This window comes from Poecilia mexicana, unplaced genomic scaffold, assembly GCF_051168715.1.
Source record: "Poecilia mexicana isolate PSO_F unplaced genomic scaffold, ASM5116871v1 scaffold_12, whole genome shotgun sequence".
In the NCBI taxonomy this organism is placed as follows: domain Eukaryota; kingdom Metazoa; phylum Chordata; class Actinopteri; order Cyprinodontiformes; family Poeciliidae; genus Poecilia; species Poecilia mexicana.
In genome coordinates, this window is record NW_028263381.1 from 24733789 (window position 1) to 24876664 (window position 142876).

General features: G+C 42.2%; 9 protein-coding genes, 2 long non-coding RNA genes and 1 pseudogene across 15 annotated transcripts in view; all 12 read left to right on the plus strand.

Moving 5' to 3' along the window:
• Window positions 1-3234, plus strand: part of LOC106911420 (NLR family CARD domain-containing protein 3-like) — a 15166-nt gene extending 11932 nt beyond the window's left edge. Inside the window, exons 9-10 of the mRNA XM_088011160.1 lie at window positions 1984-2039; window positions 2183-3234. Coding sequence (XP_087867286.1) covers window positions 1984-2039; window positions 2183-2709 — 583 coding nt within the window. The 3' untranslated portion in view covers window positions 2710-3234. The remainder of the gene's footprint in view (window positions 1-1983; window positions 2040-2182) is intronic.
• Window positions 3235-7278: 4044 nt separating this feature from the next.
• On the plus strand, window positions 7279-17597 carry LOC106911418 (actin, cytoplasmic). Of its 2 annotated transcripts, none has more exons than XM_088011163.1 (9): window positions 7279-8793; window positions 14455-14579; window positions 14649-14777; window positions 15032-15142; window positions 15232-15316; window positions 15398-15559; window positions 15639-15830; window positions 15929-16110; window positions 16393-17597. In XM_088011163.1, the coding sequence occupies exons 2-9, from the start codon at window positions 14457-14459 to the stop codon at window positions 16534-16536; spliced, it is 1128 nt and encodes a 375-aa protein (XP_087867289.1). In that variant the 5' UTR covers window positions 7279-8793; window positions 14455-14456; the 3' UTR covers window positions 16537-17597. The 2 variants fall into 2 exon arrangements, with proteins under 2 accessions (XP_087867289.1, XP_014833705.2); XM_014978219.2 differs by lacking the exon at window positions 7279-8793 and adding an exon at window positions 8811-9061.
• Window positions 17598-22426: 4829 nt separating this feature from the next.
• LOC106909152 (NLR family CARD domain-containing protein 3-like) lies at window positions 22427-31156 on the plus strand. The gene is made up of 10 exons (XM_088011162.1): window positions 22427-22606; window positions 23353-23484; window positions 23638-23757; window positions 24059-24137; window positions 24298-24526; window positions 24670-26461; window positions 26887-27060; window positions 27379-27552; window positions 30080-30126; window positions 30274-31156. Exons 2-10 carry the CDS (start codon window positions 23396-23398, stop codon window positions 30795-30797), a joined length of 3228 nt encoding a protein of 1075 aa, XP_087867288.1. The 5' UTR covers window positions 22427-22606; window positions 23353-23395; the 3' UTR covers window positions 30798-31156.
• A 4331-nt stretch (window positions 31157-35487) lies between these two features.
• Window positions 35488-58809, plus strand: LOC148156253 (uncharacterized). Its single transcript, XM_088011164.1, has 12 exons — window positions 35488-35672; window positions 36361-36492; window positions 36646-36765; window positions 37400-37519; window positions 39916-39994; window positions 40155-40383; window positions 40523-42320; window positions 43585-43758; window positions 46793-46966; window positions 48137-48310; window positions 57910-57965; window positions 58113-58809. Exons 2-12 carry the CDS (start codon window positions 36404-36406, stop codon window positions 58643-58645), a joined length of 3546 nt encoding a protein of 1181 aa, XP_087867290.1. The 5' UTR covers window positions 35488-35672; window positions 36361-36403; the 3' UTR covers window positions 58646-58809.
• Window positions 58810-63268: 4459 nt separating this feature from the next.
• LOC148156254 (uncharacterized) lies at window positions 63269-65423 on the plus strand. Of its 2 annotated transcripts, none has more exons than XR_015764918.1 (3): window positions 63269-63458; window positions 64339-65125; window positions 65273-65423. It is a non-coding gene; the product is annotated as an uncharacterized LOC148156254 (long non-coding RNA). The 2 variants fall into 2 exon arrangements; XR_015764919.1 differs by having other exon boundaries at window positions 64339-64512; window positions 65079-65423.
• Window positions 65424-67440: 2017 nt separating this feature from the next.
• Window positions 67441-90485, plus strand: LOC148156255 (uncharacterized). The gene is made up of 12 exons (XM_088011377.1): window positions 67441-67836; window positions 69782-69901; window positions 71256-71334; window positions 71495-71723; window positions 71863-73660; window positions 74926-75099; window positions 76776-77009; window positions 77580-77681; window positions 78059-78307; window positions 79478-79651; window positions 89251-89306; window positions 89454-90485. Exons 1-12 carry the CDS (start codon window positions 67748-67750, stop codon window positions 89984-89986), a joined length of 3837 nt encoding a protein of 1278 aa, XP_087867503.1. The 5' UTR covers window positions 67441-67747; the 3' UTR covers window positions 89987-90485.
• Window positions 90486-91765: 1280 nt separating this feature from the next.
• On the plus strand, window positions 91766-94546 carry LOC148156256 (protein NLRC3-like). Its single transcript, XM_088011378.1, has 2 exons — window positions 91766-92798; window positions 94533-94546. Exons 1-2 carry the CDS (start codon window positions 91766-91768, stop codon window positions 94544-94546), a joined length of 1047 nt encoding a protein of 348 aa, XP_087867504.1.
• A 63-nt stretch (window positions 94547-94609) lies between these two features.
• LOC148156257 (uncharacterized) lies at window positions 94610-96764 on the plus strand. 2 transcript variants are annotated; one of them, XR_015764921.1, is made up of 3 exons: window positions 94610-94799; window positions 95680-96466; window positions 96614-96764. It is a non-coding gene; the product is annotated as an uncharacterized LOC148156257 (long non-coding RNA). The 2 variants fall into 2 exon arrangements; XR_015764920.1 differs by having other exon boundaries at window positions 95680-95853; window positions 96420-96764.
• Window positions 96765-98208: 1444 nt separating this feature from the next.
• Window positions 98209-108110, plus strand: LOC148156258 (NACHT, LRR and PYD domains-containing protein 3-like). Its single transcript, XM_088011379.1, has 7 exons — window positions 98209-98289; window positions 99046-99177; window positions 101123-101242; window positions 102597-102675; window positions 102836-103064; window positions 103204-104583; window positions 107725-108110. Exons 2-7 carry the CDS (start codon window positions 99089-99091, stop codon window positions 108108-108110), a joined length of 2283 nt encoding a protein of 760 aa, XP_087867505.1. The 5' UTR covers window positions 98209-98289; window positions 99046-99088.
• A 558-nt stretch (window positions 108111-108668) lies between these two features.
• On the plus strand, window positions 108669-126696 carry LOC148156259 (uncharacterized). The gene is made up of 6 exons (XM_088011380.1): window positions 108669-108742; window positions 108927-109028; window positions 109406-109654; window positions 110825-110998; window positions 124924-124979; window positions 125127-126696. The coding sequence occupies exons 1-6, from the start codon at window positions 108669-108671 to the stop codon at window positions 125660-125662; spliced, it is 1191 nt and encodes a 396-aa protein (XP_087867506.1). The 3' UTR covers window positions 125663-126696.
• LOC148156260 (NACHT, LRR and PYD domains-containing protein 12-like) lies at window positions 126070-140770 on the plus strand (annotated as a pseudogene). The gene is made up of 6 exons (XR_015764953.1): window positions 126070-126094; window positions 127840-128895; window positions 129840-130017; window positions 138095-138326; window positions 140047-140093; window positions 140241-140770. The product of XR_015764953.1 is annotated as an NACHT, LRR and PYD domains-containing protein 12-like (transcript).
• A 1078-nt stretch (window positions 140771-141848) lies between these two features.
• Window positions 141849-142876, plus strand: part of LOC148156261 (protein NLRC3-like) — a 21484-nt gene continuing 20456 nt past the window's right edge. Inside the window, exons 1-3 of the mRNA XM_088011161.1 lie at window positions 141849-141931; window positions 142586-142717; window positions 142871-142876. The exon at window positions 142871-142876 is cut by the window's right edge and continues 108 nt beyond it. Coding sequence (XP_087867287.1) covers window positions 142629-142717; window positions 142871-142876 — 95 coding nt within the window. The 5' untranslated portion in view covers window positions 141849-141931; window positions 142586-142628. The remainder of the gene's footprint in view (window positions 141932-142585; window positions 142718-142870) is intronic.

Genomic DNA, 142876 nt, shown 5'->3' on the forward strand with positions numbered 1-142876 from the left:
CCACTGGATGTAAACTATGTTTTCCAGTAAAACCACCCGGTTACATCCTACCCACCCACCCCCCCTCTATGAATCGGTGACCCACCGATTAAGTAAAACTATGACCAGGGTCAAAAAATAGCTGTAGCCACACTGCTGACACCTGGAACCAGAGAAACGGCAGCCCTTCTGTCTTCACTCATAGCTGGTCTTGGGAGATGCTGACGATTGGAGTGCTTGCCTGCAGTTTTACGGGTGGACTTTCTAGGGGCAGCCCTAGTCCTCTGAGGAGTTTGTGAAGCTGACGGCACCTGAACGGGTGTTCGAGCTGGAGGCCTTTCTGATGGTTCTGGGTCCACAGGCCTGGGTGGATTACCAACAGCCTCTCGGCACACCAGCCAAGATCCCGACTGCCCCTCCTCCTCATCACTGTTCTCCTCTGGAGCCCTCTGTGGCCCATCATCATAGCAGGTCTCTGAAGGCGACAGGGCAGGCTTTATGGAAGTACGGTGCACTTGTCTAACAAGGTGAGGCTTATCAACTGGAGCAATTGAATATACAACACCACCTGAACTTGGCGCCCTCACGACTTGGTACACTGTAGACCCCCAGGCATCCTGGATATTTCTGCGCCCTGGGCCAACATCACACAGATACACTCTTTGTCCAGCTTGAAGTGGCTCACACCGGACTTTCTCATCATGCCTCACTTTTCTCCTGTGGGCTGCCAACTCCACTCTGCCTTTAACAACATCAATAGCCACATTTAGGCGCCTCCTGTGCTCTGCCACCCAATCACACACTTTAGCTTCTGTGGGCTCAGGAAGATGGCCAAGCAGAAAATCCACTGGCAAGTGGGGCTCTTGTCCAAACATGAGGAAGTGAGGAGATTCACCAGTCGACTGATGGGCAGTGGTGTTATAGTGGAAGACCAGCTGTGGGAGATGTTCTGGCCAATTTCGCTTTTCATCCAGAGCTAGGGAACGAAGCAGATTGAACATAGTTTGATTAAAACGTTCACATTGTCCATTTCCCTGTGGGTGGTAGGGCATGGTGCGACTTTTCTGAACTCCATACAACTCACATAACTGTTGTACTAGGACACCTTCAAAGTTCCTCCCCTGGTCAGAGTGGATACGGGCCGGCACTCCAAAACGGTAAAACCACTCACGAACCAGGACCTTTGCCACTGTCGTCGCTTTCTGATCACGAGTAGGGATAGCTTGGGTGAACTTCAAAAATACATCTGTCATCAACATCACAAGCTCCATTCCATCACAGGCTGGTTCCGAAAGTGTAAAATCAATGGCCAACAGCTGATTTCGTCTTGAAGCAAGAAGGTGACCCATAGGAGCTGGAACTCTTGGCTGGGTGTTCTTAACAAGGGTACACCTCTCACACTGTTGGCACCAATCCTTTACATCTTTGTCCACTCCTGGCCAGAAACACCTCTGCTTCACTACATCAGTCATTCTCTCGACCCCCTGGTGGCCATGATGTTGATGGAGCTCCTGCAACACCTCTGCTTTTAGACTCTCTGGGAGAAGAAACTGAAGAACTTCTCCACCATCTGGTCTCCAGGTGCGCCGATACAAAAGGCCTTCCTTCTGGACAATTCAGTCCCACTGTTTCAGAAGTCCAGGGGCACCCGGCCCTAGACGCTCCTTCTCAGCCCGGCTCGGCACTCTTTGCTGCTGCCAAAACTCCAGGAAGGCTGAAATGGACGGATCAGCCCCTTGAAGTAGGCACAGATCTTCTCTGCTGCGGGATGGAAGGACAGTGATCGCCAACTGCACAGCATCCTCCTGCACCCCCCCAGACATCTCACAGATTAGTTCTGGAATGGCTGTCCCTGGGAGGTGGTGTTGTAGTTGTGTCCTGCCCCCACTTGTTGACTGTTTTACTGGAAAACCAAGTTTTCCAGTAAAACCACCCGGTTACACATGTAATGTCCATGTTTGCTGCTGAAAGAGACTGATGGTCTGACCCCCCTCCTCCTTTCAGGGTGGAGCCTGCTGCAGTCAAATTCTTGACACCAGGTCCATGGAGACTGAGAAGATGTAAGTGTGTTTTTCATCTGATTCATGACAAGCAGCTCACATTCAACCATCTTCAAACTGTCACATCACTCATTCAGGATCATCATCAAAGATCAATAAATGATCAATAACTGCAGCTGGATTGTGTTTGTTCTCTCCATCAGATTCCTGTCAACTCACCATCGACACAAACACAGTGTACAGAAACTTCAAACTGTCTGAAGACAACAGGAAGGTGACACGTATGAAGGAGCCTCAGCCATATCCTGATCATCCAGACAGATTTGATCACTGGAATCAGCTGCTGTGTAGAACTGGTCTGACTGGTCGCTGTTACTGGGAGGTCGAGTGGAGAGGAAGAGTTGATATATCAGTGAGTTACAGAAGAATCAGGAGGAAAGGAGGCAAAGACTGTTTGTTTGGATTGAATGATCATTCCTGGAGTCTGAGCTGCTCTGATATTGATGGTTACTCTGTCTGTCACAATGACATAGAAACTCGTCTCTCCTCCTCCATCTCTAACAGAGTATCAGTGTATGTGGACTGTCCTGCTGGCATTCTGTCCTTCTACAGAGTCTCCTCTGACTCACTGATCCACCTCCACACCTTCAACACCACATTCACTGAACCTCTGATTCCTGGATTTAAGCTCTGGAGGTTCGGTTATCATTCCTCAGTGTTTCTTTGCTGATTTGAGTCTAAAGATTTTCCTCCTGTCAGAGAAACTCTCTCACTGTTGAACAGATAGTTCATCTCTATATGGAGCACTTCATGCTTCCATCTGCTGAAAAGCTTTACGAAGATGAAGATTTCATTTTTCAGCATCACCTGGCACCTGCTCACAGTGCCAAAACCACTGGTATTACTGACCATGGTGTTACTGTTGGCCTGCCAACTCTCCTGACCTGAACCCCAGAGAGAATCTGGGGGACATTGTGAAGAGAAAGTTGAGACCCAAAACTCTGGATGAGCTTAAAGCCGCTAAAGGAACATCCTGGGCCTCCATAACACCTCAGGCTGCAAAAGGATTCCTGACCAAGTATTGAATGCATAACTGAACATATTTATTTGAAGGTTGACTTTTTCGGTATTAAAACACATTTCTTTTATTAGTCGGATGAAATATGCAAATTTTTTGAGACAGGAATTTTGGGTTTTCATGAGCTGTATGCCAAAATCATCAGTATTAAAACAATAAAAGACCTGAAATATTTAAGTTGGTGTGAAATGAATCTAAAATATATGACGGTTTAATTTTTATCATTACATTATGGAAAATAATGAACTTTATCACAATATGCTAATTTTTTTGAGAAGGACCTGTAAGCATTTGTGATGAAAAAAAGTTGTCACTCATTGCGCTGAATTATTGTGTGGAGATGTTGACTGACTTGTCGCATATATGGGACAACACTGTGTCCAAAAGTCTGCAATATAGTGATGTGACATTCAGGAACAGTACGATTCATCTGCTCGTCTCTTTACTTATTAGATAGGACTGGAGTGTCGCTGAGAGCCGTTGTTCTATCAGATTACCATACGCTGTCAGAATAGCAAACATGCAGAGTACCATGCATGCGCATTAAGTCCGACTGTCAGAGAAGTTGTCAGCTCACCGTATGCAACAACTTATGACGAAAATAAGTCATTAAATTGTTTTCCATGATAACTATATGGATATACATGCTTGTCGTGGTTTCAACGCGTATTTAAAGCAGGTCTGGCTGCAGGTGGAGTCAACTACAACACACGCCCGTATAAAACTCATTTACCTACTTAACCGCTAAGTCAGGATGCCATACAACTGTTAATAAAAGTTTTGAGAATGACACAAATATATTTTCACATGATCTGCTGCCCTCTGGTTGTCATGTGTATGTCAGATGTTTTCATCACATACAGAAATACAATTGCAATCATATTATGAGTAACAAAAGCTTTTATTGACAGTTATGAGTTAATGCAGCAAGTCAATATTTGCAGTGTTGACCCCTCTTCTTCAGGACCTCTGCAGTTCTCCCTGGCATGCTCTCAATCAACTTCTGGACCAAATCCTGACTGATAGCAGTCCATTCTTGCACAATCAATGCTTGCATTTTGTCAGAATTCCTTTGTCCACCCATCTCTTGATGATTGACCACAAGTTTTCAATGGGATTAAGATCGGGGGAGTTTCCAGGCCATGGACCCAAAATCTCTATGTTTTGTTCCCTGAGCAGGTTAGTTATCACCTTTGCTTTATGGCAAGGAGCTCCATCATGCTGGAGAAGGCATTGTTCATCACCAAACTGCTCTTGGACGGTTGGGAGAAGTTGCTCTCGGAGGACATTCTGGTTCCATTCTTTATTCATGGTTGTGTTTTTAGGCAAGACTGTGAGAGAGCCAACTCCCTTGGCTGAGAAGGAACCCCACACATGAATGGTTTCAGGATGCTTTACAGTTGGCGTGAGGCAAGACTGATGGTAGCTCTCACCTCGTCTTCTCCGAACAAGCCGTTTTCCAGATTTCCCAAACAATTAGAAAGGGGATTCATCAGAGAAAATGACTTTACCCCAGTCCTCAGCAGTCCACTCCCTGCACCTTTTGATCAGTCTGTCCCTGATGTTTTTCCTGGAGAGAAGTGGCTTCTTTGCTGCTCTCCTCGAGTCCAGGCCTTGCTCCAAGAGTCTCCACCTCACAGTGCATCCAGATGCATTCACACCTGCCTGCTGCCATTACTGAGCAAGCTCTGCACTGCTGGTAGCCCGATCCTGCAGCTGGAACCCTTTTAAGAGATGGTTCTGGCGCTTGGTGGTTTTTCTTGGCGCCCTGGAGCCTTTTTGGAAACAATGGAACCTCTCCTTGAAGTTCTTGATGCGATAGATTGTTGACTGAGGTGAATCTTTCTAGCTGCGATACTCTTCCTAGTTAGGCCATTTTTGTGCAGTGCAATGATGACTGCATGTGTTTCTTTAGAGATAACCATGGTTCACAGAAGGGAAACAATGATGCCAAGCACCAGCCTCTTTTTAAAGTGTCCAGTGGTGTCATTCTTACTTAATCATGACAGATTGATCTCCAGCCCTGTCCTCATCAACACCCACACCTGTGTTAATGAAGCAATCACTGAAACAACGTTAGCTGGTCCTTTTAAGGCAGGGCTGCAATGAAGTTGAAATGTGTTTTGTTCATTTTCTAGGCAAATATTGACTTTGCAATTAATTGCTGTTAAGCTGATCACAATTTATAACATTCTGGAGTATATGCAGATTGCCATTATGAAAACTGAAGCAGTAGACTTTGTAAATATTAACATTTGAATCATGCACAAAACTTTTGCCATGATTGTATATTTGACAAAAAAAGTCAATTTTATTTTATTTTTATCTAAACTTTTATTGGTTATTTATATTCTGTGATCTGAGCTGAGCAATTAGGATTTGCATTTCAAAAAGGGAAGCTATATTTAAGGAGATATATGCTGAAACATACATAAAATTGATTTTCAGTAAGACGTTTGAATGGGATCAAAATGCAACATTTTATCATGAAAGATAATGTTTTGAGTAGAAGCTCTGAGACATTTCAAAGATCACAAAATTACTTTAAAATGTCTGAAACTGTATATAATAACTATATAAAACCACAACAGTGACCTTGGGAGTAGAAAACTGGAGCAGTAGAGAGATTTCACAATGTCACCTAGACTGTGACAAGTTTCCAGTACATATCACAAGCGAGAAAGAGTACTTTGAATTTATTATTATTTTTAAAATTAATTTCAAAGACACACATCATGGTTGCAAACTTAAACCATGATGCGTGTCTTTGAAATTGTCTGTGTGTGTTGAACGATGCAGGCCTGACTCACCTGTGGCAGCGAACCAAGAGTCACAGGGTTCAACACAGTGACAGTGGAGGCAAACTGGAAGCATCAAAACAGGAAGAAAAAGCATCCCAAGAGGAAGGAAGGATTCCACCTGCGTCTGGAGCGCGCATTGCAGCCAGAGAGCCGGATCCGGCGGATCTGACCATTTACACAGTGCTTCTAATCAATTTCTAGACAAAAACAACTCATATAATCATTTCAAGGTTGTAACATTCATTTTAATCGGCTGCTGTTTAAAAAAGAAGCAATAACAAAATCGTAAAATAAATAAACAAGGTCTTGTGTGGAGGTCTTCTTACACCGTTTTGTGTTGTTTTTAATGGTCAAAAGCTATGGGTGAAGAAAAGGAGAGAATGGATGTTTCAGTTGCCTGAAATAATCGGTTCCCCCTCCATAAAATGGGAAGAAATTAATTTACCTGCAAGTCTTTAGCTGTATTTATTCCTTTCATCATCAACAATAAATCATGAAAGTTTGAAAACATGGGAACAAATTAACTAACCAGCACATCTTTACCTGTGTTTATTTCTCCAATTCTGTAAGTTTGGAGACATTGGCTTTTTATTTGCCAAAGTTATTATGGAGGAACCAAACATTTTAGCTGTCTGAAATAACATATTCTTTGTAGAAGAATATGTTCTTCTACAAACATAGAAGAACATAGAAGAATAAAGGATGTTAGCTGGTCCTTTTAAGGCAGGGCTGCAATGAAGTTGAAATGTGTTTTGTTCATTTTCTAGGCAAATATTGACTTTGCAATTAATTGCTGTTAAGCTGATCACAATTTATAACATTCTGGAGTATATGCATTATATTTTAATGGCTAAAATATAATATTTTAGCCATTATATTTTATAATGGCTAAAATATAATGGCTTATATTTTAGCCATTAACATTATTTAATGGCTAAAATAATGTTTTAGCCATTATTTCAGATGGCTAAAACATTGGTTTCCCACAAGTAAGTTTGGCAAATTAAGAGTAAATATTACCAAATTCACATGATTTGTTGGTGATGAAGAGGGGACTAAGCACTAAATGTGTAATATAGGGAATTAACTTAATATAGAGTTAATTCCTTATATTACATGGGAATTAACTCCCATGTAATATAGGGAGAACAGGTAATTTCAGGCAGCTAAAATATATGGTTCCCCCGTCAAAACTTTGGCAACGAAGAATCAAATGTAACCAAAATCACAGGATTTGTTGTTGATGAAGAGAAGAATAAGCACAGTTAAATACTTGCTGGTAATTTCTGTCCAGATTTACAGAAATTAGATGAAGAACAAACATTAGTGGATTGTAGTCAAGACTCTGAAACAGAAGGATGTCAAATACAAATTTACTGTCCTCTGATTCTCAACCTCCCCAGGAAACCATTCCCATCAACCTAGGAGACTGGGTCTACATAAAAGCCATCAAAAGAAAAAACTGGACCAGTCTGCAGTGGGAAGGACTGTTTCCAAGTGGCACGTCATAGCATGATGCTAAAGACGTTTAACCCTGCTGTGATCAGCTATCAGCTGGTCAGGCCAACCTCTGACACAGACTGGAATATTAATATAAAATATTAATGTTCCAGTTGGAGACGCGCTGGACAGAGGATTATATGATGATGTCTTGTAACCGATAAACAGATTAAATCATCTGATGACTGACTCCTACACTGAAAATGTGGAAACAAGTGATTTTCCTGCTGTTTCCTTTATACATTACATTTCTCTTTATAGCATGTGTTTATATTTTGTGGAGAAAAAAATGACTTGCATTTTATTGTTCCTTTTCCTTTTCTTAGATTTTAGGTAATTCACACTTATGTAACAGTGAGAAAACAGGAGGGAAATGTTAGAGTTGTTATGTGTTGTTTTCACTCTTACATTGAAGTGTTAGCTTTTTACCATGTCGGTTAAAGCTTTTGACTGCTGTGTTGAAAACTTTTGACCGACTCTCAGACTGTTTCTGCAACACGATTATCTCTAACAACAGATTGTTCTCCCCGTCCTTAGGAGAAATCGCTCTGATGAGAAAGGACTAGATGACCTGCTTCACGTGACGAGCTGCAGCTCGGCCTATCTGGCTGGAACTTGATAAACTGAATCAGTTGAAGCGTGGCTCGATGCACAGTTTTCTAATTAATAATAATGCTTCGTGTGAACTGGAATGTGATTGAGACTGCATTTCCCCCACCCCTATAGGCAGTTTCAATCTGACTAACCAGGGCACCTAATCTCTAATAAAAGAGGTAGAAGAGACTCAGAGCAGTAGGAAATTTATTGTAACTGAGATCTCTTTTCTGTTGCTCTCCTCACCAGTAAAACCTTATTCACGTCTCCTCTCTCATTTGTGTTTCATGACTGTTCTAAGTTTCTAGACCCGACACATTGTTGCACATTCTGCTGGTAGTAGCAAGAAAAACAATTAAACTGGATTAAACCTGTTCACCAACTGTTGCTGAATGGAAGCAAAACTGAAAACATGACATGATGGTGCATCCTACTGCCTAACTGCAAATGAAAATAGATAATTAAATATGTAAAGTGGAAAATGAAATGCTTAGAAAATTACAATTTTTAGATGGGAAAATAAATATTTAGTTAAAATTTTTTTTTATTTATTTTATCTGACATTTATGTATGTATGAATAACATGGTGAAAATATCTCTTTGAAAATGAATTTGCACTTTTCCTCTATGACATGCTAATTAAACTAATACTATTAATTCTTTTTACCATCAATCATCTCTACAGTCATGGTCAGAAGTAAGTACACCCTCTTCATTTCCTGATCTGCTGCTTCAGTTTTGATGCAACATGAGAACTGTGGAGCTGGAATCTTCCAGATGGTGAAAAGAGCAAAAATCAACGGTTCAGAGCCGTTGATCCTGAACCAGAAGCTGCTCTGAGGTCAGTTTAGAGAAAATGTTTGTGTTGCACTAAAATCTATGAAACCCAGGAGTTTGTTTCAAAATGCTGACGACAGACATAGACAGGTAAACTTTCCTCTGATTTCCAGTCAGACTCACCAGTCAGACTAGTTTGGGCTCATTTCTCCTCATAACACTTTCTGTTTAAACTCACCTGTTCTGGTGTGACATCAATGGTTCTGCTGTGGTTCTGTTGGGTCTCAGTTTGTTGATCAGATATTCAACTCTTTGGATCGTTTGAATAAATTGTGAGTTTGTTTTGGTTTTTACTTGAACTTTGTCTTCAGGAACTTTCCTCTTGTTTCTGCTCTCTGAAATCAGAAGTGAACAGATTCATTTCTGATTTCAGATCAAAGTTTAATCTCTGCTGTTTGGTTAATCTACAGGGATTATTAGATTACTGATTAACTGTAATCAAAGATGAACAGCTGATTCATGATTTTATTTCCTGGTATCAGACTCTGGTCTCAACGTTAAAGTCAAACACAACAATTTTCTGTTGCTTCCTTCAAAAAGAAAATATTACATATTATTGTAAAATATTAATGTAAAATTTGTTCAATTCAGTCAAATTATTTATTGTGGAGCTAAATATTTACATTTTTATCCATTTACAATTTTTTCCTGTCATATGCTAAATAAACAAACATTTTTTAAATCATCACTACAGCTATGATCAAAATAAGTAAACCCGGATTTTTATCAAAACTTTTCTCCTTCCTCATGAAGACTTTGTCTACAGACATAAATATATTGTTTGACTTAGATTATCTGACACCAGAGCACTATCTTAGAAATAAATATTACAATATAATTTTAACTTTCTAAGATTTACAAAATCTTCATATTAGTCTTCATATTGTGTTACACCAAGCACTATAGCTAAAATTAGCTGACATTTCGCTGTTGGACATGGATACAGTACATTAATATTCTATTCACACAATATAAACAATATTCTCACTTGTGAAAAGTTATCCCCTGAGCCCTGACAACAGCAGTCGGTTGATTTTAACAAAATATCCTGCAGTGCTGAGGCATCTTCTGCTGTAGGTAGGATGGACAACCGCTCCAAGATGGCCGCCGTAATTTCTGGATCCGAGCAGCCAATGTGGGTCTACTCTTTTATTATGTCTATGGAAATCAAACGTGCTGATTTTACTGCAAAGTTTCAACTTCCTGGTTCTGCTGTATGGCAGGCCGTTTTATCATAAATTTGGTTTCGCCTGATTATCCGTAATTAAATTCTAGATATCTAAAAATGCATTTTTACTAGACAAAACTACATTTTGACTATCCAGAATGGTAACTGAAGATATCTGCATTTATATTCTGACTAGTAAGAAAAATAAATCACCATATCTTCAATTACATTTTGATGAGTCAAAATTCCTCTCAAGATATCTCAAATGATGTCACCGGATCCGTCATTTGATGGGACACATATCCATTATTACAATTTAATATATCTCGAACTTATGAATAGTCAAAATTACATTATTAGCTATCTGAACTAAGAATTGCGTGGAAGCCCCTTTGTGCTCTCCAAACAGCCTGCAGAATTTTATGTTTCCTGCACAAAATTGTCAGTAAAAGCCACAACGTTGAAAGAACTTGGCAATGTTGGATATGCAGAGAACGCAAAACATCTTGGATTTTGAGACTGCTTCAGAAATCTGCAAAGAATTTCCTGTTTATTCATTTCCAGCAAACCGCTTTGAAAATCTTAATAGTGCTGTCAACCAATTTTCAACATGAAAGCGATCCGTTTTCAAACATGTTTCCCTTTTTTCTACTTTTTGTTTTATTAAACTTTCAAAATGCTATGTAAGTCAGGGACGTTTTGACTATACAAAATGGTCAAGATATGAGTAACGTCACTCTGACTAGTCAGAATGATAATTTAAGACATCTTAAATAGAAATGCTGTGTAATTCGAGATCTAATTAATTTGGAGATATCTGAATATGAATTTTGACTGGTCAAAATTGATATGTTCTGAATTGAGTGTGGGTTCCTCTGCCCAGCTGGTTCCACTCAGCAGCTCTGACTGAAGGAACCAGGCAGGAAGTTAGACATAGACTTATTTTATTGTCGATGCACAAAGAAACAAAAGTAAAATTGACAATGAAATGTCATCGCTTGGCCACCGGAGCACACACAGAAACACAAGTGTGCCTATAATTACATAAACAAATAATAATGTATTGCTAAATATATATCACCTAGTATTTTCAAGCAGTTTTAGTGATGGGATTGTTGAGCAATCTGATGGCCAGTGGGAGACAGCTATTTCTGAGTCTGGTTGTTCTACAGCGGATGCTAGGAATCTCCTGCCAGATGCCAACCGGATGAACAGACCCTGGAGAGGATGGGTGGAGTCAGAGAAGATCTGGTTTGCTCTGGGAATGCAGCGTCTGTAGGCAATGGTATGGATAGGGGGGAGTGGAGCCCAATGGTCCTCTCTGCTGTCTTCACCTCTCTTTGCAGAGACTTCCAGTCTGAGGCCTTGCAGCTCCCAGACCAGATGGAGATACTGCTGGTCAGCAAGCTCTCAATGGTTCCTCTATAGAAGGTGGAGAGGAAGGAAGGAGGGAGGGAAGCTCTTCTCATTCGTCTCAGAAAGTGCAGGCGCTGCTGTGCCTTTTTCACCAGTGAAGTGATGTGAGTTGTCCAACTGAGGTTGTCTGTAATGTGAACCCCCAGGAACTTAGTGCTGCTGACGATCTCCAATGCTTTGTCGTTAATGAGGGCAGGTGTGTGGTTCAGTCGGGACCTTCTGAAGTCGACAACGATCTCTTTTGTCTTGTTGACGTTCAGGAGCAGGTTGTTCATTCTGCACCAGTCCACAAGATGTTGTTCCTCTTTTCTGTAGTTCACTTCATTGTCATCCTGAATGTGTCCCATAATTATTGTGTCGTCTGCATATTTCTTGATGTGGTTGGTGTTAAACCTGGGACTACAGTCGTGGGTCATCAGGATAAACTGCAGGGGTGTCAGGACACAGCCCTGGGGGGAACCAGTGTTCAAAGAAATGGCGTTGGAGGTGTTATTACCCACACGGACAGACTGAGTTCTGTCGGTGAGGAAGTCCAGCAGCCAGTTGCACAGTGGAGTATGGAAGCCCAAAGGGACCAGTTTGCATACCAAGTCCTGGGGGATGATTGTATTAAATTCTGAGCTAAATCCAAAAACAGCATCTGTACCTGGGTGTTTCTTTTCTCCAGATGTACCAGGCTCAGATGAAGAGCAGTGGAGATGCCATCTTCAGTCGAGCGATTAGGTTTGTATGCAAACTGGAAAGGGTCAAATGATGGAGGCAGTATAGAAATTATGTGATCCTTAACTACTCTCTCGAAGCACTTCATGATGATAGATGTTAATGCAATGGGTCGAAAGTAATTGAGACATGTGATGGTTGGTTTCTTGGGGACTGGAATAATAACAGCTGACTTAAAACATGAGGGGACAATGGTCTGGTGCAGCACTGTTGAAGATGTCCGTGAGCACATGGGCTAGATGGTCTGCACATTCTTTGATCAGCCTTGCTGGAATGTTGTCAGGTCCTCCAGCTTTTCATATGATGACCTTCCCCAGGGATTTTCACACAGCAGATGTTTCGAGCCTGATGGCCTATGCAAACACCACCTCCCTTGGATTTACCAGTAAGAGCATGGCTCCTGTCAGCTCTAAAATTTGTTAGCCCCTCCAGACTGATGGCATTATCAGGTTCAGATGAGTTTAGCCATATCTCGCAGAAAATGAGAATGCAGCAGTTTGTTGTTTTCCTTTTGGTGGTTAAATTCAGTTTCAGGTAGTTCATTTTGCTTTCAAGGGATTGTGCTCCTGGCAGTGAACCCCAAAAAGGCTACTGGTCCAGACAGAATACCTAGCAAGGTGCTCAGAACATGTGCATATCAACTTGCTCCCATCTTTACCAGAATCTTCAACCTCTCTCTGCCCCAGGCAGTTATCCCGTCCTGCTTAAAATCAACCATTATTGTCCCAATGCCGAAGAAGTCTCCAATCAACAGCATAAATGATTACCGCCCTGTGGCCCTCACTCCAGTAATCATGAAGTGCTTCGAGAGACTTGTTCTCCCGCACATCAAAGACTACCTACCTTTGACTTCGACCGGCACCAGTTCGCATATCGAACAAACAGATCCACAGAGGACGCCATAGCCTTAGCTCTCCACTTTGCACTGAGCCACCTGGAGCACAGGAGAGCTATGTCCAAATGCTCTTTGTGGATTACAGCTCAGCTTTTAATACTATAATTCCGGATATTCTCCAAACCAAACTGGTCACCCTTGGTCTCCCCCCTCTTACATGCACCTGGATAAAAGATTTCCTCACCAATCGGTCCCAGACTGTGAGACTTGGCCCACACCTCCCCTCTACTCGTATGCTGAGCACCGGCCCCTCCACAGGGCTGTGTGCTGAGCCTCCTGCTGTACTGCCTCTACACCCATGACTGCAGTCCGACCCACAACAATAACCTCATTGTCAATTTTGCTGATGACACCACAGTAGTTGGACTAACCTTAAAGGGAGATGAAACAGCCTACAGACAGGAGATCCTGAAACTGACAGCCTGGTGTTCAGCGAACAATCTTGTTCTGAACACCAAGAAAACCAAAGAGATCATTGACAATTTCAGGAAGCACTGCACTGACCCAGCTCCCTTTTACATCAATGGCGAGTGTGTAGAAAGGGTCCACTCATTCCAGTTCCTTGGCGTCCTCATTACAGCTGGCATCGGCTGGAAAGAAAACATCACAGCGATCACACTTCCTGAGAGTGCTTGGAAAGCACAATCTGGACCCCAAACGGCTGCTGACCTGCTACCGCTCATCCATTGAGAGCTTGCTGACGTACTGTATCATAGTATGGTACGGTAGCTGCACTGTGGCAGACAGGGAGAGGCTTCAGAAGGTTGTCAAAGCAGCACAGCGAATCCTTGGCTGCCCTCTCCCCTCCATGCTGGACATTTACACCTCATGGTGCCTTAACAGAGCAAAACACATCCTGAAGGACAACTCCCACCCTGGCTTCAAACTGTTTGACCTGCTGCCCTCCGGGAAGCACTACAGGTGCTTTAGGACAAGGACAAGCAGATTTAAAACCAGTTTCTTCCCAAACGCTGTAACAATCCTAAATTCACACATGCACTGACTTATTTCCTCCCCCTCTCCCTACCTTCCCCGGTACCTACCTCCAGTATAACCACTGTGATATTTACTGTGCAATATTTACACTGTGCAACAACACTACCTCTGTGCAATATTTATATGTATTTTGTATTTATTCATATTCTGTATTTTTAAATTTGGTAAATTTTTGTATATATACATTTTACGTGCACTTCTTTTTAATGTACATGTCTGCACTGGAAATAGGGCTTTTAATTTCGTTGTAAACTTGTATAATGATAATAAAATGCATTCTACATTAGCAAGCAAGATGGAGGGAAGCGGCAAACGGAAAGGGTTCACTTTTAGCTTAGCTGTAAGTCCACCGCGACTTGGGTGTGGTGGAAGGTTTTCCTACGTTCATCACTGCTCACATCCTGGCTGACTTCAGGCTAAACCCCGCTGAGGTTTGTGGGAAGAAGACAGTTTGTTTTGTTTCTCTTCAGAAATGGAGGATGATATCTCTGCTCTCGTTGTTGACAACGGCTCCGGTGTGTCCAAGGCTGGGTTTGCAGGGGATGATGCTCCTCGTGCCGTTTTCCCCTCCATTGTTGGGCGACCCAGACACCAGGTAGGAACTGGAACACCTTCATCAGTCTCAGGTGTGATGGTGTAGCAGTTTGACTGACTTTGTGTGCAGGGTGTGATGGTGGGAATGTGCCAGAAGGACAGCTTTGTGGGAGACGAGGCCCAGAGCAAGAAAGGCCTCCTGACCCTGAAGTCTCCCATCAAGCGCGGGATCATCACCGACTGGGACGACATGGAGAAGGTGAGTTAAAGCTGAGATCACTTTGTCTGTTAACATGATGCTGTTGGTTCCAACACTGAACTTAGTTTGGTTCTGATGCTCTGGGTTTATCAGTGACTGTAGCAGAGAAACGTGGCTGGGTTTAAAGCTCAGTAGCTGCTCTGAAAGTGCTGATACAAAGACTGCTGCCCTGATTTAAAGCCATTAAAATCTTGGCATTTTGTCCTTCATAATGGCCGTACTGTCTTGACTTGTGGTCAACCTGAACTCTTCAGATCTGGCATCACACCTTCCTCAACGAGCTCCATGTCGCTCCGGAGGAACATCCGGTCCTACTGACAGAAGTTCCTCTCAACCCCAAAGCCAACAGGGAGAAGATGACCCAGGTGAGTTCTGACCTGACCCAGTTCAGAGGAGAGACTTTCTTCTACTTTATCTGTAAAGAGAAGTGAGACGAATCCTCTTCCTGTTCCAGATCATCTTTGAGACGTTCAACTCTCCTGCCCTGTATGTGGCCAACCAGGCTGTCCTGTCGCTGTACGCCTCCGGTCGTCTCACAGGTCAGGGAATCATGAAACAGAGTCGGCTTCTGAAGTGACTCATGATTGCTTCGTTTACTGACTTGCACTTTAATCTCTCAGGTACTGTGATAGACTCTGGTGATGGTGTCAGCCACACTGTGCCGATCTATGAAGGCCATGCTCTTCCTCACGCCGTCCTGCATCTGAATCTGGCTGGCAGAGATCTGACAGACTACCTGATGAAGATCCTCACAGAGAGAGGCTACAGCTTCACTACCACTTGTACGGCTCAGTCAGAATTAAACCAACCTTTAAGGCTTGACCTTGTGCTCTGCTATGACCTTTTTATTCTGACTTCCAGCTGAGCGTGAGATTGTGCACGACATCAAGGAGAAGCTCTGCTATGTGGCTCTAGACTTTGAGCAGGAGATGCAGACGGCAGCTTCTTCCTCTTCCCTGGAGAAAAGCTATGAGCTTCCTGACGGCCGAGTCGTTACCATTGGCAACGAGCGTTTCCGCTGCCCAGAGGCGCTCTTCCAGCCATCTTTCATCGGTCTGTAATGAGTAGATGATCAAACGCTGAAATCTCTTTAGTAGCATTCAGTGAACTTCTGGTCCCAAACTTCAGTGACCTGTACCTGTTTTCTTTAGGAATGGAGTCTGATGGTATTCATGAAACAACTTACAACAGCATCATGAAGTGTGACGTGGACATCCGTAAGGATCTGTTCGCCAACACTGTCCTTTCCGGCGGTACCACCATGTTCCCTGGAATCGCTGACCGCATGCAGAAGGAGATCACTGACCTGGCCCCATCCAGCATGAAAGTCAAGGTATGATGGTCCTTGGTGCCCACAGACCTGCCTGAGTAATACCTCTTGCAGTATACCTGGATGAGTTCACAGGTCGAAGGTCATCCAGAAACCTAATGCAGCTGTTGCAGGTGGTTATTTTGAAACAAGTTGATAATGTCCTACAGAGGATGGAGAAATGAAACTTGACCAACAACAAACCTGCAGACTTTAATCTTGATGGCAAATCTAGAACATGGATCATTTAAGATTTCCTCTCAAGCTTGGATCTTTTTCTTGACCTTGTTGTTTCATTGTGGATAGATTATAGCTCCACCAGAGAGGAAGTACTCGGTCTGGATCGGCGGCTCCATCCTGGCCAATCTCTCCACCTTCCAACAGATATGTATCAGCAAGCAGGAGTACAATGAATTCGGCTCAACCATCGTCCACCACAAGTGCTTCTGAAGCGTCCTCCCTGTCCCAGAGAGGCGCCTGATTTTCAGCTGCTGCATCCAGCTGGGAGGCCGTCTGGTTCATCTGTTGTAAACGGACTCAAACATTCTGTTGGACATTTTAGTTTGATTATTCTACTTTTAGTGATGTTTAACCGTAGCACATGTGGAAACATTAGATTGATCATGATTGTTTTGAGTAGGCCTCAATGTAGGTTAGATTTAGATTTATGATTTAATCAATAATCTGATCAGTAGAATATTTTTTCTTAGATATAATGACCACACTTTGATTAAAATTAGTCTAATCAGTAAGTTTTATTTTAAATCACAGTCTTAACAAGTGTGTAAGTCATATATTCATCTGAAAATGTTTTCGTTCATTATAACCAATGAAGTAGAAATCTATTCAGAAAATGTTGAGTGTAACAAATGTTTTGGTATTGAAACTGTTAATGTCTGTTTTGTAAGAGTTTGAAGATATTATATGAAACGTGCCAATTTTATAATCAGAATCTGCTGTTTGATGCCCTGGGTCAGAGGTCAGAGGTCAGCAGAGCTCTGTGCGGTTCAGGAACCAGTTTGAAGCAGTTTGGAAGAATGAAAATCATGGATAGCTGATAAACTTCGGTCCCACTTTCCTGAGTAAAATGTTTCCGTATGAAATGAACACATCTATTGTTCCTACCCTGGGAAAATGTGCAGGGAGGATTAGACAGCAAATAATTCATCCCTTGGTCTTGGTAGCACCTGCAGGGTGGCTGGCGTACAGGCAGCATGTAACGACATGGTGCTGCTTGTACGCAGGCAGAGACCAACTCTAAACAATACATTGGAACGCATCAGACAAAACAACACACCTTGATATAAAAGTAATTGAGCTAAAACGGCTCATCAGATCGCTGGGCTGTGACCCACAACGCTCTCTGGAGTCTTTGTATTTTTGTATTTTTCTAAGGTACTGTAATTAATTTCTTATTTGTGCCTTTGGTTCCTGAGGAATATATTGGGCTGTTGGTGTGATTTTATCCACTTGATTGTTTGAATAAAATTCTAGTTGATTGTGAAGTTGAACAGTGATTGTTGTCTTGGTTTCACTTTTACACACGGCATCAACGGACCTGGGAGACGAGTGGTGACAACGAGCAACAGGTACATTTTTCCAGTCTCAAAAATTCCCAAACAAGATCAACCAGCAGTGGTTGCAGTTCAGTCTGACATGAACTCAGTGAAATTTCCAATCATGACCCAGTTTGTTCAGAGATTCACCACCTGGATGAGTCCAACATCAGAACAATCAACTGTCTCTGTAGAGACTGAATACATTAAAGCCACTGACACCAAGGGTGTAGGTTCGGTCTAAGTTTTGGTGGGGACCTTGGTGGGGACCTTGACACCCCCCAACCCCCCCCCCCGGCAGCACAGTGAAATGCCCAAGAGCACCGAACATTTTTTGAGAAGGGGGGGGAAACCACATTGGCTTAATAACCCCTCCCCCCAACCATAACCATATCATACATCTTGTGTATACAACCAGATACAGTCATACTCAGCAGATCAGTTCAAGAACACTTTACTTTTTCCTTTACAAAATTCAGCAAACGTTACAAGTAAGATCAAAAGAAATATCCTCTGGATACAGCAAACACAATTGCAGATAAGAAGAAATCAATAATAACTCCAGGGCTCCTCACCTGGAGCCCTGAAGCTCCAGCCACCTCTCCATCGTTCTGCTCTGCCCCTTGCTCTGCTGTCTGAGCATCCTATGTGAAAAAATATTACATAATTAACAGACCTATTCTACCTCACATTCAGTGCTGACCTTACTAAACACCGGACTTTACAACAAATGCGTTGCGTGATAGATGTCTAACTTATGGGTCCACTCACTGTACTTACAGCCGACGTAGCGAAATAACTTCTAATGTCTGTCCTTTTCTTTTTTGGTGGCGACATGGTCTCGGAGACTCAGAAGGAGACGCGTGTGCCCAGCTAGCCGCCGCCTTTTGCAGCTAATCAAAGAACGTCCGACGATTCAACTGACTCCCCCTCCCCCCACCCCCCCGACAGCACCGTTCCGACACGGTCTCGGAGGCTCATAATAAATGTCAAGCTAAGAAGCTTCCGTTCCGCGCACCGCCTGTTGCTGCTAATCAAAGATCGTAGATCCACGTTCTTTGAGCCAATATGGCAAAAATTGGTTGGGACTTTTTCATATCCCGTGAATATTGGTCGGGACATGTCCCTACCGTCCCTACCCAAACCTACGCCCATGACTGACACATATGTATGCTAATAAAACGTGAAATTTAAATGGAGGAGGTGCTGGACCAGAGGGAGTTGATGATGGACATAAATCAGAATCACATGCACTAATTGAACTTATTGAGGACTTTACTGACTCTGTGGATAAAAATATTTTGCTGTAGGTGTGTTCACTGATCTCCAAAAAGCATTTGATACCATCCATCCATTTTCTTTACACCCTTGTCCCTTAGTGGGGTCAGGAGAGGTGCTGGTGCCTCTCCAGCTAATGTTCCAGGTGAGGGGTGGGGGTCACCTGGACAGGTTACCAGTCTGTGGCAGGGCAACACAGAGACACACAACCATGCACACACACCTAGGGGCAATTTTGGACTGTGGGAGGAAACCAGAGTATCCAGAGAAAACCCACACATCCACAGGGAGAACATGCAAACTCCATGCAGAAAGACCGGGGCCAGGAATTGAACCCAGAACCTCCTTGCTGCAAGGCAACAGCTCTACCTTGCAAGGCAATAGCTCTATTTTCAGTCTGAATGTTTGGACATTATGCTTGTTGTTCCTCCACAGTCAGTGTTGGGATCCAAATTATTTGTGTATAATTTTTAATCCAACTTGGTGTCAGTGAGCATTACTTAGTGAGTTGTTGTTTTACTCAGTGCACGGGTGGAGCATGTCAAGTAGGTGATCAGACAAAATGAACAGCAGCTGGACAATCCTTGGACTGAGGACAATAAAAAGCCAACCCAAAATGTCAAATTTTGTCACAAGTCATAATACCTCAGATGTCGCAAGTTATGCGGGAGCGTGACATTGGCATGTTGGATGCAGCAATGTCCACCAGAGCATTAGCTGCAGGGCTCAATGTCCATTATTGGATCATTGGCCGTTTAAGAGTTTGTTTCCAAGAGACTGGCTCTACAGCAAATCGACCTCATCCACGTCAGCCACGTGTGACCACTCCAGCACCAGATCGCCACATCCAGCTCGTCCCACTGCGGGATCGGTTAAGACCAGAGACACACATAGCTGATGACACTATTGGTCTGCACAACAGACACATCGCACCTCAAACTGTGCATAACCGCCTATGAGAAGCCAACTATCATGCTCTGCAAATTCCTCAGCCTGACCCCTATCATGTTCAAAGGACTGTCAATCTGCTACAAATGACCAAACCATGATGTTATTAGTGCCAATATGAATATCAGGAATTACTGAAAATATAGTTTGAGTTTCTCTATATAAACCAAATATTCAAAAAACTCTTATATTTGACATATTTTTGTTTAGTGTATTTTAGCTCCTGGTGAAAATCTACATCAACTTTTTGATACTGTCACTTAAATTCTTAAGATTAAAAGCTGGTTTGATATAAATATGTTATCACTACATTTGAGCAAGACAAAATTCATGATTTTCACTAACAATAAACAAAAGGGCCCAGACTGCATGACAATAGAGGTTGTTAACATAGATAGAACGCATGAAACTAAATTTGTAAGTGTAATAACAGATGGTTGAATTTGCTGGAAATCTCACATTAAATATATATGTAATAAAGTATCAAGAAGTATTTCATTTATGGCCAAAGCAAGATATCTGAATATTAAGTTATTCCACATCTTGTATTGTTCCATGTTTCAGTCATATCTAATTTTTGTGCAGACGTGTAGGGAAATACATATAAATCAACGTTACAACCACAAACATTATTGCAAAAAGAGCAGTCAGAGTAATACACAATGTTAGTTTTCTTACACAAATCCTTTATTTATTAAGTCTAATTTATTAAAATTGCAGGACATTGTGAAATATATAATTGTACTTTTCATGTATAAAATCCATTATCTGTTACCTAAACATCTTCAGAAAATGCTGTGTGAAAGGGAGGGTGGCTGCTGCTTCAGGGGAACACTGAATTTCAGAACATGTAGTATCCGAACAACTTTGGAAATATTTTGTATCACTGTATCTGGAGTCAAACAATGGAACGAACTGAATATGGAACTAAAACAATGTCTAAACATCAACCAGTTTAAAATAAATACAAATCAATGCTACTGAGGCTGTACAGGGAAGAAGGGAATTAATACAAATATGAGTTTTTCCTTAATTTCTTCTGTGTTACTATTACGACTACTGGTAGCTTATTACGGTTATTTTACTATCGTCCATCGTTAGAATTTTTCTCCATGTTTGTTTTTTCTTTACATTTTTTATTGTTATATAACACAAAATTAAGAAGAATATAAAGGAGTTCGTAATAATTCTGATGATGTATGTCTGGTTGTTATTTACAGTTGTCATTATTTCTATTATTGTTGTCCATACATTTTCTTGTCTTGCTATGAGTTACTTTGTAACCATTTTGTCTATGTAACTTAATTTATTTGTTGGCTCTGTAACACACTATATTAAACAGGCACACAAATATTAAATGGTTGTAATTTTTTAAAAAAAAATGTAATTATTGAGAAAGTAATATATTTAAATATGATTAAATTAAAGATAAGGGGTAGGATTAAATAAGTGTTCACTTCTTTCTAATCCTTTTCAAAAGGAAAAGTAGTGGTAAACAAATAATTTTGTTCTTGGTTATGTATGCATGTTTTCTCTGTCCTACTGATTGCTTTTTGTTTTTAAAAACCTGTTTGAAATCCATCCATCCATTTGCTGTACGCCCTTGTCCTTTAGTGTGGTTGGGAGAGGAGCTGGTGCCTCTCCAGCACCAGCACCTGTCCAGGAGGGGTCACCCTGGACAGGTTACCAGTCTGTCGCAGGGCAACACAGAGACAGACAGGACAAACAACCACACCTAGGGAGAATTCAGAGAGATCAATTTACCTGACAGACATGTTTTTGGACTGTGGGATGAAGCCTGAGAACCTGGAGAGACCTTCTTGCTGCAAGGCAACAGCGCTAACAACTGCACCACTGTGCAGGCCCCTGTATGGAATAAAGAAACAAATCAAATCAATCAAATCAATCAAATCAAGATGCCCAGCATATTTCCTGCAGTTGAGTAGATATGGCACAGTTTGCTGTCTCCATTGGTAGATTGTTTGGAAAACTGAGAGCATCAATTCACTGGATTGAACTGGAGATTAATAAATGATTTGAAAATCCATCCATCCATCCATTTTCTTTACACCCTTGTCCCTTAGTGGGGTCAGGAGGGTTGCTGGTACCCATCTCCATCTAACGTTCCGGGCGAGAGGCAGGGCCACCCTGGACAGGTCGCCAGTCTGTCGCAGGGCATAGTTTTGAAAATAAATATTAAATTTGAAAACTAAATTTTTAATTTGGAAAATAATTTATTTTATTTAGTTTGTAAATTTAGAATGCAAATATTTAGTTTGTATGCATTTCCACATTTTTTATGTGTTAAGCTAAATGAACTAAAATACTAATGTTAATGTTTTTGCAATACTCAGTACAGTCATGACCAAAGGTAAGTAAACGTATTGTCATCAGAACTCCTCTCTTTCCTCTTGAAGACTTTATAAACCCGCCTTTCATTTCACTGAAGACTGAGGCCTTCTACTTCCTGGTTCTACTACTCTGAAGAAACTACAGATCGGATGAGCTGTGATGTCATCAGTTACGTAATATCCGCCACATTTGCTTTCGCTTTCGGTTTGAATCCACCTGCTAAAGTCTGGCCTCAGCCCGGATGTTTGGTCTCAGTTTGTTCAGTTGTTCTTCTTCAGCTCTTTGGATCATTTGAACAAGCTGTTGTAGGTTTGCTTTGTTTTCTACTTGGACTTTGTCTTCAGGAACTTTCCTTCTTTTTCTGCTCTCTGATGTTTGGAGAACAGGTACACTCCTAATCTCTGCTTTAAATTTCAACTCTCTGCTGTATATAAATTAATCTGCAGTACTACTAGATTAATGATGAACTAGAATAAACATGAAGAACAGCTGATGCTTCTTTGTTTTCTTTGCTAAACAAACTGCTTCATGATTTTATTTCCAGGAAACAAACTCTGGTCTGGACTGCTAAAGTCTGAAACAGTTTCCTGTTGCTTCGTTTCAAAATATTATATTACTATACTTATAAAATATCCATGTTGAATTGTGTTCATTTCAGTCAGATTGTTAAAGATTTAACTTTGATGCAGTAAATAATCCACTTAATATTTATATTTATATTAATAATTACCTAAGTAAAATACTTCTTGTTCAGAGTGAATCAGTGTATCAGTGAATGTAAATGTTGCTCCATGTCTCCATCTAGTGGACTGATAGTAGAAGTGCAGGTTGAATCAGTGAATGTAAATGTTGCTCCATGTCTCCATCTAGTGGACTGATAGTAGAAGTTCAGGTTGAGCCAGTGAATGTAAATGTTGCTCCATGTCTCCATCTAGTGGACTGATAGTAGAAGTGCAGCAGCTGATGCAGCTTCCTCTGCCTCTCTGCTGTCTGACTGCATTCACCTGACACTGATATGAAGCAGAGAAGAAGAGCCAATCAGAGGAGGAGCAGCTGATCTTTTTCCAGCACTAATGATGTAAAGGATGATCAGAGTTGATGTGCAGATGAATGATGTGTGTTTCCTCTGCAGGTGAAGCTAGAAAGTGTGTGTGAGCTGATGTGAATTCAGCAGCATGGATCAGTGTGAGGACAGAGAGGAGGGAGTCCCTCCCTCTAAAACCACTCTGTGTGGGGAAGATGAGAGCCAGAGCAAAGGTCAGAGGTGAGGTCACCATCTCTAACTGTCCACAGCCCTTTTCACACAGCGTTCACTATATCAGGCCAAAACAGACGTGGTGATGAAGCTGCTGCTGCTCCTCTTTGCTGCTTCATCCAGACTGAACAGATTCAGTTTTAATCATCATGTTTCTGTCAGGATCCATCAGAGACTCAGACCAGAACCAGAACCAGGACCCAGCTGTGTGTCCTTTAAGAGCGACAAGTCAAAAAGTCATCCCATCCTCTTTAAATCTCCTGGATCTCCACCATCAGAGAGGTGAGCTGTTTCTAACTGCTGTAACAGTGGAAACTGAACCAGTAAGAACTCAGATGATCCCAGTGATATTTTCAGAGAGGTTTGATCCATTATCTAAATCAGCTGCTCTGTTCTAATGATGGGTGGTGATGATGATGATGATGATGATGATGATGATGATGATGATGATGTTCTGCTGCTTCCTGGCTCCAAGTCAGACTAACAGTGGGACACATTTCCACCACCATCTTAGTGATTTTCTCTGTGAATCCTGCTGGATGAATATTTCCTGCCTTCCTGATTGTTCCTGGTTCCTCCACAGAGTGGACCAGCAGAGCTCAGAGGTTCCCAGTGGTCCGTCTGCCCAGCAGCATCAGACACAGCTGGACTCCATATTTATGGTCTGTACATGAACAAGAACTACTTTTCCATGGTTCTGTTCACAGTCGTCTCCATGCTGCACTTTGTAGACCAGAGGACTGTCAGTCTGTCCAACATCCATCTGGTGTTTGGCTCCATGATTTCAGTCTGATGTTTCCGTCATCTATTATTCTGTTCCAGCTGCTGGAGGAAAACATTGTCACTTTTGTGAAGAACGAGCTGAAGAAGATCCACAAGGTTCTGAGTCCAGATTACCCAGAATGCTCAGAGAGTCAGAGAGAGGATGATGAGATGTTGAGAGGTGATGATGAAGAGCAGAGGAGGAGCAGCAGAGAGGCAGCGATGAAGATCACACTGAACTTCCTGAGGAGGATGAAGCAGGAGGAGCTGGCTGACCGTCTGCAGAGCAGTAAGAGGATTTCTACAAAGGTTTGACCTGATGGATAAATGACACATTTACTGATGTCTGAAGAAATGGAATCACATTTATTTAAATCATCTTCAGGAGACAATTTTGTTTTGTTAGTGATTTTAATTTTTGTGTTATTTTAGAACATCCTGTTGCTGTTTGTCAACATCAACTTAAATGTGGTCTGAAGAAGAAGTTCCAGTCTGTGTTTGAGGGGATTGCTAAAGCAGGAAGTCCAACCCTTCTGAACCAGATCTACACAGAGCTCTACATCACAGAGGGAGGGACTGGAGAGGTCAATGATGAACATGAGGTCAGACAGATTGAAGCAGCATCCAGGAAACCACACAGACCAGAAGCAACAATCAGACAAGAAGACATCTTTAAAGTCCCACCTGGAAGAGATCAACCAATCAGAACAGTGATGACAAAGGGAGTGGCTGGCATTGGGAAAACAGTCTTAACACAGAAGTTCACTTTGGACTGGGCTGAAGACAAAGCCCACCAGAACATCCACTTCATATTTCCATTCACCTTCAGAGAGCTGAATGTGCTGAGAGAGAAAAAGTTCAGCTTGGTGGAACTTGTTCATCACTTCTTTACTGAAACCAAAGGAATCTGCAGCTTTGAACACTTCCAGGTTCTGTTCATCTTTGATGGCCTGGATGAGAGTCGACTTCCTCTGGACTTCCACAACAAGGAGATCCTGACTGATGCTACAGAGTCCAGCTCAGTGGATGTTCTGCTGACAAACCTCATCAGGGGGAAACTGCTTCCCTCTGCTCTCCTCTGGATAACCACACGACCTGCAGCAGCCAATCAGATCCCTCCTCAGTGTGTTGGCATGGTGACAGAGGTCAGAGGGTTCAATGTCCCCCAGAAGGAGGAGTACTTCAGGAAGAGATTCAGAGATGAGCAGCAGGCCAGCAGGATCATCTCCCACATGAAGACGTCACGAAGCCTCCACATCATGTGCCACATCCCAGTCTTCTGCTGGATCACTGCTACAGTTCTGGAGGATGTGTTGGAGACCAGAGAGGGAGGAGAGCTGCCCAGAACCCTGACTGAGATGTACATCCACTTCCTGGTGGTTCAGGCCAAAGTGAAGAAGGTCAAGTATGATGGAGGAGCTGAAACAGATCCACACTGGAGTCCAGAGAGCAGGAAGATGATCGAGTCTCTGGGAAAACTGGCTTTTGATCAGCTGCAGAAAGGAAACCTGATCTTCTATGGATCAGACCTGACAGAGTGTGGCATCGATATCAGAGCAGCCTCAGTGTACTCAGGAGTGTTCACACAGATCTTTAGAGAGGAGAGAGGGCTGTACCAGGACAAGGTGTTCTGCTTCGTCCATCTGAGTGTTCAGGAGTTTCTGGCTGCTCTTCATGTTCATCTGACCTTCATCAACTCTGGAGTCAACCTGATGGAAGAAACACAAACATCTAAAAAATCTTCATTATTTAATAAACCTAAACTAAAGTCTGTCCATCAGAGAGCTGTTGACCAGGCCTTACAGAGTCCAAATGGACACCTGGACTTGTTCCTCCGTTTCCTCCTGGGACTTTCACTGCAGACCAATCAGAGACTCCTACAAGGTCTGCTGACACAGACAGGAAGTAGCTCACAGACCAATCAGGAAACAGTTCAGTACATCAAGAAGAAGATCAGAAAGAATGTGTCTGCAGAGAAAAGCATCAATCTGTTCCACTGTCTGAATGAACTGAATGATCGTTCTCTAGTGGAGGAGATCCAACAGTCTCTGAGTTCAGGAAGTCTCTCCACAGATGAACTGTCTCCTGCTCAGTGGTCAGCTCTGGGTTTCATCTTAGTGTCATCAGGAAAAGATCTGGATGTGTTTGACCTGAAGAAATACTCTGCTTCAGAGGAGGCTCTTCTGAGGCTGCTGCCAGTGGTTAAAGCCTCCAACAAAGCTCTGTAAGGACACATTGTTACTGCAGGTATTTTTGATAGAAATCTGTTGATGGTGAGATAAATATTGATCTATGTTGTTTCAGTTTATGTCTTGGTGCATTGTCCCTAATGTCACGTTATCGCAGTCCACAAGTAGAAGAGAAACAAAGGTCCTTCAGTTGTTGGTCATGATGTTACATATTCAGTCTGCAAAACTCCTCCTTTTTCTAAATCGGAAGCTGGATTATTTCAGTTCATGGTAGAATTTAATAGTTCTCTTGACAGTCTGCCTGTTGCCTGTAGTTCAGTATTTCAATTCTGGAGAACAAACAACTTCACAAGAAAGAGTAATATAAAGATTTGTAAAATAAAAGTAGTTTCAATATTTCCAAGAAGAACAATGTTCCTCTTGAACATTATTCAACTAATTTTCCTCCCTGTCTCCTCAGACTGAGTGGCTGTAACCTCTCAGAGAGAAGCTGTGAAGCTCTGTCCTCAGTTCTCAGCTCCCAGTCCTCCAGTCTCAGAGAACTGGACCTGAGTAACAACAACCTGCAGGATTCAGGAGTGAAGCTTCTCTCTGCTGGACTGAAGAGTCCAAACTGCAACCTGGAAACTCTCAGGTAACTCTGGGCTCTTGACAAATTGTTGCATCTTAGGTGCAAAATGATGAATTATTACAGATCCAGCAGTTGCTTGGCTTTCTTATTTATTCCACATGTTACAAACCCATCCATCCATCCATCCATCCATCCATCCATCCATCCATCCATCCATCCATCCATCCATCCATCCATCCATCCATCCATCCATCCATCCATCCATCCATCCATCCATCCATCCATCCATCCATCCATCCATCCATCCATCCGTCAGTGTCCAGTTCAGACCTTGGGCTCTCCCTCAATGTTCTCATCATGTGATGAATTGTGTGTCTGCAGCTTATCAGGCTGTTTGGTCTCAGAGGAAGGCTGTGCTTCTCTGGCCTCAGCTCTGACCTTTAACCCCTCCCATCTGAAAGAGTTGGACCTGAGCTACAATCATCCAGGAAACTCAGGAGTGAAGCTGCTGTCGGCTGGACTGAAGGATCCAGACTGGAGACTGGAAGCTCTCAGGTATGGAGGAACCTGCTGCAGGAGCAGAGAAGGTCTGATAGTGTAATGATTTGTTTTTTCCGTGTATTCATTTAAGTTTCTGTGTTCTGTTGATTCTCTGTGTTGTCCCGTCTACCCCTTGATTGTTTACAACTCTCCCTTGTTTCCCCTGATTGTCTCCCTGTATATTTAATCCCACCTGTGTTCCCTGCTCCTTGTCAGATCCTCGTCCCATCTTTCTCTTGTGTTTACTGTCAGTTATCATTTGATTTACCAGTTGCTACCAGACTCAGAGCTTTTGTCACTGCTCATCTGTGCTGCCTGGATTTTGTTAATTTCATTCATTAAAACCTTCATCATTTACTTCTTATCCTGGGTCCAACCACGTTTCTACCTCACCACCACAAACTGCAAATCATGACAGATAGAGGAGGAAGAGGGAGAAATATCTGTAGGAGCCATTTATACATTTTTGAAACTTCATACAAAATGTTATTTTGTGTTTACATAAGTTTCATTTGTTACTCTGCTATTTGAAAAAGATAAGCATCTGTAATTGTTTAATCTTATTACATGGTGCCTTTTGTTTGGTTATTGACTAATTAGTTTATGAAAGATGAAAGCACTTATTCATTGTAGAAGTCCGGCACCTTGAGAGTAACACAGTCTTTTGACCATCGCTTTCTTTTTGTTTTGAATCTGTTTGTTATTTTTATTTCCTTTTAAGTCCAGTAAAGACTTAATGATAACCGTCGGATTCAAGACCTCTTTTTTTCAGAAGAAATGTGTCGTTTACAAAGGAGCTTTAAGAGGCCAGACTAGTGAGAGCTTGCTGCACTTGCAATGTCTTTAGTCAGTCTTCTGGAAAACATTTAGATTGAAGCTAAATATTAATTTTCTAATTAAATATATAGTTTGGAACCATGATAATTAGAATGAATAACATGGTGAAAATATGACTTGACATTCTCAAACTCATTTTATCTCTTGGGACAGTTAAAAAACTCAAAGTATTGCTATCAATTTTCACTGTGTAACTTTGCAAATCAATCAATCAATCAATCAATCAAATTTTATTTGTATAGCACATTTCAGCAGCAAGGCATTTCAACGTGCTTTACAGCATTAAACACAAAATCACAGTCATGCAACATTGAATAAACAATCAAAAACATTACATTTCCTACCGAGTCAAAGTTCTGCTCTTCAAATCTGTTGATTTGAAGGGCAGAGGGAAAAAAAGGGCAGAAAAAAAAGAAACCGCGGGCGGGACTCCAACCCGCACCCCTTTTCAACAGCGTGGGGACTCTAATCTGCACCCCTTTTCTCCCTATCGCTTGAACCCCGGTTGGGATTCAAATCCCAATTGTTGCTTATGTCCCATAAGCAACTCTAAGCAGGTGGTTTTTAAGTCGAGATTCAAAGGCAATAAGTATCCAGTGAAAAACTGTACAAAACCTGGTGCTGAATGAACCTGGGAAACCAACCCATCTACTGGATGAGACAAAATCTGTTTGAAACTGTTTCTTATCAGAGTTCTGTTTGTCTCTGTCTTCACACACCAGGAGCATCGTAGGGTGGGGGGGGCTTCCACTGACAGATCTACAAGAATGTGACTGGCTGATGGACAGGCAGTCAAAAATATGCAGATTAATATTATCAAGATGCAGATATTGGTATTGAAATGTTTTGGCTGAGAGGAAAATGTAAATTTTAGAATAAGTAGAAAGGTTTCAGCAGGGTCGCAACTACATATTTTTCAGGTGGATGCGAAAACATAAATCGACACGTGAAAGGTAAAACTTGCTACATTTACATGTGCGCGAGGTGAAGGAGCATAAGGGCGCGCTGAAATGTATGCGAAGACATCATCGGCGTGCCGCCCCCTCCAGACGGGGTTTTGACGCCCCCTCTGGTGCAGCGCCCCTATGCGCTGCATACCTACTTTATGCACCACTGGGTTTCAGTTACATTAAGAAAGACAGAACTTCACAACTCACAGAAATGGATAATTATAGGTGTAAGAGTGTTGCCAAGTTTTGGATTTGAAAATACTGGAAACTTGTAATCATCCACTGCTACAGCGAGAACAAGGGGGGAGGGCACAGCGTACCATCAGAGCGCGGGGAGGTGTGAAAGTTGGGTCATGTGGGGAGGTTTAGGTGGGAAGGTCAGGGAGGTTAGCGTTTAGCTTGCCTTCTTCATAAAGAGACCAAACTTTTGCATGTACTCCAAACTGTTCAAGAACAGCAGCTGATTTAATTTGGGTATACCTTTTCAGGTGTTTTTGGTTATTTTGGGGGCGAGAATAAAGAGGATAATGAATATGTTCAGATTCAAACGTCTTCAAATTGTCATATCACTCATTCCGGAGTCTGAGGAGTTCAGTAGTTAGATTTCCATGATGATCTACAGAGGACATAAAGGACTTTAAAACAGTGTTGGACTGTTCCTGTCTCAGTGGAGGACAATGTGTGTCTGAGAGACATGTAATGTCCATGTTTGCTGCTGAAAGAGACTGATGGTCTGACCCCCCTCCTCCTTTCAGGGTGGAGCCTGCTGGACGCCGATTCTTGACACCAGGTCTGAGGAAGTGTAAGTGTGTTTTTCATCTGATTCATGACAACAAAGCAGCTCACATTCAACCATCTTCAAACTGTCACATCACTCATTCAGGATCATCATCAAAGATCAATAAATGATCAATAACTGCAGCTGGATTGTGTTTGTTCTCTCCATCAGATTCCTGTCAACTCACCATCGACACAAACACAGTGAGCAGAAACCTCAAACTGTCTGAAGACAACAGGAAGGTGACATGGGAGGAGCTTCAGTCATATCCTGATCATCCAGACAGATTTGATCAGACTCAGCTGCTGTGTAGAACTGGTCTGACTGGTCGCTGTTACTGGGAGGTCGAGTGGAGAGGAAGAGTTGATATATCAGTGAGTTACAGAAGAATCAGGAGGAAAGGAGACAGTAGAGAATCTAGGTTTGGATGGAATGATCATTCCTGGAGGATGAGCTGCTCTGATGATGACGGTTTCTCTGTCTGTCACAACAACAGAGCAACTCGTCTCTCCTCCTCCGTCTCTCACAGAGTATCAGTGTATGTGGACTGTCCTGCTGGCATTCTGTCCTTCTACAGAGTCTCCTCTGACTCACTGATCCTCCTCCACACCTTCAACACCACATTCACTGAACCTCTTATTCCTGGATTTGGGTCCTGGAGGACCTGGCCTGGTTCCTCAGTGTTTCTGCTCTGAGTTGAGTCTAAAGATTTTCCTCCTGTTAGAAAAACTCTCTCATTGCTTAAGAGTTCAGTCTCTACATGTCTGTTTCATTCAGAAACATGTTTTCATGGATCCAGGATGTTGAGGATTATTCCAGGATCCATGTTTTTTTCTGTTTCCAAAGATTCTCGATGTATGTCAGGATGTTGTGTTCCTCCTTTCATTGGTCATTCCTGATTTCTTTGAATTTACAGCAGTCTTTCTCCTTGGACATTTTCTGTTTCTATCAGCTCCTTTTTTTAAAAATATGTCTTAGATTCAAATTCTACATTTTCCTTTTTGCTGCAGTTATGCTTTATGTTTTTCAGCAAATAATAAACACATTTCTGTCATGTTTGAAGCTACCCCCTTGATCCACATGCAAAACACAAATAGGAGACAGGAAAAATCAGATATTGTTTATTTTTAATCTTTGTGTGTGTGAGGTCTGAGGCAAATATAATGGTACAAGTTTTACGTGTGTGGGGTTGGTTGGGCCCCATTTCCACATACAAGGGTTAACAGATCAATGAATGTGTGATTCTTGTCCTGGGACCACTGGATCGGGATCGTCTGAGTTCTGAAAGCAGGGAAGATGAGAGGTAAGTGGACCATTAGAAATTAAACTGAAATGAATACTGAACAGTCTTACTGAATGAGATGAGGTCCCAATCCAGTGTCCCAACCCAAAGGTATTTCTAAAAGTCATGAGAAATATGAATGAGGAATAGGGCATAAGTACTGTTAAAGCATCTAGAGAAAACCTCACCATCCCAGCTGGTCCGATGAATATGGTGAAGTGCTGTACACAAGCTGGCCCGGTCGCAGGTCAGCAAGGAGTCCTGTTTGAACCTCTGTCCCAGTCACAGCTACCAGAAGGATTAAGGGTTAATGAAGGAATAGTGTGCCTACAGCAGAGTTCCTGGTCCTGCTTTAGAATCCCAGTGAACAATGATACTGCTCATGAAGAATGCTCATGGAAGAATCAAGCCGCCTGCTCACTGCATTTATCACGCCATGGGGTCTGTATGAATGGATGAGAATACCATTTGGATTATCATCAGCACCAGCAGAGTGTCAGAGGTCCATGGAAGAGTGCCTGGCTGGGCTACGTGATGAGATTTGTTTGCCTTACCTGGATGACAATTTGTTGCACTCTAAAACATTTGAAGACCACTTGAATCACTTGAATTACCAGGAAACAGTGGTCAAGCTGACACCGAGAAAATGTGACATCTTTAGGAACCAAGTGAGATTTCTTGAAAAGCTGGAAACAAAAGATGGATACACATCCATCTGATCCTGCAGATATTGTTCCTGTGCAGGCTTTGAGAGAGAGAAAAACATCCACAGTGGGAGGACTGAGAAAATTATTGGGATTTATCTCCTACTATCGCAGTTACATCCCAAACTTCTCCTGCAAAGCTAAGCCTCTTTATGATCTTCTGTCCTCGAGCCCTGAGAAAAAGGGAAAAGGAAAACACAAAAAGTGAGGTGTAGGGAAACAAAATCAGAACAGTGGGCAGTTACCATCATCACATGGTCAACAAAACATGTATGCAGTTGTTTGAAACGAAAGTGGCCAAATAAACCCGCTTGAGCCCCTCTTACCAATATCATCACTACATACCCATTTGAGTTAGTCTCCATTGATTTTTTACATCTGGAGAAATGCAGTGGTGAGTATGAGTACAACCTTGTAGTGATGGACCATTTCACATGGTTTGCTCAGGCTTATCCCTGCAAAGCTGCACCATGACCGGGGGAAGGAGTTTGAAAACAAACTATTCTCCTCACTAGAAGTTCAGTGGGGTCAACGGGTCAAGAACAACGCCATACCATCCGCAGGGGAACGACCAGGTTGAAAGGTTCAACAGGACACTTCTTGCTATGTCCTGTTTCTGGAATATTCCAGAAATTGAGAAAAAAGACTGGAAATATTCTCTACCAAAAGTGGTCCATGCATACAATTGCACATGTAGTGAAGCTAATGGTTATGCTCCCTACTTCCTCTTATTTGGTCGTCAGTCCCGGCTCCCCATTGATCTCATATTTGGTCTCAGTGAAAAGGACCAAAACTCTTCTCACCAGGACTATGCAGAAAAATGAAGGACAAGGATGAGTGAAGCCTATCAGTTGGCATCCAGAACAGCCAGTAAGCAGGCGATGAGAGGGAAGGCTCACTATGATAGGAAACTGTATCTAGGAGAGTTGTATCCAGAAGGTAGGACCAGGAAAATTGAGAGCATTCTGAGAAGATAAAGTGCCAGAAATTAAGAAATTTCTGGCATTCCTGCAACATTTTATAAAACTATGACCCTCTAACATTAATGTTGAAGGTCAAGTGTTTGGTCAGAGACATCAGAATGCGAGACGGCGACAACAGCAGCTGGCCCCTCTCCTCTTCAGGCTCGGACTCAACATAAAGGTGATAAATGTCTCTGCTCAGGTTCATGGGACTGGAGGAAAACATTCATGTGGATCAACGTTCAGCCTGGAGGCAACAGGAACCAAACAGCTGAAATGAAACGTTTATGCTTTCAGTTAAAACCACATCCTGTCTGGACACACACACACACACACACACACGCACGCACACATGCACGCATGCATGCACGCCCGCACACACGCACACACACACACACACACACACACACGCACGCACGCACGCCCGCACGCACGCACGCACGCACGCCCGCACACACGCACACACACACACACACACACGCACGCCCGCACGCACACACACACACACACACACACACACACACGCACGCACGCACGCACGCACGCACGCACGCACGCACGCCCGCACACACGCACGCACACACACGCACGCATGCACGCACGCCCGCACACACGCACACACACACACACACACGTTTGTGTTGCTATCTTTGTGGGGACTTTCCATTGACTTCCATTCATTTCTACAGCCTAAACCTGACCTTTACCCTTTTCCTAACCCTATCCATCACATACCTAACCCTAACCCTAACCAACCAAAACTCAATTCATACCTTAGCCCTAAATCTGACCCCTGACCCAAAAACAGGGTTTCCCCTCGTGGGGACCAGGCTCCGGTCCCCACAAGGAGCAATTGGTCCCCACAATGTAGTATATGTCAGAAAAATCGTCCCCACAAGGTATTACAAACAAACGCGCGCGCGCGCACACACACACACACACACACACACACACACACACACACACACACACACACACACACACGTTTGTGTTGCTATCTTTGTGGGGACTTTCCATTGACTTCCATTCATTTCTACAGCCTAAACCTGATCTTTACCCTTTTCCTAACCCTAACCAAAACTCAATTCATACCTTAGCCCTAACTCTGACCGCTGACCCAAAAACAGGGTATCCTTGTGGATAACTCGGCACCAAAGAAGCACATGGACGATGGGCCGCGTTATGAAGACATTTCCTGATGCCAAAGGCTTTGTTAGAAGCGTTTTGGTTAAAACCAAAGATAATGTCATACAGCGACCAATAGATAAACTCTGTCTTTTAATGGAGGCAGCAGGATGAAAGAAAATACTTCCTAATCTTTACTATGGACTGTTTTAAGCATTAGAAATGTTGATAGGCTTCAGATAACATTTATGAAAAAAAGGTTATGAACATTGATTTTGAAGATCATACATTTATGTAATGTTTTTGCTAAATATTAGGCTCCTATGAATATTATTTTTTACAATTGTTACTTTGCTATGGTTAACAGTTAGGGGCCAGGATGTTGGAGCCTATTGAGAATTAAATTAATTTTCTTTTTCTTGCTAAATTATTAATGTGACAGATCTGAGGTTATGTGAATGTTAGATCTATTGTTTATTTATTTGTTTTGCTTAGACCAGGGGTGCCCAGAGTGGGTCCTGGAGGGCCGGCATCCTGCATGTTTTAGTTCTCTCCCTGGTGGTAGTAACAACCTTTTTAGCTTGTCAATGTTCCTCTTAGGCCTCTGATGAGCCATCATTTGATCCAGGTGTGCTAAACCAGGGAGAGAACTAAAACATGCAGCATGCCGGCCCTTGAGGGCCCACTTTGGGCACCCAAAGACCCTCCTCCTTGTCAATCAGGCTCCCGCTGTGATTAATGAGCAGAAGCAGCTGCTGTGGTTGATGTGATTGTTTGGTGAAGGAGTGAAACAGTTTTTCTACCACAAATTAACATTTATATATACATTTCTTGTACAAAGTCAACTCGGAGATTATTTTTATTTTATAAGTAAAGAAAACACACGTTTGAAATCAGAGAAGTCTCAGCGAGTGCTCTTTATTTATTTGAGTGAGTCAAAAACCTCCTCCTGAAAGATTACTCTGGCATTTTTGTTTTTTGGACTTTAATATGATGCTAGAGTGGCCACAACACCTTCATTATCTGACCTTTCAAATGCACCTGCTTCTTGCACTATGTTTGCCTAGAAAACTGCTTACATGCATATTTCAGAAGAAAATAAAACAGACATGTCTATAAAAATAAGAATGCAGACCTGAAATTTTTCCACTTCAGGTGTTACATTGATTCCTTTTCCCCATCAGATTCTGCTCCTCCTGCGTCTCCTCGCTGCTCTGCACCGCCCATGCAGCAAACTATGTTATGAGCGCTGAACAAGCACACATGTAGTTTGCTGCCTGGGCAGAGCGGAGCAGCGAGGAGACGCAGGGGCAACAGTATCTGATGGGGAAACTTGAAACGACATAACACCTGTTGTTGAGCTGTCACATAATCGTCATGACATCCATGACCTTTACTTTCAGTTTGAATTCACTAGCTAAAGTGTGGCTCCAACCCAGTTGTGCAACTGTTTGTTATTCAGATGTTCTTCAACTCTTTGGATCGTTTGAACAAACTGTAAGTTTGTTTGTTTCCTACTTGACCTTTCCTGTTTGTTTCTAATCTCTGGTGTTTGGAGAACACCATGTTACACATGACGGCATGAAAATAACATGAGAGTTTCATTTCTCTGCTGTTTCAAGGATAATTTACAGGATTATTGGTGAACTGGAATGAAACATCATGATAAACACTTGATGTTTCTTTGTTCACGTCTCTCAACAAACCGCTTTATGTTTTAATTTTCTGGAATCAAACTCTGGTCACAAATGTTTCCTGCTGCTTCCTTTCAAAATAAAATATTACATATTACAAAATGTTAATACTAAAATGTGTTAAATTTGGTCAGAATATTATATTATATTTGGTCAGAATATAATAGTTAATCTTTGATGGAGAAGGTAATCCATTTGTAGAGATTAATAATTAACTAACGAAAATCCTTCCTGTTCAGCCAGAGTGAATCAGTGCGTCAGTGAATGTAAATGTTGCTCCATGTCTCCATCTAGTGGACTGATAGTAGAAGTGCAGCAGCTGATGCAGCTTCCTCTGCCTCTCTGCTGTCTGACTGCATTCACCTGACACTGATATGAAGCAGAGAAGAAGAGCCAATCAGAGGAGGAGCAGCTGATCTTTTTCCAGCACTAATGATGTAAAGGATGATCAGAGTTGATGTGCAGATGAATGATGTGTGTTTCCTCTGCAGGTGAAGCTAGAAAGTGTGTGTGAGCTGATGTGAATTCAGCAGCATGGATCAGTGTGAGGACAGAGAGGAGGGAGTCCCTCCCTCTAAAACCACTCTGTGTGGGGAAGATGAGAGCCAGAGCAAAGGTCAGAGGTGAGGTCACCATCTCTAACTGTCCACAGCCCTTTTCACACAGCGTTCACTATATCAGGCCAAAACAGACGTGGTGATGAAGCTGCTGCTGCTCCTCTTTGCTGCTTCATCCAGACTGAACAGATTCACTTTTAATCATCATGTTTCTGTCAGGATCCATCAGAGACTCAGACCAGAACCAGAACCAGGACCCAGCTGTGTGTCCTTTAAGAGCGACATGTCAAAGGGTGATCTCATTGACTTTAAATCTCCTGGATCTCCACCATCAGAGAGGTGAGCTGTTTCTAACTGCTGTAACTGTTTATATCTGTCATTGTGGCCATGTGGCGATACCAAGTTCTGTTGGGTTCTGTTGCCATGACAACATTAGACTGAATTTGAGGTTAGTTTCTTTTCATATGTAGTACATCAATGACATTAGTAACATGTTCCTTATGATGAGGAACGTTTTACCATTGACTTCACTGGACTTCAATGACTTGAATGAAGTCCATTGAAGTTGGACTTCATTGGAGAAATAGATCACAAAAATTAGTGAAAGATCTTCAGTGAATAAAACAAGTATGTTTAGATCCAGTCAGTACCTAGAGCTTTAACACATCCATCTGTTTAACAGATTGAGATCTATTCATTCATGTAGTGATACTGCTCCCTAATGGCCAGTTATGGAGACCAGAATTACTGCTGAGGAATTTCAGGAAACAAAATATTTAACCAGAATTAATATCTTTTCTGCAACAACCTCTAATTTATAATACATAAGGAACAAAGAAAATCCTCAATCAGGAAACATAATTTTTATTCTGTTTTGCATCAACTTAAATTCTCCAAATGAAACAGATTTAAACAGTTCAGTCACATCAAAAATAATCTTCACATAAAGTTTTAATCATCATCTTTCTATCAGGATCCATCAGAGACTCAAACCAGAACCAGAACCAGAACCCAGCTGTGTGTCCTTTAAGAGCGACATGTCAAAGGGTCATCCCATTAACTTTAAATCTCCTGGATCTCCACCATCAGAGAGGTGAGCTGTTTCTAACTGCTGTAACTGTTTATATCTGTCATTGTGGCCAAGAGACGATACCAAGTGTTACTGCCCCCTCCTGGAAAGTTATTGAGACCACAATTGTTACTGATGAATTACAGGAACCAAAATATTTAACCCGAATCAACAAATGTTTCTGCTCTATTCTCTAAATTAAAAATGAGAAAACAAACAAAAAAAAAATCCACAATCAGGATACATTTACATAAAATATTATCCTAACATGACATTTGAACCACAAACATTTCACTGCATTTTATTCTGTTTTGCATCATCTTAAATTCTCCAAATGAAACAGACACATTTATTATATTCAATATTCATATTAACAGAGACACAAAGGCAGAAGTGATTTAATCTTTAGGTTGATATTTGGATCATTCTCTAAATCTGACCACACACAGATTGAAGCTGAAAGTAAAACGTTTCTATGAATTTCATGATTCTAGCTTCCTCTGAGGTTCAAACATCATCCAACATGGCGGATTATCAATCATTTCTGCAGTTAATATAAATAATATCTAATGTGAATCTTATTTAGCAGTGGCCTGCATTATCTCTTAACTGACCCTCTGGTTCTGAATGAAGCTCCATCAGATCCTCCTTGGATGGTCAGAGTGGAAACGACTCCTGGTTCTTCTCCATGTCAGAGCTCAACACTAAGATCATCAAACTTCTCTCAGTCATTTAAACCAACATGTTTGTCTGAGAATCAGATCTTTCTGCTCTTTAAACAAGGCTGGAATTTATTCAGGAGGATCAATGATCAGGAACATGTTGGAGGATTGGACCGGTTCTGATGGGAATCATTTAGAACAACAAATTGATTCTGTGATTATGTCTCACAGCTCTTTTAATTTACAATGAGCCACGTGAAAAATCTTGACTTTTTCTATCAGGATCCATCAGAGACTCAAACCAGAATCAGAACCAGAACCCAGCTGTGTGTCCTTGAAGAGCGACATGTCAAAGGACCAACCCATTACCTTTAAATCTCCTGGACCTCCATCATCAGAGAGGTGAGCTGTTTCTAACTGCTGTAACCATAGAAACTGAACCAGTAAGTTAAGAAGCAATAAGATTTTCTGTAATGTTTGAATTCTAGAACGATTGTATATGATCCTTTGTCTGTGAAATGTTTGTTACTGTTTGGGTGTGTCCTTGTAGTGGCCATCTTGGAACCCTGCTAAGGACGAGGCCCACCTCAAACCCAGATCTTTTATAGATGGAACCGTGATGGATGGAGTTTCATTGGCTGGGGGTAAATTGAGAACGTGGGGATAACCAGTATATAGGTGGACTGCTGGCTGTAGCAGAGACTGTCTGATGGGAAAGCTGCCATTTTGAACTGTGCTATGATGTTGGAGGCATAGTAAACCAGCTTTGATTATTGTACAGACATGTTTGCTGATTTTTTCCCCTCCCACATCTCAGTGTAACACAGTAAGAACTCAGATGATCCCAGTTATATTTACAGAGTTTTGATCCATTATCTAAACCAGCTGCTCTGTTCTAATGGAAACACCTTTATATCTTCATCTCTGGATGATGATGATGATGTCCTGCTGCTTCCTGGCTCCATGTCAGACTAACAGTGGGACACATTTCCACCAGCCACTGGGAAATACCTGGTAAACCAGTCTGGTCCATCAGGACTTGGTTCCTGTGTGCATTGTGAGATCAGTTCAGCTGGAAGGAAAGCTTCATGATGTGGTTGGTGAGATCTGCTGGAACTCAACCAGACTGAGCTGATGTGGACCATCAGAGGTTCTGCTGGTTCTTAGTGGATCAGCAGGAACATTAAATCTTTACTTGGATCATCTGGTTCACTGCTCACATCCAGATATCACTTCATGGACCTTTACCTTCTGATTGTCTCTGTGTGGACAGATATAATGTGAGCTCACTGGCTTCCAGGATCTACAGGATCCATTTTAAATCCTCTAGAACATCCAGGAGAGGATCCCACATGGACACACCCACATATCTCAGAGCTCCTCCATGTCCACATCACCTCAGATCCAGTCATCAGAACCTGATGGATGTCCCACACTGTCCTGAAGACCTGTGTGGACAGAGCCTTCACTTCCACTGTCCCCAAGCTCTGGGACTCTGTCTCCACCAGCATCAGATCTGCTGACAGTGTGGACAGTTTGAAGTCCAAGTTCAGCACCAACTTTTTAAAATGTCTACTGGTGATTCTGGTGTTACTGGTCTTCATCCTTGTAGTTCATCTTCCTCTTTCTAACTTCTTTGTATTGTGTTCATGTGATGCTCTGTTTTCTGCTTTAATGTGACACTCTTAGTTATTTTATTAGTAAATATTGCTGGATGAATATTTCCTGCCTTCCTGATTGTTCCTGGTTCCTCCACAGAGTGGACCAGCAGAGCTCAGAGGTTCCCAGTGGTCCGTCTGCCCAGCAGCATCAAACACAGCTGGACTCCATATTTATGGTCTGTACATGAACAACAACTACTTTTCCATGGTTCTGTTCACAGTCGTCTCCATGCTGCACTTTGTAGACCAGAAGACTGTCAGTCTGTCCAACATCCATCTGGTGTTTGGCTCCATGATTTCAGTCTGATGTTTCCTTCATCTATTATTCTGTTCCAGCTGCTGGAGGAAAACATTGTCACTTTTGTGAAGAACGAGCTGAAGAAGATCCAGAAGGTTCTGAGTCCAGATTACCCACAATGCCCAGAGAGTCAGAGAGAGGATGATGAGGTGTTGAGAGGTGATGATGAAGAGCAGAGGAGATGCAGCAGAGAGGCAGTGATGAAGATCACACTGAACTTCCTGAGGAGGATGAAGCAGGAGGAGCTGGCTGACCGTCTGCAGAGCAGTAAGAGGATTTCTACAAAGATTTGACCTGATGGATAAATGACACATTTACTGATGTCTGAAGAAATGGAATCACATTTATTTAAATCACCTTCAGAAGGTATTTTTGTTTAATCTCTTTTACTTTTGTGTTATTTTAGAACGTCTTGCTGCACTTTGTCAACATCAACTTAAATCTAGTCTGAAGAAGAAGTTCCAGTCTGTGTTTGAGGGAATCGCTAAAGCAGGAAGTCCAACCCTTCTGAACCAGATCTACACAGAGCTCTACATCACAGAGGGAGGGACTGGAGAGGTCAATGATGAACATGAGGTCAGACAGATTGAAACTGCATCCAGGAAACCACACAGACCAGAAACAACAATCAGACAAGGAGACATCTTTAAAGTCCCACCTGGAAGAGATCAACCAATCAGAACAGTGATGACAAAGGGAGTGGCTGGCATTGGGAAAACAGTCTTAACACAGAAGTTCACTCTGGACTGGGCTGAAGACAAAGCCCACCAGAACATCCACTTCATATTTCCATTCACCTTCAGAGAGCTGAATGTGCTGAGAGAGAAAAAGTTCAGCTTGGTGGAACTTGTTCATCACTTCTTTACTGAAACCAAAGAAATCTGCAGCTTTGAACACTTCCAGGTTCTGTTCATCTTTGATGGCTTGGATGAGAGCAGACTTCCTCTGGACTTCCACAACAAGGAGATCCTGACTGATGTTACAGAGTCCAGCTCAGTGGATGTTCTGCTGACAAACCTCATCAGGGGGAAACTGCTTCCCTCTGCTCTCCTCTGGATAACCACACGACCTGCAGCAGCCAATCAGATCCCTCCTCAGTGTGTTGGCATGGTGACAGAGGTCAGAGGGTTCAATGACCCCCAGAAGGAGGAGTACTTCAGGAAGAGATTCAGAGATGAGCAGCAGGCCAGCAGGATCATCTCCCACATGAAGACGTCACGAACCCTCCACATCATGTGCCACATCCCAGTCTTCTGCTGGATCACTGCTACAGTTCTGGAGGATGTGTTGGAGACCAGAGAGGGAGGAGAGCTGCCCAGAACCCTGACTGACATGTACATCCACTTCCTGGTGGTTCAGACCAAAGTGAAGAAGGTCAAGTATGATGGAGGAGCTGAAACAGATCCACACTGGAGTCAAAAAAGCAAGAAGATGATCAAATCTCTAGGAAAACTGGCTTTTGATCAGCTGCAGAAGGGAAACCTGATCTTCTATGGATCAGACCTGACAGAGTGTGGCATCGATATCAGAGCAGCCTCAGTGTACTCAGGAGTGTTCACACAGATCTTTAGAGAGGAGAGAGGGCTGTGCCAGGACAAGGTGTTCTGCTTCGTCCATCTGAGTGTTCAGGAGTTTCTGGCTGCTCTTCATGTTCATCTGACCTTCATCAACTCTGGAGTCAACCAGATGGAAGAAACACAAACATCTAAAATGTTTTCATTATTTAATAATAATAAACCTAAACTAAAGTCTCTCCATCAGAGAGCTGTTGACCAGGCCTTACAGAGTCCAAATGGACACCTGGACTTGTTCCTCCGTTTCCTCCTGGGACTTTCACTGCAGACCAATCAGAGACTCCTACAAGGTCTGCTGACACAGACAGGAAGTAGCTCACAGACCAATCAGGAAACAGTTCAGTACATCAAGGAGAAGATCAATGAGAATGTGTCTGCAGAGAAAAGCATCAATCTGTTCCACTGTCTGATTGAACTGAATGATCGTTCTCTAGTGGAGGAGATCCAACAGTCTCTGAGTTCAGGACGTCTCTCCACAGATAAACTGTCTCCTGCTCAGTGGTCAGCTCTGGTCTTCATCTTAGTGTCATCAGGAAAAGATCTGGATGTGTTTGACCTGAAGAAATACTCTGCTTCAGAGGAGGCTCTTCTGAGGCTGCTGCCAGTGGTTAAAGCCTCCAACAAAGCTCTGTAAGGACACACATTGGTACTGTATTTTTTTATTGAAATCTATTAAAGATCAAGTAAATATTGAGTCATGTTGTAATATTCAGCTTGATTTAAAGTAGAGCTAACAATTTCATCACGGGCATTCTGTCTCATGTATCAGATAAAATATTGTACTCAGTTTGTATCAACATCTGTAAAGGCATTCCTCCCACTGTATGGATCTGATTGTCTGAAACTCTCTCTGGTGGCAGCGCTGCGACACACACACACCCTTTTTTAATAACACATCACAGTCACACCTAAAACAATGCATGATGCTGCCAAAAATCAGCTTTCATAGTGGAATATTTTACATGACTCTGAAACTGTCCTCAAAACACATATTTTTACCTTTTACCTAATTTGTTTAAAGTAAAACACACATAGTGGTTATGTTACAATGTTTTGTTAGTTTATCATTGGTGCATTGTTTTCTAAATGTCGGTTCCTAGCTGGTGATGAGTAGAGGAGACACTGGCTCTCATCTGTGACTATTCATGATGTTACATGTTAAAGCAACAGCAATCCACTTCTCTCTGTTTAAACTGACAGTGGATTAAATCAGTTTATTATAGAATTTAATCGTCTTGGTAACACTATTTGAAGGGGGTGAATAAGACTGACATGACACTGTCATAAACATGACATAACACCTGTCATGAACATCAATAAGCCTTCATAAATATTCATGACTGTTGTCATAAAGTGTCATTCGGTAAATTATGACACTTTTAATACAAAGTTGACATTATTCAAAATGTCTTTGTTATGACAACTTGACATTAACCAAGAAATCTTTACTGATATAAATTTGTTATAAAAGTATTACTGATTGCACTTTAAAAAAATTAGGTAACGTTATGTTATTAAAGGTAAAGTTTAAACAGTAATGATTTCCTTGTTAATGTCAAGTTGTCATAACAAAGACAATTTGAATAATGTCAACTTTGTATTAAAAGTGTCATAATTTACCAAATGATGCTTTGTGACAACAGTCATAAATATTCATGAAGGCTTATTCATGGTCATGACAGATGTTATGTCATGTTTATGAAAGTGTCATGACAGTTTTATTCACCCCCTTCAAATAAACTGGAGGAACAAATAAAGAATGAACACATTCACAATAAAGGTATAAAATTGTGAAAAATATGACATTTTCTTCACTAAGTCTAAGAATATTGTTGAATGAAAAGAAAAAAGTAATTGTTCATGAATTTCCAGATTTTCCTCCCTGTCTCCTCAGACTGAGTGACTGTAACCTCTCAGAGAGAAGCTGTGAAGCTCTGTCCTCAGTTCTCAGCTCCCAGTCCTCCAGTCTCAGAGAACTGGACCTGAGTAACAACAACCTGCAGGATTCAGGAGTGAAGCTTCTCTCTGCTGGACTGAAGAGTCCAAACTGCAACCTGGAGACTCTCAGGTAAAATGTGACCAATCCTGGTGAAACCAGATTTCTGTCCTTTACCTGCTGTCAGAGATTATTTAATTAGTATTTCAGAAATAAATTTAGTTCTATTTCATCCCTACTTATTGCCAGAGGCGGTGCTTAAAGCACTGAATGATCACTTTTGCGCATGCACAGGTCGAGAATCTTATACCAACATGGTTACGTGTGACCCCCGGTGACACCGGTAAGTCTATATTGTCATGTGACAATGACAGCTCAGTCCCTTTTCATCTTCTCACATGCAGATTTAATAGGTGGTAAGAATTTGATTATTGCTTGTCGCTGGTAGCCTCAAGACTACGGTCGGAGCTGCGAGGATTTTCTTGTCAAATCCCAAGTAAATAAAAATAAAAATTATAGCAAAATCTAGACTTATTTCATGTGACTGAGGTCAAGCTGTTGTGTTCACAGCCAAACAGACTTTAAAAAGAAACTGGAAGAAGAGTTAAAAGGAAATAAACAATAGAAAACAAAACTAAGAAAGAAGTGGCAACAATTTATCCATTAGTTAAATGTTGTATCAATGTAAGTTCTACATTGATACAACTTTGTTCTTCGATTGGTAAGTTGTTTTTCTCTATTTAATTGACGGAAGCGGCAGCGCGTTTGCTTCCCACGTCGATGTTCCTGTTGCTGGTGGTACGGTGTTAGCCAACTCCAACCAGCTTGTTCCTTAGCCGCGGCTTGTACTGTGGCTGGCAGCCACGTTCAGATTGCCTTTAGTTGATTGTATTGCAGCCGTTTTTTGGCATTGCTTTTTCTTTATATTGTGCCACCATGTTGGCTTGTCTTATTAGCGTAGCCGCTTTGGCTTGCTTTTTGTTTTACGTTTTGGAGCCCTTTCGGCTTGCCTACATTTGTTTAATCACAGCTGTTTTTTTTCAGGTTTTGCTCTTTTGTTGTGCAGCTGTGTTCGGCTCGCCTATATTTAGCTTAATTGCAGCCGTTTTGTGGCTTGCTTTTTGCTAACATTGTGCAGCCATATTCGGCTTGCCTCATTAAATATTGCAACTGTGCTACGGTAGTCGTAGTGTTCCTTGTAGCTTTTTTCTCTGCTCGGGAACACCTGGTGGCATTTTCTGCTCGTCTGGGTTCCTTGGTCCATTCGCTCATCGACTAAGTGTCGAATGCGATTTCAGCTCAACCTGACCTTGTCTTGTGAGCATAAGATGCTGGACGTGCCAGGTTGCAGAGTCTGTTTGACCCCTCTCCAGTTGGAGGATGGGCATGATCTGTGTCCCTCTTGTTTGGGGCCAGATCACCTAAAGGAGGCCTTGACTGATGTGGCCTGCCCTAATTGTTCTGTTCTGCCCTTGTCCTTGCGTACTGCTCGCTTGGCTGACTTTCAAGGTGCCAGCCAGCCTGTGAAGCGTATGGCTCCTGAGGCTATGGAGCCTCCACATAAGAGGACCAAGAAGAGCTCCAGGGATTTGGAGGGCCTACCTGGGCAGGTGGCCCATCTTACTTCTGAGTTGGAGCAGATGAAAGCACTGCTCGAGAAATGTGGCATTGCAGCTCTGGACCCATTTGCGTTCCGAGAGACAAGACATTGCCCCCTTTGGTTCTCCCTGGCAAACAGTGCCAGTTCCCTGGGTCTGGATGCACTGGCCGAGTGCTGCTCTATGCTTTTCCGCCACTTCTGATGATAGGCCCAACAATTCTGAGAGTCCTTCAGGAGGGACATCAGGTCCTTCTAGTGGCCCCCTTGTGGCCAGGGAGAACCTGGTTTCCACTGCTGCACAGGCTCTGTTGCAGCTCTCCAATGCCTCTTCCCTACAGGAAGGACCTTCTGTCAGAGCTGGGGGATCGGATCCTGCATCCCAATCCCAGTTGCCTCCAGCTCTGGGTTTGGCCACTACGAGGCCCGGCATTTCCTTCTCAGAGTATGACAGAGTATGACAGAGACGTAGGGGATACAACACCAGGGCCCCTTCCATGTGACTGGTGTAAACTCATAAGTGGAAGGTTTTTTAGCAGTTGGTGTCATGCTAGACATGAGGATCCTGTACACTGTTCTATTTCAGTTATTTTAACCTTCCTTCAAGCACTGCTTTCTCAAGGTCGGTCTCCGTTCACTCTGAAAGTTTATGCGGTTGCCATCTCTTGTTGGCATGTAGTGGTGAATACAATAGGCCATAACAAAGACGTTTCTTTGTTTCTGAGCGGTGCCTGACGCTTGGACCCTCCCATACACCATGTCGTACCTGTGTGGAAACTCTCTCTCATCCTCACTTCGCTGCGATCTCCCCCATTTGAGCCCTTGGCAGAGGTTAGCCTTGAGCATTTGTAAAAAAAACAAACAAACAGACAAAAAAACTGCTCTTCTCCTTGCCATGGCTTCGGCGAAGCAGGTGGGTGAACTACATGCATTGTCTGTTCACGAGTCCTGTTGCCTTTGGAACCCAGCTGGTTCTGGCGTTACTCTTTGGCCTGACGTGGCATTTCTTCCTAAGGTGGCCTCATCTGCGAGCCACTCTGTGCCCCTCCAGCTTGCTCGCTTTGATGCAGATGGGCCTGATGAGCCTCTCTGCCCTGTTCGGGCACTGGAAGCATATGTCAGACTCACAGCTTCTCTGTGGCAGTCTGATAATCTGTTTGTTTGCTATGCGGGGCCCCAGAAGGGGCAGGCCCTTTCCAGACAGTGTCTTGTACGTTGGATTGTGGATGTGGTGAAACAAGCATACTTTCTACAGGCCCACCAACCTCCTGCTGGTGTGCGGTCCCATTCCACCAGGAGCATTAGTGCATCATGGGTCGCTATGACTGGGTCACTCTGGAGGCCATATGTGCAGCAGCCTCCTGGTCATCTCCAAAAACCTTGATTAGGTTTTATAGGGTTAGCCTGGCTGCCTTTCACCCACTGGAGGGGTTCATTATCGTCCCAGTGAGGTGGGCATGTTTTGGGATTGTTTTTCTGCATGTGATTCCTCAGGACTCTTTCCAAGAAGACAGTTGTTGACTGGACATTTGATCGATTAATAACAGATTTTCCTCCCTGTCTCCTCAGACTGAGTGACTGTAACCTCTCAGAGAGAAGCTGTGAAGCTCTGTCCTCAGTTCTCAGCTCCCAGTCCTCCAGTCTCAGAGAACTGGACCTGAGTAACAACAACCTGCAGGATTCAGGAGTGAAGCTTCTCTCTGCCGGACTGAAGAGTCCAAACTGCAACCTGGAAACTCTCAGGTAAAATGTTCTCATTCCTGGTGAAACCAGATTTCTGTCCATTATCTGCTGTCAAGAGATTATGTAATTATTATTTCAGTAACAGATTATAATATTAACAGATATCTTACTGTGACATGGCAAACCATGCTAAGTCTCAACACATAAACATGACTAGTTGAATTTACTATAGGCTGAAAGAGCCAAGAAGAGAAATAATTAGAAAAGCAGTGGTCAGGCTTCCACTGATGGTGAAACTCTGAACACTTGATGGATTGCTGTGTCCTAGGTGCACAAAGGAGCATTATTGCTTATCCTTCCTCCAAATAGCTGTTAGAATTTCTCATCCATCCTACAAATGACAAATGTTGATTTTTATTACATACAAAATGAAACAGTTTTATTATCATTTCATGTTAATAGCAAGTTGAGTGTTTTCTTCTTATGAGGATAAAATGCATTATTTAAGTATTCTTTGTTTTATTTAGCACAGTTTATCTTGAAGGCCTGCCACCTTAGAAAGAGGATGCTTTTTGTTTAAAGATGTCATGATCCGTGTTTCTGTGTGTTTATTTTTGAGTTGTTTCTGTGCTTATTGTTATCCTTTTCCCTGTGAGTCTCTGTCTCTGCGTCTTCCCCGTTGATTGTTCCCCGTTGATTGTCTCCCAGGTGTGTCTCTTTCCCTTGATTACCCCGTGTGTATTTATGTCCACCGGTTGTCTCTGTCTCTTGTCGGGTCCTTGTCTGAGGTCTAACGTCGTGTGTATGTCACTCCTTGTTTGACGCTCCAGTAGAACTTCTAAGTCCTGGATAGCATCAGCTCTAGTTTCCAGTTTTTAGTGTATCAGTGCTACCGGTAATTAGCTGCGTGCTAACTTCTCCGCCGTGCCGCCTGTATTGGACTGTTGAGCTTCCGTCATTAAACATCACTTTATTCATCATAACCTGGGTCTCAGCGTCTCTCCTCACCACCTCAAACCACCACGCTATGAAAAAATAATATTTATGTCTGTCTATTTGTATATGTTCTATGGTGTCTTATAAGCTTATGTGGGCTTGGCTCCTGTAAAATCATATATGACACATGTGAAAATACAGACTACTACCACTCATGAAAATGTCCAGTTCAGACCTTGGGCTCTACCTCAATGTTCTCATCTTCTCATCATGTGATGAATTGTGTGTCTGCAGCTTATCAGGCTGTTTGGTCTCAGAGGAAGGCTGTGCTTCTCTGGCCTCAGCTCTGACCTTTAACCCCTCCCATCTGAAAGAGTTGGACCTGAGCTACAATCATCCAGGAGACTCAGGAGTGAAGCTGCTGTCGGCTGGACTGAAGGATCCAGACTGGAGACTGGAAGCTCTCAGGTATGGAGGAACCTGCTGCAGGAGCAGAGAAGGTCTGCAGTCAAATCAGACTGAATGGGAAACATTTAGTATGAAGATAAATATATATTTTGATAATTCATATTTAGTTTAGAGCCATGACATTTATAAATGAATTAATAACATGATAAAAATATGACTTGACATTCTGAATCTCTTTCTATCTCATGACAGGCTACATTACTCAAAGTACTGCTGTCAATTTTTTCTTTGTAACTTTGCAAACTGCAGCCCATTTAAACTGTATTAATCTTTCATATGTTGCTGAATGAACCTGGGAAACCAACCAGTCTACTGAAACCACAAGGACATGATAGTCAGAGCAGCAGGGGGCCAAATATAATGCATAACATTTCTCCTGCTGAGCCAACGTACCTCGGTGAAATAGAGCAGATCTTCATATTCTGACACCATTTCCTCTAAAAAAGTATGGAACCTCCTGTGCTTCAAGCCCCTGGATCTGATGTGGTTGATGCATTTCACTACAGCAGACATCACATTGTCACACTTCAGGCATTTGCTGCAAAGGGCCTGCTGATGAATAATGCAGTACAGAGCAGTGGCCTCTTCTACACCCTCCTCCTCTCTGAACAAGTGCCACCAGTCCATTTTTCCTCCCCGTCATATATATGGTGCTCTGTCGGTTGTTATTCCAACAAACCTATCCCATGGCAAACCAGCATTCTCAATGGGATCACACAGCTGGAAAAATATTTCATGAGCAGTGGTCTGCCCATGCATTGGAATTACTCTGAGCAACTCCTTTGTCACTTCAAAATTGCAATCAACACCACGGACATAAATTGTGAGCTGAGCAGTGTCCGTTATGTCTGCACTCTCATCAAGAGCAACTGAATATACATGAAAACATCTGGCTTTCTCACACAGTTGATGATAAATGTCACTTGACAGGTCAGAAATGCGCTCTACTACTGCGTTGGCAGAAAGGCTGATGTTGCCGAACTGACTTTTCTCTTCTGGACAAACTATACTTGCAGCCTGTAATATGGATTTTTTACAAACTCTCCCTCTGTGAATGCTTTTCCTGCATTAGCAATCATCTCACTAACCTTATAGTTACATTCGACTGATGAAGTATTCTCTTTGGTTGCTTTCTTGAAAAAATATTGTTGCCTCACTAGACATGTTTTAAGCCTGGTGTAACTCTTCTGATTGTGTTGTTGGTCACCTAGCACAACAAAAGATGAAAAACTCCTCACAATGTGATTGACTGCAGCCAAGTGGTCCAACAGGCTCCACCAGCGCTCCTCAGAATTCTTTATTTCTTTTTTTTTTTTTTTTTTTTTTTTTTTTAAGATGTGATCGTATAGTTTAAACAACACTTACAACGGTTAACAAATATTAAAAAAAAAACATTCTTATTCAATGAATCAATCAAAAATAACATCAACAGCAATAAACAGTAAAATAACAGACAACTGCTACATCAATTAACAGTCAAAACACTCAAACATTTTTATATATAACAACAAATTCACAGCCTGAACCCACCTAGCACAACAAAAGATGAAAAACTCCTCACAATGTGATTGACCGCAGCCAAGTGGTCCAACAGGCTGAAAAATAAAAGACACAGTTAGCGCCGTGACTGAGTGGTCAGCCATGAACACCAACCGGCGCAGCTCCCACTCATAGGGTCACATTTCTCCAGCCCAACCACAAGAAAACTTTACAAATTATATTTATAGATGTTAAATATTCTTACAGTACCTTGTTAATAGTTGAACTAGAAAAATATGACCCTAAGTAAAAAAAGAAGTGAAGAGCTGCCTCTCTCGCACCTACCTCCACCAGCGCTCCTCAGAATTCTGGTGGAGGAAGCCGCGAGAGTGCCTGACGGACCCGTTGCATGCAGTCACTCATCACACCACTAGGTGGCTCCAAACAAAATCAAAAATACATACAACCATCACTATAATCATTTCGATCAAAACTCACACAGACACACGAGCTCTTCTCTCTGTTACACTCACCCCTGCTGAATTTTGACCAAAATGATTAAAGTGTATAATTATCACCATAATGGAAAATAAATGAATAAATAAATCACATGAATTGGCTGTCATGAATATACAAGGTCCAACTGAAGTAGTATCCTTTACAAAGGATGAAGTGGCAAGAAAATGGCGCCTTATTTCCTTGCCAGCTCCTGGAAGCAGGATGCAGCCTACATTCCACATAATCCATGCCCAAAACTAAAAGAGGTCAGTCCATAACCCTGGAACTGTACCAACAATGGTAATATACACTACAAAAACAAAACAAAACTCAGGACAAGGAAAAGTCAGATTAGAAAATAACCTATTACTATAAATGTCTTTGCTGGAACATTTGAAACACTGAGTTAGAAACCCTGTCAAAAAGCTGACTGGCCTCATCATTAGCAGCCATGTTGGTCATCACCTGGATCAGTCTATTGACAGGCTTGACTATTCTACCAACACGGGTTCTAACTGTGTAAGTAGTGTCAGGCTCAGTGTCAGTAACAGACTGAGCAACTAGTGAAGTGTGTGGACAAAAACTCTGTGTGTCAACTGAAGCATCTGAGGAATTATTGTCACAGTCCATCTCACTAGGGACCAATGGAGATCCCCCGTCTGCCTGTGCTGTAGAGACAACGTCTCCAACAAAGTTATTCACGGGGTAACATCATGGGGCTTATCAGATAGGGAGCTGACCCATTCTTGTGTTCTGATTTTTGAATCATTTTCCTGTATGACTGATCCCAGGGCATCTGAAATAGTGTTAATGTCAGAGCTTTCAGGTGTGACGGCAGCAGAGTCGACAGGCTCACCGGATGTATCAACAGGCAAGAAGTTCACTAGCATCAAGAGGTTAGGATGCACAACTCGAACTTGACCGGTGGTGGGGTGTTTTATTTGGTATGTGTGAGTTGTAGGGTTCATGCCCACAACGGTGTACACTGTAGACTCCCAGCGGTCAGCAGTTTTGCGTTTGCCTCTTTCACGCTTGTTTGATACTAAAATACGGTCGCCGACCCCAATAGATTTCCCTTTAGTATGGCGATTGTAGAGACCAGCCTGTCGATCTTGTTCCTTGTTAGCATGATTTTGAGCTTCTTCTTGAAGATCTTTAGTCAGGGACAGTACATACTTGTCCACAAATTTCAGGATCTTGGAGGATGTTCTTGAAAAGCACATCAATAGGGAGGCGTGGCACTCTCCCATACATCAGATAAAAAGGGGCATAGCCTGTGGTTTCATGGACTGTGCAGTTGTACATGAAGGTCAATGTCTGAAGTTGTTTTGACCAATTCTGTTTTGCATCTGGTGCAAGTGCTCTTATCATGTTTCCCAGGGTTCTGTTGAAACGTTCCACGCTGCCATTACCCATTGGATGGTAGGGGGTCGTATGGGATTTTCTCACACCAGGAACTTTCAACAGTTCGCTTATGAGCTGACTTTCAAAGGATGGACCTTGGTCAGAATGGATTTTCTCAGGGAAACCATAGATGCAAAAGTACTTGTCCCAAAGCTGCCTTGCCACTTGTTTTGCAGATTGGTCACGGCAAGGAAAGGCCTGAGCGAGCCGTGTAAAATGGTCAGTTACAACCAGTACATCAATGGATCTGTTAGAATCCTCCGTGGTCCAAAAGTCTATACACACAATCTCCAGTGGTGCAGATGTTTTTATACTCTCAAGAGGTGCTCGACCATCTGGATCAGGGGACTTTGCGACGACACATCTGGGACACTGACGAACATACTCTTTGATATCACGGTCAATATGGGGCCAGAAGAACCTCTGATGAGCAATAGCCAAACTTCTGAACTGCCCTTGATGACCAGCGTTGTCGTGAATCCCTTTGAGAACGTCAGACTTGAGGGAATCGGGGACCACGAACTGGTAGCGTCTCTTACGGGAAACTTGGTCTTTAGATAGTCTATAGAGGATGTCATTGGACACAACAAACTTCTCCCAGTGTTTGAGGTACTTAATGACCATTGTTTGTTCATTCGATCTTTCTCTTCTTGACGGACGATGGCCACGGTCAACATAATGTAACACTCTTGATAACACAGGATCGTTATGCTGTTTTTCTCTCAATACATTTTCTGCAAACATAGGTTGATCATCTTGAGATGGGAGGATCAGTTGGGGCAGATGTTCAAGGGTGTCAACAGCTCGTACTCTAACAGCAGACTCCCATGCACTCTGTGTCTCAAGAAGAGCATGAACATCCTCTTTTGTGAAGGACTGAAATTTTGTGCTGTCAGGTGAGTGCAACATGTTGGAGTCCTGGTCTTTGACATTTGACTGTCTGAAAGCCTCCTGTACTGAACCAGGTGAAACAGGGAGGGCCTCATTAAGTAGCTGGCTGTATGGGCTCTGCAACAGTCTCCTTCCCACAGCAGATTTGACGAAGGGATGGCGACTTAAGGCATCTGCCACCACATTTTTAGAGCCAGGAATATATTTAATATCAAAGACGTAAGAAGCCAGCTTTGCCACCCATCGCTGTTCACAGGTGTCCAGATGTGGCTTTGTGAGAATGTGGGTGAGTGGGTTGTTGTCTGTCCACACTGTAAATACATGCCCTTTTAGCCAGTGGCTAAATTTGTCGCACACCGACCATTTCAGCGCTAAAAACTCGAGACGGTGGGCTGGATATTTCTTTTGAGCACGTGTGAGAGACTTGCTAGCACATGCTATTGGACGAGCCACACTTTCACCCTCCTGAACTTGTGAGAGGACTGCACCCAAACCATCTAGCGATGCATCAGTAGACAGGACAAATGGGCGGTTAAAGTCTGGGTGGGCCAGAATTACGGAGTTAACCAAAGCTGCTTTAAGCTCCATGAATGCAGAGACATGCTCGTCTGTCCAATCAGCTGGAGTCAATTTGCGCAACTGGAGTTTTCGCTTGGTGAGTATCTTTGGTTTGCGTTTCTGTTTTGCACCAGCCAGTAGGTCAAACAGTGGTCTGGCAATTGCAGAATAGTTTGGAATGAAATGTTGGTAGTAGTTGACCATGCCGAGAAATGATCGAATGCGGGAATGAGATGGAGTGATACCATCTGGCTCCATGAGATCTGTAGTGAGCATGTTTGCTGATGGACTCTACTTTAGAAGGATCTGTAGAAACACCAGACTTGTCAATTATGTGACCAAGAAACTTCACAGATCTTCTCAGCAACCAGCATTTCTTTGGAGCCAGTTTGAGGTTATGGTAACGGAGATGACCAAACACCATCTCCAACCTCTCGAGAGCTACTTCCTCAGATGGTCCAAACACCAGCAAATCATCGAGGTAACATAGCAGGCTGAGAAAGTTCTGGTCACCGAATATTGAGGTCATCATCCTCATAAAACTGGCTGGGCTGTTGCACAGGCCTTGGGGAAGTCTGTTGTATTCATACAACCCCATGGGTGTCGTAAAGGCGGAGTATTTACGGTCATCTTCATGGAGTGGCATGTTGTAAAAGCCAGACGTGAGGTCCATTGTGCTGAAGAACATGTTTCCTCCCAAGGCAGCCAAGCAGTCAGCCTTATATGGTAGGGGATGAGCATCCTTCAGGGTCCGTCTGTTGAGCCATCTGAAGTCTGTGCAAATCCGTAAGTCACCGTTATTTTTCCAAACGAGAACAAGAGGTGAGGCAAATTCACTTGTCGATTTTCGTATAATTTCTTTCTCCTCCATCTCATTCAGGACTTGACGGAGCTTCTGATACTCAGCAGGAGGCACGCGGCGGATATAGGGCAGCCAAAACGGTCTTTCATCAGTGAGCCGGATCCTGTGTATAAATTCTTTTGCTTCTCCACAGTCTAAGTGGTGGCGAGAGAAGACATCCTCATAACTGATCACCAGATCTGCCAGCTTTCTCTGCCAATCATCTGACACATCACAAGACTGTAGGTCCAGATCCCCTAGACCAGCACTTCTCAGTTTTTCCTGTATATTGTCATTGTTTTCTATTGCATAATCAACATTAGTGTGTTTGACAGAGGTGGTTTGATATGAGCATGTTACATCTTGTATATCTAGGTCCTCCATAGCAAGGCAGGTGTATATATCAGCCAGTCTAGCGTTCTTGCGTATGGTGACAGGACCACTGGAAGCATTTAAAATCTTGAGAGGGACTAACCCGTCTCCCCAGAGCGGTATTACAGCTCTCGCCACCAAAATGCCACGGGGAGCGGAATGTGACGATGTAGGCTCAGACATCACAGTCAAACCAGGTGACAACTTTGTGCCCTTGGGAAGTTTGCCCCATACAAGATACTCAGTGCCAGCTTCCAGTGTAACAGCTGTGTTACATCTCACCGTGCCAACTTTGTCTGGGACATTCTCTCCAGACCAACGGTCCAGGCCAGCAAGAAGGGAGAGGAACTCCTCGAGTTCTGGGAGACCTTTGCGAGGTGTGGAAACTGCTGCCCAGTTAGAGGAGTCTTTCTTTAATAGATGTAACAGTCGCCTGATGACATTGGAGCCCAGAAGCAGATCAGTCTGTTGGTTTTTTCACAACAAAGGTGGGGACTGACAACTGGCATCCATAGATCTCCATGTTTAGATCTACTATTGAAGTCGGTCTTACTCTGGAACCACCACATCCTACAAATACAATGTCAGTGGCCTCCTGGTGAGAGATTACAACACCGGCGTTAATCAGTGACTGTAGGGCTACGTCGCTCAATGAGCATGCCATTGAACCACTATCTAGCATGGCACCAAGAATTAATTTCTCATTAACTTTGACATTTGTGTAGAATAAACTGTCACTTTTCTTGACTTTTTGTGTGTCTTGTATAATTATATTTTCAGACTCATTTAGTCTTTGAATATTTTGATACAGTTCAGCAGCATCAAATATGTGGGAGGAATCACTTTGACCCATGCGGCCTCCCTCCGGGCATAGGTCGCTTAGTTTCCCTGCACATTGTCTGTTGGGACAGCTCTGTTTGGGCAAGACCGCCTTGTGTGGTCAGGACTGAAACATGTGAAACAAAGGCGGTCTGAACGGCAGTGAGCTTCTGTCATGTGCTTGTCATCATTGCATATGCGACAGTTTATAACAGGTCTGGATCGACCCCATGTGCGCTTGTGACGAGCAGATGATACCTGGCCACCAACCTGAACTTTATCAAGGACCTGCCTGAGCATAGACATCATCTCTCCAAGCATGGCTCCTTCTTGTGGGAGACTGAGCTGCTGACTTTGTGGGACTGGAGCAAAAGGTTGACACTGCACTTGTGAGAACTGGCAGTGCTGCTTTGCAGGTTGCAGGACAGGGAGGTAAGACTGTGGAGAAGGGGAATCTAATGTAGCGGCCAGCTGCTGGTTCTGTACCATCACAGGGGAACATGAATTTGGTGGCGCCTCAGAGGCAGGTTGTACATTGTAAGAGCACAAAACATTATTTGATCTGTGTGCACCACCAGGGACTTGGGATTCAATGTGTGTGTCATAGCAGAACAGTGGGGTTGCAGATGGTTTGTGGATTGGTATTTTGATCCTGGACACACACTCTCTCTGGTGCTCATCTAGCCTCTCCTGGATGTCTTTTGAGGTCCATTCATGTATTTGCTTGTACTTAAATACTGAAGCCAGTTCTGAATCAGGGCAGTGTTTTACAAACATTTTAGCAATTTCACTGCTCCTATTATCAGTTTGTTTTCCTTGACGCTTTAAACCTTCTTCAGCCATATCTGCAGCTTTGTTGAGCCGAATCCAATAGTCAAACGCATCCTCTTTTTGAAATGGCAGTGTGGAGTAGAAGTCTTGCAGCGGCAGGCAGGAGGATGTGTGACTGAAGTATTGTATCAGCATGTTATAAATCACATCTGGGGAGCATGTAGCATTTAAACCAGGGTTACTTTTAAGACCAATCTTAACCACATCTCTGGCTCTGCCCATTAGCCTCCCCATAATCTCCTCTGCTTGAGTGGAACTATCATAGTTCTGCCTTCTAAGGTAACCTCTCATCATTTCAACCCACTCAGTAACAGTATATTTGTCAGTGTTTTCACCTCTAAAAATTGGAGGTGCTGTTTCTGATGTTACGATGATGTTGCATTTTTGACTATCAAAGACAGAAGTGTCTTCAATATGGGCACCATCTTGTTTCAAACAGGAGGCATTTTGGGTTTCTTTTTCCCTAGCAACACCAGAAGAACAAAGTTTATTTGCAATGGACTCTCCAATCTGTGAACCTAACTGATAAATCATGTCACTTAACCTGTTGGTCTCAGGTTGTCATTCACAATGACAGGGGTCTCAAACTCCAGTCCTCAAGGGCCGCTGTCCTGCAGTGTTTAGATGTGCCACAGGTAAAAAACAGTGGAATGAAATGGCTTAATTACCTCCTCCCTGTGTAGATCGGTTCTCCTGAGCCTTGCTAATGACCTAATTATTCTTTTCAGGTGTGGTGCAGCAGAGGCGCATCTAAAAGTTGCAGGACAGAGGCCCTTGAGGACTGGAGTTTGACACCCCTGTCACGAGAGGACCCAAATTTGGGTCCTCTTGTGACAGACAGGTTAATAAGTGTAAGTCATGGCCAGTAGATGTAGAGTGGCTCGGGCCCCCAAACGACGTCTGCCCTATAGGTGTCTCAGCTGGATAGAAAGCTAATCCCTGAGGCCTATTACTTGCAGGTAACATGGGTGAGGCACAAAAGTCTGACCCAACTGCCACACCTGACTGAAAAGTGAGACCCATTACACCTCTGCCTCTCCCAAAGGAGGGTTGACTGTTCACATTTTTAACATTTGGTTGGAATTTCTCTGCCATTTCAAAATGGAAGACTGAAAATAAAACAGGCTCAAATAAAAAAAATCAGTCACTTATTGGCAATGAAGCCAATATTCTGCCTTCAGTCCTTTAACCTTGTGGCTCAGGTGTCTTGACACGTCTTGGAGAGGTAACCAAGAGTAGTACCCAAGAGGCAACCCGGGCGAACAGCATCAAGCTGATCAGGAATCACAGAGTCAAGGCACCAGTGTAACTCTTTTGATTGTGTTGTTGGTCACCTAGCACAACAAAAGATGAAAAACTCCTCACAATGTGATTGACTGCAGCCAAGTGGTCCGACAGGCTCCACCAGCGCTCCTCAGAATTCTTTATTTCTTTTTTTTTTTTTTAAGATGTGATCGTATATTTTAAACAACACTTACAACGGTTAACAAACTTTCAAAACCAAAACAAAACATTCTTATTCAATGAATCAATCAAAAATAACACCAACAGCAATAAACAGTAAAATAACAGACAACTGCTACATCAATTAACAGTCAAAACACTCAAACATTTTTATATATAACAACAAATTCACTGTCTGAACCCACCTAGCACAACAAAAGATGAAAAACTCCTCACAATGTGATTGACCGCAGCCAAGTGGTCCAACAGGCTGAAAAACAAAAGACACAGTTAGCGCCGTGACTGAGTGGTCTGGAGTGAAAGGATCATAAGCATCATCATCACAGCTCAGGTGTCCAAACTGTTCCTGTCTCAGTGGAGGACAATGTGTGTCTGAGAGACATGTAATGTCCATGTTTGCTGCTGAAAGAGACTGATGGTCTGACCCCCCTCCTCCTTTCAGGGTGGAGCCTGCTGGAGGCCCATTCTTGACACCAGGTCCGTGGAGACTGACAAGGTGTAAGTGTGTTTTTCATCTGATTCATGACAACAAAGCAGTTCACATTCAACCATCTTCAAACTGTCACATCACTCATTCAGGTTCATCATCAAAGATCAATAAATGATCAATAATTGCAGCTGGATTGTGTTTGTTCTCTCCATCAGATTCCTGTCAACTCACCATCGACACAAATACAATGAACAGAGAGCTCAAACTGTCTGAAGACAACAGGAAGGTGACATGTGAGGAGCTTCAGTCATATCCTGATCATCCAGACAGATTTGATGACTGGAATCAGCTGCTGTGTAGAACTGGTCTGACTGGTCGCTGTTACTGGGAGGTTGAGTGGAGAGGAGATGTTAGTATATCAGTGAGCTTCAGAAAAATTGAGAGGAAAGGAAACACCACAAACTGTAGGTTTGGATATAATGATCATTCCTGGAGTCTGAGCTGCTCTCATGATGATGGTTTCTCTGTCTGGCATGATAACAGACGAACTCGTCTCTCCTCCTCCTCCTCCTCCTCCGTCTCTAACAGAGTATCAGTGTATGTGGACTGTCCTGCTGGCATTCTGTCCTTCTACAGAGTATCCTCTGACTCACTGATCCTCCTCCACACCTTCAACACCACATTCACTGAACCTCTGATTCCTGGATTTGGATTCGGGAGGTCTGGTTCCTCAGTGTTTCTGTGCTGAGTTAAGTCTAAAGCGTCGGAAGATTTTCCTCCTGTTAGAAAAACTCTGTCACTGCTCTCACTCTACAAAACTGTTTTATTCAGAAGCATATCTTTTATGGGTCCAAACTGTTTCATGGTGAAACTCTTCTACACGATTAGGCCTGTTGCAATAAACAACAAATCAGTTACTCGCAAGATAAATTGAAGTTATCGACCTTATTTTAATTGATTGGCTTTATCGTTTCTTCCTGACCTTTTTTCTTCCTGTTGATGACTGGATGAAAAAAGGCTCAACTCCGGTGCTTAGTGTAATGCCCAGCCCACTCTGCACAATTTAGAATTGTTGGCCCATTTTCAACACCTGAGAGACCACAGACTAACCGACAAAGAAATCTTAGGTATAACAGTTTGATCAGGTTCGATCATGCCGTGTGGTGTCCAGCCACACGGCAAGAGCGACACACCACACAAGAACCGATTTCTCTCACCAACATTCAGATTTCAAACAAAAGATTAAAGCCCAATATGTCACACATGAATTTAGAGTAAACAAACACGTCTGATGACATAGAAGCAATAGAGACAGTTTGTAAGCTTATTTTAATCGATAAAATATGTAACAAAAAGGACAGGCGTTGGATAAAAGAGTGGCTTTATTTGCTGCACTATTATATGGAGGTGAGTTATTCTGTTTTTTCATCTTTACCATTTGTGTTTTTAAGCTTCATCAGTTAATTAGTATTTACCGTTTTAATATTTAAAATTACATTGAGAACAATGGACAGAAAAAAATGGCTACAAGTCCAGTTAACTAATTTTTAAACCAGGCATTAATCAATGCTTTACTACAATCTTCTTGTGATGCATGTGGCTAGTGTCAGCATAAAGTTCTGACTGAATAAATATTATTATAACCTATTTTTGTCACGTTAACTATGAACAGCTGAAAACCAACCGAGTTTATCAACTGCGGTACAATTTCACAACAACTCCTGTCATTTATGTGGATATTCTTTGCACAAAGTGTTGAATAAACATTAATGTTTCCAAATATCATTTCCGATATCTGCTGGCGTGTTTTCCACTCAGAAAGCACTGAAGGGAATCTGTGCTTTCTGATTGGCTACTGGTCATATTCTCCAGTCTGCAATCTCGCTCCCAGTCCTGATTGAGATTGGCCACAAAGTTCTACCAACTGTACCCGATCATTCATAACACACCTCACCCTACAGGATGATCAGCTACAAAATCACAAGCGACAACCTTAGAACATTAGATGTTCTAACTATTGCATCAGGTAGTCAGATATGCCCATCTTCTCTATTTAAATCTGATGATTACTGATAGGTATTTTCCTCTAACCTTCATAAAAGAACCACAGACAACGTATATGAATTTTATGACCAAGCTTTTGCAAAAGGAGAAGACTCAGCAAACTGCTCCTCCAAGCCGTTCACTGAGTGTTCTGAAGACCCTTGGTTACAGCTTGTCTTTTATTATCAAGCAAAAAGAGGGAAGTTAGGTAAGGAAGACAGCAGACGAAATACAACTGCACACAGACAGTTCCTAAGGTAGGGAGTATTCCGGTTGATAAGGAGGCACCTGTGGAAAGTAATATAAGGTCTGTGAAACACAGAGTTAACTGTTTCACATGAAGACAAACAGGCAGATGTGAGCTCCAGGTCAGTTTATACACACAGAAGGAAGAGAACACTTTTAACTGAAAATCACAATAATACTGAATGTTGATTAACTATTGATTAACATTAGACTGAACATGAACTAAAGTAATAACAAAATGATAATACCAAAAAAATCTCTAACATTCCACTTCATATTTCCATTCACCTTCAGAGAGCTGAATGTGCTGAGAAAGAAAAAGTTCAGCTTGGTGGAACTTGTTCATCACTTCTTTACTGAAACCAAAGAAATTTGCAGCTTTGAACACTTCCAGGTTCTGTTCATCTTTGATGGCCTGGATGAGAGTCGACTTCCACTGGACTTCCACAACAAGGAGATCCTGACTGATGCTACAGAGTCCAGCTCAGTGGATGTTCTGCTGACAAACCTCATCAGGGGGAAACTGCTTCCCTCTGCTCTCCTCTGGATAACCACACGACCTGCAGCAGCCAATCAGATCCCTCCTCAGTGTGTTGGCATGGTGACAGAGGTCAGAGGGTTCAATGACCCCCAGAAGGAGGAGTACTTCAGGAAGAGATTCAGAGATGAGCAGCAGGCCAGCAGGATCATCTCCCACATGAAGACGTCACGAAGCCTCCACATCATGTGCCACATCCCAGTCTTCTGCTGGATCACTGCTACAGTTCTGGAGGATGTGTTGGAGACCAGAGGGGGAGGAGAGCTGCCCAGAACCCTGACTGAGATGTACATCCACTTCCTGGTGGTTCAGACCAAAGTGAAGAAGGTCAAGTATGATGGAGGAGCTGAAACAGATCCACACTGGAGTCCAGAGAGCAGGAAGATGATCGAGTCTCTGGGAAAACTGGCTTTTGATCAGCTGCAGAAAGGAAACCTGATCTTCTATGGATCAGACCTGACAGAGTGTGGCATCGATATCAGAGCAGCCTCAGTGTACTCAGGAGTGTTCACACAGATCTTTAGAGAGGAGAGAGGGCTGTACCAGGACAAGGTGTTCTGCTTTGTCCATCTGAGTGTTCAGGAGTTTCTGGCTGCTCTTCATGTTCATCTGACCTTCATCAACTCTGGAGTCAACCTGATGGGAGAAACACAAACATGTAAAATGTTTTCATTATCTAATAAACCTGAACTAAAGTCTCTCCATCAGAGAGCTGTTGACCAGGCCTTACAGGGTCCAAATGTTCCTCCGTTTCCTCCTGGGACTTTCACTGCAGACCAATCAGAGACTCCTACAAGGTCTGCTGACACAGACAGGAAGTAGCTCACAGACCAATCAGGAAACAGTTCAGTACATCAAGGAGAAGATCAGTGAGAATGTGTCTGCAGAGAAAAGCATCAATCTGTTCCACTGTCTGAATGAACTGAATGATCGTTCTCTAGTGGAGGAGATCCAACAGTCTCTGAGTTCAGGAAGTCTCTCCACAGATAAACTGTCTCCTGCTCAGTGGTCAGCTCTGGGTTTCATCTTAGTGTCATCAGGAAAAGATCTGGATGTGTTTGACCTGAAGAAATACTCTGCTTCAGAGGAGGCTCTTCTGAGGCTGCTGCCAGTGGTTAAAGCCTCCAACAAAGCTCTGTAAGGACACACATTGTTACGAGGAGTAAATTGTTTGCAGTTTTCTGTCAGATCTCTGATTACCAATATTTTAAAATTTGAAGCTGCCAATTCCGATTTTGGCCAATAGTATTTTTTTAATCAGAATTGTTGTCTGAATATAGAAAGAAAATTGTTAAGTTGTCAACAGTGTGGTCACTATTGTTAATTGTAAACATGCAGACACAGCTTGGTGGGCCAGTCTGTCAGTCAAAGATAGACTTTCTTACTGGAGAGCAAAAGAGGACAGTGGTTGATTCTTAGACCTTTGACAAGCTAGAAAAGATCGGCTCCATATGTAAAAATCGACCGATAATTGATCTCCCAAAATCAAGGAAATCAGCCCCAATAAATCAGCTGGCCGATAAATTGGTGCATCCCTAATTTTTACTCCAATTTTTATTTTTTATTTTTTATATATAAATCTGTTATTGATGAGTTAAATATTTAGTCATGTTTTGCCAGTTTATTTAGTGGTGCATTATTTCTTCAATGTCAGCTGCTGGCAGGTGATGAGGAGAAGAGAGACTGACTCTCATTAGCAACTATTTATGATGCAGCAGAAATCCTCTTTTTTCTGTTGAAACTGACAGTGAATCAATGTGGTTCATCGTATAATTTCTTTATATTGCCTTCTTGTTGCCTTTAGTTCAGTCCTTCAAGGTTGGAGACCCAACTGTAAAAAAAGCAGTTAATGATAAAAGTAACAATTTAAAAAAAAAATATGAAATTTTCTTCCATCAAAGAATATAATTGTACAGTGAACCGTTGCTTTAATGCGGTCTCGTTGCTTTGCAGATGTTTTTATGCTGTTTTTTTCACAGTGCATTGTGTTCTGTGACCTGATTGTCTAAACAGTCTCCACGCTTCTTCTCTACCTGTGTGCCAATAACATTACAGTACTTACATATAAGTAATACAGCTTGGCAAATTTTGGCAAATATTTTTGCCCAGAAGAAAAAAGAGCAACAATAACTACCGATAACTATGTTCTTCTCTCGAAAAAACACACCTGCACCACAGGCTTCAGAAGAAAAAGATACTACAGAGTGGAGTCAGGCCACAGCGTCACAGAGGTACAGTGAAATACGCTAGTGACAATTTGACCTACTGTACTTCGTATTGATGATTCAAATTATTATTTTTACTGTAGTTATATTTGTAAGGAAACATTCTATTTGTTAAAAAAAATTCTTGGGCCTGAAAACGGGTTTTGTTTTTGGTTTCAATGTATTTAATTATGCTGTATCATAATTATAAAAAAATAACGGTAACTACTTCATGGGTTTCGCCTATCGCGGGTTCTTTTCAGGTTGCAACCCCTAAGAAAAACAAGGGTTCACTGCATATAAATATAAATTTTGCTGAACATTCTAATAACAGATTTTCCTCCCTGTCTCCTCAGACTGAGTGGCTGTAACCTCTCAGAGAGAAGCTGTGAAGCTCTGTCCTCAGTTCTCAGCTCCCAGTCCTCCAGTCTCAGAGAACTGGACCTGAGTAACAACAACCTGCAGGATTCAGGAGTGAAGCTTCTCTCTGCTGGACTGAAGAGTCCAAACTGCAACCTGGAGACTCTCAGGTAAAATGTGACCAATCCTGGTGAAACCAGATTTCTGTCCTTTACCTGCTTTCAAAGATGATGTAATTATTATTTCAGTAGCAAATGACAATAATAATGACATCTGACACAATCTATGTCTCTATTTACTCCAGACTGAAAGAACCAAGAAGAGAGATATTTAGAAAGGTTGGAGACAGACATCAATTGATAGTGTAACTCTGGGAACTTGACTGATTGGTGCATCCTAGATGTTGTTATACTTTCTCATCCATTTTACAAGTGACATATGTATTACCTAAAGAATGACGGAGCGTTTTATTACTATTTCATGTTATTAACCCTTTCATGCATAGTGGTCACTACAGTGGAAAGCTATCTAAAAGCCATTTTCTTGTGGATTTTTATTTTATAAATGCACACAGACCACTGAAGTGGACACTAATGCATCATAAAATACATCAACTATTGGCCATTAGCTGCAAATGCAAGAAATTATTCTTATTAAATCCAATATGGCTGACAGACAAAAAGCATGCCAACCAACCCGGTCCCTCCTTCTGCTGTAGCGACTCTTGCAGGTAAAAAAAATATTGTGACAAAAGATAACCCCTAAAAAACAGTACTGATGTATTTTTCAAATAACTTTGTATTTTGAGAAAATTACAATTGATCACCTAAAATATAGAAAATAAAAAAAAAATTTTTTGACAATTTTTTTCCTACCTTATTTTAATGCCTTAAGAAAATAAAAAAGGATCGTAGTTCATACATGAAAGAGTTAATAGGTTAAGCTCCAGTTTCTTGACTTTTTTCCTCTCCTATAAATGTCCAGTTCAGACCTTGGGCTCTACCTCAATGTTCTCATCTTCTCATCATGTGATGAATTGTGTGTCTGCAGCTTATCAGGCTGTTTGGTCTCAGAGGAAGGCTGTGCTTCTCTGGCCTCAGCTCTGACCTTTAACCCCTCCCATCTGAAAGAGTTGGACCAGAGCTACAATCATCCAGGAGACTCAGGAGTGAAGCTGCTGTCGGCTGGACTGAAGGATCCAGACTGGAGACTGGAAGCTCTCAGGTATGGAGGAACCTGCTGCAGGAGCAGAGAAGGTCTGATAGAGGAGGAAGAGGAGAAACGTCTTTAGTCTGATGGGAAACATTTAGTTTGAAGAGAAATATTTAGTTTGATCATTAAATATTTAGACGCCTCATCTGGAGGCAGAGATCATTACCCAGTTTTCTGGAATATTCTCCTGACTAAGAACGGCTCACAAGGAAAATGAAAGAGTGGGATGGATTTAATAGAGTTTAATAGGGACTCTGACTAAATGAATAAAAGTGAAGTTCAGTTAGATTTCCATGATGATCTACTGATGACAGAAAGGACTTTAAAACTATATTTGATGGAGCTCCAGACCAATCAGCCCCAAGGAGCAAAGATGAGAAGAAAAGTAACTCCATGTTGGTCAGATGGATGTTTAAAAGTTCAGAGAGAGAAATAAAATGTTTAGATTTTAAGCAGTTTGCAATCCAGATGTTGGACTGTTCCTGTCTCAGTGGAGGACAATGTGTGTCTGAGAGACATGTAATGTCCATGTTTGCTGCTGAAAGAGACTGATGGTCTGACCCCCCTCCTCCTTTCAGGGTGGAGCCTGCTGGAGGCCCATTCTTGACACCAGGTCTGAGGAAGTGTAAGTGTGTTTTTCATCTGATTCATGACAACAAAGCAGCTCACATTCAACCATCTTCAAACTGTCACATCACTCATTCAGGATCATCATCAAAGATCAATAAATGATCAATAACTGCAGCTGGATTGTGTTTGTTCTCTCCATCAGATTCCTGTCAACTCACCATCGACACAAACACAGTGGGCAAAAAACTCAAACTGTCTGAAGACAACAGGAAGGTGACATATGAGGAGGAGCTTCAGTCATATCCTGATCATCCAGACAGATTTGATGTCTGGAATCAGCTGCTGTGTAGAACTGGTCTGACGAGTGGAGAGGATATGTTTTTATATCAGTGAGTTACAGAAGAATCAGGAGGAAAGGAAACAGTGGAGACTGTTGGTTTGGAGTGAATGATCATTCCTGGAGTCTGATCTGCTCTGATAGTGGTTACTCTGTCAGGCACAATAACAGTCAAACTTGTTTCTCCTCCTCCTCCTCCTCCGTCTCTAACAGAGTATCAGTGTATGTGGACTGTCCTGCTGGCATTCTGTCCTTCTACAGAGTCTCCTCTGACTCACTGATCCTCCTCCACACCTTCAACACCACATTCACTGAACCTCTGATTCCTGGATTTGGGTTCTGGGTCAGTTCTGGTTCCCCAGTGTTTCTGTGATGACTTGAATCTAAGAGGTTTGTTCTGTTAGAGCAGGACTTTTTGCAGTAAAAATGTTGTGGTTTATGTCGTTTGACAGCTAATCCAAAAAAAACTCAGCTGTTCTCTGTTCACCACGGCTGTGCCGCTGCTCATCGTGCTTTCTGTATCGGGGGTCAAAGATGCTAACAATGACATAGTAAGGATAAGGATTATCTTTTTAGACAGGAAACTGTGCTAGTTACTGAAATCAAGCACAAGAAAACAATATTTTCTTTCTTTATCTATGTGAAATGAGCAGAACAGACACAAACAGGACAAGCAGGTGAATAACCGTAAAGTGAAAATCCTGATAAATGGAGAGTGAGTCACTGCTTCCAAGATTTTACTCATAAAAACAGTTAGGCTCCTGCTGTGATTAACAACCAGAAGCAGCTGATGTGGTTGATCTGATTATTTGGTGAAGGAGTGAGAAGTTAAACAGTTTTTCTACCACAAATTGGTAGAAGTTTATATATAAATTTTGTATACGAAGTCAACTCAGAGATTATTTTTATTTTATAAGTAAAGAAAACACACGTTTGAAATCAGAGAAGTCTCAGCGAGTGCTCTTTATTTATTTGAGTGAGTCGAAAACCTCCTCCTGAAAGATTACTCTGGCATTTTTGTTTTTTGGACTTTAATTTGATGCTAGAGTGGCCACAACACCTTCATTATCTGACCTTTCAAATGCACCTGCTTCTTGCACTATGTTTGCCTAGAAAACTGCTTACATGCATACTTCAGAAGAAAATAAAACAGACATGTCTACAAAAATAAGAATGCAGACCTGAAATTTTTCCACTTCAGGTGTTACATTGATTCCTTTTCCCCATCAGATACTGCTCCTCCTGCGTCTCCTCGCTGCTCTGCACCGCCCATGCAGCAAACTGTTATGAGCGCTGAACAAGCACACATGTAGTTTGCTGCCTGGGCAGAGCGGAGCAGCGAGGAGACGCAGGGGCAACAGTATCTGATGGGGAAACTTGAAACGACATAACACCTGTTGTTGAGCTGTCACATAACCGTCATGACATCCATGACCTTTACTTTCAGTTTGAATTCACTAGCTAAAGTGTGGCTCCAATCCAGTTGTGCAACTGTTTGTTATTCAGATGTTCTTCAACTCTTTGGATCGTTTGAACAAACTGTAAGTTTGTTTGTTTCCTACTTGACCTTTCCTGTTTGTTTCTAATCTCTGGTGTTTGGAGAACACCATGTTACACATGACGGCATGAAAATAACATGAGAGTTTCATTTCTCTGCTGTTTCAAGGATAATTTACAGGATTATTGGTGAACTGGAATAAAACATCATGATAAACACTTGATGTTTCTTTGTTCACGTCTCTCAACAAACCGCTTTATGTTTTAATTTTCTGGAATCAAACTCTGGTCACAAATGTTTCCTGCTGCTTCCTTTCAAAATAAAATATTACATATTACAAAATGTTAATACTAAAATGTGTTAAATTTGGTCAGAATATTATAATATTATATTTGGTCAGAATATAATAGTTAATCTTTGATGGAGAAGGTAATCCATTTGTAGAGATTAATAATTAACTAACGAAAATCCTTCCTGTTCAGCCAGAGTGAATCAGTGCGTCAGTGAATGTAAATGTTGCTCTATGTCTCCATCTAGTGGACTGATAGTAGAAGTGCAGGTTGAATCAGTGAATGTAAATGTTGCTCCATGTCTCCATCTAGTGGACTGATAGTAGAAGTGCAGCAGCTGATGCAGCTTCCTCTGCCTCTCTGCTGTCTGACTGCATTCACCTGACACTGATATGAAGCAGAGAAGAAGAGCCAATCAGAGGAGGAGCAGCTGATCTTTTTCCAGCACTAATGATGTAAAGGATGATCAGAGTTGATGTGCAGATGAATGATGTGTGTTTCCTCTGCAGGTGAAGCTAGAAAGTGTGTGTGAGCTGATGTGAATTCAGCAGCATGGATCAGTGTGAGGACAGAGAGGAGGGAGTCCCTCCCTCTAAAACCACTCTGTGTGGGGAAGATGAGAGCCAGAGCAAAGGTCAGAGGTGAGGTCACCATCTCTAACTGTCCACAGCCCTTTTCACACAGCGTTCACTATATCAGGCCAAAACAGACGTGGTGATGAAGCTGCTGCTGCTCCTCTTTGCTGCTTCATCCAGACTGAACAGATTCAGTTTTAATCATCATGTTTCTGTCAGGATCCATCAGAGACTCAGACCAGAACCAGAACCAGGACCCAGCTGTGTGTCCTTTAAGAGCGACTGGTCAAAGGGTGAACCCATTCTTTTTAAGTCTCCTGGATCTCCACCATCAGAGAGGTGAGCTGTTTCTATCTGCTGTAACTGATGGGTTTTTCTGTCATTGTGGTCATGTGACAATACCAAGTTCTGTTGGGTTCTGTTGCCATGACAACATTAGACTGAATTTGAGGTTATTTTCTTTTCATATGTAGTACATCAATGACATTAGTAACATGTTCCTTATGATGAGGAACGTTTTACCATTGACTTCACTGGACTTCAATGACTTGAATGAAGTCCATTGAAGTTGGACTTCATTGGAGAAATAGATCACAAAAATTAGTGAAAGATCTTCAGTGAATAAAACAAGTATGTTTAGATCCAGTCAGTACCTAGAGCTTTAACACATCCATCTATTTAACAGATTGAGATCTATTCATTCATGTAGTGATACTGCTCCCTACTGGCCAGTTATGGAGACCATAATTACTGCTGAGGAATTTCAGGAAACAAAATATTTAACCAGAATTAATATCTTTTCTGCAACAACCTCTAATTTATAATACATAAGGAACAAAGAAAATCCTCAATCAGGAAACATAATTTTTATTCTGTTTTGGATCAACTTAAATTCTCCAAATAAAACAGATTTAAACAGTTCAGTCACATCAAAAATAATCTTCACATAAAGTTTTAATCATCATATTTCTGTCAGCATCCATCAGAGACTCAGACCAGAACCAGAACCAGAACCCAGCTGTGTGTCCTTTAAGAGCGACAGGTCAAAGGATGACTTCATTGACTTTAAATCTCCTGGATCTCCACCATCAGAGAGGTGAGCTGTTTCTAACTGCTGTAACTGTTTATATCTGTCATTGTGGCCAAGAGACGATACCAAGTGTTACTGCCCCCTACTGGAAAGTTATTGAGACCACAATTATTACTGATGAATTACAGGAACCAAAATATTTAACCCAAATCAACAGATTTTTCTGCTCTATTCTCTAAATTAAAAATGAGAAAACAAAAAAAAATCCACAATCAGGATACATTTACATAAAATATTATCCTAACATGACATTTGAACCACAAACATTTCACTGCATTTTATTCTGTTTTGCATCATCTTAAATTCTCCAAATGAAACAGACACATTTATTATATTCAATATTCATATTAACAGAGACACAAAGGCAGAAGTGATTTAATCTTTAGGTTGATATTTGGATCATTCTCTAAATCTGACCACACACAGATTGAAGCTGAAAGTAAAACGTTTCTATGAATTTCATGATTCTAGTTTCCTCTGAGGTTCAAACATCATCCAACATGGCAGACTATCAACCATTTCTGCAGTTAATATAAATAATATCTAATGTGAATCTTATTTAGCAGTGGCCTGCATTATCTCTTAACTGACCATCTGGTTCTGAATGGAGCTCCATCAGATCCTCCTTGGATGGTCAGAGTGGAAACGACTCCTGGTTCTTCTCCATGTCAGAGCTCAACACTAAGATCATCAAACTTCTCTCAGTCATTTAAACCAACATGTTTGTCTGAGAATCAGATCTTTCTGCTCTTTAAACAAGGCTGGAATTTATTCAGGAGGATCAATGATCAGGAACATGTTGGAGGATTGGACCGGTTCTGATGGGAATCATTTAGAACAACAAATTGATTCTGTGATTATGTCTCTCAGCTCTTTTAATTTACAATGAGCCACGTGAAAAATCTTGACTTTTTCTATCAGGATCCATCAGAGACTCAAACCAGAACCAGAACCAGAACCCAGCTGTGTGTCCTTTAAGAGCGACTGGTCAAAGGGTGAACCCATTAACTTTAAATCTCCTGGACCTCCATCATCAGAGAGGTGAGCTGTTTCTAACTGCTGTAACCATAGAAACTGAACCAGTAAGTAAAGAAGCAATAAGATTTTCTGTAATGTTTGAATTCTAGAACGGTTGTATATGATCCTTTGTCTGTGAAATGTTTGTTACTGTTTGGGTGTGTCCTTGTAGTGGCCATCTTGGAACCCTGCTAAGGACGAGGCCCACCTCAAACCCAGATCTTTTATAGATGGAACCGTGATGGATGGAGTTTCATTGGCTGGGGGTAAATTGAGAACGTGAAGATAACCAGTATATAGGTGGACTGCTGGCTGTAGCAGAGACTGTCTGATGGGAAAGCTGCCATTTTGAAATGTGCTATGATGTTGGAGGCATAGTAAACCATCTTTGATTATTGTACAGACAGGTTTGCTGATTTTTTCCCCTCCCACACCTCAGTGTAACACAGTAGTTTCACATGTTCCCAGTTATATTTACAGAGTTTTGATCCATTATCTAAACCAGCTGCTCTGTTCTAATGAAAACACCTTCATATCTTCATCTCTGGGTGATGATGATGATGTTCTGCTGCTTCCTGGCTCCATGTCAGACTAACAGTGGGACACATTTCCACCAGCCACTGGGAAATACCTGGTAAACCAGTCTGGTCCATCAGGACCTGGTTCCTGTGTGCATTGTGAGATCAGTTCAGCAGGAAGGAAAGCTTCATGATGTGGTTGGTGAGATCTGCTGGAACTCAACCAGACTGAGCTGATGTGGACCATCAGAGGTTCTGCTGGTTCTTAGTGGATCAGCAGGAACATTAAATCTTTACTTGGATCATCTGGTTCACTGCTCACATCCAGATATCACTTCATGGACCTTTACCTTCTGATTGTCTCTGTGTGGACAGATATAATGTGAGCTCACTGGCTTCCAGGATCTACAGGATCCATTTTAAATCCTCTAGAACATCCAGGAGAGGATCCCACATGGACACACCCACATATCTCAGAGCTCCTCCATGTCCACATCACCTCAGATCCAGTCATCAGAACCTGATGGATGTCCCACACTGTCCTGAAGACCTGTGTGGACAGAGCCTTCACTTCCACTGTCCCCAAGCTCTGGGACTCTGTCTCCACCAGCATCAGATCTGCTGACAGTGTGGACAGTTTGAAGTCCAAGTTCAGCACCAACTTTTTAAAATGTCTACTGGTGATTCTGGTGTTACTGGTCTTCATCCTTGTAGTTCATCTTCCTCTTTCTAACTTCTTTGTATTGTGTTCATGTGATGCTCTGTTTTCTGCTTTAATGTGACACTCTTAGTTATTTTATTAGTAAATATTGCTGGATGAATATTTCCTGCCTTCCTGATTGTTCCTGGTTCCTCCACAGAGTGGACCAGCAGAGCTCAGAGGTTCCCAGTGGTCTGTCTGCCCAGCAGCATCAAACACAGCTGGACTCCATATTTATGGTCTGTACATGAACAACAACTACTTTTCCATGGTTCTGTTCACAGTCGTCTCCATGCTGCACTTTGTAGACCAGAGGACAGTCAGTCTGTCCAACATCCATCTGGTGTTTGGCTCCATGATTTCAGTCTGATGTTTCCTTCATCTATTATTCTGTTCCAGCTGCTGGAGGAAAACATTGTCACTTTTGTGAAGAACGAGCTGAAGAAGATCCAGAAGGTTCTGAGTCCAGATTACCCACAATGCCCAGAGAGTCAGAGAGAGGATGATGAGGTGTTGAGAGGTGATGATGAAGAGCAGAGGAGATGCAGCAGAGAGGCAGTGATGAAGATCACACTGAACTTCCTGAGGAGGATGAAGCAGGAGGAGCTGGCTGACCGTCTGCAGAGCAGTAAGAGGATTTCTACAAAGATTTGACCTGATGGATAAATGACACATTTACTGATGTCTGAAGAAATGGAATCACATTTATTTAAATCATCTTCAGAAGGTATTTTTGTTTAATCTCTTTTACTTTTGTGTTATTTTAGAACGTCTTGCTGCACTTTGTCAACATCAACTTAAATCTGGTCTGAAGAAGAAGTTCCAGTCTGTGTTTGAGGGGATTGCTAAAGCAGGAAGTCCAACTCTTCTGAACCAGATCTACACAGAGCTCTACATCACAGAGGGAGGGACTGGAGAGGTCAATGATGAACATGAGGTCAGACAGATTGAAACAGCATCCAGGAAACCACACAGACCAGAAACAACAATCAGACAAGAAGACATCTTTAAAGTCCCACCTGGAAGAGATCAACCAATCAGAACAGTGATGACAAAGGGAGTGGCTGGCATTGGGAAAACAGTCTTAACACAGAAGTTCACTCTGGACTGGGCTGAAGACAAAGCCCACCAGAACATCCACTTCATATTTCCATTCACCTTCAGAGAGCTGAATGTGCTGAGAGAGAAAAAGTTCAGCTTGGTGGAACTTGTTCATCACTTCTTTACTGAAACCAAAGAAATCTGCAGCTTTGAACACTTCCAGGTTCTGTTCATCTTTGATGGCTTGGATGAGAGTCGACTTCCTCTGGACTTCCACAACAAGAAGATCCTGACTGATGTTACAGAGTCCAGCTCAGTGGATGTTCTGCTGACCAACCTCATCAGGGGGAACCTGCTTCCCTCTGCTCTGCTCTGGATAACCACACGACCTGCAGCAGCCAATCAGATCCCTCCTCAGTGTGTTGGCATGGTGACAGAGGTCAGAGGGTTCAATGACCCCCAGAAGGAGGAGTACTTCAGGAAGAGATTCAGAGATGAGCAGCAGGCCAGCAGGATCATCTCCCACATGAAGACGTCACGAACCCTCCACATCATGTGCCACATCCCAGTCTTCTGCTGGATCACTGCTACAGTTCTGGAGGATCTGTTGGAGACCAGAGAGGGAGGAGAGCTGCCCAGAACCCTGACTGACATGTACATCCACTTCCTGGTGGTTCAGACCAAAGTGAAGAAGGTCAAGTATGATGGAGGAGCTGAAACAGATCCACACTGGAGTCAAAAAAGCAAGAAGATGATCAAATCTCTAGGAAAACTGGCTTTTGATCAGCTGCAGAAAGGAAACCTGATCTTCTATGGATCAGACCTGACAGAGTGTGGCATCGATATCAGAGCAGCCTCAGTGTACTCAGGAGTGTTCACACAGATCTTTAGAGAGGAGAGAGGGCTGTGCCAGGACAAGGTGTTCTGCTTCGTCCATCTGAGTGTTCAGGAGTTTCTGGCTGCTCTTCATGTTCATCTGACCTTCATCAACTCTGGAGTCAACCAGATGGAAGAAACACAAACATCTAAAATGTTTTCATTATTTAATAACAATAAACCTAAACTAAAGTCTGTCCATCAGAGAGCTGTTGACCAGGCCTTACAGAGTCCAAATGGACACCTGGACTTGTTCCTCCGTTTCCTCCTGGGACTTTCACTGCAGACCAATCAGAGACTCCTACAAGGTCTGCTGACACAGACAGGAAGTAGCTCACAGACCAATCAGGAAACAGTTCAGTACATCAAGGAGAAGATCAGTGAGAATGTGTCTGCAGAGAAAAGCATCAATCTGTTCCACTGTCTGATTGAACTGAATGATCGTTCTCTAGTGGAGGAGATCCAACAGTCTCTGAGTTCAGGAAGTCTCTCCACAGATAAACTGTCTCCTGCTCAGTGGTCAGCTCTGGTCTTCATCTTAGTGTCATCAGGAAAAGATCTGGATGTGTTTGACCTGAAGAAATACTCTGCTTCAGAGGAGGCTCTTCTGAGGCTGCTGCCAGTGGTTAAAGCCTCCAACAAAGCTCTGTAAGGACACACATTGGTACTGTATGTTTTTTATTGAAATCTATTAAAGATCAAGTAAATATTGAGTCATGTTGTAATATTCAGCTTGATTTAAAGTAGAGCTAACAATTTCATCACGAGCATTCTGTCTCATGTATCAGATAAAATATTGTACTCAGTTTGCATCAACATCTGTAAAGGCATTCCTCCCACTGTATGGATCTGATTGTCTGAAACTCTCTCTCTGGTGGCAGCGCTGCGACACACACACCCTTTTTTAATTGCACATCACAGTCACACCTAAAACAATGCATGATGCTGCCAAAAATCAGCTTTCATAGTGGAATATTTTACATGACTCTGAAACTGTCCTCAAAACACATATATTTACCTTTTACCTAATTTGTTTAAAGTAAAACACACATAGTGGTTATGATACAATGTTTTGTTAGTTTATTATTGGTGCATTGTTTTCTAAATGTCGGTTCCTAGCTGGTGATGAGTAGAGGAGACACTGGCTCTCATCTGTGACTATTCATGATGTTACATGTTCAAGCAACAGAAATCCACTTCTCTCTGTTTAAACTGACAGTGGATTAAATCAGTTTATTATAGAATTTAATCGTCTTGGTAACACTATTTGAAGGGGGTGAATAAGACTGACATGACACTGTCATAAACATGACATAACACCTGTCATGAACATCAATAAGCCTTCATAAATATTCATGACTGTTGTCATAAAGTGTCATTCGGTAAATTATGACACTTTTAATACAAAGTTGACATTATTTAAAATGTCTTTGTTATGACAACTTGACATTAACCAAGAAATCATTACTGATATAAATTTGTTATAAAAGTATTACTGATTGCACTTTAAAAAATTAGGTAACGTTATGTTATTAAAGGTAAAGTTTAAACAGTAATGATTTCCTGGTTAATGTCAAGTTGTCATAACAAAGACAATTTGAATAATGTCAACTTTGTATTAAAAGTGTCATAATTTACCAAATGATGCTTTATGACAACAGTCATAAATATTCATGAAGGCTTATTCATGGTCATGACAGATGTTATGTCATGTTTATGACAGTGTCATGACAGTTTTATTCACCCCCCTTCAAATAAACTGGAGGAACAAATAAAGAATGAACACATTCACAATAAAGGTATAAAATTGTGAAAAATATGACATTTTCTTCACTAAGTCTAAGAATATTGTTGAATGAAAAGAAAAAAGTAATTGTTCATGAATTTCCAGATTTTCCTCCTTGTCTCCTCAGACTGAGTGACTGTAACCTCTCAGAGAGAAGCTGTGAAGCTCTGTCCTCAGTTCTCAGCTCCCAGTCCTCCAGTCTCAGAGAACTGGACCTGAGTAACAACAACCTGCAGGATTCAGGAGTGAAGCTTCTCTCTGCTGGACTGAAGAGTCCAAACTGCAACCTGGAAACTCTCAGGTACAATGTCCTCAATGCTGGGGAATCCAGATTTCTGTCCTTTACCTGCTGTCAGAGATTATTTAATTAGTATTTCAGAAATAAATTTAGTTCTATTTCATCCCTACTTATTGCCAGAGGCGGTGCTTAAAGCACTGAATGATCACTTTTGCGCATGCACAAGTCGAGAATCTTATACCAACATGGTCACGTGTGACCCCCGGTGACACCGGTAAGTCTATATTGTCATGTGACAATGACAGCTCAGTCCCTTTTCATCTTCTCACATGCAGATTTAATAGGTGGTAAGAATTTGATTATTGCTTGTCGCTGGTAGCCTCAAGACTACGGTCGGAGCTGCGAGGATTTTCTTGTCAAATCCCAAGTAAATAAAAATAAAAATTATAGCAAAATCTAGACTTATTTCATGTGACTGAGGTCAAGCTGTTGTGTTCACAGCCAAACAGACTTTAAAAAGAAACTGGAAGAAGAGTTAAAAGGAAATAAACAATAGAAAACAAAACTAAGAAAGAAGTGGCAACAATTTATCCATTAGTTAAATGTTGTATCAATGTAAGTTCTACATTGATACAACTTTGTTCTTCGATTGGTAAGTTGTTTTTCTCTATTTAATTGACGGAAGCGGCAGCGCGTTTGCTTCCCACGTCGATGTTCCTGTTGCTGGTGGTACGGTGTTAGCCAACTCCAACCAGCTTGTTCCTTAGCCGCGGCTTGTACTGTGGCTGGCAGCCACGTTCAGATTGCCTTTAGTTGATTGTATTGCAGCCGTTTTTTGGCATTGCTTTTTCTTTATATTGTGCCACCATGTTGGCTTGTCTTATTAGCGTAGCCGCTTTGGCTTGCTTTTTGTTTTACGTTTTGGAGCCCTTTCGGCTTGCCTACATTTGTTTAATCACAGCTGTTTTTTTTCAGGTTTTGCTCTTTTGTTGTGCAGCTGTGTTCGGCTCGCCTATATTTAGCTTAATTGCAGCCGTTTTGTGGCTTGCTTTTTGCTAACATTGTGCAGCCATATTCGGCTTGCCTCATTAAATATTGCAACTGTGCTACGGTAGTCGTAGTGTTCCTTGTAGCTTTTTTCTCTGCTCGGGAACACCTGGTGGCATTTTCTGCTCGTCTGGGTTCCTTGGTCCATTCGCTCATCGACTAAGTGTCGAATGCGATTTCAGCTCAACCTGACCTTGTCTTGTGAGCATAAGATGCTGGACGTGCCAGGTTGCAGAGTCTGTTTGACCCCTCTCCAGTTGGAGGATGGGCATGATCTGTGTCCCTCTTGTTTGGGGCCAGATCACCTAAAGGAGGCCTTGACTGATGTGGCCTGCCCTAATTGTTCTGTTCTGCCCTTGTCCTTGCGTACTGCTCGCTTGGCTGACTTTCAAGGTGCCAGCCAGCCTGTGAAGCGTATGGCTCCTGAGGCTATGGAGCCTCCACATAAGAGGACCAAGAAGAGCTCCAGGGATTTGGAGGGCCTACCTGGGCAGGTGGCCCATCTTACTTCTGAGTTGGAGCAGATGAAAGCACTGCTCGAGAAATGTGGCATTGCAGCTCTGGACCCATTTGCGTTCCGAGAGACAAGACATTGCCCCCTTTGGTTCTCCCTGGCAAACAGTGCCAGTTCCCTGGGTCTGGATGCACTGGCCGAGTGCTGCTCTATGCTTTTCCGCCACTTCTGATGATAGGCCCAACAATTCTGAGAGTCCTTCAGGAGGGACATCAGGTCCTTCTAGTGGCCCCCTTGTGGCCAGGGAGAACCTGGTTTCCACTGCTGCACAGGCTCTGTTGCAGCTCTCCAATGCCTCTTCCCTACAGGAAGGACCTTCTGTCAGAGCTGGGGGATCGGATCCTGCATCCCAATCCCAGTTGCCTCCAGCTCTGGGTTTGGCCACTACGAGGCCCGGCATTTCCTTCTCAGAGTATGACAGAGTATGACAGAGACGTAGGGGATACAACACCAGGGCCCCTTCCATGTGACTGGTGTAAACTCATAAGTGGAAGGTTTTTTAGCAGTTGGTGTCATGCTAGACATGAGGATCCTGTACACTGTTCTATTTCAGTTATTTTAACCTTCCTTCAAGCACTGCTTTCTCAAGGTCGGTCTCCGTTCACTCTGAAAGTTTATGCGGTTGCCATCTCTTGTTGGCATGTAGTGGTGAATACAATAGGCCATAACAAAGACGTTTCTTTGTTTCTGAGCGGTGCCTGACGCTTGGACCCTCCCATACACCATGTCGTACCTGTGTGGAAACTCTCTCTCATCCTCACTTCGCTGCGATCTCCCCCATTTGAGCCCTTGGCAGAGGTTAGCCTTGAGCATTTGTAAAAAAAACAAACAAACAGACAAAAAAACTGCTCTTCTCCTTGCCATGGCTTCGGCGAAGCAGGTGGGTGAACTACATGCATTGTCTGTTCACGAGTCCTGTTGCCTTTGGAACCCAGCTGGTTCTGGCGTTACTCTTTGGCCTGACGTGGCATTTCTTCCTAAGGTGGCCTCATCTGCGAGCCACTCTGTGCCCCTCCAGCTTGCTCGCTTTGATGCAGATGGGCCTGATGAGCCTCTCTGCCCTGTTCGGGCACTGGAAGCATATGTCAGACTCACAGCTTCTCTGTGGCAGTCTGATAATCTGTTTGTTTGCTATGCGGGGCCCCAGAAGGGGCAGGCCCTTTCCAGACAGTGTCTTGTACGTTGGATTGTGGATGTGGTGAAACAAGCATACTTTCTACAGGCCCACCAACCTCCTGCTGGTGTGCGGTCCCATTCCACCAGGAGCATTAGTGCATCATGGGTCGCTATGACTGGGTCACTCTGGAGGCCATATGTGCAGCAGCCTCCTGGTCATCTCCAAAAACCTTGATTAGGTTTTATAGGGTTAGCCTGGCTGCCTTTCACCCACTGGAGGGGTTCATTATCGTCCCAGTGAGGTGGGCATGTTTTGGGATTGTTTTTCTGCATGTGATTCCTCAGGACTCTTTCCAAGAAGACAGTTGTTGACTGGACATTTGATCGATTAATAACAGATTTTCCTCCCTGTCTCCTCAGACTGAGTGACTGTAACCTCTCAGAGAGAAGCTGTGAAGCTCTGTCCTCAGTTCTCAGCTCCCAGTCCTCCAGTCTCAGAGAACTGGACCTGAGTAACAACAACCTGCAGGATTCAGGAGTGAAGCTTCTCTCTGCCGGACTGAAGAGTCCAAACTGCAACCTGGAAACTCTCAGGTAAAATGTTCTCATTCCTGGTGAAACCAGATTTCTGTCCATTATCTGCTGTCAAGAGATTATGTAATTATTATTTCAGTAACAGATTATAATATTAACAGATATCTTACTGTGACATGGCAAACCATGCTAAGTCTCAACACATAAACATGACTAGTTGAATTTACTATAGGCTGAAAGAGCCAAGAAGAGAAATAATTAGAAAAGCAGTGGTCAGGCTTCCACTGATGGTGAAACTCTGAACACTTGATGGATTGCTGTGTCCTAGGTGCACAAAGGAGCATTATTGCTTATCCTTCCTCCAAATAGCTGTTAGAATTTCTCATCCATCCTACAAATGACAAATGTTGATTTTTATTACATACAAAATGAAACAGTTTTATTATCATTTCATGTTAATAGCAAGTTGAGTGTTTTCTTCTTATGAGGATAAAATGCATTATTTAAGTATTCTTTGTTTTATTTAGCACAGTTTATCTTGAAGGCCTGCCACCTTAGAAAGAGGATGCTTTTTGTTTAAAGATGTCATGATCCGTGTTTCTGTGTGTTTATTTTTGAGTTGTTTCTGTGCTTATTGTTATCCTTTTCCCTGTGAGTCTCTGTCTCTGCGTCTTCCCCGTTGATTGTTCCCCGTTGATTGTCTCCCAGGTGTGTCTCTTTCCCTTGATTACCCCGTGTGTATTTATGTCCACCGGTTGTCTCTGTCTCTTGTCGGGTCCTTGTCTGAGGTCTAACGTCGTGTGTATGTCACTCCTTGTTTGACGCTCCAGTAGAACTTCTAAGTCCTGGATAGCATCAGCTCTAGTTTCCAGTTTTTAGTGTATCAGTGCTACCGGTAATTAGCTGCGTGCTAACTTCTCCGCCGTGCCGCCTGTATTGGACTGTTGAGCTTCCGTCATTAAACATCACTTTATTCATCATAACCTGGGTCTCAGCGTCTCTCCTCACCACCTCAAACCACCACGCTATGAAAAAATAATATTTATGTCTGTCTATTTGTATATGTTCTATGGTGTCTTATAAGCTTATGTGGGCTTGGCTCCTGTAAAATCATATATGACACATGTGAAAATACAGACTACTACCACTCATGAAAATGTCCAGTTCAGACCTTGGGCTCTACCTCAATGTTCTCATCTTCTCATCATGTGATGAATTGTGTGTCTGCAGCTTATCAGGCTGTTTGGTCTCAGAGGAAGGCTGTGCTTCTCTGGCCTCAGCTCTGACCTTTAACCCCTCCCATCTGAAAGAGTTGGACCTGAGCTACAATCATCCAGGAGACTCAGGAGTGAAGCTGCTGTCGGCTGGACTGAAGGATCCAGACTGGAGACTGGAAGCTCTCAGGTATGGAGGAACCTGCTGCAGGAGCAGAGAAGGTCTGCAGTCAAATCAGACTGAATGGGAAACATTTAGTATGAAGATAAATATATATTTTGATAATTCATATTTAGTTTAGAGCCATGACATTTATAAATGAATTAATAACATGATAAAAATATGACTTGACATTCTGAATCTCTTTCTATCTCATGACAGGCTACATTACTCAAAGTACTGCTGTCAATTTTTTCTTTGTAACTTTGCAAACTGCAGCCCATTTAAACTGTATTAATCTTTCATATGTTGCTGAATGAACCTGGGAAACCAACCAGTCTACTGAAACCACAAGGACATGATAGTCAGAGCAGCAGGGGGCCAAATATAATGCATAACATTTCTCCTGCTGAGCCAACGTACCTCGGTGAAATAGAGCAGATCTTCATATTCTGACACCATTTCCTCTAAAAAAGTATGGAACCTCCTGTGCTTCAAGCCCCTGGATCTGATGTGGTTGATGCATTTCACTACAGCAGACATCACATTGTCACACTTCAGGCATTTGCTGCAAAGGGCCTGCTGATGAATAATGCAGTACAGAGCAGTGGCCTCTTCTACACCCTCCTCCTCTCTGAACAAGTGCCACCAGTCCATTTTTCCTCCCCGTCATATATATGGTGCTCTGTCGGTTGTTATTCCAACAAACCTATCCCATGGCAAACCAGCATTCTCAATGGGATCACACAGCTGGAAAAATATTTCATGAGCAGTGGTCTGCCCATGCATTGGAATTACTCTGAGCAACTCCTTTGTCACTTCAAAATTGCAATCAACACCACGGACATAAATTGTGAGCTGAGCAGTGTCCGTTATGTCTGCACTCTCATCAAGAGCAACTGAATATACATGAAAACATCTGGCTTTCTCACACAGTTGATGATAAATGTCACTTGACAGGTCAGAAATGCGCTCTACTACTGCGTTGGCAGAAAGGCTGATGTTGCCGAACTGACTTTTCTCTTCTGGACAAACTATACTTGCAGCCTGTAATATGGATTTTTTACAAACTCTCCCTCTGTGAATGCTTTTCCTGCATTAGCAATCATCTCACTAACCTTATAGTTACATTCGACTGATGAAGTATTCTCTTTGGTTGCTTTCTTGAAAAAATATTGTTGCCTCACTAGACATGTTTTAAGCCTGGTGTAACTCTTCTGATTGTGTTGTTGGTCACCTAGCACAACAAAAGATGAAAAACTCCTCACAATGTGATTGACTGCAGCCAAGTGGTCCAACAGGCTCCACCAGCGCTCCTCAGAATTCTTTATTTCTTTTTTTTTTTTTTTTTTTTTTTTTTTTAAGATGTGATCGTATAGTTTAAACAACACTTACAACGGTTAACAAATATTAAAAAAAAAACATTCTTATTCAATGAATCAATCAAAAATAACATCAACAGCAATAAACAGTAAAATAACAGACAACTGCTACATCAATTAACAGTCAAAACACTCAAACATTTTTATATATAACAACAAATTCACAGCCTGAACCCACCTAGCACAACAAAAGATGAAAAACTCCTCACAATGTGATTGACCGCAGCCAAGTGGTCCAACAGGCTGAAAAATAAAAGACACAGTTAGCGCCGTGACTGAGTGGTCAGCCATGAACACCAACCGGCGCAGCTCCCACTCATAGGGTCACATTTCTCCAGCCCAACCACAAGAAAACTTTACAAATTATATTTATAGATGTTAAATATTCTTACAGTACCTTGTTAATAGTTGAACTAGAAAAATATGACCCTAAGTAAAAAAAGAAGTGAAGAGCTGCCTCTCTCGCACCTACCTCCACCAGCGCTCCTCAGAATTCTGGTGGAGGAAGCCGCGAGAGTGCCTGACGGACCCGTTGCATGCAGTCACTCATCACACCACTAGGTGGCTCCAAACAAAATCAAAAATACATACAACCATCACTATAATCATTTCGATCAAAACTCACACAGACACACGAGCTCTTCTCTCTGTTACACTCACCCCTGCTGAATTTTGACCAAAATGATTAAAGTGTATAATTATCACCATAATGGAAAATAAATGAATAAATAAATCACATGAATTGGCTGTCATGAATATACAAGGTCCAACTGAAGTAGTATCCTTTACAAAGGATGAAGTGGCAAGAAAATGGCGCCTTATTTCCTTGCCAGCTCCTGGAAGCAGGATGCAGCCTACATTCCACATAATCCATGCCCAAAACTAAAAGAGGTCAGTCCATAACCCTGGAACTGTACCAACAATGGTAATATACACTACAAAAACAAAACAAAACTCAGGACAAGGAAAAGTCAGATTAGAAAATAACCTATTACTATAAATGTCTTTGCTGGAACATTTGAAACACTGAGTTAGAAACCCTGTCAAAAAGCTGACTGGCCTCATCATTAGCAGCCATGTTGGTCATCACCTGGATCAGTCTATTGACAGGCTTGACTATTCTACCAACACGGGTTCTAACTGTGTAAGTAGTGTCAGGCTCAGTGTCAGTAACAGACTGAGCAACTAGTGAAGTGTGTGGACAAAAACTCTGTGTGTCAACTGAAGCATCTGAGGAATTATTGTCACAGTCCATCTCACTAGGGACCAATGGAGATCCCCCGTCTGCCTGTGCTGTAGAGACAACGTCTCCAACAAAGTTATTCACGGGGTAACATCATGGGGCTTATCAGATAGGGAGCTGACCCATTCTTGTGTTCTGATTTTTGAATCATTTTCCTGTATGACTGATCCCAGGGCATCTGAAATAGTGTTAATGTCAGAGCTTTCAGGTGTGACGGCAGCAGAGTCGACAGGCTCACCGGATGTATCAACAGGCAAGAAGTTCACTAGCATCAAGAGGTTAGGATGCACAACTCGAACTTGACCGGTGGTGGGGTGTTTTATTTGGTATGTGTGAGTTGTAGGGTTCATGCCCACAACGGTGTACACTGTAGACTCCCAGCGGTCAGCAGTTTTGCGTTTGCCTCTTTCACGCTTGTTTGATACTAAAATACGGTCGCCGACCCCAATAGATTTCCCTTTAGTATGGCGATTGTAGAGACCAGCCTGTCGATCTTGTTCCTTGTTAGCATGATTTTGAGCTTCTTCTTGAAGATCTTTAGTCAGGGACAGTACATACTTGTCCACAAATTTCAGGATCTTGGAGGATGTTCTTGAAAAGCACATCAATAGGGAGGCGTGGCACTCTCCCATACATCAGATAAAAAGGGGCATAGCCTGTGGTTTCATGGACTGTGCAGTTGTACATGAAGGTCAATGTCTGAAGTTGTTTTGACCAATTCTGTTTTGCATCTGGTGCAAGTGCTCTTATCATGTTTCCCAGGGTTCTGTTGAAACGTTCCACGCTGCCATTACCCATTGGATGGTAGGGGGTCGTATGGGATTTTCTCACACCAGGAACTTTCAACAGTTCGCTTATGAGCTGACTTTCAAAGGATGGACCTTGGTCAGAATGGATTTTCTCAGGGAAACCATAGATGCAAAAGTACTTGTCCCAAAGCTGCCTTGCCACTTGTTTTGCAGATTGGTCACGGCAAGGAAAGGCCTGAGCGAGCCGTGTAAAATGGTCAGTTACAACCAGTACATCAATGGATCTGTTAGAATCCTCCGTGGTCCAAAAGTCTATACACACAATCTCCAGTGGTGCAGATGTTTTTATACTCTCAAGAGGTGCTCGACCATCTGGATCAGGGGACTTTGCGACGACACATCTGGGACACTGACGAACATACTCTTTGATATCACGGTCAATATGGGGCCAGAAGAACCTCTGATGAGCAATAGCCAAACTTCTGAACTGCCCTTGATGACCAGCGTTGTCGTGAATCCCTTTGAGAACGTCAGACTTGAGGGAATCGGGGACCACGAACTGGTAGCGTCTCTTACGGGAAACTTGGTCTTTAGATAGTCTATAGAGGATGTCATTGGACACAACAAACTTCTCCCAGTGTTTGAGGTACTTAATGACCATTGTTTGTTCATTCGATCTTTCTCTTCTTGACGGACGATGGCCACGGTCAACATAATGTAACACTCTTGATAACACAGGATCGTTATGCTGTTTTTCTCTCAATACATTTTCTGCAAACATAGGTTGATCATCTTGAGATGGGAGGATCAGTTGGGGCAGATGTTCAAGGGTGTCAACAGCTCGTACTCTAACAGCAGACTCCCATGCACTCTGTGTCTCAAGAAGAGCATGAACATCCTCTTTTGTGAAGGACTGAAATTTTGTGCTGTCAGGTGAGTGCAACATGTTGGAGTCCTGGTCTTTGACATTTGACTGTCTGAAAGCCTCCTGTACTGAACCAGGTGAAACAGGGAGGGCCTCATTAAGTAGCTGGCTGTATGGGCTCTGCAACAGTCTCCTTCCCACAGCAGATTTGACGAAGGGATGGCGACTTAAGGCATCTGCCACCACATTTTTAGAGCCAGGAATATATTTAATATCAAAGACGTAAGAAGCCAGCTTTGCCACCCATCGCTGTTCACAGGTGTCCAGATGTGGCTTTGTGAGAATGTGGGTGAGTGGGTTGTTGTCTGTCCACACTGTAAATACATGCCCTTTTAGCCAGTGGCTAAATTTGTCGCACACCGACCATTTCAGCGCTAAAAACTCGAGACGGTGGGCTGGATATTTCTTTTGAGCACGTGTGAGAGACTTGCTAGCACATGCTATTGGACGAGCCACACTTTCACCCTCCTGAACTTGTGAGAGGACTGCACCCAAACCATCTAGCGATGCATCAGTAGACAGGACAAATGGGCGGTTAAAGTCTGGGTGGGCCAGAATTACGGAGTTAACCAAAGCTGCTTTAAGCTCCATGAATGCAGAGACATGCTCGTCTGTCCAATCAGCTGGAGTCAATTTGCGCAACTGGAGTTTTCGCTTGGTGAGTATCTTTGGTTTGCGTTTCTGTTTTGCACCAGCCAGTAGGTCAAACAGTGGTCTGGCAATTGCAGAATAGTTTGGAATGAAATGTTGGTAGTAGTTGACCATGCCGAGAAATGATCGAATGCGGGAATGAGATGGAGTGATACCATCTGGCTCCATGAGATCTGTAGTGAGCATGTTTGCTGATGGACTCTACTTTAGAAGGATCTGTAGAAACACCAGACTTGTCAATTATGTGACCAAGAAACTTCACAGATCTTCTCAGCAACCAGCATTTCTTTGGAGCCAGTTTGAGGTTATGGTAACGGAGATGACCAAACACCATCTCCAACCTCTCGAGAGCTACTTCCTCAGATGGTCCAAACACCAGCAAATCATCGAGGTAACATAGCAGGCTGAGAAAGTTCTGGTCACCGAATATTGAGGTCATCATCCTCATAAAACTGGCTGGGCTGTTGCACAGGCCTTGGGGAAGTCTGTTGTATTCATACAACCCCATGGGTGTCGTAAAGGCGGAGTATTTACGGTCATCTTCATGGAGTGGCATGTTGTAAAAGCCAGACGTGAGGTCCATTGTGCTGAAGAACATGTTTCCTCCCAAGGCAGCCAAGCAGTCAGCCTTATATGGTAGGGGATGAGCATCCTTCAGGGTCCGTCTGTTGAGCCATCTGAAGTCTGTGCAAATCCGTAAGTCACCGTTATTTTTCCAAACGAGAACAAGAGGTGAGGCAAATTCACTTGTCGATTTTCGTATAATTTCTTTCTCCTCCATCTCATTCAGGACTTGACGGAGCTTCTGATACTCAGCAGGAGGCACGCGGCGGATATAGGGCAGCCAAAACGGTCTTTCATCAGTGAGCCGGATCCTGTGTATAAATTCTTTTGCTTCTCCACAGTCTAAGTGGTGGCGAGAGAAGACATCCTCATAACTGATCACCAGATCTGCCAGCTTTCTCTGCCAATCATCTGACACATCACAAGACTGTAGGTCCAGATCCCCTAGACCAGCACTTCTCAGTTTTTCCTGTATATTGTCATTGTTTTCTATTGCATAATCAACATTAGTGTGTTTGACAGAGGTGGTTTGATATGAGCATGTTACATCTTGTATATCTAGGTCCTCCATAGCAAGGCAGGTGTATATATCAGCCAGTCTAGCGTTCTTGCGTATGGTGACAGGACCACTGGAAGCATTTAAAATCTTGAGAGGGACTAACCCGTCTCCCCAGAGCGGTATTACAGCTCTCGCCACCAAAATGCCACGGGGAGCGGAATGTGACGATGTAGGCTCAGACATCACAGTCAAACCAGGTGACAACTTTGTGCCCTTGGGAAGTTTGCCCCATACAAGATACTCAGTGCCAGCTTCCAGTGTAACAGCTGTGTTACATCTCACCGTGCCAACTTTGTCTGGGACATTCTCTCCAGACCAACGGTCCAGGCCAGCAAGAAGGGAGAGGAACTCCTCGAGTTCTGGGAGACCTTTGCGAGGTGTGGAAACTGCTGCCCAGTTAGAGGAGTCTTTCTTTAATAGATGTAACAGTCGCCTGATGACATTGGAGCCCAGAAGCAGATCAGTCTGTTGGTTTTTTCACAACAAAGGTGGGGACTGACAACTGGCATCCATAGATCTCCATGTTTAGATCTACTATTGAAGTCGGTCTTACTCTGGAACCACCACATCCTACAAATACAATGTCAGTGGCCTCCTGGTGAGAGATTACAACACCGGCGTTAATCAGTGACTGTAGGGCTACGTCGCTCAATGAGCATGCCATTGAACCACTATCTAGCATGGCACCAAGAATTAATTTCTCATTAACTTTGACATTTGTGTAGAATAAACTGTCACTTTTCTTGACTTTTTGTGTGTCTTGTATAATTATATTTTCAGACTCATTTAGTCTTTGAATATTTTGATACAGTTCAGCAGCATCAAATATGTGGGAGGAATCACTTTGACCCATGCGGCCTCCCTCCGGGCATAGGTCGCTTAGTTTCCCTGCACATTGTCTGTTGGGACAGCTCTGTTTGGGCAAGACCGCCTTGTGTGGTCAGGACTGAAACATGTGAAACAAAGGCGGTCTGAACGGCAGTGAGCTTCTGTCATGTGCTTGTCATCATTGCATATGCGACAGTTTATAACAGGTCTGGATCGACCCCATGTGCGCTTGTGACGAGCAGATGATACCTGGCCACCAACCTGAACTTTATCAAGGACCTGCCTGAGCATAGACATCATCTCTCCAAGCATGGCTCCTTCTTGTGGGAGACTGAGCTGCTGACTTTGTGGGACTGGAGCAAAAGGTTGACACTGCACTTGTGAGAACTGGCAGTGCTGCTTTGCAGGTTGCAGGACAGGGAGGTAAGACTGTGGAGAAGGGGAATCTAATGTAGCGGCCAGCTGCTGGTTCTGTACCATCACAGGGGAACATGAATTTGGTGGCGCCTCAGAGGCAGGTTGTACATTGTAAGAGCACAAAACATTATTTGATCTGTGTGCACCACCAGGGACTTGGGATTCAATGTGTGTGTCATAGCAGAACAGTGGGGTTGCAGATGGTTTGTGGATTGGTATTTTGATCCTGGACACACACTCTCTCTGGTGCTCATCTAGCCTCTCCTGGATGTCTTTTGAGGTCCATTCATGTATTTGCTTGTACTTAAATACTGAAGCCAGTTCTGAATCAGGGCAGTGTTTTACAAACATTTTAGCAATTTCACTGCTCCTATTATCAGTTTGTTTTCCTTGACGCTTTAAACCTTCTTCAGCCATATCTGCAGCTTTGTTGAGCCGAATCCAATAGTCAAACGCATCCTCTTTTTGAAATGGCAGTGTGGAGTAGAAGTCTTGCAGCGGCAGGCAGGAGGATGTGTGACTGAAGTATTGTATCAGCATGTTATAAATCACATCTGGGGAGCATGTAGCATTTAAACCAGGGTTACTTTTAAGACCAATCTTAACCACATCTCTGGCTCTGCCCATTAGCCTCCCCATAATCTCCTCTGCTTGAGTGGAACTATCATAGTTCTGCCTTCTAAGGTAACCTCTCATCATTTCAACCCACTCAGTAACAGTATATTTGTCAGTGTTTTCACCTCTAAAAATTGGAGGTGCTGTTTCTGATGTTACGATGATGTTGCATTTTTGACTATCAAAGACAGAAGTGTCTTCAATATGGGCACCATCTTGTTTCAAACAGGAGGCATTTTGGGTTTCTTTTTCCCTAGCAACACCAGAAGAACAAAGTTTATTTGCAATGGACTCTCCAATCTGTGAACCTAACTGATAAATCATGTCACTTAACCTGTTGGTCTCAGGTTGTCATTCACAATGACAGGGGTCTCAAACTCCAGTCCTCAAGGGCCGCTGTCCTGCAGTGTTTAGATGTGCCACAGGTAAAAAACAGTGGAATGAAATGGCTTAATTACCTCCTCCCTGTGTAGATCGGTTCTCCTGAGCCTTGCTAATGACCTAATTATTCTTTTCAGGTGTGGTGCAGCAGAGGCGCATCTAAAAGTTGCAGGACAGAGGCCCTTGAGGACTGGAGTTTGACACCCCTGTCACGAGAGGACCCAAATTTGGGTCCTCTTGTGACAGACAGGTTAATAAGTGTAAGTCATGGCCAGTAGATGTAGAGTGGCTCGGGCCCCCAAACGACATCTGCCCTATAGGTGTCTCAGCTGGATAGAAAGCTAATCCCTGAGGCCTATTACTTGCAGGTAACATGGGTGAGGCACAAAAGTCTGACCCAACTGCCACACCTGACTGAAAAGTGAGACCCATTACACCTCTGCCTCTCCCAAAGGAGGGTTGACTGTTCACATTTTTAACATTTGGTTGGAATTTCTCTGCCATTTCAAAATGGAAGACTGAAAATAAAACAGGCTCAAATAAAAAAAATCAGTCACTTATTGGCAATGAAGCCAATATTCTGCCTTCAGTCCTTTAACCTTGTGGCTCAGGTGTCTTGACACGTCTTGGAGAGGTAACCAAGAGTAGTACCCAAGAGGCAACCCGGGCGAACAGCATCAAGCTGATCAGGAATCACAGAGTCAAGGCACCAGTGTAACTCTTTTGATTGTGTTGTTGGTCACCTAGCACAACAAAAGATGAAAAACTCCTCACAATGTGATTGACTGCAGCCAAGTGGTCCGACAGGCTCCACCAGCGCTCCTCAGAATTCTTTATTTCTTTTTTTTTTTTTTAAGATGTGATCGTATATTTTAAACAACACTTACAACGGTTAACAAACTTTCAAAACCAAAACAAAACATTCTTATTCAATGAATCAATCAAAAATAACACCAACAGCAATAAACAGTAAAATAACAGACAACTGCTACATCAATTAACAGTCAAAACACTCAAACATTTTTATATATAACAACAAATTCACTGTCTGAACCCACCTAGCACAACAAAAGATGAAAAACTCCTCACAATGTGATTGACCGCAGCCAAGTGGTCCAACAGGCTGAAAAACAAAAGACACAGTTAGCGCCGTGACTGAGTGGTCTGGAGTGAAAGGATCATAAGCATCATCATCACAGCTCAGGTGTCCAAACTGTTCCTGTCTCAGTGGAGGACAATGTGTGTCTGAGAGACATGTAATGTCCATGTTTGCTGCTGAAAGAGACTGATGGTCTGACCCCCCTCCTCCTTTCAGGGTGGAGCCTGCTGGAGGCCCATTCTTGACACCAGGTCCGTGGAGACTGACAAGGTGTAAGTGTGTTTTTCATCTGATTCATGACAACAAAGCAGTTCACATTCAACCATCTTCAAACTGTCACATCACTCATTCAGGTTCATCATCAAAGATCAATAAATGATCAATAATTGCAGCTGGATTGTGTTTGTTCTCTCCATCAGATTCCTGTCAACTCACCATCGACACAAATACAATGAACAGAGAGCTCAAACTGTCTGAAGACAACAGGAAGGTGACATGTGAGGAGCTTCAGTCATATCCTGATCATCCAGACAGATTTGATGACTGGAATCAGCTGCTGTGTAGAACTGGTCTGACTGGTCGCTGTTACTGGGAGGTTGAGTGGAGAGGAGATGTTAGTATATCAGTGAGCTTCAGAAAAATTGAGAGGAAAGGAAACACCACAAACTGTAGGTTTGGATATAATGATCATTCCTGGAGTCTGAGCTGCTCTCATGATGATGGTTTCTCTGTCTGGCATGATAACAGACGAACTCGTCTCTCCTCCTCCTCCTCCTCCTCCGTCTCTAACAGAGTATCAGTGTATGTGGACTGTCCTGCTGGCATTCTGTCCTTCTACAGAGTCTCCTCTGACTCACTGATCCTCCTCCACACCTTCAACACCACATTCACTGAACCTCTGATTCCTGGATTTGGATTCGGGAGGTCTGGTTCCTCAGTGTTTCTGTGCTGAGTTAAGTCTAAAGCGTCGGAAGATTTTCCTCCTGTTAGAAAAACTCTGTCACTGCTCTCACTCTACAAAACTGTTTTATTCAGAAGCATATCTTTTATGGGTCCAAACTGTTTCATGGTGAAACTCTTCTACACGATTAGGCCTGTTGCAATAAACAACAAATCAGTTACTCGCAAGATAAATTGAAGTTATCGACCTTATTTTAATTGATTGGCTTTATCGTTTCTTCCTGACCTTTTTTCTTCCTGTTGATGACTGGATGAAAAAAGGCTCAACTCCGGTGCTTAGTGTAATGCCCAGCCCACTCTGCACAATTTAGAATTGTTGGCCCATTTTCAACACCTGAGAGACCACAGACTAACCGACAAAGAAATCTTAGGTATAACAGTTTGATCAGGTTCGATCATGCCGTGTGGTGTCCAGCCACACGGCAAGAGCGACACACCACACAAGAACCGATTTCTCTCACCAACATTCAGATTTCAAACAAAAGATTAAAGCCCAATATGTCACACATGAATTTAGAGTAAACAAACACGTCTGATGACATAGAAGCAATAGAGACAGTTTGTAAGCTTATTTTAATCGATAAAATATGTAACAAAAAGGACAGGCGTTGGATAAAAGAGTGGCTTTATTTGCTGCACTATTATATGGAGGTGAGTTATTCTGTTTTTTCATCTTTACCATTTGTGTTTTTAAGCTTCATCAGTTAATTAGTATTTACCGTTTTAATATTTAAAATTACATTGAGAACAATGGACAGAAAAAAATGGCTACAAGTCCAGTTAACTAATTTTTAAACCAGGCATTAATCAATGCTTTACTACAATCTTCTTGTGATGCATGTGGCTAGTGTCAGCATAAAGTTCTGACTGAATAAATATTATTATAACCTATTTTTGTCACGTTAACTATGAACAGCTGAAAACCAACCGAGTTTATCAACTGCGGTACAATTTCACAACAACTCCTGTCATTTATGTGGATATTCTTTGCACAAAGTGTTGAATAAACATTAATGTTTCCAAATATCATTTCCGATATCTGCTGGCGTGTTTTCCACTCAGAAAGCACTGAAGGGAATCTGTGCTTTCTGATTGGCTACTGGTCATATTCTCCAGTCTGCAATCTCGCTCCCAGTCCTGATTGAGATTGGCCACAAAGTTCTACCAACTGTACCCGATCATTCATAACACACCTCACCCTACAGGATGATCAGCTACAAAATCACAAGCGACAACCTTAGAACATTAGATGTTCTAACTATTGCATCAGGTAGTCAGATATGCCCATCTTCTCTATTTAAATCTGATGATTACTGATAGGTATTTTCCTCTAACCTTCATAAAAGAACCACAGACAACGTATATGAATTTTATGACCAAGCTTTTGCAAAAGGAGAAGACTCAGCAAACTGCTCCTCCAAGCCGTTCACTGAGTGTTCTGAAGACCCTTGGTTACAGCTTGTCTTTTATTATCAAGCAAAAAGAGGGAAGTTAGGTAAGGAAGACAGCAGACGAAATACAACTGCACACAGACAGTTCCTAAGGTAGGGAGTATTCCGGTTGATAAGGAGGCACCTGTGGAAAGTAATATAAGGTCTGTGAAACACAGAGTTAACTGTTTCACATGAAGACAAACAGGCAGATGTGAGCTCCAGGTCAGTTTATACACACAGAAGGAAGAGAACACTTTTAACTGAAAATCACAATAATACTGAATGTTGATTAACTATTGATTAACATTAGACTGAACATGAACTAAAGTAATAACAAAATGATAATACCAAAAAAATCTCTAACATTCCACTTCATATTTCCATTCACCTTCAGAGAGCTGAATGTGCTGAGAAAGAAAAAGTTCAGCTTGGTGGAACTTGTTCATCACTTCTTTACTGAAACCAAAGAAATTTGCAGCTTTGAACACTTCCAGGTTCTGTTCATCTTTGATGGCCTGGATGAGAGTCGACTTCCACTGGACTTCCACAACAAGGAGATCCTGACTGATGCTACAGAGTCCAGCTCAGTGGATGTTCTGCTGACAAACCTCATCAGGGGGAAACTGCTTCCCTCTGCTCTCCTCTGGATAACCACACGACCTGCAGCAGCCAATCAGATCCCTCCTCAGTGTGTTGGCATGGTGACAGAGGTCAGAGGGTTCAATGACCCCCAGAAGGAGGAGTACTTCAGGAAGAGATTCAGAGATGAGCAGCAGGCCAGCAGGATCATCTCCCACATGAAGACGTCACGAAGCCTCCACATCATGTGCCACATCCCAGTCTTCTGCTGGATCACTGCTACAGTTCTGGAGGATGTGTTGGAGACCAGAGGGGGAGGAGAGCTGCCCAGAACCCTGACTGAGATGTACATCCACTTCCTGGTGGTTCAGACCAAAGTGAAGAAGGTCAAGTATGATGGAGGAGCTGAAACAGATCCACACTGGAGTCCAGAGAGCAGGAAGATGATCGAGTCTCTGGGAAAACTGGCTTTTGATCAGCTGCAGAAAGGAAACCTGATCTTCTATGGATCAGACCTGACAGAGTGTGGCATCGATATCAGAGCAGCCTCAGTGTACTCAGGAGTGTTCACACAGATCTTTAGAGAGGAGAGAGGGCTGTACCAGGACAAGGTGTTCTGCTTTGTCCATCTGAGTGTTCAGGAGTTTCTGGCTGCTCTTCATGTTCATCTGACCTTCATCAACTCTGGAGTCAACCTGATGGGAGAAACACAAACATGTAAAATGTTTTCATTATCTAATAAACCTGAACTAAAGTCTCTCCATCAGAGAGCTGTTGACCAGGCCTTACAGGGTCCAAATGTTCCTCCGTTTCCTCCTGGGACTTTCACTGCAGACCAATCAGAGACTCCTACAAGGTCTGCTGACACAGACAGGAAGTAGCTCACAGACCAATCAGGAAACAGTTCAGTACATCAAGGAGAAGATCAGTGAGAATGTGTCTGCAGAGAAAAGCATCAATCTGTTCCACTGTCTGAATGAACTGAATGATCGTTCTCTAGTGGAGGAGATCCAACAGTCTCTGAGTTCAGGAAGTCTCTCCACAGATAAACTGTCTCCTGCTCAGTGGTCAGCTCTGGGTTTCATCTTAGTGTCATCAGGAAAAGATCTGGATGTGTTTGACCTGAAGAAATACTCTGCTTCAGAGGAGGCTCTTCTGAGGCTGCTGCCAGTGGTTAAAGCCTCCAACAAAGCTCTGTAAGGACACACATTGTTACGAGGAGTAAATTGTTTGCAGTTTTCTGTCAGATCTCTGATTACCAATATTTTAAAATTTGAAGCTGCCAATTCCGATTTTGGCCAATAGTATTTTTTTAATCAGAATTGTTGTCTGAATATAGAAAGAAAATTGTTAAGTTGTCAACAGTGTGGTCACTATTGTTAATTGTAAACATGCAGACACAGCTTGGTGGGCCAGTCTGTCAGTCAAAGATAGACTTTCTTACTGGAGAGCAAAAGAGGACAGTGGTTGATTCTTAGACCTTTGACAAGCTAGAAAAGATCGGCTCCATATGTAAAAATCGACCGATAATTGATCTCCCAAAATCAAGGAAATCAGCCCCAATAAATCAGCTGGCCGATAAATTGGTGCATCCCTAATTTTTACTCCAATTTTTATTTTTTATTTTTTATATATAAATCTGTTATTGATGAGTTAAATATTTAGTCATGTTTTGCCAGTTTATTTAGTGGTGCATTATTTCTTCAATGTCAGCTGCTGGCAGGTGATGAGGAGAAGAGAGACTGACTCTCATTAGCAACTATTTATGATGCAGCAGAAATCCTCTTTTTTCTGTTGAAACTGACAGTGAATCAATGTGGTTCATCGTATAATTTCTTTATATTGCCTTCTTGTTGCCTTTAGTTCAGTCCTTCAAGGTTGGAGACCCAACTGTAAAAAAAGCAGTTAATGATAAAAGTAACAATTTAAAAAAAAAATATGAAATTTTCTTCCATCAAAGAATATAATTGTACAGTGAACCGTTGCTTTAATGCGGTCTCGTTGCTTTGCAGATGTTTTTATGCTGTTTTTTTCACAGTGCATTGTGTTCTGTGACCTGATTGTCCAAACAGTCTCCATGCTTCTTCTCTACCTGTGTGCCAATAACATTACAGTACTTACATATAAGTAATACAGCTTGGCAAATTTTGGCAAATATTTTTGCCCAGAAGAAAAAAGAGCAACAATAACTACCGATAACTATGTTCTTCTCTCGAAAAAACACACCTGCACCACAGGCTTCAGAAGAAAAAGATACTACAGAGTGGAGTCAGGCCACAGCGTCACAGAGGTACAGTGAAATACGCTAGTGACAATTTGACCTACTGTACTTCGTATTGATGATTCAAATTATTATTTTTACTGTAGTTATATTTGTAAGGAAACATTCTATTTGTTAAAAAAAATTCTTGGGCCTGAAAACGGGTTTTGTTTTTGGTTTCAATGTATTTAATTATGCTGTATCATAATTATAAAAAAATAACGGTAACTACTTCATGGGTTTCGCCTATCGCGGGTTCTTTTCAGGTTGCAACCCCTAAGAAAAACAAGGGTTCACTGCATATAAATATAAATTTTGCTGAACATTCTAATAACAGATTTTCCTCCCTGTCTCCTCAGACTGAGTGGCTGTAACCTCTCAGAGAGAAGCTGTGAAGCTCTGTCCTCAGTTCTCAGCTCCCAGTCCTCCAGTCTCAGAGAACTGGACCTGAGTAACAACAACCTGCAGGATTCAGGAGTGAAGCTTCTCTCTGCTGGACTGAAGAGTCCAAACTGCAACCTGGAGACTCTCAGGTAAAATGTGACCAATCCTGGTGAAACCAGATTTCTGTCCTTTACCTGCTTTCAAAGATGATGTAATTATTATTTCAGTAGCAAATGACAATAATAATGACATCTGACACAATCTATGTCTCTATTTACTCCAGACTGAAAGAACCAAGAAGAGAGATATTTAGAAAGGTTGGAGACAGACATCAATTGATAGTGTAACTCTGGGAACTTGACTGATTGGTGCATCCTAGATGTTGTTATACTTTCTCATCCATTTTACAAGTGACATATGTATTACCTAAAGAATGACGGAGCGTTTTATTACTATTTCATGTTATTAACCCTTTCATGCATAGTGGTCACTACAGTGGAAAGCTATCTAAAAGCCATTTTCTTGTGGATTTTTATTTTATAAATGCACACAGACCACTGAAGTGGACACTAATGCATCATAAAATACATCAACTATTGGCCATTAGCTGCAAATGCAAGAAATTATTCTTATTAAATCCAATATGGCTGACAGACAAAAAGCATGCCAACCAACCCGGTCCCTCCTTCTGCTGTAGCGACTCTTGCAGGTAAAAAAAATATTGTGACAAAAGATAACCCCTAAAAAACAGTACTGATGTATTTTTCAAATAACTTTGTATTTTGAGAAAATTACAATTGATCACCTAAAATATAGAAAATAAAAAAAAAATTTTTTGACAATTTTTTTCCTACCTTATTTTAATGCCTTAAGAAAATAAAAAAGGATCGTAGTTCATACATGAAAGAGTTAATAGGTTAAGCTCCAGTTTCTTGACTTTTTTCCTCTCCTATAAATGTCCAGTTCAGACCTTGGGCTCTACCTCAATGTTCTCATCTTCTCATCATGTGATGAATTGTGTGTCTGCAGCTTATCAGGCTGTTTGGTCTCAGAGGAAGGCTGTGCTTCTCTGGCCTCAGCTCTGACCTTTAACCCCTCCCATCTGAAAGAGTTGGACCAGAGCTACAATCATCCAGGAGACTCAGGAGTGAAGCTGCTGTCGGCTGGACTGAAGGATCCAGACTGGAGACTGGAAGCTCTCAGGTATGGAGGAACCTGCTGCAGGAGCAGAGAAGGTCTGATAGAGGAGGAAGAGGAGAAACGTCTTTAGTCTGATGGGAAACATTTAGTTTGAAGAGAAATATTTAGTTTGATCATTAAATATTTAGACGCCTCATCTGGAGGCAGAGATCATTACCCAGTTTTCTGGAATATTCTCCTGACTAAGAACGGCTCACAAGGAAAATGAAAGAGTGGGATGGATTTAATAGAGTTTAATAGGGACTCTGACTAAATGAATAAAAGTGAAGTTCAGTTAGATTTCCATGATGATCTACTGATGACAGAAAGGACTTTAAAACTATATTTGATGGAGCTCCAGACCAATCAGCCCCAAGGAGCAAAGATGAGAAGAAAAGTAACTCCATGTTGGTCAGATGGATGTTTAAAAGTTCAGAGAGAGAAATAAAATGTTTAGATTTTAAGCAGTTTGCAATCCAGATGTTGGACTGTTCCTGTCTCAGTGGAGGACAATGTGTGTCTGAGAGACATGTAATGTCCATGTTTGCTGCTGAAAGAGACTGATGGTCTGACCCCCCTCCTCCTTTCAGGGTGGAGCCTGCTGGAGGCCCATTCTTGACACCAGGTCTGAGGAAGTGTAAGTGTGTTTTTCATCTGATTCATGACAACAAAGCAGCTCACATTCAACCATCTTCAAACTGTCACATCACTCATTCAGGATCATCATCAAAGATCAATAAATGATCAATAACTGCAGCTGGATTGTGTTTGTTCTCTCCATCAGATTCCTGTCAACTCACCATCGACACAAACACAGTGGGCAAAAAACTCAAACTGTCTGAAGACAACAGGAAGGTGACATATGAGGAGGAGCTTCAGTCATATCCTGATCATCCAGACAGATTTGATGTCTGGAATCAGCTGCTGTGTAGAACTGGTCTGACGAGTGGAGAGGATATGTTTTTATATCAGTGAGTTACAGAAGAATCAGGAGGAAAGGAAACAGTGGAGACTGTTGGTTTGGAGTGAATGATCATTCCTGGAGTCTGATCTGCTCTGATAGTGGTTACTCTGTCAGGCACAATAACAGTCAAACTTGTTTCTCCTCCTCCTCCTCCTCCGTCTCTAACAGAGTATCAGTGTATGTGGACTGTCCTGCTGGCATTCTGTCCTTCTACAGAGTCTCCTCTGACTCACTGATCCTCCTCCACACCTTCAACACCACATTCACTGAACCTCTGATTCCTGGATTTGGGTTCTGGGTCAGTTCTGGTTCCCCAGTGTTTCTGTGATGACTTGAATCTAAGAGGTTTGTTCTGTTAGAGCAGGACTTTTTGCAGTAAAAATGTTGTGGTTTATGTCGTTTGACAGCTAATCCAAAAAAAACTCAGCTGTTCTCTGTTCACCACGGCTGTGCCGCTGCTCATCGTGCTTTCTGTATCGGGGGTCAAAGATGCTAACAATGACATAGTAAGGATAAGGATTATCTTTTTAGACAGGAAACTGTGCTAGTTACTGAAATCAAGCACAAGAAAACAATATTTTCTTTCTTTATCTATGTGAAATGAGCAGAACAGACACAAACAGGACAAGCAGGTGAATAACCGTAAAGTGAAAATCCTGATAAATGGAGAGTGAGTCACTGCTTCCAAGATTTTACTCATAAAAACAGTTAGGCTCCTGCTGTGATTAACAACCAGAAGCAGCTGATGTGGTTGATCTGATTATTTGGTGAAGGAGTGAGAAGTTAAACAGTTTTTCTACCACAAATTGGTAGAAGTTTATATATAAATTTTGTATACGAAGTCAACTCAGAGATTATTTTTATTTTATAAGTAAAGAAAACACACGTTTGAAATCAGAGAAGTCTCAGCGAGTGCTCTTTATTTATTTGAGTGAGTCGAAAACCTCCTCCTGAAAGATTACTCTGGCATTTTTGTTTTTTGGACTTTAATTTGATGCTAGAGTGGCCACAACACCTTCATTATCTGACCTTTCAAATGCACCTGCTTCTTGCACTATGTTTGCCTAGAAAACTGCTTACATGCATACTTCAGAAGAAAATAAAACAGACATGTCTACAAAAATAAGAATGCAGACCTGAAATTTTTCCACTTCAGGTGTTACATTGATTCCTTTTCCCCATCAGATACTGCTCCTCCTGCGTCTCCTCGCTGCTCTGCACCGCCCATGCAGCAAACTGTTATGAGCGCTGAACAAGCACACATGTAGTTTGCTGCCTGGGCAGAGCGGAGCAGCGAGGAGACGCAGGGGCAACAGTATCTGATGGGGAAACTTGAAACGACATAACACCTGTTGTTGAGCTGTCACATAACCGTCATGACATCCATGACCTTTACTTTCAGTTTGAATTCACTAGCTAAAGTGTGGCTCCAATCCAGTTGTGCAACTGTTTGTTATTCAGATGTTCTTCAACTCTTTGGATCGTTTGAACAAACTGTAAGTTTGTTTGTTTCCTACTTGACCTTTCCTGTTTGTTTCTAATCTCTGGTGTTTGGAGAACACCATGTTACACATGACGGCATGAAAATAACATGAGAGTTTCATTTCTCTGCTGTTTCAAGGATAATTTACAGGATTATTGGTGAACTGGAATAAAACATCATGATAAACACTTGATGTTTCTTTGTTCACGTCTCTCAACAAACCGCTTTATGTTTTAATTTTCTGGAATCAAACTCTGGTCACAAATGTTTCCTGCTGCTTCCTTTCAAAATAAAATATTACATATTACAAAATGTTAATACTAAAATGTGTTAAATTTGGTCAGAATATTATAATATTATATTTGGTCAGAATATAATAGTTAATCTTTGATGGAGAAGGTAATCCATTTGTAGAGATTAATAATTAACTAACGAAAATCCTTCCTGTTCAGCCAGAGTGAATCAGTGCGTCAGTGAATGTAAATGTTGCTCTATGTCTCCATCTAGTGGACTGATAGTAGAAGTGCAGGTTGAATCAGTGAATGTAAATGTTGCTCCATGTCTCCATCTAGTGGACTGATAGTAGAAGTGCAGCAGCTGATGCAGCTTCCTCTGCCTCTCTGCTGTCTGACTGCATTCACCTGACACTGATATGAAGCAGAGAAGAAGAGCCAATCAGAGGAGGAGCAGCTGATCTTTTTCCAGCACTAATGATGTAAAGGATGATCAGAGTTGATGTGCAGATGAATGATGTGTGTTTCCTCTGCAGGTGAAGCTAGAAAGTGTGTGTGAGCTGATGTGAATTCAGCAGCATGGATCAGTGTGAGGACAGAGAGGAGGGAGTCCCTCCCTCTAAAACCACTCTGTGTGGGGAAGATGAGAGCCAGAGCAAAGGTCAGAGGTGAGGTCACCATCTCTAACTGTCCACAGCCCTTTTCACACAGCGTTCACTATATCAGGCCAAAACAGACGTGGTGATGAAGCTGCTGCTGCTCCTCTTTGCTGCTTCATCCAGACTGAACAGATTCAGTTTTAATCATCATGTTTCTGTCAGGATCCATCAGAGACTCAGACCAGAACCAGAACCAGGACCCAGCTGTGTGTCCTTTAAGAGCGACTGGTCAAAGGGTGAACCCATTCTTTTTAAGTCTCCTGGATCTCCACCATCAGAGAGGTGAGCTGTTTCTATCTGCTGTAACTGATGGGTTTTTCTGTCATTGTGGTCATGTGACAATACCAAGTTCTGTTGGGTTCTGTTGCCATGACAACATTAGACTGAATTTGAGGTTATTTTCTTTTCATATGTAGTACATCAATGACATTAGTAACATGTTCCTTATGATGAGGAACGTTTTACCATTGACTTCACTGGACTTCAATGACTTGAATGAAGTCCATTGAAGTTGGACTTCATTGGAGAAATAGATCACAAAAATTAGTGAAAGATCTTCAGTGAATAAAACAAGTATGTTTAGATCCAGTCAGTACCTAGAGCTTTAACACATCCATCTATTTAACAGATTGAGATCTATTCATTCATGTAGTGATACTGCTCCCTACTGGCCAGTTATGGAGACCATAATTACTGCTGAGGAATTTCAGGAAACAAAATATTTAACCAGAATTAATATCTTTTCTGCAACAACCTCTAATTTATAATACATAAGGAACAAAGAAAATCCTCAATCAGGAAACATAATTTTTATTCTGTTTTGGATCAACTTAAATTCTCCAAATAAAACAGATTTAAACAGTTCAGTCACATCAAAAATAATCTTCACATAAAGTTTTAATCATCATATTTCTGTCAGCATCCATCAGAGACTCAGACCAGAACCAGAACCAGAACCCAGCTGTGTGTCCTTTAAGAGCGACAGGTCAAAGGATGACTTCATTGACTTTAAATCTCCTGGATCTCCACCATCAGAGAGGTGAGCTGTTTCTAACTGCTGTAACTGTTTATATCTGTCATTGTGGCCAAGAGACGATACCAAGTGTTACTGCCCCCTACTGGAAAGTTATTGAGACCACAATTATTACTGATGAATTACAGGAACCAAAATATTTAACCCAAATCAACAGATTTTTCTGCTCTATTCTCTAAATTAAAAATGAGAAAACAAAAAAAAATCCACAATCAGGATACATTTACATAAAATATTATCCTAACATGACATTTGAACCACAAACATTTCACTGCATTTTATTCTGTTTTGCATCATCTTAAATTCTCCAAATGAAACAGACACATTTATTATATTCAATATTCATATTAACAGAGACACAAAGGCAGAAGTGATTTAATCTTTAGGTTGATATTTGGATCATTCTCTAAATCTGACCACACACAGATTGAAGCTGAAAGTAAAACGTTTCTATGAATTTCATGATTCTAGTTTCCTCTGAGGTTCAAACATCATCCAACATGGCAGACTATCAACCATTTCTGCAGTTAATATAAATAATATCTAATGTGAATCTTATTTAGCAGTGGCCTGCATTATCTCTTAACTGACCATCTGGTTCTGAATGGAGCTCCATCAGATCCTCCTTGGATGGTCAGAGTGGAAACGACTCCTGGTTCTTCTCCATGTCAGAGCTCAACACTAAGATCATCAAACTTCTCTCAGTCATTTAAACCAACATGTTTGTCTGAGAATCAGATCTTTCTGCTCTTTAAACAAGGCTGGAATTTATTCAGGAGGATCAATGATCAGGAACATGTTGGAGGATTGGACCGGTTCTGATGGGAATCATTTAGAACAACAAATTGATTCTGTGATTATGTCTCTCAGCTCTTTTAATTTACAATGAGCCACGTGAAAAATCTTGACTTTTTCTATCAGGATCCATCAGAGACTCAAACCAGAACCAGAACCAGAACCCAGCTGTGTGTCCTTTAAGAGCGACTGGTCAAAGGGTGAACCCATTAACTTTAAATCTCCTGGACCTCCATCATCAGAGAGGTGAGCTGTTTCTAACTGCTGTAACCATAGAAACTGAACCAGTAAGTAAAGAAGCAATAAGATTTTCTGTAATGTTTGAATTCTAGAACGGTTGTATATGATCCTTTGTCTGTGAAATGTTTGTTACTGTTTGGGTGTGTCCTTGTAGTGGCCATCTTGGAACCCTGCTAAGGACGAGGCCCACCTCAAACCCAGATCTTTTATAGATGGAACCGTGATGGATGGAGTTTCATTGGCTGGGGGTAAATTGAGAACGTGAAGATAACCAGTATATAGGTGGACTGCTGGCTGTAGCAGAGACTGTCTGATGGGAAAGCTGCCATTTTGAAATGTGCTATGATGTTGGAGGCATAGTAAACCATCTTTGATTATTGTACAGACAGGTTTGCTGATTTTTTCCCCTCCCACACCTCAGTGTAACACAGTAGTTTCACATGTTCCCAGTTATATTTACAGAGTTTTGATCCATTATCTAAACCAGCTGCTCTGTTCTAATGAAAACACCTTCATATCTTCATCTCTGGGTGATGATGATGATGTTCTGCTGCTTCCTGGCTCCATGTCAGACTAACAGTGGGACACATTTCCACCAGCCACTGGGAAATACCTGGTAAACCAGTCTGGTCCATCAGGACTTGGTTCCTGTGTGCATTGTGAGATCAGTTCAGCAGGAAGGAAAGCTTCATGATGTGGTTGGTGAGATCTGCTGGAACTCAACCAGACTGAGCTGATGTGGACCATCAGAGGTTCTGCTGGTTCTTAGTGGATCAGCAGGAACATTAAATCTTTACTTGGATCATCTGGTTCACTGCTCACATCCAGATATCACTTCATGGACCTTTACCTTCTGATTGTCTCTGTGTGGACAGATATAATGTGAGCTCACTGGCTTCCAGGATCTACAGGATCCATTTTAAATCCTCTAGAACATCCAGGAGAGGATCCCACATGGACACACCCACATATCTCAGAGCTCCTCCATGTCCACATCACCTCAGATCCAGTCATCAGAACCTGATGGATGTCCCACACTGTCCTGAAGACCTGTGTGGACAGAGCCTTCACTTCCACTGTCCCCAAGCTCTGGGACTCTGTCTCCACCAGCATCAGATCTGCTGACAGTGTGGACAGTTTGAAGTCCAAGTTCAGCACCAACTTTTTAAAATGTCTACTGGTGATTCTGGTGTTACTGGTCTTCATCCTTGTAGTTCATCTTCCTCTTTCTAACTTCTTTGTATTGTGTTCATGTGATGCTCTGTTTTCTGCTTTAATGTGACACTCTTAGTTATTTTATTAGTAAATATTGCTGGATGAATATTTCCTGCCTTCCTGATTGTTCCTGGTTCCTCCACAGAGTGGACCAGCAGAGCTCAGAGGTTCCCAGTGGTCTGTCTGCCCAGCAGCATCAAACACAGCTGGACTCCATATTTATGGTCTGTACATGAACAACAACTACTTTTCCATGGTTCTGTTCACAGTCGTCTCCATGCTGCACTTTGTAGACCAGAGGACAGTCAGTCTGTCCAACATCCATCTGGTGTTTGGCTCCATGATTTCAGTTTGATGTTTCCTTCATCTATTATTCTGTTCCAGCTGCTGGAGGAAAACATTGTCACTTTTGTGAAGAACGAGCTGAAGAAGATCCAGAAGGTTCTGAGTCCAGATTACCCACAATGCCCAGAGAGTCAGAGAGAGGATGATGAGGTGTTGAGAGGTGATGATGAAGAGCAGAGGAGATGCAGCAGAGAGGCAGTGATGAAGATCACACTGAACTTCCTGAGGAGGATGAAGCAGGAGGAGCTGGCTGACCGTCTGCAGAGCAGTAAGAGGATTTCTACAAAGATTTGACCTGATGGATAAATGACACATTTACTGATGTCTGAAGAAATGGAATCACATTTATTTAAATCATCTTCAGAAGGTATTTTTGTTTAATCTCTTTTACTTTTGTGTTATTTTAGAACGTCTTGCTGCACTTTGTCAACATCAACTTAAATCTGGTCTGAAGAAGAAGTTCCAGTCTGTGTTTGAGGGGATTGCTAAAGCAGGAAGTCCAACTCTTCTGAACCAGATCTACACAGAGCTCTACATCACAGAGGGAGGGACTGGAGAGGTCAATGATGAACATGAGGTCAGACAGATTGAAACAGCATCCAGGAAACCACACAGACCAGAAACAACAATCAGACAAGAAGACATCTTTAAAGTCCCACCTGGAAGAGATCAACCAATCAGAACAGTGATGACAAAGGGAGTGGCTGGCATTGGGAAAACAGTCTTAACACAGAAGTTCACTCTGGACTGGGCTGAAGACAAAGCCCACCAGAACATCCACTTCATATTTCCATTCACCTTCAGAGAGCTGAATGTGCTGAGAGAGAAAAAGTTCAGCTTGGTGGAACTTGTTCATCACTTCTTTACTGAAACCAAAGAAATCTGCAGCTTTGAACACTTCCAGGTTCTGTTCATCTTTGATGGCTTGGATGAGAGTCGACTTCCTCTGGACTTCCACAACAAGAAGATCCTGACTGATGTTACAGAGTCCAGCTCAGTGGATGTTCTGCTGACCAACCTCATCAGGGGGAACCTGCTTCCCTCTGCTCTGCTCTGGATAACCACACGACCTGCAGCAGCCAATCAGATCCCTCCTCAGTGTGTTGGCATGGTGACAGAGGTCAGAGGGTTCAATGACCCCCAGAAGGAGGAGTACTTCAGGAAGAGATTCAGAGATGAGCAGCAGGCCAGCAGGATCATCTCCCACATGAAGACGTCACGAACCCTCCACATCATGTGCCACATCCCAGTCTTCTGCTGGATCACTGCTACAGTTCTGGAGGATCTGTTGGAGACCAGAGAGGGAGGAGAGCTGCCCAGAACCCTGACTGACATGTACATCCACTTCCTGGTGGTTCAGACCAAAGTGAAGAAGGTCAAGTATGATGGAGGAGCTGAAACAGATCCACACTGGAGTCAAAAAAGCAAGAAGATGATCAAATCTCTAGGAAAACTGGCTTTTGATCAGCTGCAGAAAGGAAACCTGATCTTCTATGGATCAGACCTGACAGAGTGTGGCATCGATATCAGAGCAGCCTCAGTGTACTCAGGAGTGTTCACACAGATCTTTAGAGAGGAGAGAGGGCTGTGCCAGGACAAGGTGTTCTGCTTCGTCCATCTGAGTGTTCAGGAGTTTCTGGCTGCTCTTCATGTTCATCTGACCTTCATCAACTCTGGAGTCAACCAGATGGAAGAAACACAAACATCTAAAATGTTTTCATTATTTAATAACAATAAACCTAAACTAAAGTCTGTCCATCAGAGAGCTGTTGACCAGGCCTTACAGAGTCCAAATGGACACCTGGACTTGTTCCTCCGTTTCCTCCTGGGACTTTCACTGCAGACCAATCAGAGACTCCTACAAGGTCTGCTGACACAGACAGGAAGTAGCTCACAGACCAATCAGGAAACAGTTCAGTACATCAAGGAGAAGATCAGTGAGAATGTGTCTGCAGAGAAAAGCATCAATCTGTTCCACTGTCTGATTGAACTGAATGATCGTTCTCTAGTGGAGGAGATCCAACAGTCTCTGAGTTCAGGAAGTCTCTCCACAGATAAACTGTCTCCTGCTCAGTGGTCAGCTCTGGTCTTCATCTTAGTGTCATCAGGAAAAGATCTGGATGTGTTTGACCTGAAGAAATACTCTGCTTCAGAGGAGGCTCTTCTGAGGCTGCTGCCAGTGGTTAAAGCCTCCAACAAAGCTCTGTAAGGACACACATTGGTACTGTATGTTTTTTATTGAAATCTATTAAAGATCAAGTAAATATTGAGTCATGTTGTAATATTCAGCTTGATTTAAAGTAGAGCTAACAATTTCATCACGAGCATTCTGTCTCATGTATCAGATAAAATATTGTACTCAGTTTGCATCAACATCTGTAAAGGCATTCCTCCCACTGTATGGATCTGATTGTCTGAAACTCTCTCTCTGGTGGCAGCGCTGCGACACACACACCCTTTTTTAATTGCACATCACAGTCACACCTAAAACAATGCATGATGCTGCCAAAAATCAGCTTTCATAGTGGAATATTTTACATGACTCTGAAACTGTCCTCAAAACACATATATTTACCTTTTACCTAATTTGTTTAAAGTAAAACACACATAGTGGTTATGATACAATGTTTTGTTAGTTTATTATTGGTGCATTGTTTTCTAAATGTCGGTTCCTAGCTGGTGATGAGTAGAGGAGACACTGGCTCTCATCTGTGACTATTCATGATGTTACATGTTCAAGCAACAGAAATCCACTTCTCTCTGTTTAAACTGACAGTGGATTAAATCAGTTTATTATAGAATTTAATCGTCTTGGTAACACTATTTGAAGGGGGTGAATAAGACTGACATGACACTGTCATAAACATGACATAACACCTGTCATGAACATCAATAAGCCTTCATAAATATTCATGACTGTTGTCATAAAGTGTCATTCGGTAAATTATGACACTTTTAATACAAAGTTGACATTATTTAAAATGTCTTTGTTATGACAACTTGACATTAACCAAGAAATCATTACTGATATAAATTTGTTATAAAAGTATTACTGATTGCACTTTAAAAAATTAGGTAACGTTATGTTATTAAAGGTAAAGTTTAAACAGTAATGATTTCCTGGTTAATGTCAAGTTGTCATAACAAAGACAATTTGAATAATGTCAACTTTGTATTAAAAGTGTCATAATTTACCAAATGATGCTTTATGACAACAGTCATAAATATTCATGAAGGCTTATTCATGGTCATGACAGATGTTATGTCATGTTTATGACAGTGTCATGACAGTTTTATTCACCCCCCTTCAAATAAACTGGAGGAACAAATAAAGAATGAACACATTCACAATAAAGGTATAAAATTGTGAAAAATATGACATTTTCTTCACTAAGTCTAAGAATATTGTTGAATGAAAAGAAAAAAGTAATTGTTCATGAATTTCCAGATTTTCCTCCTTGTCTCCTCAGACTGAGTGACTGTAACCTCTCAGAGAGAAGCTGTGAAGCTCTGTCCTCAGTTCTCAGCTCCCAGTCCTCCAGTCTCAGAGAACTGGACCTGAGTAACAACAACCTGCAGGATTCAGGAGTGAAGCTTCTCTCTGCTGGACTGAAGAGTCCAAACTGCAACCTGGAAACTCTCAGGTACAATGTCCTCAATGCTGGGGAATCCAGATTTCTGTCCTTTACCTGCTGTCAGAGATTATTTAATTAGTATTTCAGAAATAAATTTAGTTCTATTTCATCCCTACTTATTGCCAGAGGCGGTGCTTAAAGCACTGAATGATCACTTTTGCGCATGCACAAGTCGAGAATCTTATACCAACATGGTCACGTGTGACCCCCGGTGACACCGGTAAGTCTATATTGTCATGTGACAATGACAGCTCAGTCCCTTTTCATCTTCTCACATGCAGATTTAATAGGTGGTAAGAATTTGATTATTGCTTGTCGCTGGTAGCCTCAAGACTACGGTCGGAGCTGCGAGGATTTTCTTGTCAAATCCCAAGTAAATAAAAATAAAAATTATAGCAAAATCTAGACTTATTTCATGTGACTGAGGTCAAGCTGTTGTGTTCACAGCCAAACAGACTTTAAAAAGAAACTGGAAGAAGAGTTAAAAGGAAATAAACAATAGAAAACAAAACTAAGAAAGAAGTGGCAACAATTTATCCATTAGTTAAATGTTGTATCAATGTAAGTTCTACATTGATACAACTTTGTTCTTCGATTGGTAAGTTGTTTTTCTCTATTTAATTGACGGAAGCGGCAGCGCGTTTGCTTCCCACGTCGATGTTCCTGTTGCTGGTGGTACGGTGTTAGCCAACTCCAACCAGCTTGTTGCTTAGCCGCGGCTTGTACTGTGGCTGGCAGCCACGTTCAGATTGCCTTTAGTTGATTGTATTGCAGCCGTTTTTTGGCATTGCTTTTTCTTTATATTGTGCCACCATGTTGGCTTGTCTTATTAGCGTAGCCGCTTTGGCTTGCTTTTTGTTTTACGTTTTGGAGCCCTTTCGGCTTGCCTACATTTGTTTAATCACAGCTGTTTTTTTTCAGGTTTTGCTCTTTTGTTGTGCAGCTGTGTTCGGCTCGCCTATATTTAGCTTAATTGCAGCCGTTTTGTGGCTTGCTTTTTGCTAACATTGTGCAGCCGTGTTCGGCTTGCCTCATTAAATATTGCAACTGTGCTACGGTAGTCGTAGTGTTCCTTGCAGCTTTTTTCTCTGCTCGGGAACACCTGGTGGCATTTTCTGCTCGTCTGGGTTCCTTGGTCCATTCGCTCATCGACTAAGTGTCGAATGCGATTTCAGCTCAACCTGACCTTGTCTTGTGAGCATAAGATGCTGGACGTGCCAGGTTGCAGAGTCTGTTTGACCCCTCTCCAGTTGGAGGATGGGCATGATCTGTGTCCCTCTTGTTTGGGGCCAGATCACCTAAAGGAGGCCTTGACTGATGTGGCCTGCCCTAATTGTTCTGTTCTGCCCTTGTCCTTGCGTACTGCTCGCTTGGCTGACTTTCAAGGTGCCAGCCAGCCTGTGAAGCGTATGGCTCCTGAGGCTATGGAGCCTCCACATACGAGGACCAAGAAGAGCTCCAGGGATTTGGAGGGCCTACCTGGGCAGGTGGCCCATCTTACTTCTGAGTTGGAGCAGATGAAAGCACTGCTCGAGAAATATGGCATTGCAGCTCTGGACCCATTTGCGTTCCGAGAGACAAGACATTGCCCCCTTTGGTTCTCCCTGGCAAACAGTGCCAGTTCCCTGGGTCAGGATGCACTGGCCGAGTGCTGCTCTATGCTTTTCCGCCACTTCTGATGATAGGCCCAACAATTCTGAGAGTCCTTCAGGAGGGACATCAGGTCCTTCTAGTGGCCCCCTTGTGGCCAGGGAGAACCTGGTTTCCACTGCTGCACAGGCTCTGTTGCAGCTCTCCAATGCCTCTTCCCTACAGGAAGGACCTTCTGTCAGAGCTGGGGGATCGGATCCTGCATCCCAATCCCAGTTGCCTCCAGCTCTGGGTTTGGCCACTACGAGGCCCGGCATTTCCTTCTCAGAGTATGACAGAGTATGACAGAGACGTAGGGGATACAACACCAGGGCCCCTTCCATGTGACTGGTGTAAACTCATAAGTGGAAGGTTTTTTAGCAGTTGGTGTCATGCTAGACATGAGGATCCTGTACACTGTTCTATTTCAGTTATTTTAACCTTCCTTCAAGCACTGCTTTCTCAAGGTCGGTCTCCGTTCACTCTGAAAGTTTATGCGGTTGCCATCTCTTGTTGGCATGTAGTGGTGAATGGAGAGACAATAGGCCATAACAAAGACGTTTCTTTGTTTCTGAGCGGTGCCTGACGCTTGGACCCTCCCATACACCATGTCGTACCTGTGTGGAAACTCTCTCTCATCCTCACTTCGCTGCGATCTCCCCCATTTGAGCCCTTGGCAGAGGTTAGCCTTGAGCATTTGTAAAAAAAAAAAACAAACAAACAAAAAAACTGCTCTTCTCCTTGCCATGGCTTCGGCGAAGCAGGTGGGTGAACTACATGCATTGTCTGTTCACGAGTCCTGTTGCCTTTGGAACCCCACTGGTTCTGGCGTTACTCTTTGGCCTGACGTGGCATTTCTTCCTAAGGTGGCCTCATCTGCGAGCCACTCTGTGCCCCTCCAGCTTGCTGGCTTTGATGCAGATGGGCCTGATGAGCCTCTCTGCCCTGTTCGGGCACTGGAAGCATATGTCAGACTCACAGCTTCTCTGTGGCAGTCTGATAATCTGTTTGTTTGCTATGCGGGGCCCCAGAAGGGGCAGGCCCTTTCCAGACAGCGTCTTGTACGTTGGATTGTGGATGTGGTGAAACAAGCATACTTTCTACAAGCCCACCAACCTCTTGCTGGTGTGCAGTCCCATTCCACCAGGAGCATTAGTGCATCATGGGTCGCTATGACTGGGTCACTCTGGAGGCCATATGTGCAGCAGCCTCCTGGTCATCTCCAAAAACCTTGATTAGGTTTTATAGGGTTAGCCTGGCTGCCTTTCACCCACTGGAGGGGTTCATTATCGTCCCAGTGAGGTGGGCATGTTTTGGGATTCTTTTTCTGCATGTGATTCCTCAGGACTCTTTCCAAGAAGACAGTTGTTGACTGGACATTTGATCGATTAATACCATATTTTCCTCCCTGTCTCCTCAGACTGAGTGACTGTAACCTCTCAGAGAGAAGCTGTGAAGCTCTGTCCTCAGTTCTCAGCTCCCAGTCCTCCAGTCTCAGAGAACTGGACCTGAGTAACAACAACCTGCAGGATTCAGGAGTGAAGCTTCTCTCTGCCGGACTGAAGAGTCCAAACTGCAACCTGGAAACTCTCAGGTAAAATGTTCTCATTCCTGGTGAAACCAGATTTCTGTCCATTATCTGCTGTCAAGAGATTATGTAATTATTATTTCAGTAACAGATTATAATATTAACAGATATCTTACTGTGACATGGCAAACCATGCTAAGTCTCAACACATAAACATGACTAGTTGAATTTACTATAGGCTGAAAGAGCCAAGAAGAGAAATAATTAGAAAAGCAGTGGTCAGGCTTCCACTGATGGTGAAACTCTCAACACTTGATGGATTGCTGTGTCCTAGGTGCACAAAGGAGCATTATTGCTTATCCTTCCTCCAAATAGCTGTTAGAATTTCTCATCCATCCTACAAATGACAAATGTTGATTTTTATTACATACAAAATTAAACAGTTTTATTATCATTTCATGTTAATAGCAAGTTGAGTGTTTTCTTCTTATGAGGATAAAATGCATTATTTAAGTATTCTTTGTTTTATTTAGCACAGTTTATCTTGAAGGCCTGCCACCTTAGAAAGAGGATGCTTTTTGTTTAAAGATGTCATGATCCGTGTTTCTGTGTGTTTATTTTTGAGTTGTTTCTGTGCTTATTGTTATCCTTTTCCCTGTGAGTCTCTGTCTCTGCGTCTTCCCCGTTGATTGTTCCCCGTTGATAGTCTCCCAGGTGTGTCTCTTTCCCTTGATTACCCCGTGTGTATTTATGTCCACCGGTTGTCTCTGTCTCTTGTCGGGTCCTTGTCTGAGGTCTAACGTCGTGTGTATGTCACTCCTTGTTTGACGCTCCAGTAGAACTTCTAAGTCCTGGATAGCATCAGCTCTAGTTTCCAGTTTTTAGTGTATCAGTGCTACCGGTAATTAGCTGCGTGCTAACTTCTCCGCCGTGCCGCCTGTATTGGACTGTTGAGCTTCCGTCATTAAACATCACTTTATTCATCATAACCTGGGTCTCAGCGTCTCTCCTCACCACCTCAAACCACCACGCTATGAAAAAATAATATTTATGTCTGTCTATTTGTATATGTTCTATGGTGTCTTATAAGCTTATGTGGGCTTGGCTCCTGTAAAATCATATATGACACATGTGAAAATACAGACTACTACCACTCATGAAATTGTCCAGTTCAGACCTTGGGCTCTACCTCAATGTTCTCATCTTCTCATCATGTGATGAATTGTGTGTCTGCAGCTTATCAGGCTGTTTGGTCTCAGAGGAAGGCTGTGCTTCTCTGGCCTCAGCTCTGACCTTTAACCCCTACCATCTGAAAGAGTTGGACCTGAGCTACAATCATCCAGGAGACTCAGGAGTGAAGCTGCTGTCGGCTGGACTGAAGGATCCAGACTGGAGACTGGAAGCTCTCAGGTATGGAGGAACCTGCTGCAGGAGCAGAGAAGGTCTGCAGTCAAATCAGACTGAATGGGAAACATTTAGTATGAAGATAAATATATATTTTGATAATTCATATTTACTTTAGAGCTATGACATTTATAAATGAATTAATAACATGATAAAAATATGACTTGACATTCTGAATCTCTTTCTATCTCATGACAGGCTACATTACTCAAAGTACTGCTGTCAATTTTTTCTTTGTAACTTTGCAAACTGCAGCCCATTTAAACTGTATTAATCTTTCATATGTTGCTGAATGAACCTGGGAAACCAACCAGTCTACTGAAACCACAAGGACATGATAGTCAGAGCAGCAGGGGGCCAAATATAATACATAACATTTCTCCTGCTGAGCCAACGTACCTCGGTGAAATAGAGCAGATCTTCATATTCTGACACCATTTCCTCTAAAAAAGTATGTAACCTTCTGTGCTTCAAGCCCCTGGATCTGATGTGGTTGATGCATTTCACTACAGCAGACATCACATTGTCACACTTCAGGCATTTGCTGCAAAGGGCCTGCTGATGAATAATGCAGTACAGAGCAGTGGCCTCTTCTACACCCTCCTCCTCTCTGAACAAGTGCCACCAGTCCATTTTTCCTCCCGGAGGGCCGGCAGGAAGGCCGGCTGGAGTCATAGATGGTGCTCTGTCGGTTGTTATTCCAACAAACCTATCCCATGGCAAACCAGCATTCTCAATGGGATCACACAGCTGGAAAAATATTTCATGAGCAGTGGTCTGCCCATGCATTGGAATTACTCTGAGCAACTCCTTTGTCACTTCAAAATTGCAATCAACACCACGGACATAAATTGTGAGCTGAGCAGTGTCCGTTATGTCTGCACTCTCATCAAGAGCAACTGAATATACATGAAAACATCTGGCTTTCTCACACAGTTGATGATAAATGTCACTTGACAGGTCAGAAATGCGCTCTGCTACTGCGTTGGCAGAAAGGCTGATGTTGCCGAACTGACTTTTCTCTTCTGGACAAACTATACTTGCAGCCTGTAATATGGATTTTTTACAAACTCTCCCTCTGTGAATGCTTTTCCTGCATTAGCAATCATCTCACTAACCTTATAGTTACATTCGACTGATGAAGTATTCTCTTTGGTTGCTTTCTTGAAAAAATATTGTTGCCTCACTAGACATGTTTTAAGCCTGGTGTAACTCTTCTGATTGTGTTGTTGGTCACCTAGCACAACAAAAGATGAAAAACTCCTCACAATGTGATTGACTGCAGCCAAGTGGTCCAACAGGCTCCACCAGCGCTCCTCAGAATTCTTTATTTCTTTTTTTTTTTTTTTTTTTTTAAGATGTGATCGTATAGTTTAAACAACACTTACAACGGTTAACAAATATTAAAAAAAAACATTCTTATTCAATGAATCAATCAAAAATAACATCAACAGCAATAAACAGTAAAATAACAGACAACTGCTACATCAATTAACAGTCAAAACACTCAAACATTTTTATATATAACAACAAATTCACTGTCTGAACCCACCTAGCACAACAAAAGATGAAAAACTCCTCACAATGTGATTGACCGCAGCCAAGTGGTCCAACAGGCTGAAAAATAAAAGACACAGTTAGCGCCGTGACTGAGTGGTCAGCCACGAACACCAACCGGTGCAGCTCCCACTCATAGGGTCACATTTCTCCAGCCCAACCACAAGAAAACTTTACAAATTATATTTATAAATGTTAAATATTCTTACACTACCTTGTTAATAGTTGAACTAGAAAAATATGACCCTAAGTAAAAAAAAGAAGTGATAAAAAAAAGAAGTGAAGAGCTGCCTCTCTCGCACCTACCTCCACCAGCGCTCCTCAGAATTCTGGTGGAGGAAGCCGCGAGAGTGCCTGACGGACCAGTTGCATGCAGTCACTCATCACACCACTAGGTGGCTCCAAACAAAATCAAAAATACATACAACCATCACTATAATCATTTCGATCAAAACTCACACAGACACACGAGCTCTTCTCTCTGTTACACTCACCCCTGCTGAATTTTGACCAAAATGATTAAAGTGTATAATTATCACCATAATGGAAAATAAATGAATAAATAAATCACATGAATTGGCTGTCATGAATATACAAGGTCCAACTGAAGTAGTATCCTTTACAAAGGATGAAGTGGCAAGAAAATGGCGCCTTATTCCTTGCCAGCTCCTGGAAGCAGGATGCAGTCTACATCCCACATAATCCATGCCCAAAACTAAAAGAGGTCAGTCCCTAACCCTGGAACTGTACCAACAATGGTAATATACACTACAAAAACAAAACAAAACTCAGGACAAGGAAAAATCAGATTAGAAAATAACCTATTACTATAAATGTCTTTGCTGGAACATTTGAAACACTGAGTTAGAAACCCTGTCAAAAAGCTGACTGGCCTCATCATTAGCAGCCATGTTGGTCATCACCTGGATCAGTCTATTGACAGGCTTGACTATTCTACCAACACGGGTTCTAACTGTGTAAGTAGTGTCAGGCTCAGTGTCAGTAACAGACTGAGCAACTAGTGAAGTGTGTGGACAAAAACTCTGTGTGTCAACTGAAGCATCTGAGGAATTATTGTCACAGTCCATCTCACTAGGGACCAATGGAGATCCCCCGTCTGCCTGTGCTGTAGAGACAACGTCTCCAACAAAGTTATTCACGGGATAACATCATGGGGCTTATCAGATAGGGAGCTGACCCATTCTTGTGTTCTGATTTTTGAATCATTTTCCTGTATGACTGATCCCAGGGCATCTGAAATAGTGTTAATGTCAGAGCTTTCAGGTGTGACGGCAGCAGAGTCGACAGGCTCACCGGATGTATCAACAGGCAAGAAGTTCACTAGCATCAAGAGGTTAGGATGCACAACTCGAACTTGACCGGTGGTGGGGTGTTTTATTTGGTATGTGTGAGTTGTAGGGTTCATGCCCACAACGGTGTACACTGTAGACTCCCAGCGGTCAGCAGTTTTGCGTTTGCCTCTTTCACGCTTGTTTGATACTAAAACACGGTCGCCGACCCCAATAGATTTCCCTTTAGTATGGCGATTGTAGAGACCAGCCTGTCGATCTTGTTCCTTGTTAGCATGATTTTGAGCTTCTTCTTGAAGATCTTTAGTCAGGGACAGTACATACTTGTCCACAAATTTCAGGATCTTGGAGGATGTTCTTGAAAAGCACATCAACAGGGAGGCGTGGCACTCTCCCATACATCAGATAAAAAGGGGCATAGCCTGTGGTTTCATGGACTGTGCAGTTGTACATGAAGGTCAATGTCTGAAGTTGTTTTGGCCAATTCTGTTTTGCATCTGGTGCAAGTGCTCTTATCATGTTTCCCAGGGTTCTGTTGAAACGTTCCACGCTGCCATTACCCATTGGATGGTAGGGGGTCGTATGGGATTTTCTCACACCAGGAACTTTCAACAGTTCGCTTATGAGCTGACTTTCAAAGGATGGACCTTGGTCAGAATGGATTCTCTCAGGGAAACCATAGATGCAAAAGTACTTGTCCCAAAGCTGCCTTGCCACTTGTTTTGCAGATTGGTCACGGCAAGGAAAGGCCTGAGTGAGCCGTGTAAAATGGTCAGTTACAACCAGTACATCAATGGATCTGTTGTTAGAATCCTCCGTGGTCCAAAAGTCTATACGCACAATCTCCAGTGGTGCAGATGTTTTTATACTCTCAAGAGGTGCTCGACCATCTGGATCAGGGGACTTTGCGACGACACATCTGGGACACTGACGAACATACTCTTTGATATCACGGTCAATATGGGGCCAGAAGAACCTCTGATGAGCAATAGCCAAACTTCTGAACTGCCCTTGATGACCAGCGTTGTCGTGAATCCCTTTGAGAACGTCAGACTTGAGGGAATCGGGGACCACGAACTGGTAGCGTCTCTTACGGGAAACTTGGTCTTTAGATAGTCTATAGAGGATGTCATTGGACACAACAAACTTCTCCCAGTGTTTGAGGTACTTAATGACCATTGTTTGTTCATTTGATCTTTCTCTTCTTGACGGACGATGGCCACGGTCAACATAATGTAACACTCTTGATAACACAGGATCGTTATGCTGTTTTTCTCTCAATACATTTTCTGCAAACATAGGTTGATCATCTTGAGATGGGAGGATCAGTTGGGGCAGATGTTCAAGGGTGTCAACAGCTCGTACTCTAACAGCAGACTCCCATGCACTCTGTGTCTCAAGAAGAGCATGAACATCCTCTTTTGTGAAGGACTGAAATTTTGTGCTGTCAGGTGAGTGCAACATGTTGGAGTCCTGGTCTTTGACATTTGACTGTCTGAAAGTCTCCTGTACTGAACCAGGTGAAACAAGGAGGGCCTCATTAAGTAGCTGGCTGTATGGACTCTGCAACAGTCTCCTTCCCACAGCAGATTTGACGAAGGGATGGCGACTTAAGGCATCTGCCACCACATTTTTAGAGCCAGGAATATATTTAATATCAAAGACGTAAGAAGCCAGCTTTGCCACCCATCGCTGTTCACAGGTGTCCAGACGTGGCTTTGTGAGAATGTGGGTGAGTGGGTTGTTGTCTGTCCACACTGTAAATACATGCCCTTTTAGCCAGTGGCTAAATTTGTCGCACACCGACCATTTCAGCGCTAAAAACTCGAGACGGTGGGCTGGATATTTCTTTTGAGCACGTGTGAGAGACTTGCTAGCACATGCTATTGGACGAGCCACACTTTCACCCTCCTGAACTTGTGAGAGGACTGCACCCAAACCATCTAGCGATGCATCAGTAGACAGGACAAATGGGCGGTTAAAGTCTGGGTGGGCCAGAATTACGGAGTTAACCAAAGCTGCTTTAAGCTCCATGAATGCAGAGAGATGCTCGTCTGTCCAATCAGCTGGAGTCAATTTGCGCAACTGGAGTTTTCGCTTGGTGAGTATCTTTGGTTTGCGTTTCTGTTTTGCACCAGCCAGTAGGTCAAACAGTGGTCTGGCAATTGCAGAATAGTTTGGAATGAAATGTTGGTAGTAGTTGACCATGCCGAGAAATGATCGAATGCGGGAATGAGATGGAGTGATACCATCTGGCTCCATGAGATCTGTAGTGAGCATGTTGCTGATGGACTCTACTTTAGAAGGATCTGTAGAAACACCAGACTTGTCAATTATGTGACCAAGAAACTTCACAGATCTTCTCAGCAACCAGCATTTCTTTGGAGCCAGTTTGAGGTTATGGTAACGGAGACGACCAAACACCATCTCCAACCTCTCGAGAGCTACTTCCTCAGATGGTCCAAACACCAGCAAATCATCGAGGTAACATAGCAGGCTGAGAAAGTTCTGGTCACCGAATATTGAGGTCATCATCCTCATAAAACTGGCTGGGCTGTTGCACAGGCCTTGGGGAAGTCTGTTGTATTCATACAACCCCATGGGTGTCGTAAAGGCGGAATATTTACGGTCATCTTCATGGAGTGGCATGTTGTAAAAGCCAGACGTGAGGTCCATTGTGCTGAAGAACATGTTTCCTCCCAAGGCAGCCAAGCAGTCAGCCTTATATGGTAGGGGATGAGCATCCTTCAGGGTCCGTCTGTTGAGCCATCTGAAGTCTGTGCAAATCCGTAAGTCACCGTTATTTTTCCAAACGAGAACAAGAGGTGAGGCAAATTCACTTGTCGATTTTCGTATAATTTCTTTCTCCTCCATCTCATTCAGGACTTGACGGAGCTTCTGATACTCAGCAGGAGGCACGCGGTGGATATAGGGCAGCCAAAACGGTCTTTCATCAGTGAGCCGGATCCTGTGTATAAATTCTTTTGCTTCTCCACAGTCTAAGTGGTGGCGAGAGAAGACATCCTCATAACTGATCACCAGATCTGCCAGCTTTCTCCGCCAATCATCTGACACATCACAAGACTGTAGGTCCAGATCCCCTAGACCAGCACTTCTCAGTTTTTCCTGTATATTGTCATTGTTTTCTATTGCATAATCAACATTAGTGTGTTTGACAGAGGTGGTTTGATATGAGCATGTTACATCTTGTATATCTAGGTCCTCCATAGCAAGGCAGGTGTATATATCAGCCAGTCTAGCGTTCTTGCGTATGGTGACAGGACCACTGGAAGCATTTAAAATCTTGAGAGGGACTAACCCGTCTCCCCAGAGCGGTATTACAGCTCTCGCCACCAAAATGCCACGGGGAGCGGAATGTGACGATGTAGGCTCAGACATCACAGTCAAACCAGGTGACAACTTTGTGCCCTTGGGAAGTTTGCCCCATACAAGATACTCAGTGCCAGCTTCCAGTGTAACAGCTGTGTTACATCTCACCGTGCCAACTTTGTCTGGGACATTCTCTCCAGACCAACGGTCCAGGCCAGCAAGAAGGGAGAGGAACTCCTCGAGTTCTGGGAGACCTTTGCGAGGTGTGGAAACTGCTGCCCAGTTAGAGGAGTCTTTCTTTAATAGATGTAACAGTCGCCTGATGACATTGGAGCCCAGAAGCAGATCAGTCTGTTGGTTTTTCACCACAAAGGTGGGGACTGACAACTGGCATCCATAGATCTCCATGTTCAGATCTACTATTGAAGTCGGTCTTACTCTGGAACCACCACATCCTACAAATACAATGTCAGTGGCCTCCTGGTGAGAGATTACAACACCGGCGTTAATCAGTGACTACGTCGCTCAATGAGCATGCCATTGAACCACTATCTAGCATGGCACCAAGAATTAATTTCTCATTAACTTTGACATTTGTGTAGAATAAACTGTCACTTTTCTTGACTTTTTGTGTGTCTTGTATAATTATATTTTCAGACTCATTTAGTCTTTGAATATTTTGATACAGTTCAGCAGCATCAAATATGTGGGAGGAATCACTTTGACCCATGCGGCCTCCCTCCGGGCATAGGTCGCTTAGTTTCCCTGCACATTGTCTGTTGGGACAGCTCTGTTTGGGCAAGACCGCCTTGTGTGGTCAGGACTGAAACATGTGAAACAAAGGCGGTCTGAACGGCAGTGAGCTTCTGTCGTGTGCTTGTCATCATTGCATATGCGACAGTTTATAACAGGTCTGGCTCGACCCCATGTGCGGTTGTGACGAGCAGATGATACCTGGCCACCAACCTGAACTTTATCAAGGACCTGCCTGAGCATAGACATCATCTCTCCAAGCATGGCTCCTTCTTGTGGGAGACTGAGCTGCTGACTTTGTGGGACTGGAGCAAAAGGTTGACACTGCACTTGTGAGAACTGGCAGTGCTGCTTTGCAGGTTGCAGGACAGGGAGGTAAGACTGTGGAGAAGGGGAATCTAATGTAGCGGCCAGCTGCTGGTTCTGTACCGTCACAGGGGAACATGAATTTGGTGGCGCCTCAGAGGCAGGTTGTACATTGTAAGAGCACAAAACATTATTTGATCTTTGTGCACCACCAGGGACTTGGGATTCAATGTGTGTGTCATAGCAGAACAGTGGGGTTGCAGATGGTTTGTGGATTGGTATTTTGATCCTGGACACACACTCTCTCTGGTGCTCATCTAGCCTCTCCTGGATGTCTTTTGAGGTCCATTCATGTATTTGCTTGTACTTAAATACTGAAGCCAGTTCTGAATCAGGGCAGTGTTTTACAAACATTTTAGCAATTTCACTGCTCCTATTATCAGTTTGTTTTCCTTGACGCTTTAAACCTTCTTCAGCCATATCTGCAGCTTTATTGAGCCGAATCCAATAGTCAAACGCATCCTCTTTTTGAAATGGCAGTGTGGAGTAGAAGTCTTGCAGCGGCAGGCAGGAGGATGTGTGACTGAAGTATTGTATCAGCATGTTATAAATCACATCTAGGGAGCATGTAGCATTTAAACCAGGGTTACTTTTAAGACCAATCTTAACCACATCTCTGGCTCTGCCCATTAGCCTCCCCATAATCTCCTCTGCTTGAGTGGAACTATCATAGTTCTGCCTTCTAAGGTAACCTCTCATCATTTCAACCCACTCAGTAACAGTATATTTGTCAGTGTTTTCACCTCTAAAAATTGGAGGTGCTGTTTCTGATGTTACGATGATGTTGCATTTTTGACTATCAAAGACAGAAGTGTCTTCAATATGGGCACCATCTTGTTTCAAACAGGAGGCATTTTGGGTTTCTTTTTCCCTAGCAACACCAGAAGAACAAAGTTTATTTGCAATGGACTCTCCAATCTGTGAACCTAACTGATAAATGATGTCACTTAACCTGTTGGTCTCAGGTTGTCATTCACAATGACAGGGGTCTCAAACTCCAGTCCTCAAGGGCCGCTGTCCTGCAGTATTTAGATGTGCCACAGGTAAAAAACAGTGGAATGAAATGGCTTAATTACCTCCTCCCTGTGTAGATCGGTTCTCCTGAGCCTTGCTAATGACCTAATTATTCTTTTCAGGTGTGGTGCAGCAGAGGCACATCTAAAAGTTGCAGGACAGAGGCCCTTGAGGACTGGAGTTTGACACCCCTGTCACGAGAGGACCCAAATTTGGGTCCTCTCGTGACAGACAGGTTAATAAGTGTAAGTCATGGCCAGTAGATGTAGAGTGGCTCGGGCCCCCAAACGACATCTGCCCTATAGGTGTCTCAGCTGGATAGAAAGCTAATCCCTGAGGCCTATTACTTGCAGGTAACATGGTTGAGGCACAAAAGTCTGACCCAACTGCCACACCTGACTGAAAAGTGAGACCCATTACACCTCTGCCTCTCCCAAAGGAGGGTTGACTGTTCACATTTTTAACATTTGGTTGGAATTTCTCTGCCATTTCAAAATGGAAGACTGAAAATAAAACAGGCTCAAATAAAAAAAAATCAGTCACTTATTGGCAATGAAGCCAATATTCTGCCTTCAGTCCTTTAACCTTGTGGCTCAGGTGTCTTGACACGTCTTGGAGAGGTAACCAAGAGTAGTACCCAAGAGGCAACCCGGGCGAACAGCATCAAGCTGATCAGGAATCACAGAGTCAAGGCACCAGTGTAACTCTTTTGATTGTGTTGTTGGTCACCTAGCACAACAAAAGATGAAAAACTCCTCACAATGTGATTGACTGCACCCAAGTGGTCCGACAGGCTCCACCAGCGCTCCTCAGAATTCTTTATTTCTTTTTTTTTTTTTAAGATGTGATCGTATATTTTAAACAACACTTACAACGGTTAACAAACTTTCAAAACCAAAACAAAACATTCTTATTCAATGAATCAATCAAAAATAACATCAACAGCAATAAACAGTAAAATAACAGACAACTGCTACATCAATTAACAGTCAAAATACTCAAACATTTTTATATATAACAACAAATTCACTGTCTGAACCCACCTAGCACAACAAAAGATGAAAAACTCCTCACAATGTGATTGACCGCAGCCAAGTGGTCCAACAGGCTGAAAAACAAAAGACACAGTTAGCGCCGTGACTGAGTGGTCAGCCACGAACACCAACCGGCGCAGCTCCCACTCATAGGGTCACATTTCTCCAGCCCAACCACAAGAAAACTTTACAAATTATATTTATAAATGTTAAATATTCTTACAGTACCTTGTTAATAGTTGAACTAGAAAAATATGACCCTAAGTAAAAAAAAAAAGAAGTGATAAAAAAAGAAGTGAAGAGCTGCCTCTCTCGCACCTACCTCCACCAGCACTCCTCAGAATTCTGGTGGAGGAAGCCGCGAGAGTGCCTGACGGACCCGTTGCATGCAGTCACTCATCACACCACTAGGTGGCTCCAGACAAAATCAAAAATACATACAACCATCACTATAATCATTTCGATCAAAACTCACACAGACACACGAGCTCTTCTCTCTGTTCACTGGCAACCCGGTTGGCTCTCTCATCCCCCTGGTATTTAGCATATTCCTCAGCATGTTTAGCTGAATAATTACGTTTCAGGTTGTATTTCTTGTGCACTCCAACTCTTTCAGCGCAAATAAGGCATGTTGGGATGTCCCTGTGTTCAACAAAGAAATACTGCATCTCCCACCTTTCCTTATCTTGTCTGTGCTCATCACCTATCTTTCTCTTCGCTGCAGGGTTTGGCTTTGACAAAGACATGATGAGGGATTGACAAAATGTAGTTTTTTTCCACTTGGCTTCGCTCTTGTTCTGTGTTTCACAGAAGTATTTAACAAGCTAGCAACGTATGGAGGACGTCTCGATGCGTGACGTCATTACTTCTTCTACTTCTCACAGCAGCGCGGCGGATGATGAACAGCCCAGTAGTCACCTTTCTCTGCGATTGATCATGGCATTTGTTAACCCTTTGGAGTCAGGGGTCTAAATGGCCGTTTTGGTCTAATTTTGAATTTACCTTATATTTCCACCATAAAACAATTTTCATTTCCTTGTTTGGTATCATTATTTTCAGCAAAACCTAACCTTCATGATTTTACAGCGTTTGTTTCATTTTGACAAAATGCATTATCAGTGTTGTGTTCAAGACCACCTAACCCGAGACCAAGACAAGACCAAGACCAGAGTGTATCGAGACCGAGACAAGACCAAGACTTTTAGGGTCCGAGACCAAGTCAAGACCAAGACCGATGAAAGTCGAGACCGAGTCAAGACCAAGACCAGCGGTCCACGCTACATGATACAATAAAATGTAAAATATGATCGAAATTGCTTCTCAAAATAATCTGAAAGATCCATATTCCCATAAAAAACACCTAGATATTAAATACTTAATACATTTTACCAATATTAAATATTCCATTTCTGTGCTAAAATGTGTGATGGTCTCGTGCCATCCCTAAAAACATAACACCCTGGGCATTTGCCCATATTGCTCATGTAAGAAACCACCACTCTCTGCACCATTAAACATAGCAATTGAGGCAATGCCCTGACGGTAAATAACGCTCAACTACCAACACTGACCAAGGAGCAACAAGCAAGAAGTAACCAAACAGAAGGCGCTCATCGTGTCTGTTTTCACTCTATCCCAGTACATGAAGCCAGGTAGTCTGACACCATGGCAGACATTACAGCTGCCACTTTGAACAAAAACAATCAAAGAGTGCATGCCCTTTCTTTCTTGTGTTTTAGTTATTTGTTAATTTAAATATCAACGTACATAATTAAATAAAATAATGATGCAGTGCACACAGAGCATTACAAGAACAAAGAACGGGTGTTCTGTCAGGTCAGATCGTCATATGCTTAGCACAAACTCACGGTGTTCTGTCGGATCAGCATACGTTGTCAGATAGTCGTACGTTTAGCTCAGACATGCATACGCTGTCATTACCATATGATTTTATTTAATCAGCAACATAGAATCATGACGTAGATCATTATTAACAGTTATTAACAGTTGTATGGCATCCAGCTGCAGCCAGACCTGCTTTAAATACACTTTGAAACCATGACAACGCATGTATATCTATCTAGTTATCATATTATGTCATATTATAAACAATTTAATGACTTATTTTCGTCATAACTTGTTGCTGACAGTGGAGTTGTCAGCAACTGACAACTCCACTGACGGTCGAACTTCTTAAGGCGCATGCGTTGGCATGGTACTCACTGCATGTATGCTAGCAACATAGAATCATGACGTAGATCGTCATACACTTTGTTATTAACAGTTGTATGGCGTCCTGATTTAGCGGTTAAGTGAGTTTTACACGGGCGTGTGTTGTAGCTTACTTCAGCTGCAGCCAGACCTGCTTTAAATACACTTTGAAACCATGACAACACATGTATATCTATATAGTTATCATTGAAAACAATTTAATGACTTATTTTCGTCATAACTTGTTGCATGTGGTGAACTGACAACTCCTCTGACGGTCGGACTTCTTAATGCGCATGCGCAGGCATGGTACTCACTGCATGTATGCTATTCTGACAGTGTATGGTAATCTGATAGAACAACGGCTCTCAGTGAGTGACACTCCAGTCCTATCTATAAGTAAAGAGCCGTGGAGAAGAATCGACTGTTTCTGAATGTCACATCACTATATTGCAGACTTTTGGACATAGCGTTGTCCTATATATGCGACAAGACAGTCAACATCTCCGCACAATAACTCAGACAGTGAGTGACTTTTTTTCATTACAATGCTTATGTGTCTCTGCAGCTAGCTTTGCTAACATCACGTTAACGGAGCTTACCTTCTTTGAGCTACTTTTCTAAGTGACGAAAATAGTTAGACGTTGTCCCCATCGTCTGTGAAAGCGAAGCGCTGCTGAGTTAGCTGTGGCCATCGGATTTCTTACTATTTATGCAGCGCTATTATATTACTGACGATTAGACAAACATTTTCTGCCGCTGAGAGAAAACCACTGCGCATGTCCTGGAGCGCCGCGTGCGAGTGAAAGGTGGGGAGGGGGAGGAGGGAGTAGCGCCGCGCGCGAGTGAAAGGTGGGGAGGGGAGCAGGAGGGGGGAGTAACAGAAACATGTAGTTGCTTGGATTTTAATCGGTGCGTTTGCATCAGCTGAAAACAAAGATGTTAACAAATAAACTGGACAGTATGCTGTACGTTTAGTGATATTTTCACAGTTGCGGTCTCGACTGGTCTTGAAATAAAATGCCGAGTCACCAGCGCCCGAGACCGAGACAAGACCGAGACCAAATGCGGTCGAGTCCGAGACGAGACCGAGACCATCAGAAAACGGTCTTAAGACCGGACTCGAGACCAAGACCGATCTCGAGTACCACAACACTGTGCATTATCACATTGGATGAAAAAAACATACAAAAACAAAGTAAAAAAAAATCTATTTGTACTATAAAATCCACAAATATATTGAGTAAATCGTTTTTACAGCCTAAAATGAAATTCGTGGTCTGCATTCAAGTCTGCCCAGTTACGAGTCACACAAAATGGCCGAACATGCTTTCTGATTGGTTGATTTAGATATGTGGTGCATTTGATGACATTGGAAAAATGAATTTATATTGCATTCATTCAGTTTTTGATCATAAAACATAACTTATTGCAGTACACCTCCGCATAAATAGGTGGCGCAAACATGATCAAACATATTTCTGGTTTATTTGGAAGTAAATTTAAAACAAAATCAATATAAAATTACTACTTTTATAAGGTCTGAAGTCTCTAATGTCCGACAAACTTGAACTCAACACTTCTCATCATGTCAGCCATGATGAGGAACGGCGGGCAAGACTACCTTCAGAAGTCTGCTCACCCTGTGGGCCGCACTAATATTGTACTTTCATATCACGGTGGGGGCCACGAGACATTGTCCTGCAGGCCGCAATTGGCCCGCGGGCCGTGAGAATGAGACCTCTTCTTTAAAACAATGTTGGATGAAGCTCCAGATCTTTTGTGGCTTCAAAGCAGCAGAAGAGCTGCATTTCTTCAATGATAGGAAGAAATGCAGCTCCATGGAGGCTACATGGATGTTTAAATGCTCTTTTTGAACTGATTTTAAGCAAAACAGACAACTTTGAAAAAGTTGTGAGTTAAATGTAAAATGCATAAAGTGAAGAAAACTGTTTATAAGGCAAAGAGAGAAATGTAAAAGTGTTGTAGTTTTATGTTTGGTAGTTTGGTCTCCACCAGGAGGTAAAATCTGGAAAATTATCAAATATATCAATGGAATCAGGAAAAGTTTTTCAGAAGGAAGAAACAATTGCAGTAAATAATGAGGAAAATCTAGAAATGAGAGCTCAGGAACTTGTTCAAATCCAAAGTTCTGATAAATACACTGAGAAAGATAAAAAAGACAAGATCAACACAGCCAGAACTTCTGGAGTGAAGGGATCATAAGCATCATCATCACAGCTCAGGTGTCCAAACTGTTCCTGTCTCAGTGGAGGACAATGTGTGTCTGAGAGACATGTAATGTCCATGTTTGCTGCTGAAAGAGACTGATGGTCTGACCCCCTCCTCCTTTCAGGGTGGAGCCTGCTGGAGGCCCATTCTTGACACCAGGTCCGTGGAGACTGACAAGGTGTAAGTGTGTTTTTCATCTGATTCATGACAACAAAGCAGTTCACATTCAACCATCTTCAAACTGTCACATCACTCATTCAGGTTCATCATCAAAGATCAATAAATGATCAGTAATTGCAGCTGGATTGTGTTTGTTCTCTCCATCAGATTCCTGTCAACTCACCATCGACACAAACACAGTGAGCAGAAAACTCAAACTGTCTGAAGACAACAGGAAGGTGACATATGAGGAGGAGCTTCAGTCATATCCTGATCATCCAGACAGATTTGATGACTGGAATCAGCTGCTGTGTAGAACTGGTCTGACTGGTCGCTGTTACTGGGAGGTCGAGTGGAGAGGAGATGTTAGTATATCAGTGAGCTTCAGAAAAATTGAGAGGAAAGGAAACACCACAAACTGTAGGTTTGGATATAATGATCATTCCTGGAGTCTGAGCTGCTCTCATGATGATGGTTTCTCTGTCTGGCATGATAACAGACGAACTCGTCTCTCCTCCTCCTCCTCCTCCTCCGTCTCTAACAGAGTATCAGTGTATGTGGACTGTCCTGCTGGCATTCTGTCCTTCTACAGAGTATCCTCTGACTCACTGATCCTCCTCCACACCTTCAACACCACATTCACTGAACCTCTGATTCCTGGATTTGGATTCGGGAGGTCTGGTTCCTCAGTGTTTCTGTGCTGAGTTAAGTCTAAAGCGTCGGAAGATTTTCCTCCTGTTAGAAAAACTCTGTCAGTGCTCTCACTCTACAAAACTGTTTTATTCAGAAGCATATCTTTTATGGGTCCAAACTGTTTCATGGTGAAACTCTTCTACACGATTAGGCCTGTTGCAATAAACAACAAATCAGTTACTCGCAAGATAAATTAAAGTTATCGACCTTATTTTAATTTATTGGCTTTATCGTTTCTTCCTGACCTTTTTTCTTCCTATTGATGACACTGGATGAAAAAAGGCTCAACTCCGGTGCTTAGTGTAATGCCCAGCCCACTCTGCACAATTTAGAATTGTTGGCCCATTTTCAACACCTGAGAGACCACAGACTAACCGACAAAGAAATCTTAGGTATAACAGTTTGATCAGGTTCGATCATGCCGTGTGGTGTCCAGCCACACGGCAAGAGCGACACACCACACAAGAACCGATTTCTCTCACCAACATTCAGATTTCAGACAAAAGATTAAAGCCTAATATGTCACACATGAATTTAGAGTAAACAAACACGTCTGATGACATAGAAGCAATAGCGACAGTTTGTAAGCTTATTTTAAGCGATAAAATATGTAACAAATAGAACAGGCGTTGGATAAAAGAGTGGCTTTATTTGCTGCACTATTATATGGAGGTGAGTTATTCTGTTTTTTCATCTTTACCATTTGTGTTTTTAAGCTTCATCAGTTAATTAGTATTTACCGTTTTAATATTTAAAATTACATTGAGAACAATGGACAGAAAAAAATGGCTACAAGTCCAGTTAACTAATTTTTAAACCAGGCATTAATCAATGCTTTACTACAATCTTCTTGTGATGCATGTGGCTAGTGTCAGAATAAAGTTCTGACTGAATAAATATTATTATAACCTATTTTTGTCACGTTAACTATGAACAGCTGAAAACCAACCGAGTTTATCAACTGCGGTACAATTTCACAACAACTCCTGTCATTTATGTGGTGATTCTTTGCACTAAGTGTTGAATAAACATTAATGTTTCCAAATATCATTTCCGATATCTGCTGGCGTGTTTTCCACTCAGAAAGCACTGAAGGGAATCTGTGCTTTCTGATTGGCTACTGGTCATATTCTCCAGTCTGCAATCTCGCTCCCAGTCCTGATTGAGATTGGCCACAAAGTTCTACCAACTGTACCCGATCATTCATAACACACCTCACCCTACAGGATGGTCAGCTACAAAATCACAAGCGACAACCTTAGAACATTAAATGTTCTAACTATTGCATCAGGTAGTCAGATATGCCCATCTTCTCTATTTAAATCTGATGATTACTGATAGGTATTTTCCTCTAACCTTCATAAAAGAACCACAGACAACGTATATGAATTTTATGACCAAGCTTTTGCAAAAGGAGAAGACTCAGCAAACTGCTCCTCCAAGCCGTTCACTGAGTGTTCTGAAGACCCTTGGTTACAGCTTGTCTTTTATTATCAAGCAAAAAGAGGGAAGTTAGGTAAGGAAGACAGCAGACGAAATACGACTGCACACAGACAGTTCCTAAGGTAGGGAGTATTCCGGTTGATAAGGAGGCACCTGTGGAAAGTAATATAAGGTCTGGGAAACACAGAGTTAACTGTTTCACATGAAGACAAACAGGCAGATGTGACCTCCAGGTCAGTTTATACACACAGAAGGAAGAGAACACTTTTAACTGAAAATCACAATAATACTGAATGTTGATTAACTATTGATTAACATTAGACTGAACATGAACTAAAGTAATAACAAAATGATAATACCAAAAAAATCTCTAACATTCCACTTCATATTTCCATTCACCTTCAGAGAGCTGAATGTGCTGAGAAAGAAAAAGTTCAGCTTGGTGGAACTTGTTCATCACTTCTTTACTGAAACCAAAGAAATTTGCAGCTTTGAACACTTCCAGGTTCTGTTCATCTTTGATGGCCTGGATGAGAGTCGACTTCCGCTGGACTTCCACAACAAGGAGATCCTGACTGATGCTACAGAGTCCAGCTCAGTGGATGTTCTGCTGACAAACCTCATCAGGGGGAAACTGCTTCCCTCTGCTCTCCTCTGGATAACCACACGACCTGCAGCATCCAATCAGATCCCTCCTCAGTGTGTTGGCATGGTGACTGAGGTCAGAGGGTTCAATGACCCCCAGAAGGAGGAGTACTTCAGGAAGAGATTCAGAGATTAGCAGCAGGCCAGCAGGATCATCTCCCACATGAAGAGATCACAAACCCTCCACATCATGTGCCACATCCCAGTCTTCTGCTGGATCACTGCTACAGTTCTGGAGGATGTGTTGGAGACCAGAGAGGGAGGAGAGCTGCCCAGAACCCTGACTGAGATGTACATCCACTTCCTGGTGGTTCAGGCCAAAGTGAAGAAGGTCAAGTATGATGGAGGAGCTGAAACAGATCCACACTGGAGTCCAGAGAGCAGGAAGATGATCAAGTCTCTGGGAAAACTGGCTTTTGATCAGCTGCAGAAAGGAAACCTGATCTTCTATGGATCAGACCTGACAGAGTGTGGCATCGATATCAGAGCAGCCTCAGTGTACTCAGGAGTGTTCACACAGATCTTTAGAGAGGAGAGAGGGCTGTACCAGGACAAGGTGTTCTGCTTCGTCCATCTGAGTGTTCAGGAGTCTCTGGCTGCTCTTCATGTTCATCTGACCTTCATCAACTCTGGAGTCAACCTCATGGAAGAAACACAAACATGTAAAATGTTTTCATTATTTAATAAACCTAAACTAAAGTCTCTCCATCAGAGAGCTGTTGACCAGGCCTTACAGGGTCCAAATGGACACCTGGACTTGTTCCTCCGTTTCCTCCTGGGACTTTCATTGCAGACCAATCAGAGACTCCTACAAGGTCTGCTGACACACACAGGAAGTAGCTCATAGACCAATCAGGAAACAGTTCAGTACATCAAGGAGAAGATCAGTGAGAATGTGTCTGCAGAGAAAAGCATCAATCTGTTCCACTGTCTGAATGAACTGAATGATCGTTCTCTAGTGGAGGAGATCCAACAGTCTCTGAGTTCAGGAAGTCTCTCCACAGATAAACTGTCTCCTGCTCAGTGGTCAGCTCTGGGTTTCATCTTAGTGTCATCAGGAAAAGATCTGGATGTGTTTGACCTGAAGAAATACTCTGCTTCAGAGGAGGCTCTTCTGAGGCTGCTGCCAGTGGTTAAAGCCTCCAACAAAGCTCTGTAAGGACACACATTGTTACGAGGAGTAAATTGCTTGCAGTTTTCTGTCAGATCTCTGATTACGAATATTTTAAAATTTGAAGCTGCCAATTCCGATTTTGGCCAATACTATTTTTTTAATCGGAATTGTTGTCTGAATATAGAAAGAAAGTTGTTAAGTTGTCAACAGTGTGGTCACTATTGTTAATTGTAAACATGCAGACACAGCTTGGTGGGCCGGTCTGTCAGTCAAAGATAGACTTTCTTACTGGAGAGCAAAAGAGGACAGTGGTTGATTCTTAGACCTTTGACAAGCTAGAAAAGATCAGCTCCATATGTAAAAATCGACCGATAATTCATCTCCCAAAATCAAGGAAATCAGCCCCAATAAATCAGCTGGCCGATAAATTGGTGCATCCCTAATTTTTACTCCAATTTTTATTTTTTATTTTTTATATATAAATCTGTTGGTGGGGGAACTTCCGGAACACCATGGAGTGAAGACGTGCTTCTCGAGGCTCCGCAAAAGCAGGGACAAAACATTTATTTTAAAGCACACCCCTATTTATAAATCAGCCTCGCATATGTATATAATGGTGCGCTTCTAATCCCTGGTTTATTCGACACCTTTTTTGGTCGATAAGTCGCTTGTTTTAATAACTTTTTGTAACAGGCCGCGGTCGTCGCCCCGAACCTAGCCAGCGTGCACTAGCTACAGAGCGCCCGACCCGGGCCCGAAACGGACTGGTTTGTCACTTTTGGGTGAAACCCTTGTCTCCTGCATGGTGGCACTAGGACTGATATTACTGCGGGCACGGGTGAGCATAAAAGAGTGGTTTTCGTCCTTGGATGGTCCATTGTGCTAAAGCTAATTATTGGTTGTGCTCGCTCGTGTCGCTGAACTGTGACGTCATCGTTTTCGCCAACTTTCTTCGGCACTGTTTGGGACCATTTTCTGCTTTAAAGTACTGCGACTCTTGTAAAATGGACAAGAGGGAAACTAAGGGACCTCGTCAGAGACGTGCTGCCGCTGAGACGGGCTCCGGATCGGGCGCGCTCCGGATGGATGAGACACCACTGGGGAGCGACAAGCGTAGATCAGATACACCGCTCAGTGAGGCAACATTCACCAAAGCACTGCAAGGTCTGAAGCAAGACATTTGCGATACTTTTGACTCGAGGATCGACTCTCTTACTCTCACATTAAGGTCAGAAATTAATTCCGTGAAGGCTGAGCTTAATGCTAATATAAACTCCATCCAGTCTCTTGTTGAATCTCAGGGAGCCACAATCAAAGAGCTCGAGGTTTCTGCTACCTCTTGCAGTGATGATTTGTCCTCCCTGCAGTCCTCTGTATCTGGTTTAGTAGAGGAAGTTAAACAACTACAGGCTAAATGTGAGGATCTGGAGGGAAGGTCAAGGCGTAATAATATTCGTCTCATCGGGCTGGCTGAAGGACTGGAACTGCCCAGTTCTAGAGAATTCATCTCACAGCTTCTGCGTGACCTCCTGGGATTGGAGGATGTGCCGCTTTTGGACCGGGCTCACCGATCTAGCAGGGAAAAACCTAAAGAAGGAGCTCCACCTCGACCAATTATCATCAGAGTGCATTATTTTCATGTGAAGGAACTGATTCTGCGCCGGGCAAGTGCTGCTGCACCTCTTCTCTATCAGGGCAGGAAAATTTTTATCTTTCCAGACTTTACGTCATCAGTGGCCAAAAAACGCTCACAATTTGGGAATGCCAAACGTCTCCTACACTCGTGCCCTGGCGTTAAGTTTGGTCTGTTCTACCCTGCTGAGTTGAGAATTACACTGCCAAATGGAGTTGTACGCAAGTTTTCCAACCCCGAAGCTGCCACAGACTTTATTAAGAAACTGGGAGGTGGTGCTCCTTCTGACTAATAACTGACTTGGTTTGAGGCTGATGTTCGTTATTTCTGATTTATATTTGTGAAATGGTAATCCTATCCTTACTACTGATTTATTTCCTATATATGCTTTATTTGTTTATTTATATTTCTGTGTGTGTATGGGTATGTAGATGCATATCTATTTATAGACTTAATTAGATAATATAATTTGATCCACTTTCTTTTTTTTTTTTTTTTTTTTTGTTCCTGCTTTGCACTGGTGGGAGCTTGAGTTCTACTGGGTCCGTGGATGCTTGAGAAGAGGTATCTAGTAGTTAGCAAAAGGGGGTATGCACGCATCTTGTTTGGGAAGATGCTTCAGCAATCAGGGGTAAGTTCTAACGTTCTTGTTTTGTCGTACTGTTTTTCACATGTTATTTGGTCTTTAAGTGCTATCAATGGGTCATTCTTTACACAGATTGATGGATGTCACAATCTACTTGTGATAATTTACTAAAGGGTCAGGTTTTCAAGTTTTGTAGCTGGAATTGTAAGGGTTTAAATCAACCCATTAAAAGGAGTAAAGTGCTTCATCATTTACAGCATCTGGGTGCTCATATTGTGTTTTTACAAGAAACCCACTTGAAAATTTCAGATCATTCTAGACTCCGGAAGGGCTGGGTTGGCCAAATGTATCACTCAACTTTTCAAGGTAAATCTCGAGGTGCTGCTATTTTAATTCACAAATCAGTACCATTTGTGTCTTCTAACATTATTACTGATCCTAATGGTAGGTACATTATTGTTTGTGGGAGCATCTTTAATACAAAATTAGTTTTGGCTAATGTGTACGCTCCGAATTGGGACGATTATAATTTTTTTAGTTCCTTTTTTACCAAGATTCCAGATTTATCCTCACATTTTCTTATCTTGGCTGGTGATTTGAACTGTTGGCTGGATCCTTTGGATCGGTCATCAAATAATGTTAACAGACAATCACGTTCTTCCAAAGTTGTTAATAACTTTCTTAAAGAATTCTCAGTTATTGATGCCTGGCGCTTTCTTAACCCTACTCGTAAAGAATATACATTTTTCTCCCCAGTTCACCATACATACACTCGTATTGATTACATTCTTTTGGACAGCCGACTGATACCACATATCCGGTCTTGTTCTCACAATGCCATTGTAATTTCAGATCATGCTCCTGTGACATTGGACCTAGTGATGAGAGGTGGCTCTCCTTCTGTTGTTCCTTGGCGCTTGAACACACGTCTGTTGTCTGACGATAAGTTTGTGGCCTTTGTTACTTCAAAAATAGACTTCTTCATTGCCACAAATGATACTCCAGGTACATCACCCTCTCTCTTGTGGGAGACTTTTAAGGCTTTTATACGAGGACAGATTATATCCTACAGTAGTTTCGAAACTAAACAGAGAAAGGCAAAGTTGTCAGAACTTACAACTCGAATTCTGCAGTTGGACGAACTATACGCAGCTTCCCCCTCACCCGAGGCATACAATGTTAAGTTGTCTTTACAGGCAGAGTTTGACCGATTGGCATCAGTACAAGTGGAGGAGATGCTTTTGAAGTCGCAGTATGCCCAATATGAATATGGTGACAAGGCCAGTAAACTACTTTCTCACCAACTTCGTAACGCGTCAGCAACACATTTTATCCCACAGATCCAAACTCACAATGGCGTTTCTTCGGATCCACAAATAATTAATAACCAGTTCCAAGAATTTTATTCGTCATTATACGTGTCTGAATGTCCATTTGATATTTTGTCTCTGGACTCTTTCTGTGATAACCTTGTTTTTCCTGTACTAGACCGAACTTATAGTCTTAAAATGGAAGAGCCCTTGGCTGTAGAAGAAGTTCTACGTGCTCTTAATAATATGCAAAATTCAAAATGCCCAGGACAGGATGGATTTCCTGTCGAATTTTATAAAAAGTTCAGTCTTAAACTGGCTCCACTCCTACTGAACATGTTTAGGCACTCTTTTGAAACTGGAACTCTCCCTACATCCTTGTTACAGGCTTCTATTTCTTTGATCCTGAAGAAGGATAAAGATCCTTTATCTTGTGGCTCCTATCGCCCAATTTCTCTTTTAAATGTAGACTATAAAATTCTCGCCAAACTTTTAGCCCTCCGTTTAGAAACTGTCTTGCCATCGTTGATCAGTCCTGACCAGACTGGATTTATTAAGGGGAGATATGCCTTCTCCAATGTTAGACGGTTGTTTAATGTGCTCTATAACCCCACAGATTCTTGTGAAGCTGAATTTGTGATTAGTCTGGATGCGGAGAAGGCGTTTGACAGAGTGGAGTGGGGTTACCTTTTTTATGTACTTCATCGTTTTGGATTTGGTAATAGGTTTGTTTCATGGATAAAGCTCTTGTACACTTCCCCACTTGCCTCTGTCAAAACAAATTCCATCTACTCTAAATACTTTCCTCTCTTCAGAGGCACTAGACAGGGGTGCCCCATGTCCCCACTACTTTTTGCAATAGCTATAGAGCCATTGGCCATCTCACTTAGATCCAATACACATTTAAGTGGGGTTACAAGATCAGGCATCGAACAGCGGCTCTCCTTGTACGCCGACGACTTGCTCCTCTATATTTCTAAACCAGCCTCTTCAGTCCCTGTTGTACTTTCAACTCTTGATCAATTTAGCCGCATCTCTGGCTATAAACTAAACCTTGGCAAAAGTGAAATTTTTCCATTAAACTCGGTGGCTCGAAAATATTCACTTGCTTCTCTTCCATTTAGGGTTGTCCTTGATGGTTTTACATATTTAGGGGTTAAGGTCAAATGTAAATTTTGCGACCTTTTTAAATTTAACTTTGAGCCGTTGGTGGACAAGGTCAAACAAGACGTATATAGATGGTCTTTGCTTCATTTATCCGTTGCTGGGAGAATTAATACGATTAAAATGAATGTGCTTCCCAAGTTTTCTTTTCTCTTTCAGTGTGTCCCTGTTTTTATCCCCGTTTCTTTTTTTAGCAAACTGGACCAAATCATCACTGGATTTATCTGGGATCATAAACCTTCTAGAATTCGTAAATCATATCTTAGGAGACCAAAAAGTGTGGGTGGAATGGCATGGCCGGACTTTATGTTTTATTATTGGGCATCCAATATTAGAATTCTTATTTATTGGCTAAAGGCAAATGATTTGGACGGTGCCCCGGCTTGGTTGGATTTGGAAGCCTCATCCTGTATACGATCGTCTTTGTCTGCTTTAGTTTATGCTCCCAAATTGCTATCAGGAGCTGAAATTCCGAACAACAAAATGGTGAGAGTGACTCTGAAAATTTGGTTTCAGTTCCGCCGCTATTTTAAATTAAACTTTTTTTCTTTACAATCTCCTATCTTCAAGAACCCTTTATTCCGGCCCTCTATGATCGATAGTGCTTTCTCCGTTTGGTTCTCTCATGGTATCAAAAGCTTTAGTGACCTCTATGAGGAGGGTACATTCGTCTCCTTTGATCAGCTTTCTGCAAAATTCGACCTCCCAAAGAGCCACTTTTTTCGTTACCTACAGGTCCGAAGTTATGTCAAGGCAAAAACTTCTCTCTTTCCCTTTAAACCTCCTGTTAATGATTTGGATAATCTTCTGTCACCTCCCCCACCGAAAAAGGGTCTTATTTCATGTCTATATGAGAGATTGTGCTGTTTTCGTGAGTCCCCAATTCTCTCAATCAAAGCGGCATGGGAGGAGGACTTTGGCTTTCTGTTTCCAGATGACTTGTGGGACAGAATTCTTTACCGTGTACATGGTTCGTCACTGTGTGCCAGACATGGACTACTTCAGTGTAAGGTCTTGCATCGTACTCACTGGACTAAGGCCAGGCTTTCAAAAATATACCCAAACGTTAGTCCGGAATGCGATCGTTGCCATCAAACACCGGCCTCACTGATCCATATGTTTTGGTCATGCCCATCACTAAAGCATTATTGGACAAACATTTTTGCAGCCTTGTCTGAGGTAGCTCATATGTCCATCCAGCCTGATCCACTAACTGCATTGTTTGGTGTACTTTCTGAGACGGTTTCTTTGTCAAGACTTGAGGCTGATCTGATTTCATTTCTCACTTTGTTGGCGAGGCGTAGAATATTGTTGTGCTGGAAATCAGCTTTACCTCCCTCATTTGAAATCTGGATTAAAGATGCTTTACACTTTAGTAAACTTGATAAGATTAAATTTACCCTACGAGGTTCCACAACCAAATTTTTAAAGATTTGGCAGCCGTTTTTTGATTTTGTTCAGACATTGCCGTCCCGTATGGTGCCCAACTAAATTCTTGCTTTTGCCTGACCTTTTTTATTTACATTATCATATTATTTATCAAATTGTTTATTTTGTCATTAATACCCATTGATGTACCTTTTTCTTAAATCCTTCCCCCCCCTTTTTTTTTTTTTTTTTTTTTTCTTCCCCTTTCTTTCACTATTAAAACCTAGATTTATATCATTGTACTTTGCACACAAGACTAATGTATTTTGTATTTCTTCTTCTAACATATCTACTTTCTGTTTTTTCTTGTTTTCTTTTCTTAGTCCTCTGGATTTTATTTGGGAAGGCTTATCCATGTGTTCTGTACGACTTTTGTTCGGTTCTGTTATAGGAAAAAAAAAAAAATCTTCATATCTTGTTCATACACTTTTGCACATTTTGTATTTTGTTGTTAAAACCTAATAAAAAATTAAAAAAAAAAAATTTGTTATTGTGACAGAAATAAAGTATTAAAATAAAAAATAAATAAATAAATAAATAAATAAATCTGTTATTGATGAGTTAAATATTTAGTCATGTTTTGCCAGTTTATTTAGTGGTGCATTATTTCTTCAATGTCAGCTGCTGGCAGGTGATGAGGAGAAGAGAGACTGACTCTCATTAGCAACTATTTATGATGCAGCAGAAATCCTCTTTTTTCTGTTGAAACTGACAGTGAATCAATGTGGTTCATCGTATAATTTCTTTATATTGCCTTCTTGTTGCCTTTAGTTCAGTCCTTCAAGGTTGGAGACCCAACTGTAAAAAAAGCAGTTAATTTAAAAAAAAAAATATGAAATTTTCTTCCATCAAAGAATATAATTGTACAGTGAACCGTTGCTTTAATGCGGTCTCGTTGCTTTGCAGATGTTTTTATGCTGTTTTTTTCACAGTGCATTGTGTTCTGCAACCTGATTGTCCAAACAGTCTCCATGCTTCTTCTCTACCTGTGTGCCAATAACATTACAGTACTTACATATAAGTAATACAGCTTGGCAAATTTTGGCAAATATTTTTGCCCAGAAGAAAAAAGGGCAACAATAACTACCGATAACTATGTTCTTCTCTCGAAAAAACACACCTGCACCACAGGCTTCAGAAGAAAAAGATACTACAGAGTGGAGTCAGGCCACAGCGTCACAGAGGTACAGTGAAATACGCTAGTGACAATTTGACCTACTGTACTTCGTATTGATGATTCAAATTATTATTTTTACTGTAGTTATATTTGTAAGGAAACATTCTATTTGTTAAAAAAAATTCTTGGGCCTGAAAACGGGTTTTGTTTTTGGTTTCAATGTATTTAATTATGCTGTATCATAATTATAAAAAAATAACGGTAACTACTTCATGGGTTTCGCCTATCGCGGGTTCTTTTCAGGATGCAACCCCTAAGAAAAACAAGGGTTCACTGCATATAAATATAAATTTTGCTGAACATTCTAATACCATATTTTCCTCCCTGTCTCCTCAGACTGAGTGGCTGTAACCTCTCAGAGAGAAGCTGTGAAGCTCTGTCCTCAGTTCTCAGCTCCCAGTCCTCCAGTCTCAGAGAACTGGACCTGAGTAACAACAACCTGCAGGATTCAGGAGTGAAGCTTCTCTCTGCTGGACTGAAGAGTCCAAACTGCAACCTGGAGACTCTCAGGTAAAATGTGACCAATCCTGGTAAAACCAGATTTCTGTCCTTTACCTGCTTTCAAAGATGATGTAATTATTATTTCAGTAGCAAATGACAATAATAATGACATCTGACACAATCTATGTCTCTATTTACTCCAGACTGAAAGAACCAAGAAGAGAGATATTTAGAAAGGTTGGAGACAGACATCAATTGATAGTGTAACTCTGGGAACTTGACTGATTGGTGCATCCTAGATGTTGTTATACTTTCTCATCCATTTTACAAGTGACATATGTATTACCTAAAGAATGACGGAGCGTTTTATTACTATTTCATGTTATTAACCCTTTCATGCATAGTGGTCACTACAGTGGAAAGCTATCTAAAAGCCATTTTCTTGTGGATTTTTATTTTATAAATGCACACAGACCACTGAAGTGGACACTAATGCATCATAAAATACATCATCAACTATTGGCCATTAGCTGCAAATACAAGAAATTATTCTTGTTAAATCCAATATGGCTGACAGACAAAAAGCATGCCAACCAACCCGGTCCCTCCTACTGTAGACGACTCTTGCAGGTAAAAAAAAAATATTGTGACAAAAGATAACCCCTAAAAAACAGTACTGATGTATTTTTCAAATAACTTTGTATTTTGAGAAAATTACAATTGATCACCTAAAATATAGAAAATAAAAAAAATATTTTTTTTTTAGACAATTTTTTTCCTACCTTATTTTAATGCCTTAAGAAAATAAAAAAGGATCATAGTTCATACATGAAAGAGTTAATAGGTTAAGCTCCAGTTTCTTGACTTTTTTCCTCTCCTATAAATGACCATGCTAAGTCTCAACACATAAACAAGACTAGTTTCATTTACTCCAGGCTGAAAGAACTAAGAAAAGAAATAATTAGAAAAGCAGTGGTCAGGCTTCCACTGATGGTGAAACTCTGGGCACTTGATGGATTGCTGGGTCCTAGGTGCACAAAGGAGCATTATCGCTTATCCTTCCTCGAAATAGCTGTTAGACTTTCTCATCCATTCTACAAGTGACAAATGTTGATTTTTATTACATACAAAATGAAACAGTTCAGTATCACTTCATGTTAACAAGTTGAGCACCAATTTCTGTTTTCGTCTTATGAGGATAAAGTGCATTATTTATTTAAGTATTTTATGTTTCATTTGGCACAGTTTATTTTTGAAGGCCTGCCACCTTAGAAACAGGATGCTTTTTGTTTAACCCTTGAGTCTAGAAATGGGGTCCAACCGACCCCACATACATAAAACTTGTATCATTTGCCACAGTCCTTGCACCCACATGGGTTAAAGAATATTTATGTCTGTCCATTTGTTTGTATATGTTTTATTGTGTCTTGTCAGCTTATGTGGGCTGGGCACCTGTAAAAGACATATATAAAGACTACTGCTACTGTCATGAAAATAACCAGTTCAGACCTTGGGCTCTACCTCAATGTTCTCATCTTGTGATGAATTGTGTGTCTGCAGCTTATCAGGCTGTTTGGTCTCAGAGGAAGGCTGTGCTTCTCTGGCCTCAGCTCTGACCTTTAACCCCTCCCATCTGAAAGAGTTGGACCTGAGCTACAATCATCCAGGAGACTCAGGAGTGAAGCTGCTGTCGGCTGGACTGAAGGATCCAGACTGGAGACTGGAAGCTCTCAGGTATGGAGGAACCTGCTGCAGGAGCAGAGAAGGTCTGATAGAGGAGGAAGAGGAGAAACGTCTTTAGTCTGATGGGAAACATTTAGTTTGAAGAGAAATATTTAGTTTGATCATTAAATATTTAGTTTAGAGCCATGACATTTATAAATGAATTAATAACATGGTAAAAAAAAAATTACTTGCCCTTCTGAACCTCTTTGATTCTCTTATGTCAGGATACATTACTCAAAGTACTGCTGTCAATTTTTGCTGTGTAATTTTGCAAACAGCAGCCCATTCAAACTGTAGGAATCCTTCAGATGGTGCTCCAGGTGCTGATAGAACCTGGGAAACCAACCCATCTACTGGTACCATAATGGTAGTCAGAGCAGCAGGGGGCCAAATATAGCTCCATGTGGAACCAAGAGGTTGGAGAGAGAAAATCTGTTTCAACTTTTTCCTATCAAAGTTCAGTTTGTCTCTCTGTCTTCACAAACCAGGAGCATCATGGGCTGGGCGGGGCTTCCACTGATTGGTCTACTGAGAAAATACAAGTAGCTGATTGGCTGATAGGCAGGAAGTTAAAATATGAAGATAAATGACATAATAAAGAAGATATTATTGGTACTGAAGAGACATGGCTGAGAGCAAATTCAGATTTTAGAAAAATTGTAAATGTTTCAGTGACAGAAAGACAGGAACAGGAGGAGGATGAGCAACATCTAGAAAAGATCATCTATGTTCAGAGAATCGGGATAGAGAAAATTATCATAAAAGTTAGATTAGAATCAGTTAATCCACAATAAAGGTCGAGATAATTGGAAATATGTGGTCACTTTAATGCCTATGGAATATTATGGGTTGGAAACAAAACGGGTATAAATTTAGAAACAGCAGAAGAATATTTAGAGGGTAAGAACTGATGATGTTTGGATGGTTTAAGAGACAAGAACAGATGTTGACCCAGGAAATGGATCAGTCCTTCATTTAACACGAGTGTCCAGGAAGATTTCAGCTGATTGTGAAATGAGATTTATTAGACGCCTCATCTGGAGGCAGAGATCATTACCCAGTTTTCTGGAATATTCTCCTGACTAAGAACGGCTCACAAGGAAAATTAAAGAGTGGAGGGTCTTTAATGGAGATAAATAGAAATTCTGACTATATTAATGAAAATATTCAGATTCATCTTCAAAACTGTCGCATCAGTCATCAAAGAGTCGGAGTTCAGCAGTTAGATTTCCATGAGGTTCTACAGAGGATATAGAGAAATATTTAGTTTGATCATTAAATATTTAGACGCCTCATCTGGAGGCAGAGATCATTACCCAGTTTTCTGGAAGATTCTCCTGACTAAGAACGGCTCACAAGGAAAATGAAAAAGTCATTTTAAATTAATAGAGTTTAATAGGGACTCTGACTAAATGAATAAAAGTGAAGTTCAGTTAGATTTCCATGATGATCTACTGATGACAGAAAGGACTTTAAAACAATATTTGATGGAGCTCCAGACCAATCAGCCCCAAGGAGCAAAGATGAGAAGAAAAGTAACTCCATGTTGGTCAGATGGATGTTTAAAAGTTCAGAGAGAGAAATAAAGAACTTTAGATTTTAAGCAGTTTGCAATCCAGATGTTGGACTGTTCCTGTCTCAGTGGAGGACAATGTGTGTCTGAGAGACATGTAATGTCCATGTTTGCTGCTGAAAGAGACTGATGGTCTGACCCCCCTCCTCCTTTCAGGGTGGAGCCTGCTGGAGGCCCATTCTTGACACCAGGTCTGAGGAAGTGTAAGTGTGTTTTTCATCTGATTCATGACAACAAAGCAGCTCACATTCAACCATCTTCAAACTGTCACATCACTCATTCAGGATCATCATCAAAGATCAATAAATGATCAATAACTGCAGCTGGATTGTGTTTGTTCTCTCCATCAGATTCCTGTCAACTCACCATCGACACAAACACAGTGAGCAGAGAGATTCAACTGTCTGAAGACAACAGGAAGGTGACATGTCAGGAGGAGTTTCAGTCATATCCTGATCATCCAGACAGATTTGATTACTGGGATCAGCTGCTGTGTAGAACTGGTCTGACTGGTCGCTGTTACTGGGAGGTCAAGTGGAGAGGAGAAGTTTATATATCAGTGAGTTACAGAAGAATCAGGAGGAAAGGAAACAGTGAAGATTGTTGGTTTGGAGTGAATGATCATTCCTGGAGTCTGATCTGCTCTGATAGTGGTTACTCTGTCAGGCACAATAACAGACAAACTCGTCTCTCCTCCTCCTCCTCCTCCGTCTCTAACAGAGTATCAGTGTATGTGGACTGTCCTGCTGGCATTCTGTCCTTCTACAGAGTCTCCTCTGACTCACTGATCCTCCTCCACACCTTCAACACCACATTCACTGAACCTCTGATTCCTGGATTTGGGTTCTGGGTCAGTTCTGGTTCCCCAGTGTTTCTGTGATGACTTGAATCTAAGAGGTTTGTTCTGTTAGAGCAGAACTTTTTGCAGTAAAAAATGTTGTGGTTTATGTCGTTTGACAGCTAATCCAAAAAAACTCAGCTGTTCCCTGGTTCACCACGGCTGTGCCGCTGCTCATCGTGCTTTCTGTATCGGGGGTCAAAGATGCTAACAATGACATAGTAAGGATAAAAAATAATCTTTTCAGACAAGAAACTGTGCTAGTTACTGAAATCAAGCACAAGAAAACAATATTTTCTTTCTTTATCTATGTGAAATGAGCAGAACAGACACAAACAGGACAAGCAGGTGAATAACCGTAAAGTGAAAATCCTGATAAATGGAGAGTGAGTCACTGCTTCCAAGATTTTACTCATAAAAACAGTTAGGCTCCTGCTGTGATTAACAACCAGAAGCAGCTGATGTGGTTGATCTGATTATTTGGTGAAGGAGTGAGAAGTGAAACAGTTTTTCTACCTCAAATTGGTAGAAGTTTATATATAAATTTTGTATACGAAGTCAACTGAGAGATTATTTTTATTTTATAAGTAAAGAAAACACACGTTTGAAATCAGAGAAGTCTCAGCGAGTGCTCTTTATTTTTTGAGTGAGTCGAAAACCTCCTCCTGAAAGATTACTCTGGCATTTTTGTTTTTTGGACTTTAATATGATGCTAGAGTGGCCACAACACCTTCATTATCTGATCTTTCAAATGCACCTGCTTCTTCCACTATGTTTGCCTAGAAAACTGCTTACATGCATACTTCAGAAGAAAATAAAACAGACATGTCTACAAAAATAAGAATGCAGACCTGAAATTTTTCCACTTCAGGTGTTACATTGATTCCTTTTCCCCATCAGATTCTGCTCCTCCTGCGTCTCCTCGCTGCTCTGCACCGCCCATGCAGCAAACTATGTTATGTTAGCGCTGAACAAGCACACATGTAGTTTGCTGCCTGGGCAGAGCGGAGCAGCGAGGAGACGCAGGGGCAACAGTATCTGATGGGGAAACTTGAAACGACATAACACCTGTTGTTGAGCTGTCACATAACCGTCATGACATCCATGACCTTTACTTTCAGTGTGTGTGTGTGGCTGCAGCCTGGTTGTATCACTGTTTGTTATTCAGATGTTCTTCAACTCTTTGGATCATTTGAACAAACTGTAAGTTTGTTTCTTATTTGACCTTTCTCTACAGGACCTTTCCTGTTTGTTTCTAATCTGGTGTTTGGAGAACACCATGTTACACATGACGGCATGAGATTAACATGGGAGTTTCATTTCTCTGCTATTTCAAGGTTAATCTACAGAATTATTAGATTATTGTTGAACTAACAGTTGATGTTATAGATTGTTTACTTGTCTCAACAAACTGCTTCGTGTTATTATTTTTTGGAATCAAACTCTGGTCACAACAGCTTCCTGCTGCCTCCTTTCAAAATAAAATATTATATATTATTATTGTAAAATATTAATGCAAAAATATGTTCAATTCAGTCAGATTATGAAATAATTAATCTTTTATGGAAAAGATAATCCAATTGTAGAAATTAATAAACTAAAATCCTTCCTGTTGTTCAGGTTGAATCAGTGAATGTAAATGTTGCTCCATGTCTCCATCTAGTGGACTGATAGAAGTGCAGCAGCTGATGCAGCTTCCTCTGCCTCTCTGCTGTCTGACTGCATTCACCTGACACTGATATGAAGCAGAGAAGAAGAGCCAATCAGAGGAGGAGCAGCTGATCTTTTTCCAGCACTAATGATGTAAAGGATGATCAGAGTTGATGTGCAGATGAATGATGTGTGTTTCCTCTGCAGGTGAAGCTAGAAAGTGTGTGTGAGCTGATGTGAATTCAGCAACATGGATCAGTGTGAGGACAGAGAGGAGGGAGTCCCTCCCTCTAAAACCACTCTGTGTGGGGAAGATGAGAGCCAGAGCAAAGGTCAGAGGTGAGGTCACCATCTCTAACTGTCCACAGCCCTTTTCACACAGCGTTCACTATATCAGGCCAAAACAGACGTGGTGATGAAGCTGCTGCTGCTCCTCTTTGCTGCTTCATCCAGACTGAACAGATTCAGTTTTAATCATCATGTTTCTGTCAGGATCCA

Coding starts and splice junctions, on each gene's coding strand:
- LOC148156258 (XM_088011379.1), top strand. CDS start 99,089: ATGGATCAGTGTGAGGACAGAGAGGAGGGAGTCCCTCCCTCTAAAACC. Junction 99,178..101,122: donor AGCCAGAGCAAAGGTCAGAG/GTGAGGTCACCA, acceptor TTTTTCTATCAG/GATCCATCAGAGACTCAAAC. Junction 103,065..103,203: donor GGCTGACCGTCTGCAGAGCA/GTAAGAGGATTT, acceptor GTGTTATTTTAG/AACGTCTTGCTGCACTTTGT.
- LOC148156256 (XM_088011378.1), top strand. CDS start 91,766: ATGATAATACCAAAAAAATCTCTAACATTCCACTTCATATTTCCATTC.
- LOC148156259 (XM_088011380.1), top strand. CDS start 108,669: ATGTCGTACCTGTGTGGAAACTCTCTCTCATCCTCACTTCGCTGCGAT. Junction 109,029..109,405: donor TTCGGGCACTGGAAGCATAT/GTCAGACTCACA, acceptor GTGATTCCTCAG/GACTCTTTCCAAGAAGACAG. Junction 124,980..125,126: donor TCCGTGGAGACTGACAAGGT/GTAAGTGTGTTT, acceptor TCTCTCCATCAG/ATTCCTGTCAACTCACCATC.
- LOC148156253 (XM_088011164.1), top strand. CDS start 36,404: ATGGATCAGTGTGAGGACAGAGAGGAGGGAGTCCCTCCCTCTAAAACC. Junction 40,384..40,522: donor GGCTGACCGTCTGCAGAGCA/GTAAGAGGATTT, acceptor GTGTTATTTTAG/AACGTCTTGCTGCACTTTGT. Junction 42,321..43,584: donor AAAGCCTCCAACAAAGCTCT/GTAAGGACACAC, acceptor CTGTCTCCTCAG/ACTGAGTGACTGTAACCTCT.
- LOC106909152 (XM_088011162.1), top strand. CDS start 23,396: ATGGATCAGTGTGAGGACAGAGAGGAGGGAGTCCCTCCCTCTAAAACC. Junction 26,462..26,886: donor AAAGCCTCCAACAAAGCTCT/GTAAGGACACAT, acceptor CTGTCTCCTCAG/ACTGAGTGGCTGTAACCTCT. Junction 27,061..27,378: donor TGCAACCTGGAAACTCTCAG/GTAACTCTGGGC, acceptor GTGTGTCTGCAG/CTTATCAGGCTGTTTGGTCT.
- LOC106911418 (XM_088011163.1), top strand. CDS start 14,457: ATGGAGGATGATATCTCTGCTCTCGTTGTTGACAACGGCTCCGGTGTG. Junction 15,560..15,638: donor CTACAGCTTCACTACCACTT/GTACGGCTCAGT, acceptor TCTGACTTCCAG/CTGAGCGTGAGATTGTGCAC. Junction 16,111..16,392: donor CATCCAGCATGAAAGTCAAG/GTATGATGGTCC, acceptor CATTGTGGATAG/ATTATAGCTCCACCAGAGAG.
- LOC148156255 (XM_088011377.1), top strand. CDS start 67,748: ATGGATCAGTGTGAGGACAGAGAGGAGGGAGTCCCTCCCTCTAAAACC. Junction 78,308..79,477: donor TGCAACCTGGAAACTCTCAG/GTAAAATGTTCT, acceptor GTGTGTCTGCAG/CTTATCAGGCTGTTTGGTCT. Junction 89,307..89,453: donor TCCGTGGAGACTGACAAGGT/GTAAGTGTGTTT, acceptor TCTCTCCATCAG/ATTCCTGTCAACTCACCATC.